General features: G+C 49.5%; 8 protein-coding genes, 1 long non-coding RNA gene and 1 other non-coding gene across 15 annotated transcripts in view; 5 read left to right on the forward strand and 5 right to left on the reverse strand.

The window, feature by feature from the left end:
• Window positions 1–1,341: 1,341 nt before the first annotated feature.
• SPATS1 (spermatogenesis associated serine rich 1) lies at window positions 1,342–52,599 on the reverse strand. Its single transcript, XM_041747987.1, is given in 10 exon segments — window positions 1,342–1,370; window positions 1,614–1,729; window positions 7,035–7,097; window positions 7,679–7,799; window positions 11,586–11,747; window positions 13,148–13,246; window positions 13,249–13,268; window positions 16,752–16,899; window positions 24,768–25,306; window positions 52,547–52,599. Coding segments are annotated over 10 exon segments (1,350 nt in total).
• On the forward strand, window positions 41,280–41,383 carry LOC121475016. The gene has a single exon (XR_005983599.1). It is a non-coding gene; the product is annotated as a U6 spliceosomal RNA (small nuclear RNA).
• Window positions 52,600–54,621: 2,022 nt separating the features above from the next.
• On the forward strand, window positions 54,622–68,012 carry AARS2 (alanyl-tRNA synthetase 2, mitochondrial). Its single transcript, XM_041726829.1, has 22 exons — window positions 54,622–56,063; window positions 56,880–57,071; window positions 57,619–57,764; window positions 57,985–58,152; window positions 58,921–59,065; window positions 61,106–61,251; window positions 61,475–61,583; window positions 61,924–61,962; window positions 62,073–62,184; window positions 62,680–62,813; window positions 63,220–63,364; window positions 63,621–63,793; window positions 63,917–64,030; window positions 64,119–64,259; window positions 64,869–65,006; window positions 65,095–65,204; window positions 65,362–65,470; window positions 65,766–65,888; window positions 66,131–66,241; window positions 66,780–66,863; window positions 66,965–67,075; window positions 67,446–68,012. Exons 1-22 carry the CDS (start codon window positions 55,821–55,823, stop codon window positions 67,608–67,610), a joined length of 2,958 nt encoding a protein of 985 aa, XP_041582763.1. The 5' UTR covers window positions 54,622–55,820; the 3' UTR covers window positions 67,611–68,012.
• Window positions 68,013–79,616: 11,604 nt separating this feature from the next.
• Window positions 79,617–86,705, forward strand: TCTE1 (t-complex-associated-testis-expressed 1). Its single transcript, XM_041773821.1, has 4 exons — window positions 79,617–79,893; window positions 80,917–81,485; window positions 83,507–83,956; window positions 86,496–86,705. Exons 1-4 carry the CDS (start codon window positions 79,617–79,619, stop codon window positions 86,703–86,705), a joined length of 1,506 nt encoding a protein of 501 aa, XP_041629755.1.
• Window positions 86,706–87,449: 744 nt separating this feature from the next.
• TMEM151B (transmembrane protein 151B) lies at window positions 87,450–95,552 on the reverse strand. The gene is given in 4 exon segments (XM_041759924.1): window positions 87,450–91,510; window positions 92,744–93,184; window positions 95,408–95,507; window positions 95,509–95,552. Coding segments are annotated over 4 exon segments (1,698 nt in total). The 5' UTR covers window positions 95,538–95,552; the 3' UTR covers window positions 87,450–90,382.
• Window positions 95,553–96,143: 591 nt separating this feature from the next.
• On the reverse strand, window positions 96,144–101,565 carry LOC121493731. Its single transcript, XR_005988540.1, has 3 exons — window positions 100,879–101,565; window positions 98,385–98,488; window positions 96,144–98,280 (listed from the first exon to the last, which is right to left on the reverse strand). It is a non-coding gene; the product is annotated as an uncharacterized LOC121493731 (long non-coding RNA).
• NFKBIE (NFKB inhibitor epsilon) lies at window positions 100,298–108,866 on the forward strand. Its single transcript, XM_041759936.1, has 6 exons — window positions 100,298–100,898; window positions 103,367–103,469; window positions 104,388–104,610; window positions 106,072–106,160; window positions 106,321–106,560; window positions 107,786–108,866. The coding sequence occupies exons 1-6, from the start codon at window positions 100,552–100,554 to the stop codon at window positions 107,849–107,851; spliced, it is 1,068 nt and encodes a 355-aa protein (XP_041615870.1). The 5' UTR covers window positions 100,298–100,551; the 3' UTR covers window positions 107,852–108,866.
• A 598-nt stretch (window positions 108,867–109,464) lies between these two features.
• On the forward strand, window positions 109,465–112,978 carry SLC35B2 (solute carrier family 35 member B2). Its single transcript, XM_041761015.1, has 4 exons — window positions 109,465–109,615; window positions 110,164–110,357; window positions 110,530–110,684; window positions 111,423–112,978. The coding sequence occupies exons 1-4, from the start codon at window positions 109,605–109,607 to the stop codon at window positions 112,359–112,361; spliced, it is 1,299 nt and encodes a 432-aa protein (XP_041616949.1). The 5' UTR covers window positions 109,465–109,604; the 3' UTR covers window positions 112,362–112,978.
• Window positions 112,979–113,209: 231 nt separating this feature from the next.
• Window positions 113,210–119,831, reverse strand: HSP90AB1 (heat shock protein 90 alpha family class B member 1). The gene is made up of 12 exons (XM_041761002.1): window positions 119,683–119,831; window positions 118,103–118,249; window positions 117,604–117,810; window positions 117,338–117,497; window positions 117,060–117,193; window positions 116,629–116,937; window positions 115,884–116,049; window positions 115,471–115,661; window positions 115,214–115,361; window positions 114,822–115,090; window positions 113,697–114,030; window positions 113,210–113,584 (listed from the first exon to the last, which is right to left on the reverse strand). Exons 2-12 carry the CDS (start codon window positions 118,247–118,249, stop codon window positions 113,475–113,477), a joined length of 2,175 nt encoding a protein of 724 aa, XP_041616936.1. The 5' UTR covers window positions 119,683–119,831; the 3' UTR covers window positions 113,210–113,474.
• A 12,998-nt stretch (window positions 119,832–132,829) lies between these two features.
• Window positions 132,830–139,407, reverse strand: part of SLC29A1 (solute carrier family 29 member 1 (Augustine blood group)) — a 13,894-nt gene continuing 7,316 nt past the window's right edge. For all 6 annotated transcript variants that reach the window (XM_041765819.1, XM_041765839.1, XM_041765830.1 and 3 more), the window contains 12 exons: window positions 139,367–139,407; window positions 137,346–137,427; window positions 137,025–137,227; window positions 136,773–136,912; window positions 136,329–136,463; window positions 136,092–136,189; window positions 135,882–135,960; window positions 135,138–135,235; window positions 134,812–134,920; window positions 134,466–134,551; window positions 133,878–134,077; window positions 132,830–133,540 (listed from right to left, as the gene is read on the reverse strand). The exon at window positions 139,367–139,407 is cut by the window's right edge and continues 42 nt beyond it. In XM_041765819.1, coding sequence (XP_041621753.1) covers window positions 133,429–133,540; window positions 133,878–134,077; window positions 134,466–134,551; window positions 134,812–134,920; window positions 135,138–135,235; window positions 135,882–135,960; window positions 136,092–136,189; window positions 136,329–136,463; window positions 136,773–136,912; window positions 137,025–137,227; window positions 137,346–137,427; window positions 139,367–139,395 — 1,371 coding nt within the window. In that variant the 5' untranslated portion in view covers window positions 139,396–139,407 and the 3' untranslated portion in view covers window positions 132,830–133,428. The remainder of the gene's footprint in view (window positions 133,541–133,877; window positions 134,078–134,465; window positions 134,552–134,811; window positions 134,921–135,137; window positions 135,236–135,881; window positions 135,961–136,091; window positions 136,190–136,328; window positions 136,464–136,772; window positions 136,913–137,024; window positions 137,228–137,345; window positions 137,428–139,366) is intronic.

A 139,407-nucleotide genomic window follows, 5' to 3' on the forward strand; every position in this document is an offset into this window, starting at 1 on the left:
CCTTTTCATATATTTTAAGTAATAGAAGCACAAAAACTTTTCTCAGGAGTGAATGTATCTGAGAACATCTGTTGATGCCTTCTTTTTTCTTTCCCTTTCTTAATTACTTGGTCTTATTTTCTTTTCTGGATTTTGTTGGGGATGAGCTTTGTGTCCCAGGGGCAAGAGAATCAGCACAGAGGCATGCTGATGCTAACCCAGAGTGGTCAGACACAGTTGTTGGCAATATAACCACCATGTTTTCTGCTAGTTGGTCCAATGATGTGTATGAAGAAAGCACGAATGTACTGTGTTCTAAACCTGCTTCATTTACTCTGGCTATGTCTAGAGATATTGTTTTGACAGGGAAAGAAATCATATCTCGTGTCTTGGGCATTTTGAGTGTCAGTCTGGGCCCCAATTCTCTTTCCACTTTAAGGTTTTAGGAGACCAGACCTGCACCCCCCCATTAGCCAACCAGAGGGTCTCCTTGGCAGAGCAGACTGGCTATGAAAATGCCGAGTCACTGGCTTGACTACAGAGGATCATAGCCCACCTATATACAGTTGACTTCTGTTCCTGTCTTTTTCTCCAAGTATTTGCTTCTTGTCTGATTGATGAAAGGCCCTAAGATTCAGGACTGGTACTCACTGAGCTTTCGTTCTGCTTGGCTGTATGAACAAACCATCAGAAATGGGGAATGGAGTAGCAGGACAATGTACGAATTACCACTGGCGATCCAGCCTTCACATCTTTCTGACATGTACCAAATGAATAGGAGAGAAAAATCTCAAATAGTATTAATAAAATGAGAACAATTTTACCAAACTAATGAAAGTTTCATACCTGCATTCTACCATTGATTTGAGAGCATCCTTCAAAAACTAAATTTAATTGAATAAAACCGAAGGCAGGCTGTCTACCAGTAGAATTGCATCAGTGTTAAGTTCCCTGAATTTGGCATTTGTATTGCAACTGTTGGGAGATCTCCTTGACCTTCAGAGATACATATTAAAGTATATAGTCTATAGGAGTAAAAGGTTATGACATCTGCCACTCATTCTCAAATAATTCCACAAAATAATAATAGCAATGAGAGAGAGGGAGAGAGAATGCACAAATTTTGACAAATGTTAACAATTGCAGATTCTGGGGGAAGGATATGTAGGTAGTTGCTCATTGTATGATTCTCACAACTTTAAGTTTGAAAACTTTCAAAATATAAAGTTAAGAAAAGCAAAGCACAATGATTACTCATCAAAGTCAAACATTTGATTTGGAACAGTCACACTGACAGAAGTGGTCAATTGGAAGAGGCTCTCCAGACTACAGTCAGTGCATGCTCCATGGGCCTCTTTCTGTTCAGGATTGTCTTGGGGAATCCAAAGAACCTGTGGATAGAGGCATGGAGTTAAAGGTTGTGCTCCATTACAAGACTAACCATGCTCAACCAACACACTCAACTAGCGATGCCTGGCCATGATTTCGGCCCAAGGGACTACGTTGGGGTAAAGGACACCATCCACTCCGGGAAAGGCTTTGCCTTCTCTCCTCTCTACTGCAAAGCCTCTCAAAAGCCTCTTCTGGGCTTGCCTTCAGTTTTTATACTATTCTATGAAGGTTCTTTAACCCACCAGCAGGGAGCAAATTGTGTATCAAGGGGGACGCTGGTTGCCAATTATCAAGCTCCTCAACCTCTCTTATCTCATTCTTCAGCCTGTTGGCCTTCTCCTTCACCCAGAAAGGCAAGCTGTAGGAAGAAAACAACACCTGAGTTTGAGTTTGTCTGATGCAAAATGTACAAACACTTTCAGGACATAAGGAATTACATCCTCCAAAGTAAGAAGTCCTCCAACTTAGGACTGATGACAAAATAAAACACCGTGTTAGTTTTCAGCATTTGTCTCTCTCCCAAAGTCAGATCTCTTTTCTGCCCTTCTCTACCCAGCGATCTGACCCCTGCAACTTGCATCACCTTGAACCCATCATATGCCCCTACCTTTGAGCTGGGCTTGGCTAATCCACTGGAGGCACCAGCAGGAGACCAGAAAGCAAGGAGAAGTTGGGTGAATTTCTCACCTAGCTCCTCTACTCCCGTTGATATCCTGAGGAACCCCAGTTTTGGCAGTGGCTGCATTTTCCACTGCCACAACCTCTTCCAGAAAGTCTTTTTCCATCTCCTGCCACACTGAGCAACAAGATCACTCTTCTTGCTGTTCAGACCTGGGAGTGGTAACAGCTTCCCACTGGAGAGAGCCTCTGACTGTTTCACCCTTTCATGTGAGTTCCCTCAACCTGTTTATACATCTGTAAACAGCCCTTTCATTACACTCTCTTCAGAATCCCACCTGAGTGTGCCTTGTTTTTTTGTTACGGCCTCAGCTAATGCAGACGCTTAGCCTCCTCCCAAGTCTGTAGAGATTTGAAAGGACATATGCTGGGCTACACTGCGTATGTTCCAAGAGTTATCAGGAATTGTGACTCCTGATGAGTCAGAGAAAAGAGATGAAGAATCATTTCATCTTTTGGCAGCTATAATTTTCATACATCTAGGGAGAAATGCACCATGATTGGAAAAATGCCCCAATAAATCTGCTAGTGATGAGGAAGTCCCTGCAAGCAGGAAACAGGGGATGACCACATGGGTAATAGGTGGGAGTCAAGGGTCTCATGCAAAACTGACAGAACAATAGTAGAAGCCCAAGTAAGACCGGTATGGGATATAGAAAGATTCTTCTATAGAAATAGAATATAGAAAGATTCTAGCATATAGCAATATAGAAAGATTCTAGCATAAAGAATCACTGGAACAAAACCACAAGCTTTCCTAAACATCAAAACAAATAATTTAACTTTTGTTGAAGCAATCAAAACAGTAAGACTCATGGTAAAAATAATATAATATGCATAATAATTGTAACAAAATATGATAGAATTGAAATCAAATATGTCAAATCATTAATTCAAATTATCTTAATTCACCTATTTTTTTTTAATTTTTTTGAGAGAAAAAAACACAAGTGAGTGGGGGGAGGGGCAGAGGAAGAGAAAATCTCAAGGAGACTCCCCATTGAGTATGGAGCTTGATGTAGGGCTCCATCTCACAACCCCAAGATCATGACCTGAGCTGAAATCAAGAGTCTCAGACACTTAACCAACTGAGCCACCCAGGTGCCCCTCCATTCACCTATTAAAGAAAAAAAAATTTTAGGGTGGCTCACAAAATCAAAGTCCAATTCTGTGTCTAAAAGACAAACCTAGGGGCACCTGGGTGGCTAGTTGGTTGAGTGTCTGCCTTCAGCTCAGGTCATGATCCTAGGGTCCTGGGATCAAGCCCTGTATTGCTGAGCAGGGAGCTACCTTCTCCCTCTGCTGCTCCCCCTTGCTTCTGCTCCCTCTCTCTGTCTCTCTCTCTCTCTCTCTCACTCAAATAAATAAATAAATAAATAAATAAATAAATAAATCTTTTTTAAAAATAAAAAATAAAACACAGACCTAAAACAAAGTGATTTGAAAATGTAAAAACAAAAGAATGGGTAAAAGTATATTAGTCATATACAAACAAAACAAAGTAAGAGATGTAATCTTTATATCCAGCAATGTATAATATAGGACAAAAAGCATTAAATGAGAAAAAGAAGATTTTTTTTAAAAATTTAATTACAGTCAGTTAACTTACAGGGTTATATTCATTTCAGGTGTATAATTTAGGGATTCAACAATTCTATACATTAGTCAGTGCTCATCATGACAGGTGCCTTCTTCAATCCCCAGGATTTGCTTCACCCATCACCCCACCCACCTCCCCTCTGGTAACCACCAGTTTCTTCTCTATAGTGAAGAGTCTGTTTTGAGTTTATCTAAAAAGAAAATATTTTTATAATGTTAATGGCTACAGTTAACAATAGAGACAGAAATATATTAATATTTGCACAACCATTTTCAGTCCAAGCTAGAACAAAAGAACAATTTTAATCAAAAAGATAAATCTGGGGCACCTGGGTGACTCAGTCAGTTAAGCATCCAACTCTTGGTTCAGCTCAGGTCATGATCTCCTGGTTGTGAGATCAAGACCCACGTTGGGCTCTGCTCTCAGTGCAGTCTGCTTCAGGTTCTCTCTTCTTCCCACTCACATGCTCACTCTCTCTCACTCTCTTGCACATGATAAATAAATAAATAAAATATTTTTTAAGTAAATCTTCTGGGTATGTATCTAACTTTGCATCTTGATGAAATAGACCACTGTCAAATATATAGAGAGACAATCCCCAAATTAAACATGTATTACGTCACAATGAAGAGTTGTTAAGTTTCATAAAATAAAAGTAATAAAAACAACATGTCTGGTCATTAGATGATAAAAGTAAAAATGAATTACAAAATAAAAATCAAAAACCTCTTTCACTTGGAAATTTTAAATCAAGTAATGTTTTAACCAAAAGAAAGAGACCAACACAAACTGCAGAATTCTTCAAAAAAAATAAGGATAATCTAGGGTGCCTGAGTGGCTCAGCCAGTTAAGTCTCCAACTCTTGATTTTGGCACAGGTCATAATCTCAGGGTCGTGGGATTGAACCCTACGTTGGGCTCTGCACTGGGCATGGAGCCTGCTTGGGATTCTCTCTCTCTCCCTCACCCTCTCCCCCTGTCCCTTCCCCCTACTGTCTCTCAAAAACAATTTAGATAGATAGATAGATAGATAGATAGATAGATATAAAATATATATACATATGGATAATCTACACATCAAAATGTATAACATATAAGCAAAGCAGTGGTCAGAGGCACTTTCATAACCCTTAGTATAGATATTAAGAAAAATTTAAAAATTTAAAAATTAATTAAATATCCCATTCAAAAAATAGAAAAAGAAGGGCACCTTGCTGACTCAGTTGGTAGAGCATGCAACTCTTGATCTCAGGGGCATGACGTCAAGCCCCACACTGGGTGTAGAGATTACTCAAAAAAAAAAAAAAAAAAAGAGGAGTGCCTCGGTGGCTCAATTGACTAAGTGTCCAACTCTTGATCTCAACTCAGGTCTTGGTCTCAGATCATGGGTTCGCACCTCACATTGGGCTCCAGGCTGGGTGTGGAGTCTACTTTTAAAAACGAAGAAGAAGGCGGAGAAAAATAAACCAAAATAAGCAGAAAGGAGGAAATCATAACAATAGAAGCAAAGATTAATGTTTTAAAAACAAAGAAAGAGACAATATGTAAAAAGAATACTAAAATTTTTAAAGCTGCTTTTAAAAGAACATATACACAAACAAACCACTATCTAACCTAATGAGGAAAAAGGGGGATAGAGCACAAACACACAAAATAAATGAAAAGGGGAAAACAATAAGTGAAAGAAGAGAGGAAAAAAATTTTTAAAGATTTTATTTATTCATGAAAGGCACACAGAAAAGCAGAAACATAAGCAGAGGGAGAAGCAGGCCCCCTGCAGAAAGCCTGATATGGGACTTTATCTCAGGACCCCAGGATCATGCCCTGAGCCAAAGGCAGATGCTCAATTACTGAGCCACCCAGGTGGCTCATCCTCAGTGCACTTTGAATCCCTGTGTCCTATAAAGCTTAAAAAGCCCTGAAACTTTTTAAATAATAAGACTTTTTGGAATAAAAAATAAATTTGAAAATGTAAAAACTTGATAATATCCTAGAAAAATTAAATATATGAAGATCTTGAACAGTCCTCTACGTGTTGAGGAATAAGTATGTTCCTTCTGTACCCAGTCTGTTGAAAGTTTTTACCATGAAATTTTGGCGAGTTTTTCAAAAGCTTTTTCTGAATCTGTTGAGATGATAATGATTTTTATCCTTCATTCTGTTAGTGTGGTTGATCACACTCATTGACTTAGGGACATTGGACCATCTTGCATCTCTGGAATAAATTCCACTTGATTATGGTATATGATCTTTCTAATATACTGTTGAATTTGATTTGCCAATCATTTGATGAGGATTTTTCATCTATGCTCATCAGGGATATTGGCCTGTAATTATTGTTTCTGGTAGTGTCCTTGTCTAGTTTTGGTATTAGAATAATGCAGACCTCATCAAATGAGTTTGGAAGTGTTCTTCCTCTTCCACTTTTTTAGAAGAGCTTGAGAAAGAATGAAATTAACTCTTCTTTAAATTTTGAGAGAATTCACCAGTGAAACCACTTGGTTCTGGGCTTTACTTCATTGGCAGGTTTCTAATACTGATTCCACCTCTTTACTAGTCATTAGCCTGGTCAGATTTATTTCCTCATAATTTAGTCTTGTTAAGTTGTATGTTTCTAGGAATTTATCCAGTTTTTTCTAGGTTGCCTAGTTGGTTAGAGTATAATATTTTTAAAGATTTTATTTATTTATTTGAGAGAGAGCACAAGCAGAGTGAGGGGCAGAGGGAGAAGCAGACTCCCCACTGATCAGGGAGCCCAATATGGGGCTCGACCTCAGGATTCCAAGATTATGACCTGAGCCAGAGGCAGATGCTTAACTGACTGAGCCACCCAGGCGCCCCTGGAAAGTGAAATTTTTTATACTGACACATATCGTTTTCTAGGTCTAAACCCTACTTGGGCAAATAGCTGAGGTTCAGAATGGAGCTGAACTTAAAATATGAGATCAGAGGAATGATAGTTCCCCCCAAGCATGAGACTATTCCGATGGGTTTTTCTCTGCCTCTTCAAACTCTACCATCCTCCCTGGCTGCATTCATTTAAGCATGGGTCTTTCTTTTCCAACAGCTCTTAGGTTTTAGAAATCAGGGACCCTGTCTTTTTTCTCCAATAAAACTCCCCATAGTGCATACCTAGCACAACACAGGGCCTCTGGCAGGCTGTCCATTGTATTAGCTGAAGACGTGGGCAACCCAGCTGCCAGACTCCATAGTACTTGCCCTCCAAGTGTCTCACCAAAAACCCTCTATACAAACTGCCCCACCCCTGCTGGTGTGTCAAAGGTCCTCTGTGTTGGGTGTCTATGAGCTCCTCCATAGGAGAAAATTATAAATAACTGATAACTTCGTAAAGATCGGTTAGTATAAAACATGGTGAGAGAACTCACGTAGGAATTTGTGGAAGAGGCTCAAGTGGAATAAATGTATCATATTTCTTTTCATAAGGCACTCTGAAAAAAAAAAGTCAACCATCACATTGGTATGGCTTCTACTTCTATCATTGTATTCAATAAAATGTCTTATTTTCTGGTTTTAATGGCCACCCATGGGCTTCAAAACTATAAAGCTATAAAGGTGATAATTCCTATTTTAATTTTTACTAAACATGCTTAAGCCAAACATGATCAGTTTTTTTAAAATATTAATGTAATATGCCAACTCTTTTCTTTTAACCTAATGAACCTCCCTTTCTCCTCAGTCGCTTCAGTCTTAGTTTCAAGTGTACATCAATCCAAACAGAAGTCACTAATAAACAATCTGATTCTGTATGAAACTGAAAAGTCTTCAGATTTGTGGTAATAACTAATAGGGGCAAAATTAACAACCACATTTTGGTAGTCAAGATCCTGTGTATAATTTCAATTACACATATGCATGTGTACAGACACTAAGGAATGAGAGATGAAAGTTTTTAGGAATTGTCAGCAACCATGTTTTGTTGGAATCTACTCCTTATGAAATATACCTCATATATAGTACAGAGAGATTCAATTCCTTTAAAATTAGTGAACTAATCCTGGCATTCACTTACATGGAGAAATTCACTGGTGGGAGAGTTGATCCTGCTTTGTGGAAGTCTTTACTCTGTTCTGGGTACATATATGGGTTATCTCCTGGAGTTAACTTTGGTATTCCATTCCTAGGATCAATATCTGTGAAAGATATTTAAAAACAAGATCATAAAAAGGACTGAAGGCAATCCAAAGATATGCTCTATAGATATGACAATGGAAACAGGAAAATGTCATGTTTTATTATGAGGTACATATTATTATGCTGTTTGTGATTGTCTTCCCTTGAGAAGACGAAAAGTGTGCTTGAGAAACGCTGTGTTGGGAGATTTTCCAGAAAGTGTCATGATTACCTCACCCTGGGAAAGAAGAATAGCTTAGGTTCAGATAGGATGTTTTTTGGTTTAAAGTGAATGGTGAATCAAAGGTATCTGCAACGAATGAGAAATTGTTTGAAATCTGAGCATTGGTGCACTTTGAATCCCTGTGTCCTATAAAGCTTAAGAAGCAACCGTAATTAGACTCTGCCTCTCTGACTGGATCTCAGAAGGAAATTAGCTAACGAGGAAGAGCTATAGAAGACAAAAATTATATTTTCAGGCCAATTTCCTTACAACCCATAACCAGAGACCACATTTTGTTCTTCCATATATGACAAGTTAGGTCTTTAAGGAACTCCACCAATGGCCTCATCATAGCTAATGGGTTAGAGTCAACCATTTATGAAACATATTTTGATTGGGTTTTTTCTATAATAAATGTGTTGAATTTGGCTCTGATCATGATCCTGGGGTTCTGGGAATGGCCCTGAGTAGGGAGGGCTCCGCACTCAGTGGGGAGTCTGCTTCTCTCTCTGCTCCTCCCCCAGCTCGTGCTCTCTCTCTAATAAATAAATTAAATCTTTTCTAAAAAGAGAGAGAGACTTGAGAGACATTTTAACTAATCACTAAGTGTGGATCTTATTTGGATCCTAATTCAAACTATAAATATGTTTAAATTTTGTCATTCGTGAGGCAACTGAATGTTTGAACACTAAATATTTAGTGACATTAAGAAATTATTCACTTTTTAAGATATGAAAATGGTATTGTGGTCATATTAATAAAAATAATCCTTATCTATAAGAGGTACACACTGAAAATATATACAGATGCAATTATCTGATGCCTGGAATTTGCTTTAAAATAATCCCTGGAGGAGAGGGATAAAAACGAAACAAGATAAGCCACATGTTGATAATTGCTGAAGCTAAGTGATCAGGTAATATTATGCTCTTCTCTCTAGTCTGACATATGTTTGAAAATGTCCCCCCAAAAAACCTTTTCTTTGTAATAAAGGCAAAATAGGGATTATCAGTGGAGTTAGGGGAGAAAATATGTCATATTCAGGAAGAAGCCTCTCAGAAACTTCAAATATAAAGACAATACTCCATTTCTTAAACAGAATAAGAAGCATGCAAGTGATTGTGATAATTTATTCTATATACTCAATAAATATTTCACAAGTATACCTCTGCATTTATTTAGTATGTATAAAGACCATAAAACGAAGGAAGGAAGGAAGGAAAGAAGGAAGGAGGAGGGAGGGAGGGAGGGAGGGAGGGAGGAAAGGAAGGAAGGAAGGAAGGAAGGAAGGAAGGATGGAAGGAAGGAAGGAAGGAAGGAAGGAAGGAAGGAAAGAATAAATAGAACGGTAATAATAATAAAATTCAGGATAATGTTTACTTTGAGTTAGAAGGGAAGTGATAGGCTAGGGTTAGGATTTGAGTCAGTCATGATCATCCCATTTATTTTTGATAAATACTTGCTGCTGGCCCAGTTCTAGGCAGTGAGACACAGGTGGAAGGAAGGCTCCTAAGGACCATATGAGAAAAACTTCCCTTCATTCTAAAAGGGGAAGGCAACAAGAGAGATTCCTCTTTTTCATGTTTGAAATATAGGCATGATGCATGGAACTGCAACAGTTCTCTTGTGGCCATAAGATGACAAGTGTGAAGACAAAAATTCAACACAACTTAGAATAGCAACACAGAAAGACAAAATGAGTCTATATCTTTGATGACATCACTCAGCAACCAGTCCATATAGGCCACCTAGATTCCAAAGCTTCTTGTTAAATATATAATAAATATCTTTTGATTTAAGCCTCTGATAGTTTGGTTTTCATCTTACCGTGACCAAGAGCTTCCTAAGTACTCTACAGCTAAACTTAGTCCCATCCTGATTTTTCTCAGTTGTTTCATATTTAAATAAATCGTTTCTGTTCTACCATATGGCTGCATGTCAGCTGGGAGTGAGAAGGGTGTGTCCAACAGGCTCATATGATGTCGGGGCTTTGGTGGAAAGCTTTGGGTCACTGTCCGCAAACCACACTGGTATCTGATATCCACCTTATCTCTGCTACTCTCTGAAGGTTGGCATTTTATTTCTGTTGTCTGCTAAAATGTGTCATCTAGTCTGATCCTCAGGAAGCCAACCTCCTCCACAATGAATCAGGTGAGGCATAAATCTGTTCTATGATCCCTGGCCTGATGGTCCCCAGTGCACCATACGGTGATCTCCCAGCATTTCAGTTGTGAGACCTGGGCAGCTCTCCTGGCTTGCCCTCTTCATTTCATCCTTTCTCTGTGTCTAAACCTCCTCTGTCTTCATGGGGCACAAATGCAGCTGTTCTTTCACATCTCCTGGGTGGGTGAACCCCTGAGGCTGGTTTTCTGCCCAAACATTGCCCACAGCTCTCACTACTCTGTTGCTCAGTCAGAGCAGATGCCATTCACTCTGACGCTGGAGGTCCTCCCTCAACCACACTTTGAAGCAGAAACCCCAGCTAGAGCCACATCTGATCACCTACTAGATTTTGGTTCAGGAATCAAGCAGGATGCAGGACTCCTCAAGGCTCCCGCATCAGTGACCACTCTCCTGTCTCCCTTAAAAAGGTTTCTTGGGCATCTCTATTCAAACAAAAGCTTTGATCTTCAAAACTATTTGCCCCTGCTACAAGTTTAAAGGTCTGTTTTGAAACTCAGAAATGAAAACTTTCAGGGACGCCTGGGTGGCTCAGCAGTTGGGCGCCTGCCTTCGGCTCAGGTCATGTCCTGGGATCCAGGATCCAGTCCCGCATCAGGCTCCCTGCAAGGAGCCTGCTTTCTCCCTCTGCCTATGTCTCTGCCTCTCTCTCTCTCAGTCTGTGTCTCTCATGAATAAATAAATAAATCTTAAATAAAAAAATAAATCTTTAAAAAAATGAGAACTTTCTCTTTTTTTCTCTTTGTATTCCTGCCACAGCAATACATTCAGCAATGGCTGCCTCCTATACAGGTATTTCTAGAGAAAAATGTGCTATAATGGTCCATTGGTACTCAGCAACCCTAGGATCTTTTTGTAAATCTATTTTGGGTAGGTTGGGACAGATAATTCACCATGTTACAAATATATATATATATATATATATATATATATATATATATATATTCATCTCAATTACTTTTAATATAATAAGCTATGAAATAAAGTGTGCACTTCAGGTTAGGGTTTATGGGATATTTTCCTTGTGAAGACTATAATGCACAATTTAAATACATATGATGGGCAGCATCTAACTGAAACAAAAATTATTTTCTTCAGACATGAATGAAAGTTTCTATTAATAAATAGCTGAGAGAACTTATCTGAGGACTTAAATGTCACATTAGCATTTTCTGAAATTCAGAGAAAAACAAAAATGTGGATCAGCATATGTTGGGAGTTCTTTGCCAAAAAGTACAGTCTGCCAACCATACCCTTCACTTTCCTTTCTTTCTGGCTGCACTAGAGTGACATAGTGACCCCAGAGGGCTGACACCAGCCACGGAACATTGGGCCTGCAGAACCCAACTCAAGAAAGTATTTTTAGGCATGGCACAGTCAAGGTCCAGGAGGAAAATATTACCATATTTCTTCCTCCCAAAGCACTTGTCCACTATTCTCTCTGATAGAGACCTCCTGTTGCCAAGGAAGACTCCATTAAAGAAACACTGCTTTCCAACATGGTAGGTGTGGATATTGCTGCTAAATCTCGGGTAAAATGTCCACTCAGGACGATGCCCATCTTCTGCAAGACATCAGAAATCCTTCCATCAGCATCTCTCCCAGCCTCACATAATGCAATTAAATGACAGAAAAGTTGTCCCAGGGTAACTCTGACTGTACTGTACTTTATCAACGTGTATAATTCCTTGCTTCCACATCAGGGGCAGGGTTAATCTCTGGGGGATTAGGTTCCAAAAGGAAGGGAAGTGGAGAGAAAGGTATCTAAGAGGCCTCTTTTTTTTTTTCCTTTTTACCCACTCATCCAAAAATAAAGCCAATTTTATGGTTGGAAGTGATGTACAGAATGGGAAGCTCAGAGAGTTTTATAAGCACCTGTGATCCAACCTTCACTCTGATAAGCAGATAGGAGGAACAGAAGGCCCATCAACCAGGGAAGGGCCAGGCCAACCATGGCAACTTAGCCAGATAGACCATGGTGTTGGCAGCAACAATGGTGCACATATGCACTAGAATGACACAGGAAAATGTATCCATGAAACCCTAGCAAATGAGGACAGCCCCTGCGTGCCCTCAGGCAGGTCTTTGTTTCCTCATTCAATCCTTTTTCTATAAAATTGCTAAAGTGAGGGATGCCTAGGTGGTTCAGCGGTTGAGTATCTGCCTTTGGCTTGGGCCTGATCCCGAGTCCAGGGATCAAGTCCTGCATCGGGCTCTCTGCGAGGAGTCTGCTTCTCCCTCTGCCTGTGTCTCTCTTCCTCTGTATCTCTCATGAATAAATAAATAAATAAAATATTTTTTTAAAAATTGCCAAAGTTATTTTAAACAATGAGAGATCCTTAACAGCTCTAGGGTTGCTTGAGAAACCCTTGGGCTCTGTGGTGGCCAAGAAAGAACATGGGCTCTGGAAGCAGGCAAGTTCGGATCCTTATCCCATCACTGTACTTCCTAGCTAGGTGTTCTTGTATGAGTGACCAAGTCTCTCCAAGTCTTCTGTGTAAAACGGGTAGGTCTATATTAGCCACCTAGATTTATATGTATTCACACAGAAAGAAATCCATGATCTCTTATGTACTATTTTCCACTAGTGCAAATATGGTTGTATATATACTACAACCTATATATACATAAGTACATACGTATACACACATACATGTTTCAAAATTCCTCATGGCTATGGGGAAAAATGGGGATACTGCTGGAAAACACTGGAGAAGGGGTTTTTATACTCTAAATATTATTTTAAAACTTTGCCATGGTACTTTTATCATTTTTATATAAAGCCATGTCAGTTTTGAAAAATATATGATAGCTCTGCAGCAGAGTCACTGTAAGAATTAAGACAAAATGTGTCAAACACCTAGCACCTCCTGAGTCTTCAGTGAACAGTGCCCAATAGTCTGGCAGACTTCTGGAAAGCCCTGGACATGCAGGCAGGCGGAGGAAGTGCTATGACATACTCACTTGTCTGTAATTTAAGCAAGCTGAACTCCTCAGGATATTTATCCTTCGGGTCCTCAGGCAATGATGTTTCAGAGGAGTGAACAGAATGTGAGGAGGATTCAGATCCAAATCTGCAGCAAGGCTAGAAAGAGGAAGAGGAACAATTAGATTCTTCTATGTTCTTAAATGGGTAGTTAGAACCTGATTTTACACAGTTTACACTAGAACTACCCTCACAATAACGAGGCCTGCCCCTCCATAAATGTCCACATCCTATCATTTATTTACTCACAGTCTGACGGGACTGACACATAGTGAAAAGAAGCATCCTAAAAAACAGTGTGGTGGCTCTCAAAAAGTTAAAATATAGTATCCCCATATAACCCAGTGATTCCACGCCTACCCAAAGAATTGAAAACAGAGACTCAAATACTTGTAAACAAATGTTCTTTGCAGTGTTACTCACATTAGCCACACAGTGGAGACCACCCAAATGTTCACTGGCAGGTGAACTGATAAGCAAAGAGTGACATTGACATACAATGGAATATTATTCAGCCATAAAAAAGAATGGAGTTCTGATACACGCCACAACATGAATGAAACTTTAAACATTGTCCTAAATGAAATAGGCCAAATACAAAAGGACAAATATTGTATGACTCCATTTATATGAAATATCTTAATAGGTAAATTTGGAAAGACAAAAGGTAGAGGTTAGTAGATTAGGATAGATTAGAGTACCAGGGTCTAGGGAGAGGGGAGAATGGGGAATCATTGCTTAATGGGAACAGTGCTTCTGTCCGGAGTAATGAAAGTGTTTTAAAAATAGCAGTGAGGGACGCCTGGAAATCTCAGTGGTTAAGTGTGTGCCTTTAGCCCAGGGCATAATCCTGGAGTCCCAGAATCGAGTCCCACATCCGGCTCCCTGCAGGGAGCCTGCTTCTCCCTCTGCCTATGTCTCTGCCCCTCTCTCTCTGTCTCTCATGAATAAATAAATAAAATCTTTTTAAAAAATAGCAGTGATAGTTGTGCAACATTGAAAGGTAATTAGTGCCAGTGGGTAAAAATGGATAAAATGGCAAGTGTTATGTTATATATAATTCACCCCAAATTTTTTTTAAAAAAGGAATGATGTACTGATACATGTTGCAACATAGATGAATTTTGAAAACATGACAATGAATAAAAGAAGCCAGACACCAAAGATCACATATTCCATTTATATGAAATGTCCAGAATAGGCAAATCTATAGAGATAAAAAGTACATCAGTGGTTGTCTAGGGCTGGGGTGATAGGGGACATGGTGGGAGTGGCTGCTCAAGAATACAGGCTTCTTTTGGGGGTGATGAAAGCATTCTAAAAAAATTTTTTAAGATTTTATTTGTTTATTTATTTGGAAGACAGAGTAAGTGAGGGAAAGAGAGCACATGAACAGGGGCAGGAGAAGGAGAAGCAGACTCCCTGCCAACCAGGGAGTCTGGCATGGAGCTCAATTCTGGGCCTGCAAGATCATGACCTGAGCCAAAGGTAGACGCTCAACCAACTGATCCACCCAGGCGCCCCAAAAATGTTCTAAAAACCATTGAATTCCACACTTTACAAGGGTGAATTACACACTATGTGAATTACATTTCAATAAAACTGTCACCAAAAGATATGCATGTTTGATAAAACCATTAAATGGAAATGAAAAATCAATAAATATAAAGAGAAGAGGAAGACGTAATCAAAAAGCAAACCTAAACTGAAATGGTTGTAATAACAGAGCATTGCGTTTAGTGCTGAAGTTCCTGGCCATTAGGAAAAAACCTACAACAAACTATTTTTCAGCAGAAAAAGCAATCACTTCTGGTTTAAGTGATGTTGCATTTGACAGGTGGCCTCAGCCAGTGTCTTTAGGTATCTGTTATCAAATCATGGAATATTTTCTTATAATATTACATCACTCTCATAGTTGAATAGCTTCCAAGCAACTTCATGATCCTCGTCTCATTTGCTCTCTGCTAATACCCCTATGAAGTAGGTAGGACCAATATAATAATTTCCATTTGAAAAGGAAATGGACCACAGAGAAGGTAATGCTGAAAACACACATAGGGTCAGAGCTGGAGCTGCAGTCTAACTCTTTTATGGTGCCTAGAAATCATAAACAACTATAGTACAGTAACTCACAACTCTTATATAGCATGATCTCTGGTTTTAAATTTTATTTTTTTAAATTATTTATTCATGAGAGACAGAAAGAGAAAGAGAAAGAGAAAGAGAAAGAGAAAGAGAAAGAGAAAGAGAAAGAGAAAGAGAAAGAGAAAGAGACACCAGCAGAGGGAGAAGCAGGCTCCATGCAGGGAGCCCGACGTGGGACTCGATCCCAGGTCTCCAGGATCACGCCCTGGGCTGAAGGCAGGCGCCAAACCACTGAACCACCCAGGGATCCTCTCTGGTTTTAAATAAACATATGAATACAAATATCCTTTAACTTTTATAACATGCAGATAGAGCAAAATTGCAATAACTCAGAGTCCCCCCACCCAGTTCGGAACATATGATAATTTTAATATTCGGGTGATATATGTCTCTCCTAAATATTTTTTTTCCTAAATATTTTTTAAAGGCTTTCCTAAACAAATTATATAGAAAAGATTGCAAAGATAAAAGGAATTTTCAAAAAAAATTTAGAACAAATAATGTTTGTTTACTCAACAAACATTATCTAAGTACGTTTTGTGGCAAACACCATTCTAGACACTAGGAATTCAAAGATAGTCTCAGCCTTCAGGAGCTTAAGATCTAGGGGGAGAGGGCACCTGGCTGGCTCAATGAGTATAACATGAGACTCTCAGAGACATTCCATGGTCCATCTCAGGGTTGTGGGTTCAAGCCCAATGTTCAGTGTAGAAATTACTTAAAAATAAATCTTTAAAAAATATATTAACATTGATTCTCTAAAAGGTAAAATTATCATGATTTATAACATTGTTTTTATACTTTCAAAATTTCTACAATGCACTTACTTTCATTGTTTTTAAAAAAGGCTTTCAAAACTTTTTATCGTAAAGAAATCTAAACAGAGAAAAGCACTTACAACAAATACAGTTTTACAAACAATTGTAATGCCAGCCTTCCCCTCGCACTCTTCCCCTCACCCACTATTCACCGGAAACCATGTGTGTGTCCCCATCCTCAGGAATTAACCACTATCCTGACTCTGACTCTTATGGTAATCATGGCTTTGCTTTTCTTTAAGATTTACCACTACGTATGTATTCCAAAAAATATAGCTTAGTTTCGCTTGCTTTTGAACTTCATAATGACAAGCTTGCACAGGCAGCACATATTGTATGCCATGGAGTCTTCCAATCACTTTCCATGTATTTACTTATTTAATCCTCAAAACAATTCTATGAAATATTATCTCCATTTCATAGATGAGAAAACTGAGACCCAGGAGGTAATATTTCCAAGTTCATACAGATGAACTTGGCAGAGCTAGGGTTTGAATGTAGACAGTCTGGCTCCAGAATCCATGCTCTGGCCAAACATGACATGCTACCTCTCAGAATGTTGGGCTTCCTGGTCAGAATTTACCCCAGTAGTTATGGTCTTCATTGCACCTTTACTTACTCTAGGTGAACAGACACTTTGCACGGGCCTGGAGGCTCACTCACACTAAGACATGTTTCAACAGAAGATGAGGGGCTGACCTTTCTGCCAGAGGGTGTTGTATTGGCAAAGCATCCCTTAGATTCCAGAAAATCACTGTGTTTAGTACCTGAAAACACATCACCATTGGATTTCATTAAGGAAATTATTTTTTTTAACATATTTTTTTTAATTTTTTTTAAATTTATTTATGATAGTCACAGAGAGAGAGAGGGGGGCAGAGACATAGGCAGAGGGAGAAGCAGGCTCCATGCACCGGGAGCCCGACGTGGGATTCGATCCCGGGTCTCCAGGATCGCGCCCTGGGCCAAAGGCAGGCGCCAAACCGCTGCGCCACCCAGGGATCCCCATTAAGGAAATTAAATGCCCACCCCTCCCTCTTGTTCCCTAGATTATATAAATTAGTTTCAAAAACTAACATTTATTGAGCAGTTATTGTTATTGTGTATTGGGGATCATATTAACACCTTACACACATTATCCCACTTAATTCCCATAACTCCTCACAGACATAAGTATTGCTTATCCTTCCATTTTACTGATGAGAGAACTAAGGCTCAGATGAGGTTAAGCAACTTGCCTAAGATCATACAGAAAATAAACACCTAGGTCCAGATTTGATCACAGCTCTTGTGACACTAATGTCAAAAATCCTAACTACAAAAAAAAAAAAAAAAAATCCTAACTACTATGCTAGACCACTGTCCCTCCAGAGTCTGCCTACTTTGAATTAAGTGGAAGAGAGAACATCTGAATCAAGCTATATATCTGTACATTGTATTGAGCATCTCAAGACAATATTCCAAAGGATTTATTCATGGAAAGACTGATGAATAATCCAAAGAAGTGCCATCAGAAATTTCCATGGGTTCCCCTCACACTGTAGTTGTCATTAATTTATATATACATCTTCCCCACCAGACTTATGATGTCTTATTCACCTTCGCAGTATCCAGAATAGTGTCTGACACAAAGTAGATGCTCAACAAATATTTGAGCACATAAGTGAAAAAGAATTATAACTCCCCAAACCACTTTCAATTACAAATAAGGCAGTCCTGAAAGCCAGGGCTGTCAGCTAGAGAATCATAAGTATTATCTTCACTCTGCTATACAATTACTGATTCGTGAAAGTCAATCTGTTCTCTCATCATTTTATAGAGCTGTGTGCCTGGCCAGTCACTTAAAAAAAAAAAGTCAGATGAATGGTTATTGTATTTCCATATATGCATAACTTTACAGAGCATAGAAGCTCAATAGATACAATGTAATCTCTAGGTATAAGGAAATTACAAAAAGTAGGAATCAGACCTACATGACTCTCCAGTAATTTCCCTCCCCCCGCCAGTATCCCCATTCTTGGGTTTTTCAGGATATGGCATAGGGACTTCCTGCATCAAAATTACTTGGGAAGCCTGTTAAAAATACAGATTCTCAAATCCCATCACAAACCCACTGAATTAGAGTCTCCCTAAGTGAGGCCTGGGAACCCGCATTTTGAGTAAGTCCTCCTTCCCCTCCAGCAATTAGGCTCATGTTCTGCAGTGATATTGCTTCTCTTCAAGTCTAGCTCCACCACTGCATTCTATCCCATCCCACTTGCTGATTCACAAATGCACAGAATTTCTCTAATTTGCTTGGTTACGAGGATCACCCTGGGGCGCTTGTTCAACATACGTATTCCAGGGCTATGACCCAGACCTACAGGGGAAGATCTGGGTATCATTTTGGTTAAGAAGCATCTCAGTGATACTCAGAGCCAGGCAAACATAGGAAGAGTTATTCTGGAATATGCCACAGTACCTAGAGCAGTCCCAGGTAAAGGAAGGGTCAACAGATTGCTTGAGGTGTGAGTAGCTGGGTGAAGTGGAGCCCAGGGGAGGGGCTGAAAAAGACATGGAGCTATGAAGAAGAGAGCACAGGTTCCCAGTAGCCAAAGGAGCAACCACCCACCTACAAGCCATGAAAGTAGTGTCAACAAATGTAACATAGACCACACTGACCACAATGCAATACAATTAGAAATCAATAATAAAAAGACAGCCAAAAAACATCCATAAGCTTGGAAACTCAAACCACACTTCTAAATATTTCATATAAAAGAAGACATGGTGATGGAAATCATGAAGTGCTTAATGGTCAATGACATAAGTACTATAAATCAAAACTTGTGGTTATCCAAGTAAAGCAGTAAGTAGAAACTAGAGCCTGAAATGCATTTACTGTATATCCTGTATTTCACCAAATATGAGGCACCAGCAATTCTAATAACATTAGTATTTTATGTACTACAAAGAACAAAGGCTGCCAATTAAACTGTGACAGAATGCTTTATTATATATTTATTGAATCACTCTCTCAGACTTAATTTTAGATTTTAAGCATGGATCATCCATGTGCATGTTCAAAGAAGGAAAATATAAGCAAAACAAATTGGTTCATATAAGCCATTCTGAAACCTTGCATTCAAAAGTCTGATTACTGAATCACTCTTCAACTCAATCAGCTATGTCCACATTTTCCACCTAAATTGACCTCAATGCAACAAGTATGTGGGTGATGCAGCACTTCTTAAATGAGTGCTCCTCAAAGCCTCTGGAACATTCTTCCAAGGCACTGACACACCTTCTGCATTATTCAGTGCTCATTCAGCAAAGTTTCTAACAATGACTTCACATTTGCTGCTGGGCCCACTCAACCTCAGAGATGACAACTCTGAAAAATGTCCATGGTAGAACTGACTGGTTAAAAAACAAAGATTCCAGGGATGCCTGGGTGGTGCAGTCAGTTAAGCATCTGATTCTTGATTTCAGCTCAGGTCATGATCTCAGGGTCTTGAGATCAAGTCCCCCGTCAGGCTCTGTGCTCAGCACGGAGACTGCTTGAGATTCTTTCTCTCCCACTCCTTCTACCACTCCTGCTGATACACCCTCTCTCACTGACTGTCTCTCTCTCTCTCTCTCTCTCTCTCTCTCTCAAATAAATAAATAAATCTTTAAAAACAACAAAAAAACAAAGATTCCAAAAGTAATGAGCTAAACTTGCAATGCAATAAATAAGGAAAAAAAGAATAAGCCCCTCAAAATGATAAGAAAGGATATAATAAAATAAAAACAGAAATTAATGAAATGGAGGTGAGGGGTTGGGGTAACTGGGTGATGGACGTTAAGGAGGGCACATGATATAATGAGCACTGAGTGTTACATAAGACTGATGAATCACTGAACTCTACCTCTGAAATGCCCAATTACTTGTTCAAGGTTACGAGCTATAGAGTATAATTTATAAAATGTAGTTTGATGTTACAGTAATCAAGATGGTATGGCACTAACCCTAACAGATAAATCAAGAGAACAAAAGATAAAATGTACATAGAATAAAGTTTTATGTAAAAGTGGCATTTCATATCTGTAAGGAAAGAATTGATCATTCAAAAATACTGTCGGGGAAGCCCGGATGGCTCAGCGGTTTAGCGCCGTCTTCAGCCCAGGGTGTGATCCTGGAGACCCGGGACGGAGTCCCACATCGGGGTCCCTGCATGGAGCCTGCTTCTCCCTCTGCCTGTGTCTCTGCCTCTTTCTCTCTCTCTGTCTCTCATGAATAAATAAATAAAATATTTTTTTAAAAAACTTGAAATAAAGGATGTACCTGGAAAATGATAATTGAATGTTTACATAATCTTAGCTTGGGGAAGTTATTTCTAAGAAAGATATCAAATACAAGCAAAATAAAGGAAAAGATGCATAGTTTTGAATGCATATACATTTAAAACTTCCAGGACACTTGGGTGGCTCAGTGGTTGAGCGTCTGCCTTTGACTCAGGGCGTGATCCAGGGGTCCGGGATCAAGCCCACATCAGGCTCCTTTCAGGGAACCTGCTTCTCACTCTGCCTATGTCTCTGTCTCTCTGTGTGTGTCTCTCATGAATAAATAAATAAAATATTTAAAAAAAAAAAAAAAACCCTTCCAGGGATCCCTGGGTGGCGCAGCGGTTTGGCACCTGCCTTTGGCCCAGGGTGCGATCCTGGAGACCCGGGATCGAATCCCACGTCGATCTGCCATTCGGTGCATGGAGCCTGCTTCTCCCTCTGCCTGTGTCTCTGCCTCTCTCTCTCTCTCTGTGTGTGACTATCATAAATAAATAAATAAATAAATAAATAAATAAATAAATAAATAAATAAAATAAATAAATAAAAAAACCTTCCATAGCAAACTATAAACTGAAGGAAAGTTTATAGCATACATAATATGAAAAAGAGTTAACAGTTACAACAAATAATGAGTTTTTATAAATGTATAAGATGAAAATAAATACACAAAGAGAAAAAAAATGGTCAAAGGACATGATTAAGTAATTCATTAAAACATACACACACACACACACACACACACACACACACACATACATAGCCCATACACATTTGAAAAAAAAATCCATCCTTCCTAATAATCAAAGAGATGAATTTAAAACAAGATACCAGGGCATCCCAGGTGGCTCAGCGGTTTAGCACCGCCTTCAGCCCAGGGCGTGATCCTGGAGTCCTGGGATCCAGTCCCACATTGGGCTCCCTGGATGGAGCCTGCTTCTCCCTCTGCTTGTGTCTCTGCCTCTTTCTCTGCATCTCTCTGTGTCTCTCATGGATAAATAAATAAAATCTTAAAAAAAAAAAAAAAAAACAAGATACCAATATTTGCTATGAGTTTGCAAATACCCAAAGTTGGCACAGCTTGGGGGAATGGCATTCTTGTACATTGCTAGTGGAAACATCTCCATCTTACTAAAAAGCACTCAGCCATATGCATCCTCCAAAGCCTGTGAGAAGTGCACTTCTGATGCAGTGGTTCTACTTCTAGAAACATATCTGTGAAAAAGGTATGAAATTTACCTATAAGTGGTTGACTTTATTTTTTTTTTAGATTTTATTTACTTATTCATAAGAGACATAGAGAGGCAGAGTCATAGGCAGAGGGAGAAGCAGGCTCCCTGCAAGGAGCTGGATGCAGGACTTGATCCTAGGATCCGGGGATCATGCCTAATCTTTTTTTAAAGATTTACTTATTGGGATCCCTGGGTGGCGCAGCGGTTTGGCGCCTGCCTTTGGCCCAGGGCGCGATCCTGGAGACCCGGGATCAAATCCCACGTCGGGCTCCCGGTGCGTGGAGCCTGCTTCTTCCTCCGCCTGTGTCTCTCTCTCTCTCTCTGTGACTATCATAAATAATTAAAAAATAAATAAATAAATAAAAAATAAAGATTTACTTATTTATTTTAGAGACAGAGGAGAGAATGCATGAGGGGGTGGGAGGAGCAGAGGAAAAGAGAGAGAGAATTTTGAGCAGGGCTCAGATTCAAGCCTTCTGTCGAGGCTCAATTCCACGACCCTGAGGTCATAGAGTCAAAGTGAAAAGTCAGATGCTTAACATACTGAGCCACCCAGGGCCCCAGTGGTTGCCTTTTCATAGCATGTAAACATTCTAATTATATTTGCTCTTAGAGGACTGGAGAGTTCACCAAAGCAAGAACTGGTTGCTATGGATTGTTTTTTTTTTTTTTTTTTAATTTTAGGACCAAATTTTAAATATATTACATAACCCTGAACAGCAAGCGGTGAAATCGTGTCTACAAATTTAGCATATTTCCTTGTTTGCTTAAGAAGTTTTGTGTTGGCAACTGTCTAGAAAGTGGCCTGTGGTTGCTGTAACAGGCGAAGACTTGTCTGACAGGCAAGGCAGGTAGGAAGAGCCATCTCTCTGCTAAACAGGCAAAGAGCACATCCTCCAAATTGAACTGACTACAGGATCATTCTAGAAGTAACTAAGCCTCAAATCCAACCTGTAGACACTTAAACATGGCCTCTGGCTGCCTCTCCGCAATCCCTCAAGTAGAAGAGTGCTAGAATTGCAAGTCTGACCCCTCACGTTCTGACAATGATGCTCTCTGGTTTTTTTGTGTGTTTGGTTGGTTTTGTTTGTTTGTTTGTTTTTAAGATTTTATTTATTTATTCATGAGAGACAGAGAAAGAGAGAGAGAGGGAGGCAGAGACACAGGTAGAGAGAGAATCAGGCTCCACACAGGGTGCCTGATGTGGAACCCGATGTAGGACCCAATCCCGGGACCCCAGGATCACGCCCCAAGCAGAAGGCAGGAGCTACACCGCTGAGCCACCCAATGATCCCCCAACTCTTTGTGTAAACAAGTAACATCCAGTTACTTCAAGCAAGTCTATTACCTCCCCAGCCCAGCTCCCATCACCTGCCCCACCTCTATCTAGCTCACTGGGCTGCGGTGATACCAAGCAGCTAGGGCACATCCTTCTTGAATTGATAAATGTTATTCAAATTCAATGTCCAGTAAGCCGAATGGTAGGAAACTCTAACAAGTTCTAACAAGTTGGCTAAAACACTATGATTCAACAGAAAGGACCTAAGAGAAAGTTCTGGCAACAAGAAAGGAATTTAGGGAGAAATGGAGACTTTAGAAGAAAGTCTGTTTCTTTGGTACCATCTGTGGAATTCACGCTAATTATTTCCATTTCTTTAGGCAGGAATAACACCTTACATAACCAAGGCACTTTCACATACTTGTCATCACAGTCGATTTACACAATAGCATGGTCTGGCAGCAGAAAATAATACATTAAGCCAAGTTAGCTTAATATGGATACCTTTTAAACACTCAGTTTCTCACCCCTGCTTATCTGCTCAACAAACAACCTAAGTGTATGTAGGACCGTGGTTTTTAACCTTTTTTTTTTGGATCACAGAGTCCCCTGAGAAGTAATGAAAGCAATGAGCTCTCCTTGCTGGAAAAATGCACATACACCCACAGTTTTGCATTCATCGCCAACTGGTTCGTGGAGCCCCTTCCTGCTAGAAACCCATGAACTCCATGTTAATCTGAGCTCAGATACTGTCTGCTGACGGGACACACCTACAGAACAGAAAAGGAAGATATACACCTTTGCTTAATGTGCTCTGGGGAATCTCAGGGTCCGGTGCTCTTCTAGTACCCCTAACTCAAAAACATGAAGCCCCTCTACCCCACCTTTAAAACAACAGCTCCCTCCATTACCTGAGCTCAACCTGGAAGCTGCAAAAAAAGTCTGGAGCTTAAAGTTAGAATCCCAAAGCCTTTGTCTCCTTCACCTAGCCACATTGGGCAATTAATGGTTCTAACTCCTTCTGCTCTTCTGGTCCCCGCCTCTGGGTGGGCCCGGGGAGTCATACTTCTCTCTCCATGCAAAGGAGAAGGAGAAGATTGGAGATCAGTAATACAAAAGACTGAGGACCAAGCAATGATCTGATGGGGCAGAGACAGAACATTCTACAATGTTCCCTTTTTGCAGCCTGCAGGACACTCACCTATAAATGCCAACCTAGGCATATACTCATTCCAAGGTTTTCCGAGAAACTATGGCTGTTCCGCTCCATGATCCTGTTCTCTAAAGGCAGTGTGCCTCCAAACACCCTTCTCAGCCTTCAGAACTGGTTAGGGAGCCACCATCCATTATTTAATTTAAACCTTTCCTTAAAGTATTCATACTTTCCACCTGAGCTGCCCCAGCCCATAAACAGTGCCACAAATATACTAATAGCTGAGCAAAGGGGGGCGGGGGGAGTAGTGGATGAAAGGGTATAGGTTTGGGGGACCAGAAGACTACCGTCAAATCTCAACTTCACCATTTATTGATTGAAGTCCTGGGCAGCTCAAACCTCTGGCTCTCTTTATCATTAGTAATATACCCCTGGGGCCGTTATGAGATCCAAGGAGGTAATTTTGAGAATCTCAGCTTTGAGCTGCTACCTGCCTCATCAGATCTTGGCTTAACACAGAAGTGGGCTACTATTCAGGGAGTTCTTTCTATATGCTCGCAAACTGGCCTCCCTTTAAATTTTAAGTGGTCTGAACTTCTCAGCTTTAGTATGCTTGGATCTGGGGACCAAATCCACACCCAGCCCTCCTGACTTCTTCAACTCAACTGTATCTCTTCTCCACCACCGTCATGTCAGAGTCTCTTTTCTCTTGAACCTTCTCCAGCTCTCTGCTGCGGGTCGCTCTGCAGATGGAGGGGAGATGATAGTCCCGTGGAGAGCTTCCAGCGTGCATGGACTCGGCTATGCATGTGCTGATTTTAAGTATTAAAAGCAATCCGGAGACAAAGAAAAGACCTTTGTAAGAAAGGCATCCATCAAAGCAAAGAAAGAGAAAGTCCACAAGCCCTTGAAAAGCCCAGAGGGCAGGGCTGACGTGTGCATCAGAGCCTCCCTGCCGGCCTCCCTCTCTCCCTCTCCCCGGACTTTCCTCGTCCGGACGTCCCCTGAGTTCCCCTGGGGTCTGTCTCCGCCCGGGATCACTGCCCCGCCCGCCCCGGGTGCTTCTTCCCTTCCCATCCCCGGGCTTCCTTCCCCCGTTCCCCGCCTGCGGAGACCTCCACCGTCTGCGCTGCGAGACCAACGCACCACCCGGCGAGCGAGGAACCCGAGTGGAGCGCGAGGGCGAGGGGCAGCGGGGCGGCCAGCTGCGCGGGGCGGGCGGGGGGGGGTGTCCCCCAGGCCCCCGGGGCCGCGCAGGGCTGTGCTCCCCGCCCCTGCCAGCTATGAGAGCTGCTCAGTGTTTCTGGTTTTGTTTTTGTTTTTGTTTTTTTAAGAGTTGTGATTTTTCTCCAAGCAGATATCATTATTGGAACTGTAGCCCCTGGTGGCAGTTGAAAGACAGGCCGTGCACAAAGCTTGCAGATGCCTGTTCATAATTGGCATTGATTAGGCAGGATCACCTACCACTTTTCTGGGCCAGGCGCCCTGCTGGATGTTATCTTCTCTAAGCAGCCAGCTGCATTTTTCAAAATAGAAAGCTGAATTTGAGCAAGGACTTGCTCAAGGTCACCCAAAAAACTGAGATTCATTTCCAAGTTTCCTCCCTCCAAATCGACCACTCTTTCCATCATCCCGACTTGAATGTGTCTCTAATTCTTTCCAGCATCTAATTAATCTTGCATGGAAAATTTTTCCCCAAGTCTGGTTTAAGTCCCTCAATTCAAATTCAGACCTAATTTCTCCTTTGGTGAAGTGGAGAAAAAATTAGATTGTGTTTTTCTTCTTCTTTTTTTAAAAGATTTTATTTATTTGAGAGAGAACGTGAACAGAGGGGGGAACAGAGGGAGAGGGAGAAGCAGACTGTCCCCCTAAGCAGGGAGGCGGACAAGGGGCTCAGTGGCAGGATCCCATGATCATACCTGAGCAGAAGGAAGCAGCTCAACCTCTCAACAGATTGAGCCACCCAGGTGCCCCCATGTTTTCACTCTTAATAACAACTCCTTACCAATTATAAAAGAAATAAATGGTCATTGTAGAAATCTTAGAAAATATAGAAAAGCAGATACCCAGAATCCCACAATCCTAATAAACCACCTTTTCTGGATATCTATTGATGTATATCAAATCACCCCCAAACTCTGGGGCTTTAAACAACTATCATTATTATCTCCTGATTATGGGGGTCGACTAGGCTAAGCTAGGCTGTTCATGTTTGGGGTCTCTCATGAAGTTGCAGCCAGAAGGTGCCTGATGCTTCCCCATCCACGTCTGGTGACTTGTGTTGGCCATCAGCTGGGACCTCAGCTGCGGCTTTGGTGTACATTTCTAGCAAGTTCCATGGTAAGGTCAGTGGGACATGGCCTGGTCTTTAGCTCCCAATTTCCCACTCTGACGTTCAGGACTCCATTTCATGTTCACTGACTGGGCTCAGCTCTGAGAAGGGACAACAGATAGAAGGCAGGGTGGTGTAAGCAGGTTAACAAGGCAGGCTGCTGCAAGCACCAGATGGGGAGGGTCCATTCCGGTTCTTGCTTGGCTGGGATGCCTCCTGCAACCCCAGGCCCTCAAAAGCAGGTGGAACAGCTCTAAGAATTAGGTGCCCAGGGATTCAGAAGAAACTAGATAGCAGAGGGGGAATACTATCAAATAAACTCTACCATATTCCTTTTGGCCAAGGCCAAACACAGAGTGCCTGAGAAATTTGAGCCTAAAAAAATGGCATTATCTGATGGCCACGTGGTCAGGGACACTGGTAAAAAGCCTCTTGTGTTTGGTAAGCCTCAGGAGCTGCAAGCTAAATTGAGGAGGGGGTCCCAAACATTACCTTTCCCCCCAACAGCACTGCAAGCAGCCCATATAGGGGAGCCTCCCTTCCCCAATGTCAAGAAAAAGTCAACGCAAACCTTCAGTTAGTATGCTTGTCCCACAAGTACCGGCAGAGGGCAGTGTAAACCAGGCCATGGGAAATACAAGGCGACAGAGTCTACTGCTGCCTTCAGGCTGAGGCATCACAGGACCTCAGACAAAGAGGGCGCTGGGAAAAGGAGGGTAGAGTGGATTATTGACACGCAATCACCTTGGAAGACCTTCAGTGGTAGGCAGGGGGGCTCAGCAGAGACGAGGGAGAGGGAGCATTAATGACCTGAGAACCCACTAACACTACCAGCACCCAAATCTTCAAAGGGCCTCACCGATCAGTTCACGTCTGGAAACGGCTCCCAAGCACCTGCTATGTGCCAGACTCTGTGCTAGGGGCAGGGATTCAAAAGCGAGTAAAACCCAGCCCCTTCGAGAAGAAATGTTGGGAAATATCAGGAAGGGAGACAGAACATAAAGACTCCTAACTCGGGGAAACGAACTAGGGGTGGTGGAAGGGGGGAGGAGGGCGGGTGTCGGAGGGGAATGGGTGACGGGCACTGAGGTGGACACTTGACGGGATGAGCACTGGGTGTTTTTCTGTATGTTGGTAAATTGAACACCAATAAAAATTAATTAAAAAAAAAAAAAAAACCAGCCCCTTCCCCAGGGGAGTGCCTCTGGTATGCCAATCTCTTTAGGTTCACAATCTCATTTAATCCTTACAATTTAAAAAAAAACAATTAAAAAAAAACAATCCTTACAATAGTAAAGTGCTGGAAGAACCATCCCCCTGAGAAAAGACAGACTCCAGGGGTGAAGTACTAGTCCAGTCATAACTGACAAAGGGGGAGTATAAACTCAATCTCTCTAGATTCAGAACTGAGAGTCTCACCACTCTCCGAGAGCCTTCTTAGTACGTGCTCTCAGCAGGGAGAGGGTCCATTTGCCATCTCTGCATAAGCCAGGCTATTCCCATCCTAGGCTGCCGGAGTGCCCAGGAGAGGCCTGGGGTGATGCTTGTCCCCAGAAGTACAAAAATCCCCTTGGCCCAGATATCAGAATAATAGAAACAAATAAGATTTTAAAATATATATAACATATACAATATATAAAACAGACACACAGAGTAAGGATACCAGCAAATGGAGTGCAAGGCCTGTTCTCTATAGATTCAGAAGGGAGAAGGTTAAATTTGATGGGGTTGTTGTAAAATTCCTTGAATACCAGTTTGGACCCAATGAGAAATGGTCTCTACAGATCCCTCAGTAGAAGAAGGAGGCAAAAGTGGGGTATGCTATGTATCCTCATATCCACCCTTTGCCCCTCCAGGTCCACTCCCCACTGTCCCCACCCTACTCTGTGCCCAGAGACTGACCAGTATGGAATACATTCCCCAGGTCCCTTGGGAGGTAATGGAGAGAAGGAAGAAGGGAGAGGGAGGGAGCTGTGCACCTCTACACAAGCTACTCAGCATCTCTGAGACTCAGTTTCCTCATCTATAAAGGGGGATAATAGTAGTACCCACTTTGAATGGTAATGAAGAGGATTAATGAATAAACACACATGAAGCACTTAGAATGACATGCACATGGTAAGAAACCAGCAAGTGTGCACTTTTGTTAAAAGCATTTCCTTCTAATGACTGATATCTATAACGAAGGACAAGCTCAAATCTGATGCAAGAGGAACTGAACAGCATTTGGCCTATTCTCTTGGGGAAGGAGAGAGGAGAAAAACAGTAGAAGCATCTTCATTGTTGCATGTTGTTGAAGAATTAGAGGCCTTTGGGAAGAGAGTAAGGTCATCCCCTGCTCACCACAGGCTCTGATAAGAGGGCTGCAAAATCCCCTTGCATCCCCACGCAGGTACTGAACCAGGACCAAGGACAAAGAGCCTCCAGAAGGACTGGCTATTGCAAGCAAATGCCTTCTGGGGCAGATGGGCTCCTCTACACAAACTCTAAGAAAAATGTAAAAATGGCTGGGCAGAGAGCCTACTGATCTGAGAAATTCTCCCCCAGAAAAAGAGAGTACAAGACAGAACTAGAGCAATCATCTACAGTGGATTAGGAAAATGAATGCAAGTTAGTGTGTGAGAACAGCCTAGCTAAAAATACCTTAGCTGAAGTTGTGATAAGGGTTATCTGATCCTTTTTATAAACCATAGGTGTGACAGAAGGGTTACCCAGTTCATGGTGAAAGAGCTAACTAGAAAATAATGCTACCCACAGCTCAAGCTGGTGGTAAGATGGGTCATGGGTCATCCTACTGAGCTCTGCCATCTGCTTCTTCAGGTCCACTTCCACCTTTTTTTCCCCTACAGGCTTAAGAATAAACAGACTTCTCTGAGAAAAAGAGAAGAGGGAGAACAAAAGCCAGTAGATTGCCTGATGTGGACTGAAGAAGAAAGTAGTAACTCGTGGGAGAACTGCTTTCACTCCGAGTGGAGTCAGTGAGAGTTTGAGACTTAGTCAGGTGTTAGTAATCCATTGGGTGGGACTCCTGTCTTTAGAAATATCTAGGCTCGGGATCCCTGAGTGGCGCAGCGGTTTGGCGCCTGCCTTTGGCCCAGGGCGCGATCCTGGAGACCCGGGATCGAATCCCACATCGGGCTCCTGGTGCATGGAGCCTGCTTCTCCCTCTGCCTGTGTCTCTGCCTCTCTCTCTCTCTCTCTCTCTCTCTCTGTGACTATCATAAATTAAAAAAAAAAAAAAAGAAAGAAATATCTAGGCTCAGAAAAACAAGATATGTCAATGCCTTCCTAAACATTGGATATCAGCTGTTACAAAATGGCAGCACAGTCACTGGTAATAATTTATGGAGGGCCTCACTCTGCACCAGGCATTGTGTCAAGTGCTCACTCTCTCACACTTCAGGAAAAGTCTATGGGGTTGGTATTATTACTATTTTGCTCTCTAAATCTCAGTCTGAAAAGATTAAATAACTTCCCCAAGGTCACAAGATATTTCAGATTCCGGCTCACACCAACCATATGTGCTCCAGAGAACCAGTTCCCTGCTTAAAGTTAGGGCACATCCCAAGAGCACCTGGCAGGCTCAGTCAGGAAAGCATGCAACTTTTGATCTCAGGGTCATGAGTTGGATCCCCCCATTGGGTGTAGAGATTACTTAAAAATAAAATCTTTAAAAAAACATTTAGGTAACTGGGTAATGGACATTAAGGAGGACACGAGGGATCCCTGGGTGGCGCAGCGGTTTGGCGCCTGCCTTTGACCCAGGGCGCGATCCTGGAGACCCAGGATCGAATCCCACGTCAGGCTCCCGGTGCATGGAGCCTGTTTCTCCCTCTGCCTGTGTCTCTGCCTCTCTCTCTCTCTCTGTGACTATCATAAATAAATAAAAATTAAAAAAAAAAAAAAGGAGGACACGAGATGGAATAAGCACTGGGTGTTATGTAAGACTGATATATCACTGAACTCTACCTCTGAAAGTAATAATATATGTTAATTAATTGAATTTAAATTAAAAAAAAATTTTTTGGTGGTGCTAATACCCCTCTGTCCTTAGATTTCACATGCCCCACCTCTCCATTATTGCTCCATCTACATATTGCAACCAGGAGCCCAGGTAGACCCTAAAATTGGAAGTCTACACCTTCCTAGGAATCAAACACCGACTCCCTCTCTGGAAACCTCTCAGATAACACTGAACAATGACACCAGAAAAGCCCAGTGCTCATCAAAGGCACAGAGAGGCTAGGGTGCGTGCATGTGTGTGTGTGTGTGTGTGTGTGTGTGTGTGTCCTGTGCCACTGCCCATTCCAACATCTAAAAGAGCTCCAGTTCTAGTACTCCTTGCCTCTCATCCTCACCTTATTCTTCTTGGAGGCCCTTCCCAACTTGTTTTTTGTTCAGACCCCACCATTGCTTCTTTCCTTCCTTAGGTGTCAGCCATCTGCTTCACTTAGCCTTTTACTCTCTGCTTCTGCAGTTTGGGCTTTGTATCAGTCATCTATTGCTGTAATACTGCTCTGTAACAAACTTCCCCAAAACAAGTTTGTTTTGGCCCACAACAAGCATATATTTGATCACTCATGAATTTAGAGGCCTTCAAGGTCAATAAGCTTTAGACTACAGGTCAGCCTGGCTCCAAGGTGCAGCTCAGATTCAGATTTGCTCCCTGAGATGGGTCTCCCCAAGGCACACGCTTCTCATGTCCAATGGCATAAGCACAAAAGGACTAAGTGAAATGACATACTGTCACTTCCGCCCGTATTCTGTTGGCCAAAACAAATTACATGGGAAAGACTAAAATCTCTGAAGGGAAGACATATACTCCATCCATATCATTGATGGGTAACACAGAATCAAATGGCACAGGGTGTGGCTGTGTACTTTTAATACTGGGAGGATACCGTGTGTTGAGAACAATAATTTCATCGAATGAACTTCTTCCATCCTCAGTAGTCCCTCCAAAACACCCACGTGGTTTGAGGCTGTTTGTTGGTCCTTGTTACTGTAACTTTGTTAAAGATTTTATTTATTTATTTATTTGAGCCAGAGAGAGAGAACAAGCAGGCAAAGGGAGAGGGAGAGGGAGGGAGAGGGAGAGGGAGAAGCAGGGAGCCTGATGCAGGGCTCAATCCCAGGACCCCCAAGATCATGACCTGAGCAAAGGCAGATGCTTAACAGACTGAGCCACCCAGGCACCCGGGTCCTTGTTACTTTAAAGTAGAGGGAGGGGCAAGCTCAGCCGTTTAGCGCCCCCTTCAGCCCAGGGCCTGGTCCTGGAGACTCAGGATCAAATCCCACGTCAGGCTCCCTACATTGAGCCTGCTTTGCTCTCTCCAGCTCTCTCTCTCTCTCTTTGTGTGTGTCTCTCATTAATAAATAAATAAAATCTTTTTTAAAAAAATAGAGGGAAACACACTTTCTCTCCTGTCTTCTCCAATTCCTGTGACAAAACTGTGATCCACTTTTCTGAGGCCTGGACTGCTCACTGGATTTGTTCTATGGGGCTTTGGAGAGAGTAAGGCCTCACCTGCAGGGCTGCCCACTTCCTCCAAAACAAATGTCCTCATGATTCTTGTGCCCCGGAATAAGGCATGGACACGTTCTCCCTACACACTCCAATCTTTTCAAATTCCTGTTCTGCTTTCTCATTTTCCAGAAACACTCTAAACCAGATGTGCCATTCCCCCGGATGAAACAGGTCTTTAAAAGTTCCAAATGTTCCTTGCTCAGCTACCCAGGATTCAGATTTCGAGAAGGAATCGGGGCAGGCAAGAGGCAGAACTGCAGACTTTGCACATTTTTCTTTTAAGCAGAGACTCTTGAATACAAAGCCCTCATATTTAGGGAGCAAGTCTTTCAGAGCAAATGAAGAAGAAAAATTCAGAAATCATCACTATTGGAAGCAGCATCATTCAAACACAGCTTCGATTTATTCTAAGGGATGGCATTCAAACCACTACTTAACCAGATCCACTCAAGGGGAAGGAATCCATTTATTACTGTGACAGGGAAGAGATGTTAACCAGGAAGCCCACAGCCCCTGCTACTCACACTGGAGACCGTGGTCTGAAACTGAACCATTAGCTGCAGAGCAGTCTCTCCTGGTGATGACAGGAAATGAGAGAAAAATCTATGAGCACAGCCTTCAAGGCACCCTTGCTGGCTGGGGACTGTCATCACACAGCTGGACATTAATAAATTTACACCAGTAAAAAGAAATGAGAGGCACATCATGTCTAGTCTCAGGGCCAGAGCCAGTCCACTTCATATCAGAAGCCCATGGCCCTGTAGGAGGTCCCAGGAGGACTCAAATACATAGAGAAAGAAAGTAGAATGCTGACTGCCAGGCACCGGGGAGGGGCAGAGGGAGCTGGTGTTTCCTGGGGACAGAGTTTCAGCTGAGATGGATAAAAATGTCCTGGAGAAGGGTGGTGGTGATGGTGGCACAGCACTGCAACTGCACTGAATGCCATCCAGTTGTACACTTAAGACAGTTAAAATGGTAAGTATGTAGCTTTTACAATAAAAATAAATATTTTAAGCCCACAATGATCAGAAAATCTGTCCAGCAGTTCACCTAAGTGCACTTTTCTGCATCTATGTTATATTTCAATGACAAGGTTTAAAATGGTAGAGAAATAAATGTGAAGATGAGAGGAATCAGTCAGTTGGGCTCTGCCCCAGGCTCAGATCATGATCTCAGAGCCCTGGGATTGAGCCCCACATTGGCCTCCTTGCTCAGTGGGGAGTCTGCTTCTCCCTCTCCCTCTGCCTGCCACTCCCTCTGCTTGTGCTGTCAAATAAATTTTTTTTTAATTTTTTTTTAATTTTTATTTTTTTTATTTATGATAGTCACACACACACAGAGAGAGAGAGAGAGAGAGAGAGAGGCAGAGACACAGGCAGAGGGAGAAGCAGGCTCCATGCACCGGGAGCCCGACATGGGATTCGATCCCGGGTCTCCAGGATCGCGCCCTGGGCCAAAGGCAGGCACCAAACCACTGCGCCACCCAGGGATCCCCTGTCAAATAAATTTTTAAAATTTTTAAATCTTTAAAGGGACACCTGGGTGGCTCAGCAGTTGAGCATCTGCCTTTCGCCCAGGGTGTGATCCCAGGATCCGGAATTGACTCCCACACTGGGCTCCCGGCAGGGAGCCTACTTCTCCCTTGGGCTGTGTCTCTGCCTCTATCTCTCTGTGTGTCTCTCAAGAATAAATAAATCTTTTTAAAAGTTGGGCTGAATTTATTTTTAAAATCTTTTAAAAAATAATAATAAGTGCTGTGAAGGAAGTCAAACTGAGTAGAAGGACAGAAAACATGAAGGGGAAAATAGGGCTTGCTAGACGAGGCTGCAAATTTCACTCTTTCCTAAGAACATCAGAAAGCAATTTCATACTTCTTTTTTGTTGTTGTTCTGCAGGCAGCGATTAAATTAAAATTCAAGTACTTAGTACAGTGTGCCAAAGAGTTACTGCTCAATATATTTATCTATTATATCAAAGAGGACAATGTTCATTCCAAGTAAATAGAAGCTTTTTTATTTATAATTGAAATTTCATTTCAGCAAAATTCAAGGGCTTTTTGTTTTGATATTTTATTTATTTCATTTTTAGGATCTTTCTTATCCTGCCACAGTGTTGCATGAAGAAAGAATATGATAGTATTCCTTAAAAGTCATCGAAAAACATCTATATGTGTATATATGTGTGTGTATATATATGTGCGTGTGTACATACATATACACATGTATATGTATATGTGTGTGCACATATGTGGGGAGAGAGACAATCTTCCTTGAAATAAAATTTAAGCAATTTTCTTAAAAATCCATGACCAGGGGATCCCTGGGTGGCGCAGCGGTTTGGCGCCTGCCTTTGGCCCAGGGCGCGATCCTGGAGACCCGGGATCGAGTCCCACGTCGGGCTCCCGGTGCATGGAGCCTGCTTCTCCCTCTGCCTGTGTCTCTGCCTCTCTCTCTCTCTCTCTGTAGGACTATCATAAATAAATAATAATAATAAAAAAAAATTTAAAAAAAAAAAAATCCATGACCAGGGATCCCTGGGTGGCTCAGCCGTTTGGCACCTGCCTTTGGCCCAGGGCGTGATCCTGGAGTCCCAGGATCGATTCCCGCATCAGGCTCCCTGCCTTGAGCCTGCTTCTCCTCCCTCTGCCTGTGCCTCTGCCTCTCTCTCTGTGTCTCTCATGAATGAATAAAATCTTAAAAAAAAAAAAAATCCATGACCAGGGCACCTGGGTGGCTCAGTGGTTGAGCGTGCCTTTGGCTCAGGTCATGATCCTGGGATCCTGGGACCGAGTCCCTCAGGGAGCCTGCTTCTCCCTCTGCCTATGTCTCTGCCTCTCTCTGGTGTCTCTCATGAATAAATAAATAAAATCTTAAAAAAAAAAAAAAACATGACCACGGACGCCTGGGTGGATCAGTGGGTTAAGCATCTGACTTCAGCTCAGGTCATGATCTCAGGATCCTGGGATAGAGCTCCCCCCACTTCAATGGTGGCAGGCTCCCAGCTCCCAGTTCCCTGCTCAATGCTCAGCAGGGAGTCTGCTTCTCCTTCTCCCTCTGCCTGCCCCTCCCAGAGCTTATGCTTTCTCTGTCTCACTCTCTCAAATAAATAAATAAAATCTTTTTAAAAAAAATTCATGACCATATACTGCTAAATTTTGGCTTTAACTTAGGGCTCCACTGAAATCATACCCAAGTCTTAACTCCGGGTTAAGCAAAAAGTCTGGGGTGAGATCCCAAGGAAGCTAGCCTCCAACCCCAGTTCAGGGAATGACAGCTCTCCTGACTGCTCTACTCTCTTTCCTAACTTCTCTGTGTTCTGCAGCTCACCTCTTCACCCCTCTACCCCAACTACCACAATCTGGATGCTTCCCCTGAGTTAATACTGTCTGGGGAAAAGAAAATGTCAAGTGTCTTTCAGGCATCAATATTTCTCAAGACTACTCCAAAGTAATTAATTCCTGTCTTTCTTTCTCAGGCTGCCAAGTGCCATCTAATACCTTCGATTTATCATTCCCTACAGTCCCCTGCTCCAGTGAGGGTAACATCATCATCCACAGAACTGACAACCAGAGTTAAATAGCTTTCCCGTTATCTATCAGCCTGTCATTGAGGGTGAGAGAGGGAGCCAACTCGTGCTTTTGAAAGCACAGATCTAATTTCTGAGGCCCCTGGCCACTCCTTCAGCTTTTACCATTACTTAACGATGAAAGAACAGACACTATTAGCTAAAGACCCTTCTCATTGCTGGATGATATATCCTGAGTAATGTCTGCTTACCCACATCCTACCCTAAAGTTTGCTGGAATCTGTCCCATGCATGGGAAGATCCTGTATGAAGAAGGAAAGGACAAAGAGGGAAACTCAAGATATCAGTTACATCTCTTTTTTTTAAGATTTTATATTTTTTAAGATTTTATTTATTTATTCATGAGAGACAGAGAGAGAGAGAAAGAGGCAGAGACACAGGTAGAGGGAGAAGCAGGCTCCATGTAGGAGCCTGACATGGGACTCGATCCCAGGACTCCAGGATCATGCCCTGGGCCGAAGGCAGGGGCTAAACCGCTGAGCCACCCGGGCTGCCCTAGAGCAGAAATTTTAACCTAGGCAACCACCTCTCTTGACCTTCAGCCCAGGGCATGATCATGGAGACCCGGGATCAAGTCCCGTGTTGGGCTCCCTGCATGGAGCCTGCTTCTACCTCTGCCTGTGTCTCTGCCTCTCTCTCTCTCTCTCTCTCTCTCTCTCTCATGAATAAGTAAATAAAATCTTAAAAAAAAAAATTCTGCTCTATCGGGAGCCAGGCTGCCTAAGTTCAAATTTCTGCTCTATCTCACTATCTGTATGCCCTTAAGCAAGTCACTTAACCTCTCTCAGTTTCTTCATCCATAAAATGGGAACAATAATAGCAATTTCCTCACTGGGTTGTGAGGATTAACTAAGTTATTATATATAAAGCATGTTACCTGGTACATAATAAGTGCCCAATAAGGGAAAGCTATTATTTTTTTTAAGATAAGAGACCACTGAGAGACCACTGAGACCACTGAGCCACCCAAGCATCCCAGGAAAGCTATTATTATTAATATAAAATAAGTTACTGATTCCACAGGCCCTGAGTGAGGGTGGGAAAGAGCCTTCTTTGAACTGAACTTCTTGAGCTTTATGGCTGCACTTCTCACTGCTCAGGGCATCCTTCTCACCCGCATGCTCTGGGCTGGGTCCCAGATGGCTAAAGTCACTAGAAGCTAGATAGCCAGAGCAATGGAGTGTCAATGGAAATCAGAATCAATTTGAATTTTGATGTTTTATCTCACGCACATCCTGCATCCATTTCTTAATAGCATCTCAGAGACAATAGAGTAAGTGGAGAGCAAATGAAAATTGCATTAATGTTAGGATTCCTAATTCTCTGTTTAGTTTTCCATTCTCCAGACATCCTCGCAGACAGGCAGAAGCCCCATTTCCAGAAAGGATAATGGAAGTCTGTGTTCTAATTTATTCAATACTTTTTGCGGAAAGGCTTCTTGTCAGAAGTCTCTAGCCCAAAGCCACAATGACTATCTGCATCCCTAAAAGCTCAAGTGACAAGGAGGGAGCCACAGGGAAGTCAGATACTCTGGCAAGTGAGCAGATTTGATTCCCAGGAACCACAAACATCACATAATGCCTGCTTTTGGAGCATGTGCTCTAGAAGACAACATTATTCTGCATACCCCAAATTCCACAAAGGCCAGGGTCTGCCCAGATACCTTTGTGAAAGGGGAAGCATGTGATGATAAACATACCTATAGAATAAACAAACGAACAAAATTTTTTTAAAAAGTAAAGAGAAATAAAACCAGTATCAAAGTAATGTACCTTGATAGTAGAGCCACATACACAACACTTGTTAGGACACAGAGTCTGGGGATGTCTGGGTGGCTCAGTCGGTTGACTGCCTGACTCTTGATTTTGGCTCAGGTCATGATCTCAAGAGTTGTGAGATCAAGCCCTGCATCAGGCTCCTCCGCTGGGCGTGGAGCCTGCTTAAGATTCTCTCTCTCCCTTTCCCTCTGCCCCTTCCCCAGCTCACTCTCTGTCTCTCTCTCTCTCAAAAATAAATAGATATTTATATAAAATATAAATATAAAAATAAATAAATAAATAAATATTTATTACTTATTTATAAATATTTTTATTTATTTAGATATTTATTATTTTATTTATTTAAATAAAAAATAAAAAGATCCTCTCAAGAAGAGAAAAATACACTCACAGGACACCTGGCCATGATCAACACTGATAAGAGAATAGATTTTTACTCATGCAGCCCCTAAGAAAACTGCTCAGGTACTTTCACCAGCAAGAATTATGGGCTAGTCAAACCTACTGCTGAGCAACAAGGCCGGGCTCATAGACATGCTCTTTGTACATTGTTTTTTGTTTTGTTTTTTTTAAGAAAAAAACATTATTTATTTATTTATTCATGAGAGACACAGAGAGAGCGTCAGAGACATAGGCAGAGGGAGAAGCAGGACTTCTCTTCTCCCCCGATGTGGGACTCGATCCCAGGATCCAGGGATCACACCCTGAGCCAAAGGCAGATGCTCAACCACTGAGCCACCCAGGTACACACCTCTCTGTATCTACATTTACATTTGTTAAAATGAAAACCACAGGCCCAAAATGGGATCACGTAGGTTAAGGCCCCAAGTTGGTAAACCTAGACTTAGTACCTAACCTAACTGCACTTTCAACCCCCCAGAAATGTGACCTTTTAACCAGTCAACACAGGAATTTCCTGTGCAGCCCTAAGAAATTTGCTGATGGCTGCCTTCGGTTCCCCTTAGGAGGGCGACCTTGCATAAAACAATGGATTCTTTGCCCATAAGTTCCTTGTTTCTGCTCCCTCTCTACCTTTAAAACATTTCCTTTTCTGTAGCCCTTTGAAGCTCTCCTCTACTTGCTAGATGGGATGCTGTCCTATTGATGAATCAGTTAATAAAATAATAAAAGTTAATAAAACCAATTAGATCTTTAGAATTTCCTCCATTGGATTTTTGTTATTTAACATCTTAACCCCTCTTCCAGCCCCTCACAGCACCAGAGCATCTCAGACCTATGACGGAAAGGTAGTTTCCCACACCACACAACCTCATCACTTACAATTACACTTACGTGATGCTACTCAGTCTTCAGCTTTTCTACATTGCACATGCACTCCTGAAATTTGAAAAAATTTAATAAATATGACTTTCTACAAATCAGTAAGTGATGATGCGCCATTATCATGTGGCCTACAAGCTTTGTGCCTGTTTCCCCATTGTCTAAAATGAAGATCTCTAAAATCATCCTATTTCAGATGCATTTCACAATATGTTACAAATATCAGAAAACTTTACCCCCTAAACAGTTCAGCATTCATGTCATCAACTAGACTCAATATTGGTTCAGTGTGTTTTTTTTTTTTAATTACACACAGTGAAATGTTTTGACACAAGTCTTGACAAACGCCTACAATACCTCAGCTAGCCAAGATTGTGATGTTGCACAATTTTCTATCTGCCAGTCAGGTAAAGGCTGCTTTGTTAGGGGTTGCAGCTGGGGTGGTGAGAGAAAATCCCATCAGACTCAACATTAGTGAAAAGTGGATACTTGATTTAGCTCAGACCAAAGATGCACTGTAGGAATAGAATGTTATGGAAAAATGCCACTTTCCAAAGCATCAAAAATAGTTCCATGTACCAGCTGGGAAGGGTAAGTGGGAGGCATGCAAAACTCACAGGATTAAAATTCAAACAGAAGCTATAGAGACCATAAACTCTGAAAAGGATCTGACTTAAATAGTCTGGGTGCTCAACTGGCTATCTATCTCTACAATTACCTTTTCTTCTTTCTTAGCACCTCCCGCCCCTAACCATGCGTTACTTTTTTTTTTTTTTTTTTTTTAGATTTTATTTATTTATTCATGAGAGACACACAGAGAGAGGTGGAGACATAGGCAGAGGGAGAAGCAGGCTCCATGCAGGGCGCCGGATGCAGAACTCAATCCCAGGACCCCAAAATCACACCTGAGCCGAAGGCAGGCACTCAATTACTGAGGCACCCAGGTGCCCCCTCCAACCATGGGTTACTTTATGTACCTCTGACTCCTGCTACAGGTAGCATACAAAGGTGTGGTTAAGAAATCATTGAAAATACCCACAAGATAACTGACTTAAGATGTCACAACCTAATCCATTGTGTCACGTGAAGTAAAAATCTGTTAACAGAAGAAATGTAGTGTCTAGAAAAGAGAAGACCACAGATCAAGAACATGAGAATGTGTCTCCAGCTCCATCCAGGGGAGATTGTGCTAAGTCCAGTCAAGGCACACGTTCCAGTTGGATTTGCATCTAACCCCCTAAGTCAACGTCAGCCACTAACCCATCATCACAGTCATTCCCCTCACTCCCCTTGCTATATGTTTCTCTGCTCATTAAGGAGGCTTCTGAAGATATTTGTTTCTCAAGCCCGCAGGAAAGAAAATGCAATGGCCATCTGTCCCAAGCATCTGATCCATTTGGCAATTCCAGATCTCACCATTCTGGTTTGTTAGTAATCTCCTGTGAAGTGGACTAACAGGATCTGGGCACACATGGGACTCTCAGATGTTTTCATTTCTAGATTTCCAATCATGAAAACCAAACTCTAGCTCTAGTATCTCATGCCATTTGGAAATCCTGCCTAAGTGGTCAGCTGAACTTCACTAGCTCACATTGCTGTTGGCACTCTCCGGCTTTAAGTGCCTAAGACAACAGGAAAACAAGTAAGTAATATACGTAATCTCCTTGCCCAGAGACATTCAAAGGTAGATTCTAATTGCCCACCTTCTTTCCCACTCTCCATACCTGGTCCCCTTGATCCCCTTACTCTTTCCTGTCCCACCTCAGCACCCATGTACCTCTAGGGTCCTAGTTCCAGGCCAGTTGGTCCCACTTAGTTACCCCCTGAGGCCTCTGCATTGTTGGAGGGGGTACTCTCAGCCTCTCGGGTCCCCATTCACTAAAGGACTCTCACTCCTTCACAGCAAACCTTCCCCAAGACAAATAAAATTTCCCCCAAGAAAAAATTATGAAAACTTCAAATACAGAGAAAAGTTGAAAGAATGATACAGTAAGCACTCATATACTCATCACCTAGATTCTATAATTGTTAACATTTGTCTGTATGTGCCCCATCCCTTCATCACACATCTACACCTTTCATCAGTGAATCCATTCTATTTCTGATGGGATTCAAAAATAAGTTGCAAATATCAGGACACTCCATTCCACTCCTAAACACTTTGGCATGCTTATCATCAACTAGATTATTTCTGTTTCAGTATTTTTTTAAAGCTTTTATTTATTTGAGAGAGAGAGCATGAGCAGAGGGGGAGGGGAAGAGGGAGAGGGAGAAGCAGACTCTCCATTGAGCAAGGAGCCCAATACTGGGGCTCAATGCCTGAGATCATGACCTGAACCACCCAGGCACCCCTAAGGGCTTTTTTTAAAAAACATTTCTACCCTTTATTCTTGCTAACAAAAATGGTTCATGGGGTACCTAGGTGGCTCAGTCAGTTAAGTGTCAGATTTATGATTTCAAGTCCTGAGATCAAGTCCCAGAATGGAACTCTGCACCAAGTTTGGAGTCTGCTTGAGATTCTCTCCCTGTCCCTCTCCCTCTGCCCCTCCCTGCCACCCCAGCTCTCATGCATGCATGCACTTGTGTGCACAAGCTCTCTCTCTCTCTAAAAAAAACTAAAATAATTTTTTAAAAGTTCAATTCTTCTTGCACGTTTAGTGTTGTTTTGTTACTGTGTGCTCACTTCAGTAGCATATGTACTAAAACTAAAATGATACAGAAATTAGCATGGCCTCTGCACGAGTATCACATGCAAATTTGCAAAATATTCCATATTTTTTTAAAAATTAGCATGGCCTCTGCATGAGTATCACATGCAAATTTGCGAAACATTCCAAATTTTTTTTTAATTTTTTTTAATTTTTTTAAATTTTTATTTTTTTAATTTTTTAAAATTATAATTTTTAAAAAAATTATTTTTAAAATATGTGGTAACACCTTACATCCATTAGGATGGATTCTACCAGAAAATAAATGTTAGGGGTATGGGGACCCTGGTGCACTGTTGATGAATGTAAAGCAGCCACTGTGGAAAACTGTACAGAGCTTCCTCAAAAAATTAGAAATACCGTAAGATCCAACAATTCCACTTCTGGGGTTATACCCAAAAGGACTACAGCAGAGTCACAAAGATATATTTGTACATCCATGTTCAGAGCAGCATTAGTCACAATAACTAAAACGTGGAAGCAATCCAAGTGTCCAGTGGATTAAGAAAATATGGTCTATACATAGAGTGGAATATTATCCAGCCTTAAAAGGGCAGGAAATTCTGACATACGCTACAACCTGGATAAACCTTGGGGACATTATGCTAAGTGAAAGAAACCAAACACAAAGGCAAATCCTGTATGAGTCTACTCACATGTGATACCTCGAGTCATCAAATCCATACAGGTATCAAGTGGAATGATAGTTGCCAGGGGCTGGGGCAAATGGGGAGTTACTGTTTAAATGAAAAAATTTTAGTTTTATACAATGAAGAATTCTGAAGATGGGTGGTTGTACAGCATGAATGTCCTTTTTTTTAAGATTTTATTTATTTATTCATGAGAGACACAGAGAGAGAGAGGCAGAGACATAAGCAGAGGGAAAAGCAAACTCCCCACAAGGAGCCCAATGTGGGACTCGATCCTGGATCCCAGGATCACATCCTGAGCTGGAGGCAGACACTCAATCACTGAGCCACTCAGGTGTCCCCATGAATGTCCTTAATAGCACCAAACTATACACATAAAAATGGTTAAGATGGTCAATTTTCATATGCTTTTCACTGCATTAAAAAATTGGAAAAGGCAGCCTGGATGGCTCAGCGGTTTAGCACCACTTTCAGCCCCAGGCGTGATCTGGAGACCCGGGACAGAGTCCCACATTGGGGTCCCTGCATGGAGCCTGCTTCTCCCTCTGCCTGTGTCTCTGCCTCCCTCTCTGTGTGTCTCTCATGAATAAATAAATTAAATATTTTTTAATTGGAAAAAAATAAAAAATAAATTTTAAAAAATTGGAAAATTGGGGGCACCTGGGTGGCTCAGTAGGTTAAGCGTCTGCCTTTGGCTCAAGCCATGATCCTAAGGTCCTGAGATGGAGCCCTGCGTCAGGCTCCCTGCTCAGCAGGGGGTCTGCTTCTCCCTTTCCCCTTGCCTGCAGTTTCCCCTGCTTGCCCTCTCTCTATCTCTCTGTCAAATAAACAAATAAAATCTTTTTTAAAAAATTGGAAAATTGCATATGAAAGGTTTTTTTTTTTAAAGACTTTATTTATTCATGAGAGACAGAGGGCTCTCACACAGGGAACCCGATGTGGGACTTGATCCCAGGACCCCAGGATCATGTCCTGGGCCAAAGGCAGGCACTAAACCACTGAGCCACCCAGGCTTCCCATATGAAAGGCTTTATTTTTTTTTAAGATTTTATTTATTTATTCATGATAGTCACACAGAGAGAGACAGAGAGGCAGAGACACAGGCAGAGGGAGAAGCAGGCTCCATGCAGGGAGCCCGACGTGGGATTCGATCCCGGGTCTCCAGGATCGCGCCCCAGGCCAAAGGCAGGCGCCAAACTGCTGCACCACTCAGGGATCCCGAAAGGCTTTAATATGAGTTTTGACAAAGATGTATAACAGTGTAAGCCAACTCCTATGAGGAAAGAACATTTCCATCACCCAGAAACTTCCTTCAAGTGTTCCCAGTTTTTTAAAAATCAGATTTAAAAAACAGATGCATTTTAGGGCATCTGGGTGGCTCAGTTAAGCACCTGATTTGATCTCAGCTCAGGTCTTGATCTCAGGGTCCTGAGTTCAGGCCTCATGCTGGGCTCCACACAGGGTGTGGAGCCTACTTAAGAAACACATACACACACACACACACACACACACACACACACACACACACAATGTGTTTCCCCTGTTCTAGAACTTTATAAAATTGGAATCATCAAGTATCATCATGTACATATTCTTCTGGGTAAGGTTTCATTCACTCAGCATTTTTTAAAGATTTATCCATATTGTATATACATGTATATTCATCCATGTACATCAGTAGTTTGTTCTTTTATACAACTAAGTTATATTTCAACATATGAATATACCATAATCCTCCCGGGTTTTTAAAAGATTTTATTTATTTATTCATGAGAGACACAGAGAGAGAGAGAGGCACAGTCACAGGCAGAGGGAGAAGCAGGCTCCATGCAGGGAGCCCGAGGTGGGACTCGATCCCAGGTCTCCAGGATCAGGCCCTGGGCCGAAGGCAGTGCTAAACCACTGAGCCACCTGAGCTGCCCCATAATTGTCTGTTGATGGACACTTGGACTGTTCCAAGTTCTTGGATACTACAAGTGAAGTTGTTATAAACATCCACGTATAAGTGTTTTTGAAAATACGTGTTTTTGTTTCTTTCGGTTAAGTACCTAGAAGAATTACTATGTTGTAGGATGTTGTAATAGTTGATGTGACTGGATTTAGGTCCACCATTCTGCTACTTGTTTTCTGTTTGTCCTGCATGGTTTTTGTTCCTCTAGCCCTCCTTTCCTATCTTCTTTGGAGTGAACTACATTTTTTTAAAGACTCTATTTATTTGACAGGGAGAGAGCCAGAGAGCACAAGCAGGGAGAGCAGCAGAGGGAGAGGAAGAAGTAGGCTCCTCACTGAACAGGGAGTGGGATGTGGGCTTGATCCCAGGACCCTAGGATCATGACCTGAGCTGAAGGCAGATACTTAACCAACTGAGCCACCCAGGAGCCCCTGGAGACAACTATATTTTTAAATTCCATTTTAACTTCTCCATTGCCCTTTTAACTATACTTTGTTACTTTTTTTAAATTGAAGTGAAATTTACATAATATAAAGTTAACCAATTTAAAATGTTCAATTCAGGGACACCTGGGTGGCTCAGTGGTTGAGCATCTGCCTTTGGCTCAGGTTGTGATCCCGGGGTCCTGAGATCAAGTCCTGCATCAGGCTTACCATGGGAAGTCTGCTTCTCCCTCTGCCAATGTCTTTGCCTCTCTCTCTCTCTCTGTCTCTCGTGAAAAAATAAAATCTTTAAAAAGTATAAAATAAAATGTTCAATTCAGTGGCATTTAGTGCATTCACGATGTTGTGCAATCACGATTTCTATCTTGTTCTAAAATATTTCCATCTTCCCAAAATAAAACTCCCTAACCATGAAGCAATCTCTCTCTATTCTCCTCTTCCTAAGTGACTGTCTACCACAAGTCTACATTGTCTCTGTGGATTGGCCTACCATGAACATTCCACATAAATGGAATCATGCAATATGTGGCCTATTGTGTTTAACTTCTTTCAATTAGCATAATGTTTTCCAGGATCATCCACATGGTATCATGTATCAGTACTTCATTTCCTTTTCCAGCAGTCATAATTGCATGTATACACCACATTTGGTTTATCCATTCCTCCACCAATGAACATTTGGATTGTTTTTAGCTTTTGACTATTGTGAATAATGCTGCTGATTGTATTATTTTTGAGTGTTTGTTCTAAAGGAGCCATTATCAAGCATTTTGGTTTCAGGACCCTTTTATACTCATAAAAGGTATTGAAGATCCCCAAAGACCTCTTATGGTCTTTATGGGGGAGAAAATACAGATATACAGATACATGAAAGTAAACTGAAAATTTTTTAAATATTTAAATATTTTATGTTAACATAAAGTGTTTTTATGAAAAATATATTTTTAAATATATTTTAAAAATTAATGAGAAGAGAGCACTGTTTTATGTTTTTGCAAATCTCTTGAATGTCTGGCTTAATAAAAGACAGATGGATACTCATATCAATTTCTGCATTCAATCTGGCGTGATAGGCTGTTTTGGTTGGCATACAGAAGAAAATACAACCTTATATACATATGTTATTGGAAAAAGGAGGACCTTGCAGCCCTCCTGAACTGGTTTTGGGGATCCCCCAAAGTCTTCATGTCACACTTTACGAACCATTGCTCTAAGGATTTCACTACATACCCTTAACTTTTCAGAGTCCACTTAGAGTGAATATTATTCCACTCTATAAAATATAAGAACTGGGATGCCTGGATGGCTCAGTGGTTTAGCGCTGCCTTCAGCCCAGGGCGTGATCCTGGAGTCCCGGGATTGAGTCCTACGTCAGGCTCCCTGTGTGGAGCCTGGAGCCTGGTTCTCCCTCTGCCTGTGTCTCTGCCTCTCCCCTCTGTGTCTCTCATGAATAAATAAATAAAATCTTTAAAATAAATAAATAAATAAAATATAAGAACTTTGCAATTGTATGATTCCACTACCACGTCCATCCTTCATGTCATAACTGTATCTATGACATATATATTACATAACATAAAGAAGAGCAATAAATGGAATGATACATTTGCAAAATTATTGTTTTAAATGGCTAAATGTTTTTTAAATAAATTGAAGAAAAAAGATAGCCTGTTATATTTATCCCTAGTTATCAATCCCAGTGTTCTTCCTTCACCTAAAGACTCAATTTCCCATCAGGGAGTATTCCCCTTCAGCTGGAAGAATTTCTTTGTGGTGCAGTCTAATGAAAATATGTTCTCTTCATTTTTATCTGAAATTGTATTTTTGTCTTTATTCTTCAAAGATATCCATGCTGGATATGGAATTCTGTATTGACAGGTTTTTTTCTTTCAGCCCCTCAAAACTGCCTGTCTACTGTTTTCTGGCCCTATTTTTCCTGATGAAAAGTCAGCTTAAGCACAGATTTTTCTCTTGCTAAACCAGTGACTATTTCTTTAACATAACTTTTCAGTGTTACAGGCTAAGAGTCTTTTGTCCCTTTTCTTCACCTTAAAAAAAAACAAAAAAACAAAAAAAAACAGAGTTTCCAAAAGAGGAAGAAGGGAGGAGCCACATATCATATATAGCATGTTTTTGTTTAAGGTTTGTGTTTCAAGACCGGGGGCATGATGTCAACTAAAACTATTGGTTGAGATGAGTACATATACGGATAGGGTTTCGAACTCAAATATGGAACAAAGTACAGATCTTGAACCAGTCCCCTGCAAACACTATTACTTACACCTGACCCCCTCGCTCCATCACATTCAGTAGAACCCCAGCCCTAATTACTAAGCCCAATGATTTGTTCGCTCTGTGCTCGCACTTGAGCAGCTAAGCATAGATGGAGAAAATTCCACTGTGTTGACCAGTCTGTTTAAATCCATGACCTCATATCTTTCTCTCTCTCTTTTTTTAAGATTTTATTTAATCATGAGAGACACAGAGAGAGAGAGAGAGAAGCAGAGACACAGGTAGAGGGAGAAGCAAGCTCCACTCAGGGAGCCGGTCGCGGGACTCAATCCCAGGTCTCCAGGATCACACCCCAGGCGGAAGGTGGCGCTAAACCGCTGGGCCAATGGGGCTGCCCTCTTTCTCTCTCTCTCTCTCTCTCTCTCCCTCTCTCTCTTTTAAGATTTATTTCTTTATTTAGGGGGGATCAAAGGAAGGAGAGGAAAAGAATCCTTGAGCAGACTCCTCGCTGCGCATGGACCACCATATAGCTCAATCAATCCCAGAACCCTGAGATCATGATCCAAGCCAAATCAAGAGCTGGATGCTCAAATGACTGAGGCACCCAGGCTCCCCCAAGTCTTTCTTTTTTTTTATTTAAATATGGTTGACAGGGGTGCCTAGGTGGCTCAGTGATTGAGTGGCTGCCTTTGGCTCAGGGCGTGATCCTGAGGTCCTGGGATCAAGTCCTGGATTCTCCCTCTACCTGTGTCTCTGCCTGTCTTTCTATGTCTCCCATGAATAAATAAATAAAATCTTTAAAAAAAAGAGAGAGAGAGAGAGAGAGATAATTGACATACGACACTGTGTTAGTTTCAGGTGCATAACATATTGCTTTCAATATTTGTATACATTGAGATATTTATATATGTGATCATCACAATAAATCTAGTTACCATCTGTCACCTTACAGAGCCACAAAAAAGTTATTTTTACCTCAAATCTTAAATGAGCAGCCAACACTGTCTACTACACTTCCCTAAATCTCCTTCAATAAGTTTTTCAAGGCAGAGGTGCCTGGGTGGTTCAGTTGTTAAGTGTCTGCCTTTGACTCAGGTCTTGATCTCAGGGTCCTAGGATGGAGTCCTGCATGGAGCCCCACCCCACATCAAGCCACATCCTGCATTAAGCCCCATATTCAGCTCCCTGCTGAGCAGGGAGTCTGCTTCTTCCTCTCCCTCTGACCCAACCCTCTGCTCCTGTGCTCTCTCTTTCAAATAAATAAAATCTTTAAGAAAAAAAAAAATCAAATGCATGTTTAAAATAAAAGAAAAGGGGCTTTTCAAGGCAGCAATTTCATCTCTTCACCTCACTACATGTTCACTAAGGAAACAGATGCAGGAGAAGGAGCACTCCCTGGCTTTTCCAACCCTAGCTCCACAATCTACTAGCAGTGGTATCCAGACTTCCTTCCCTTGCTAATAGTAGTGTCGCAGCTCCTGACTCTGGCCTATTTCTCCCTTTTATACTGAACTTTTCTCTCTCTTTTTTTTTTAAGATTTTATTTATTTATTCACGAGAGACACAGAGAGAGAGACAGAGACACAGGCAGAGGGGGAAGCAGGCTCCCCATGGGGAGCCTGATGTGGGACTCAATCCCAAGACCCCTGGATCATGACCTGAACCAAAGGCAGATACTCAGCCGCTAAGCCACCCAGGTGCCCCTGCACTGAATTTTTCAATCTCTTCAAATACTTAAAAACTTTGCCACTGTAAAAGTCCTCTCCTTCTCTGGCTTTATCAGTTTCTTCTCTGTACTGGATCATACCTATCTGCCCACAAACAAGCCTTAATGTGGCCATTCTTAAAAAGAAATGAACACAGAAAAAAGAGAGAGGGAATGAGATAGATCGACCCCTTGGGCCCAGAGTTCCTTCCAACCTCTACTATTTTTTTCTGCTTCTCTTCCCTGCAAATTCCCTCCAGAGTTGCCTATATTTCTGGGGTCCACCTTCTCAACTCCCCCCACCCTCGCCTCCAGCCCTTCTCACCACCTTGGCCCTTCTTTCCCACGAATCCACTGAAATTTCTGCAATCTCTCCCAGTCCATTGGTCAGGTCTCCACTCTCATCTTGCCCAACACTCAATACAACTGGCCATTCTCTCCTACAACATCATCTCTTCTTGACATTTTGGTGTGACCACCCTCTTTCTAGTTTTCCTCCTGGCCCCCAGTGCTTTTTCAAGCTTCCCAGCTGGCTCTCCTCTTCTGGCTCCCCAGGACACAACTGAGAACTGACCCTCTTTGCTTCTCCTTCATCTCACTCTTCTACTAGGTGATCTTATCTCATCCAGGACCACAGATGTACTAGTGACTCCCAAATTTATAGCTGTAGCTCTGACTTGCCTCTGCTCGACTTTTATACCCATCGGGTGACATCTCCACTAAGATGTCCAAACTTAAACGTAATATATCCAAAGCAAACTCTTGTTTTCCCTTCCAGAGACCTTCTCCTTCTGCAGACTTTCCCATGCCAGTGAATGGCACCACACACACCCCCACCCCAGTTCCTCAGCTCTTAAACTTAGAATGAGTCTCCTCCCTCCTTCACAGCATCCCATCCATTAGCATCAATAGCTGTCTCCACAGATAGCCTGAATCCAGCAACTTCTTCTATTCTCTGCTGCTTCAGTCTTGTCCACCACCTCTTTCCTGGACAACACCATCCTAATAAACATTCCTGCTTCCCCTCCTGCTCTCATAGTCCAAGCTTTCACGGTGGAATGATCTTTCAAAAGTATAAATCAGATCATGTCACTTCCATGCTTAAAACCTCTAATGAAGGGGTGCCTGAGGGGTTAGTTGGTTAAGCATCTGACCCTTGATTTTGGCTCAAGTCATGGTCTCAGGGTCGTGAGTCTGAGTCCCACATTGGACTCCGTGCTAGGTGTGGAGCCTGCTTGAGATTCTCTCTCTCCCTCTCTCTCTCCCTCTGCCCCCCCCTCCTGCTCGCTTGTGTGCGCACATGCACACTACCTCTAAGGAAAAAAACTTCTAATGGAACACTTTATCTGTAAATAGATATTTTTCCTATCTCTGTCCCCCATAAAAAACTAGAAACAAAGACCAACTCAATAGCAATGAGCATCCCAGCACCCAGTTTGTTGTTTGGAAATGTCATTTCCTACTAAAAGTAACCAGGGCTTTTGGAAATGGCTGTTTCCAAGTCTGAGACAAAAAACGTACAATGTGAGCCAGAAATATCTTGTCATAACAGAAAGTAAGGAACCTATCAATGACTATCAGGGTCATGACAAAAAGACTTGGAAGTCAAATCAAAGAGAATCTTGCTGAGGAAAGATGGAACAATCTTAGTTTTAATAGAGATAACAATTGCAATGGATTGATATCATCAAAAATGCTGCAGTTCATAATTTATACTGAAAAACATAATAGATCACCTTTGAAGGGTGATAGGAAACAAATTCGCTATCTTAAAAGCTGATAACTTAATAGAGAAAAATCAAGCATGTATCCTGCCTTTTCTACATTAACTGTACCACTGGTGAAAAAAAAAAAGATTAGAGGAAGTATGTCTTTTTAGAAATATTCCAACTGATAAATGAAAAAGAAATGATAGAATATAAATATCACCATGTGGCACCTTTCACTGAATTAACAGATACAGACATTTTGTGTATGTTGCTACTAAGATCAAAGAAAAACAACCAGACACAGGGACGCCTGCGTGGCTCAGTGGTTGAGCATCTGCTTTCCGCTCAGGGTGTGATCCCAGGTCTGGGGATCAACTTCCTGCGAGGAGCCTGCTTCTCCCTCTATGTCTCTGCCTCTCCCTCTGTGTCTCTCAAGAATAAATAAATATAATCTTTTAAAAAAGAAAGAAAGGAAAGAAAAGAAAGGAAAGAAAAGAAAGAAAGGAAAGAAAAGAAGAAAGAAAGAAAGAAAGAAAGAAAGAAAGAAAGAAAGAAAGAAAGAAAGAAAGAAAGAAACCAGACATCAATGTGCTCTCTGATGAAAGAGTACACTACAATGTAGAGTATCACCAAAGTGATCCAAACCTGTGTCAGATTATGTTTCCGGATCTAGGTGCTAACTTGATTGAAATAAGAGAGGGCAGAAAATGTTGAATGAGTTCAACACTGAATATGCAGTCAGCAAAAACAGACTGAAAAATTCTACACACCATAAGGAAAAGAAGGAGATTAAGAAGAAATCCACAGATAAAAAGTCTGAAAGTGTATTTTAAGAAAGCTTTTTAAAATGCATCTAAGGGGGCACCTGCGTGGCTCAGTAGGTTAGGCGTCTGCCTTCAGCTCAGGTCATGATCCCAGGGTCCTGGGATAGGAGCCATGTCAGACTCCCTGCTCAGCCTGGATTCTGACTCTCCCTATCTCTCTCCCTCTGCTTCTCTTGCTTGCTTGTACTCTCCCTCTCTGTCTCTCAAATAAATAAATAAGATCTTTAAAAAAAATTAAAAATAAAAATAAATAAAATGCATCTATGGATGTATATTTGGGTGATAAAACTGTAAAGACACCCCAAATCATAATTACTATGAAAGTGAGGATAGTGGTCCCTTTCAGAAGAAGGAACGTGGTTGGGTAGGGGGTGAGTCCAAGGAGGGCTTCTGGGGTTGCTGCAAAGTTTTATTTTGTGACCTGGATGGTGAATACAAAGATGTTTGCCTTCTAATAATTAAGCTATACGTTTGGTTTGGTTGACTTTTCTACATCTGTGTTTTATTATGTGATTTAGTGGGGGGATGGGTAGTACAAAAACAAAAACAAAACAAAAACAAAAAATCTCTAACACAGGGACTGGCCATCTTTTTCCAAAGGACCAGAGAGAATATTTTAGATTTTCCTGGCAAGAGGCGAATCGAGGATGTTACGAAGGTACTTACATATAACCATTAAAAATGTAGTCATTAAAAAAATAATAAAAAATAAAAAATAAAAATAAAAATGTAGTTATTTAGGGCAGCCTGGGTGGCTCAGCGGTTTAGCGCCACCTTCAGTCCAGGGCGTGATCCTGGAGACCTAAGATCAAGTCCCACGTCGGGCTCCCTGCATGGAGCCTGCTTCTCCCTCTGCCTGTGTCTCTGCCTCTCTCTCTCTCTCTGTATCTCTCATGAATAAATAAATAAATAAATCTTTTTTAAAAATTTATAATAAAAATTAAAATTTAGTCATTTAAAAAATGAATATGGACAAACAGGGCATTGCCACACTGAGGCTCCACTAATCACTGAATTCCTGATACCAGGGGGCTCCTATCCGTGGAACCCCGCCACCCACACCCCCACACCCTCGCCAGTCCTCGCAGGCTAGGCTCTGCTCCCATCCCCTGCCCCTGCTCCCCTCAGCCTCCCCATCTCTTAGCAACAGGAGGACGCAGGTCCCCACCTTGACCCAAGCTGAAGCTGGTGGCAGCAAGCATGAACACGGGGAGGCCCCCCACATCCCCCCAGCTCCACCCACTTGCTCGGGGGGGGGAAAGGGGAGAGAGGCCAAGAACATCCAAACCCTAGGACCCTGCCCCAAGCAAAAGCCTGTGTCCCGACTCTTGCCACAAGTCCTCTACCACAGCCTTGTCACTCAGGGTAAGGTCTCCTAGGCTAAGGCCAGCAAGAGCACCACCCAGGAGCCTACTTGATACACAGAATTTCAAGCTTACCCAGACCTACTGAGTCAGTGTCTGTGTTTTTAACAAGATCCCATGAAATCTCTATGCATACTAACATTTGACAAGTGTTGCTTTCACAATCGAGATAAGTCAAAGCCATAAATAAATAAACAAAACTAGAAATACCTCTTATGGGAACTTTTCACCTCGACACTAAAAGACAGCTTTTATGATGAGGAAGTTCCCAAAGCTGAGTTCCCTATGATCAGTAAGAGTAAAAATTCCCTTGTGTCTCCTCTGACCATCAGTCCAGGACAGAATGCATCACTGACCTCAGGTTCCTGCTCTCAAAGCCAATGGGGAAATCAGGAAGGACAATTTCCATTCCCAGAATAAGGGCGTTGCTTCTCACAAATGAGGCAAACAGAAGGCGCAAAGAATGGGCGTCTTGGACCTGCCAAGATAAGTAAGCCAAACAACAAGACAAAGGCAATCCCAGACCCAGGGAAAGCAGCACCCAAACCCAGCTGAACAGCTCCCAGGAAACCAACCAAATTTTGCCTTTTACACCCCAAAATGCAGTAACTTCCCAGTCGGGTGAGTTCTCTCCATATGTATGTATCTTGAGAAACTGCAGACCTTAAGCTTCACTTCCTCATCAGAGGACAGTGGCAAATCAGAACATCACAATTCTAAAAGACTTACTTGACTTCACCGGAGTAAAAAAAGAGACTGACTACCAGAGAGTATCACATTTTTTAAAAAAGATTTTATTTATTTATTCATGAGAGACACAGAGAGGCAGAATCACAGGCAGGAGAAGCAGGCTCCCCGTGAGGAGCCCAATGCAGGACTGGATCCAGAACCCCAGGATCATGACCTGTGCTGAAGGCAGACGCTCAATCACTGAGCCACCTAGGTTCCCCAAGAATACCACATTTAAAGAAAAGAGAACGATCATTTTTTAGTGGCAGGGACAAAATAGTAAGATGGAGAAAAAACCCTTCTTCAAACAGAACTCAAGAAATACATTTCCAAAAATCCACAATACATGCTATAACATGGGATAAATCTTGAAGATACGCTAAGTGAAAGAAACCAGTTACATGGGATGCCTGTGTGGCTCAGTGATTGAGCATCCGCCTTTGGCTCAGGTCATGATCTGGGGATCCTGGGATCACTTCCCACATCAGGCTGCTTCTCCCTCTGCCTATGTCTCTGCCTCTCTCTGTGTCTCTCATGAATAAATAAATAAAATCTTAAAAAAAAAAAAAAAAGCTAGTTACAAAAGACCATATATTGTAATTCTATTTATATGAAATGTTCAGAATAGGGAAATCTACAGAGACAAAGTAGATTAATAGATGCCTAGGCCTGAGAGGGCTGGGGGCTGCTTAACAGGTAAAGGTTGTAAGGTTTCTTTTGGTGGTGATGAAAGTGTGCTGAGAATGATTATGGTAACAGATGATGAATGTACTGAAAGCCACTGAATTGGTGCACTTTAAATGGGTGAATTGTAAGGTATGTGAATTATATTTCAATAAAGCTGTTTGGAAAAATAATCCACGGCTCCACACTGGATTCACGTTTGTCCAAACACAGAGTCCCTGTGGCACCTGGGTGGCTGTTGGTAAAGTATCTGACTCTTGTTTTCACCTCAGCTCATGATTCAGGATCGTGAGATAGCCTCGAGTCAGACTCCACACTCAACACAGAGTCAGCTTGACATGCTTTCCCCTCTCTCTCCCTCCCCTCTGCTCTTCCTCCTGCTCTCTAAAATTAATAAACAAAATCTAAAAACCCTTTGGAAAAAATCTGAGAAAGAAAGGTAACATCAGTACTGGTTGGAGGGCCCAGCTAGATTTTCTCTAGCAAAACACTCCCATCTCAGTTTGGGGAAGAATTTCACAGTCTTGTCTCAAGATCATCAATCTCATAGAAATCCCCATCTGGCTTTGGGTTCCTGTTCCAAAAACATTGGAAAAACCAAAACAGGCAAAACACACTTTCAAAACAACTCGTTTAATTTACATGGGCAAGGGAAGAAACAGAGGATCTTGGGATGGATGCTACGCGCTCTGTCAGAATACAATGTTGATAATTCACTATTGCTATAGAAACTCAAGTCCAAAAAAAGACTACACATTTCCCAAGGAAACCATGTTTCCAAAGTCCCTAAAGAACATAACTCATAAAGAAGGATCAAAAGACCACCACGGTGGTTAGCTAAGGCCTTGTAGGTGACCACCCTGATTTCAGCTCTGCAGCCCCCGTTGGGCTTTTTTTCTCTTCTTATCCTGTTTAATTTCCCAAACCAAGAGCAGAGGTTATCATGAGAAGCCCCATGAGGACCCTGGCTGTACCCTCAAGGGCCTGTGCCGGATTTGCAGTCACAGCTGTTACCATGGAGAAAAAGACAGAAGCAGGAGGTGGAACAGGTATCTCTCTTGCCCTAAAGCAAAACACACAAAACCCTAGGGCATTGGGAAGCCAAGAGAGAAATCTCTGCCGCTGTTGGTCAACAGCTTCTTCTTGCACTGACAACCTGGATTCTCTCTAATCCCCAGGCAAATCAAAAGACCAAATGTTGGGACACCTGGGTGGCTCAGCGGTTGAGCGTCTGTCTTCGGCTCAGGGCCTGGTCCCGGTTCAGGGATCGAGTCCCATATCTGGCTCCCCACAGGGAGCCTGCTTCTCCCCCTCTACCTGTGTCTCTGCCTCTCTGTGTCTCTCACGAATAAATAAATAAAATCTTTTAAAACAAGTAAAAGATCAAATGTTATTAAGCAATTAATAACGGAGCAGATGCTGTTTGTTCTGTCTCCACTAGACTCCTGTCCCAGAGGGCTTGCTTTGGTCCCTAAGAACAAAAGGGCAAAGGGCTTTGGCAAGTCTCTGGAAGGGTGCCTGGCACATAGCTGATATTCAATATGTATTTACTGAATGCTTCTTGAATGAATGCTGGTATTACCTCTCTTGGTACTTCAGCCTTCCTCCCTCAGCCTGGAAACACAAACACACACACGCAGTTGAATCCCGGCCTGTTCACTGCAATTCCAGCTGCAACCTTGCAAAATTAATAAACCTAACAATTACTACTACAATACAGATCTCTGGAGAGCAAGGGATTTTGGTTAATGTGGTGACTAATATACCTTAAGGGCCTAAAACAATGCCTGGCACTAGGCTCTAAATCAGTATTTGTTTGGGACGCCTGGATGGCTCAGCGGCTGAGCGTCTGCCTTCGACTCAGGGCGGGATCCTGGGGTCCCGGGATCGAGTCCTGCATCGGGCTCCCTGCGAGGAGCCTACTACTCCCTCTGCCCACGTCTCTACCTCTCTCTCTTCTCTCTCTCATGAATATATAAGTAAATCTTAATAAATATGACAAATTAATTAAGGGCCTACTACATGCCGGGCAGCTGTGCTAGCTAGGCCTACTCCTGCTGAAGTCTCCTTCCCTGTCACTTCCACCCAGGAGGCAGGGGTTGCCTCGAGTCCTCCTACCGCCAGGGGCCGCTGTAAAAAGCGCGCGGCTTCCTTCCCCCGTCACCGTCCATCCCCGCGGTGTCCTTTGACCCCGTGAAGTCACTGCCCCGAGTTAAGATGGCGGCGTCGATGGCATCGGCCGCCGGGGGACTGCGGCGGGCCATTCGAAGGTCGCCCCTGTGGGGGGGCCCCAGCCGCCGGCCGCTCTCATCCCAGCCCCCTCCGGCCCAGGCCACCGCCGTGCGAGACGCCTTCCTAAGCTTCTTTCGGGACCGCCATGGCCACCGGCTGGTGCCGTCCGCTTCCGTGCGGCCCCGCGGCGACCCCAGCTTGCTCTTCGTCAACGCCGGCATGAACCAGGTAGGGGCGGGGCTACCCTGCGCGGGGGCGGAGTTTGTGAGCTATCGTGGGAGAAAGGCGGCGCGGGATTGGGCGAAAGAGGCGAGGGGCGGAGCTCGTGGCTTGTGGGGGAAGGGCCGCGCGTGGTTGGGCTGTGATGCCCGGGCGCGGGTGTGGGCTTGGGCAGGGCCAGCCTGGGGAACGCCAGGGTTTGGATGGAGTTTTAGGTCCAAGAATGGAGGGTGTGGTGTGTGGCGTTCTGCGGGGGCAGACTGGTGGGGGAAGTCTGGCTTCATCTATTCATGCTTTAAATAAAGAGAACTGATTCATTAAATAAATGTTTATCGAGCACTTAATATGTGCTAGGCTGTGTTCTCTAAGCTTTTGACTTTGAGCACCACTTACTGTCCTGATTTCTTTGTCTTCCTCTGTAAAATGGGCGAGCAGGGTGAGGGGAATAGCTTAACCTTCAAGGCTGTTAAACGCTGACTTTGTGAAGTGTGCCCTGTGGTCTGGGTTTTATACCATTTATTGGGTGTGGTTTGAAGAAGCTGAAATGGGGGATGGAGCCATTCAGTGTTGTGTTTCCAGCCAACACACACCTCCTTCTTCTACCTTGCCTGATTTACTAGCAGGAGGTCTCTGTTTCGTGATTTATTTACCCCTGGTCTGCTCTACACACACCAGAGATGGGTGCCGTCATGCTCCCAGATTGCCCCCTGATCCAAGACCCCACTGCACTCTCAGGGGCACAGCCAGCCTTCAGTCTGAACACCCCGCTCCCCGCCTTTCCCTTCTCCTGAGGGAGTGAGCACTGGGACCTTCATGTGTTTCCAGTTCAAGCCGATCTTCCTGGGCACTGTGAATCCACGAAGCGAGATGGCAGGCTTCCGACGTGTGGCCAACAGCCAGAAATGTGTGAGGGCTGGAGGACGCCACAACGACCTGGAAGACGTGGGCCGGGACCTCTCCCATCATACCTTCTTCGAGATGCTCGGCAATTGGGCTTTTGGGGGTGAATATTTTAAGGTGAGTCTCCAGGAAGCCCTGAAGTTAGGAAAGGGTCAGTTGTCAGCCAAGCAGGGCCTCAGGATTAGTCCTGTCTCCATTCCTAGTGTCTCCTTAGACAGGACTCCTACTAGACACAGAGGTGAAGTGACACAAGTGAACATGTGTGGTAGGAATGTGTTTCACTTCCCTAATTGGATTGTAAGCTCCTTGAGGACCAGGATTGTGCTTCTTGCCTAATGGCTAATCAGTAATTGAATGAATAAATGGTCAGACAGAAATACTAAAATGCAGGAGTTAGGAATCATCCCAGGGTTAGGGTGGAAAGACAATTTCATGAAGAGGGTGGGACTTGAAAGAAAGGATTTAGAAGAGGGGAAGCTTTCTAGGCAGGACAAAAAAAAAAAAAACTCAAGCAGAAATGGTCATGGTTTGTTCTGGAAACAAGGTGGGCAGTGCAATTTTGTCTAAAGCTGAGGGCTAAAGTCTTGTGGCTTGATTGACACTTCAGTGGAGCCAACTTCTTACCCATTTTCCTCCTCCCAACCCATGTGGGTTTCCCCTGCAGGAAGAGGCTTGCAGCATGGCCTGGGAACTGCTGACTCAAGTCTATGGGATCCCTAAGGACAGGCTCTGGGTCTCCTACTTTGGTGGTGACCCCAAGGCAGGGTTGGACCCAGACCTAGAGAGCAGGGACATCTGGCTCAACTTAGGGTAAGTCTGCCTCTGCCCCTTCTGTCCATCTCTGGAGGGCACAAGGACTGGCAAATAGAGAGTACCAGCATCAGTCCTCAGAGTTTCAACATATCCTAGCAGACTGGGGTCAGCCTTGTCTCTCCTCTTGATGAGCTTGATGGAGAGGCTCTCATGGCAAAGAGGGTTCTGGCTTCCAGGTTTGTCTGTCTTCCTACTACTCATCCGGCTTTCTTCTCAGGGTGCATGCCAGCCATGTGCTTTCCTTTGGACCACAAGAGAACTTCTGGGAGATGGGGGACACTGGCCCATGTGGGCCCTGTACTGAGATCCACTATGACCTGGCTGGTAGAGTGGGAGCCCCCCAGCTGGTGGAGCTTTGGAATCTGGTCTTCATTCAACACAACAGGTAATGGAATGCTGAAGCAGGAGAAAAATCCCTGGCCAGAAATGGAAAAGGCGGTAGCCAAGAGGCTTTGATCTGCTTCTTATTAAAGAAAAACAAACACTTAAATGGTGCTTATTGTGTGCCAGGCACATTGCTAAATACTTTTCAGATAATAATTGATTTAACTCTAGTCTGTGCACTTAACAGTGTTTGTTTGTTTGTTTGTTTGTTTGTTTGTTTGAGAGAGCACACAGGAACTGAGGAGGGGTGCAGAGGGAGAATGAGAAAGAGAGAATCTCAGGAGAATCCCGGGCAGGCTCCATGCTCAGCATGGATCCCAATGCAGGGGCCTGATCCCATGACCTGAGCCAAAACCAAGAGTCAGATGCCCAACTGACTATGCTCATAACAGTTTAAACTAGTCATTGCTCCTCTCAGGCCTCTGCTGTTGTATCACAGGATGAAGCTGAGCTTCATGATCTCTAAGATTTTCCTCCAGCTGTAACGTGTCTCTTTCTCAGGACAAAGAATTCTATCCCAGAAAGGGGACGTGTGGGTCCCATTGAGGGGCCGGAGGGGTGAGGGTGGAGATCACCCTTTATGAGAAAGTACACACAGGAACAAAGGCCATCGCTATCTGTCTTGGGACAGATAGCGTGGGAGGGGTGGATACTGCCTTCTGGTTCCTCCCACTCTCAGCCCCCTCCTCATTCCTCCACTGCATTTGGGCATCTGCCTCACCCCTGAAATCCTATGTGGGGCCTCACCTTGCACACCTTCCCTGGCCAGAGAGACAGATGGAAGCCTGCAGCCCCTGCCCCAGCGGCACGTGGACACGGGAATGGGCCTGGAAAGACTGGTAGCTGTGCTGCAAGGCACACCCTCCACCTACGACACTGACCTCTTTTCCCCGCTGCTCAAAGCCATACACCAGGTGAGCCTGCCTCTTCCCTTCCAGAAGCTATTGCTTTCCGTCTTTGTTGAGTACTTCACGTATTCCCTCATGTGGAAACAGAGACCAGCCAAGGATACCAGGGTCAAACATGAGGCTGAGATTCATGTTTGTTATCTGATACTGCCCCTAACTCCTTCCTTCCTTCCTTCCTTCATTCATTCAAAAAGTATGTGTTGAGTGCCTATTTTGGGTGAAGTCCTTTGTACTTGGTATGGGAAAATAATAGTAAACAGAAAAGAGATCACAGAGATTATGTTGTAGCCTAGGAGATAAATAATAAATGTGTGAAAGAACAAATGGCAGATTTAAACAGGATTGCAGATTGTGACCAGGCAGTACAGGTGGGTGATAATAACAAGAAGAGGGGGATGGGTACAGAGGAATCTTAGACCCGGTGTGTGGGGAAGGCTCATCAAAGAGATGATCTTTGAGCTGAAACCTGAAAGAGGAGGAGCCAGCCACAGGAAGCTCATTCCAGGTAGAGGGGACAGCAGGTACCAAGGCTGTGAGGCAGGAAAGGAACACAAGGGTGGCCAGCTAGCTAAAGTAGAGTCACGTGGGATGTAGCTGGAGAATGTGTCACTGAGATTTTGCTGTGTAACAACCCACCTAACACTTTGTATTTTAAAATAATAAGTTATGTAGCATGAGTCTGTGGGCTAGCAATGCTAGCTGTGTTTTGTTGGGTCATTCTTTTGGTCTTCTGTGAGTTCATTCATAGACCTGTAGTCAGCTGTGAGGAAGTTCTACTTCCAAGGATCGGCTGGCTGGCTGGCAGTTCAGGGCATCGTGGGTGACCAGGCTACATGTCGGTCAAGCACCAGACTAGCTGGGGCTTGTTCACGTCATAGCTCAGCAACGGTTCTAAGAAGAAAAATAGAAGGACACAGAGGCCTTTTGAGGCCTGGGCTCAGAACAGTGTCGTGTCCACCTCATTCTGTTGGCCAAAGGGAGTCACAAGGTTAGTTAGCCCAGATTCAAGGGGTGGAGAAACAATTCCATCCCTGGATGGGAAGCAGCTTTGGTCACATTGTAAAGTGGCAAGCACACAGGAAAGGGAAGGATTGTGGACATTTTTGAAACAGTCTCCCTTAGAAAGGAAGGCAGAAGTCAAACCTCCTGGGGCCTTGAAGTGCACAGTGGGATTTTTATTCTAAGTGCAGTGAGAAGTGCTCTAAGGTGGGAGGCAGGCATGCCACTCTCGCTGTGTGGAGGATGGGCTGGAGGGAGACCTGAGAAGAAGAGTAACTGGGAGGCTTTTGCAGAGTCCAGGAAAGAAACAGTAGGGCATGGTGTAGGTGGAAGTGGAGAAGAGTAACTGATTTGAAAGATCTCACAGAGATGGGAGCAGAAGGCCCCAGTGATGGATTGGATGAGGAGGGGAAATAAAAGTCAAGGCCTGCTCCCTAATTTTTGACTCTGAGCAGTGTGGTGGATGGCAGGACTGTGCAGGGAAAGGGGGAAGCTCAGGAAGGAGACAGGTTTGGGGCTCCAGGTATGGAGCTTGATGAATTAGGCATCTGCTTCAGTGCACTTACACTTAGGCACAGCTGACACCCACCCCCAACCCCATAAAGGCTGGAGGAGTGGGTATGGGCAGCCGAGAGCGCCTGGAGTCAGACAGACCAGCTTTAAATCTCAAATCTGCTCGCATGGATTGAGTGGCCTGTGGCACTCAGCTCCTCTGAGCCTCAGTTTCCTCTTTAAAGCGAGGCTAGTAATACCTCCCAGAGCAGCATGTTTCAGATATTAGACAACGCATCATTCAAGTACCCACACTGTTCTGATAGTGGGAATTCATTACGTGATCACAGCTGTGATCACTGTTAGTGCTGAATGTGGCCCTGGGAGGACATGGACTGGCTCCCATTCATGTTTGAAGCCCCTCCAGCCAGGATGTTCCATATAAGTGGCCGGCTTTAGGCGTAAAGGTAAATGCTCTAGGAATGACGAAGAGCACTCCACCTGAGCCACGTCAGCTGGGCCAGCATCCATGTCTCCTTGTCTCCCACTTGCCAGGGTTGTGGGGCACCCCCTTACTTGGGCCAGGTCGGAGCAGCAGACGAGGGTCGCACAGACATGGCATATCGCGTGGTGGCCGATCACATCCGCACACTCAGTGTCTGCATCGCTGACGGTGTCTACCCTGGAATGTCAGGTGCCCCGTGAGTCTGGAAGGGCTACAGAGAGAGGCAGGGGCTGGTGGTGGTTGCAGGGGAGAGGAAGGAAGGGGATGGAGAGGTGGGTTGGGTAGAGATGGCAGGAGGAGTGGGGAAAGGCAGGGAGCTCTGAGATGAGAGCACATACTCTGGACTTTGTCCTCCCCACTCTCCATACTGCTGACCAAGGGTTGCTGGGCGTTCATATCTGGCCTCTGAACCCCTCCAGGCTGGTTCTTCGTCGGATCCTCCGTCGAGCTGTGCGGTTCTCTACAGAGGTGTTGCGGGCACCGCCGGGGTTCCTAGGCAGCCTGGTGCCTGTAGTGGTGGAGATACTGGTGAGGGCAGAGCCTACTCTTCTGGGTCTCCCTAGGTACTCAGGAAGCTTACAGCTGAGTCCAGACAGTGCCCCCAGCCTAGACTCCCCACCCAAAGTGTCCAGCGCAGGTCCTGTGGGGCTCAGAAAGCTGGGATTGCATACAAAAAGTGGAGAGCCCTCAGGAGTCCTCCTTGCCCAGGCTGCTGAGCCTCTGAATTTGGGACCCCTTTCTGCCTACATTCCCTAATCATCGGCCTGAGCTGAGCTCCCAAGGCTGGTGTCGTCAGAGAGGCCCAGGGAAGGGAGGTACCAGCAGGCCGATTGCCTTTCACATCTCCTCCGCCTTCTACCTCCCTCAGGGGGATGCTTATCCAGAACTACAGAAGCACTCAGCCCAGGTACTGGCTCTGGATGGGGGGGGGGGGGGGGGGGGCAACAAGATCCTGGGTGGAAAGCGGCTCTCCTGAGGAGGCCTAGATCCAGCGCTGCCCTGCCCCTCCCCTTTCAGATAGTCAGCCTGGTATCAGAGGAGGAGGCAGCCTTCCTGGCCTCCCTGCAGCGGGGTCGGCGGATCATCGATCAGACCCTGAGGTGCCTGGGGCCTTCTGAATTGTTCCCTGGTGAGTGAAGTGCCTAGCCACGGGCGGTGTGAGGGCCTCACTTAGGCAAGCCAAGACAGGTGGAGGAGGGAGCTCTGGGGCAGGCCTGTGCCTAGCGTCCACACCCTCCCCCCTCATGTCCCTCTCCCTGCACCATCTCCAACACCCAGACCTCTCTGTGGCCGGACACCACCCTGTTTCTCCCCACTTCCTCACTGCCCAGCTGGCCCAGCCTCCAGTCTGCTTTCCAAGGCTGGCGTCATGCCGAGATCGAGCTTCCCTTCTCCTCTGAAATGACAGATGACAAAGTGCCCTGGGCTACCCCCAGCTCTGGCCTTAGAGCCTGAAGGCTAACCCCTCCTGGACCTACCCAGTGTAGGAAGGGGACACTTGTTCTTGGCACCTGGGGACTTCTGTGTGCTTAGAAGAACCCCAGCTCTTCCTCGTCCTCCTTCATTCCTTCCCCTTCTATCCTGCCCCTTCACCCTGAACACCCTTTGTCTTCCTTCCTCAAAGCTGAAGTGGCCTGGTCCTTATCACTGTCTGGGAACCTGGGGCTCCCCCTGGACCTGGTAGAGCTAATGCTGGAGGAGAAAGGGGTGCAGCTGGACTCTGCTGGGCTGGCACGGTTGGCCCAGGAGGAGGCCAAGGTACAGGACAACCCCTTCCCCAGCCCTGAGTTCTTGGGGGAGGAATGCAGCTATTAAGGGAAACGAGGTTGAGGTAGGGTCTGTCCTTTACCCTGTACGCACAGCCTGTAGAGGACACTAGTGCAGTGGGCTAAACAGGAGCAGAAGGGGAGAGGGCAGCACAGCGTCCCAGAGAGGGGACCCCCAAGGGCAGCAGTGAGGGAGGGAGGACTGATCCTGGGACCCTGCATGATGGGAGGGTCACTGGCCAGCCCACGGTCTCTAGTGGCCAGCCAAGTCCTGTGGGCTTATTCCAGAGGGGGCTGCACGGTCCACACAGCTGTGTGGCAGGGACAGGGCTCCGTGAGGCTCAGATCCCGTCGCATCGTCCACTTGCCCCTTCCATACGCATACGCCTGTCCCACAGCTCCGGTCACGGCAGGCCGAGCCAGTTCAGAAGCAGGGACTGCAGCTGAATGTGCACGCACTGGGGGAGCTGCAGCGCCGAGGCGTGCCCCCAACTGACGACAGTCCCAAGTACAACTACTCTCTGCGGCCCAGCGGAGGCTATGGTGAGAGCCTGGACTGAGGCTGGTGGCCACAGGTGTGCCTGGCAGTGACCGAAAGGGATGTCTATGACGGTTGCTCCCAGCACTGTGCATCCCCTGCGATAGCCCCCAGGAGTCGCTGTGACACCTGAAAGTGTGCCCCTCCCCCACCCCACCCTCCCAGCCGCGTGCCTGTTGGCTTCAAGTAAGGCACAGACAGACCCACATCCCACCTTGCACACCCCTGCCTAGCCCTGATCACTATTCTTCTCCCTGACAGAGTTCAACCCCTGTGAGGCCCAGGTACTCCAGCTATATTTGGAGGATGGGACAGCTGTGGCCTCTGTGGGGAAAGGCCAGCACTGTGGCCTCCTCTTGGACAAAACCAACTTCTACGCTGAACAGGGGGGTCAGGCTTCAGACCGAGGCTACCTGGTGCGGGTGGGCCAGGAGGTGAGCCCTCATACACACACACGTTAATTTCTGCAAACGGCAGAGCTGAGCTGGGAAGGGAGCCAAGGGGAGGGAAGAGCTACAAGCTGTCACTCTAATGCCTAAGCCCCTGCCCTTCCCCAGGATGTGCTGTTCCCAGTGGCCCGGGCCCAGATCTGTGGAGGCTTCATCCTACACGAGGCTGTGGCCCCTGAGGGCCTGAAGGTGGGGGACCAGGTGCAGCTACATGTGGATGAGGTAAGGATGCCACCCAGACACTCAGAATATCCTGCAGCGTCTCGACTCTCCCTGCCCCCCAGGATCCTGGGTGACAAAAGTGTTTCAGGCCTGGCGTCTAGGCTGCATGGAGAAGCACACGGCCACGCACCTGCTAAACTGGGCCCTGCGGCAGGCCCTGGGCCCAGGCACGGAGCAGCGAGGTTCCCATCTCAATCCCGAGCGGCTGCGCTTTGACGTGGCCACGCAGGTGAGCAGGGCACAGAAAGACAAGCTTTGAGTGAAGCAGCAGGCTTACAGAGAGATGGTCTGATGAAGGCCGGCGGGGGTCGGGGGGGGGAGGGCTTAGCCAGTCCGAGGACCTGTTGAGCCCAAGGAGGGGTATCTTGCCCTCAGGCTCCCCCCGTACCAGGGAGGGGGCAGGCCACATGGTGTCCAGAGCCCTCCTTTCACCTCCAGCCACCCAGCTTCCTTCTTCCTGCTGTCACCCATGACCTTGCTCAAACTTGAGCTGTCCTCCCTTCCTTGCCACTTGTCTCCCTTCCTTCCTCGCACATCTGGCTCCTGCATCCCCCTCATCCCCTGTTTCCCCTGTAGGGCTGCCCCTTGTGGCGAGCTCCCTGGGTATAGAAGAGCGTTTTCCTTTCTTCACCAGCTTCTAGTGCCTAATGAAAGGGCTGCAGTTTCCAGCAGGCCCAGCTTCTAGGTAGCTTTATAAGGAGAAGAATTGTCTCCTCCACAAAGGTTAACTGATTAGAACCTGAGGATAGTCGGTGAACATTGACTGCCACTTACTGCATTCGTTATAGGCACGGAGATGACTTCCGGTCAATCTGTTTCCCCTCCCCCATCCCACCAGGCTCCACTGACCCCAGAGCAGCTCCAGGCAGTGGAGGGCATTGTACAAGAGGCCGTGGGGCAGGATGAGGCCGTTTACATGGAGGAGGTGGCCCTGGCACACACTGTTCATGTCCCTGGCCTGCGCTCTCTGGATGAGGTGAGTTGGGGAGCCCCCGTCGGTGGAGATCAACTGCCCCACATACACAGGCTAGTTGACAGACTTGTCCCCTTACCCTCTCTTGCAGGTATACCCAGACCCTGTACGGGTGGTATCAGTGGGGGTGCCTGTGGCCCGTGCACTGGACCCAGCCTCCCAAGCTGCACTGCAGACCTCTGTGGAGCTGTGCTGTGGGACGTGAGTCACTCCTGCCTGCCTGCCCGCCCTGACCTGGGGCCCTGGATCTTCATCCTTCTTTGGTCTTTGGAGCCTCCAGCCCCCAGTTTGGAGCTTAGGCAGCTCTTTTCAATCCCACCATCCCCACTGACTTCCTTCTCCCTCCCTTTTCCCACAGGCACCTGCTGCGTACAGGGGCTGTAGGGGACCTCGTCATCATTGGGGAGCGCCAGCTCACCAAGGGCACTGTCCGCCTACTTGCTGTCACTGGGGAGCAGGCCCAGCAGGTCAGCATGCCAGCGGGGTTCAGGAGACTGCTGGATGTGGATAGGGGGGCAGCAGGGGCACACATGGCTGACGCTGTCAGGCTGGGGGATGCCCAGCAGCAGAACCAGGGTTCATACCTGTGTGCTAATTGTGCCATCACAGCTGTTGGCAGCTGTTGTGATTATTTGGTGCCTTGATTGGTCCTGATTGTTAAATATTTCTGATTTGGCCCTGGCTGACAATGGGTTGAGAGCCCCTGTCCTGGGGGAGTGAAAGTAAGCCAGTAGCCCCAAGCATCGTGTTCTATCCTTGCAGGCCCGAGAGGTGGGCCAGAGCCTGGCCCAGGAAGTAGAAGCTGCCACAGAGCGGCTTAGTCAGGGCAGCCAGGATGTAGTGGAGGCTCACCGACTATCCAAGGACATGGGACGACTCATTGATGTGAGGGTCACCCCTGCTGTGCAGCTGCTCCCCACCCTCTCCTGGCCCTCTTCCTTTCCCCTGCCTCCCCAGACCCTTCCAGTCCTTCCCCAGCATTCCTGTTGGACTCCAGCTGGCCTAGATGTTTGTCGCTTGTCTGCAGGGTGGGGCGTGGTGGATGTGATATCTTCCCTCTCCATGCTGGCCCCCACCTCAGAGTCTGGGCTCAGGGAAGGGCATGGCTGATGGGCTTCTGGCCATAGGCTGTGGACACGGCTGTGATGCCTCAGTGGCAGCGGCGGGAACTGCAGGCTGCCCTAAAGGTGCTACAACGGCGTGCCAACACGGCTGTCCGAAAGCTGGAGCTGGGGCAGGTAGGAGGAAGTTCGGTTGATACCCACAGCTCAGCAAGGGTCAGAGACACTCTAGCATGCACACTGAGAAGCCTCCAGGTCTGACATGGGGCAGTTGCGGGGGGCGGGGGGGGCGGGGAGCATAGGTCCTGTCTCTCTTGTTAGCTAGGCACCAGCACCAGGCCATTCCCCTACTTCCCTCTCTGCCAAACTGTGCTTCTTCTTCAACTCCCAAGTCAGCCTCAGACTCTGCCTCCAGGAAGCCAACTGACTCAGGCCATTCAACCCTCATTGCTCCTTGACTGCAGATCCACCTTCCTCCCGCCCCCTTTTCGTCCATATGTGCTCCAGCCATAGGCCTTCACCTTCAGTGTCCTATTTGTGGGGGCCTGGAGCAGTGGCGAGAGGGAAGAGGTAAAGGGGATGGGAAGAACATAAGCCATTCGAGGCAGAGCACCCCGGCACCTCCACTTAAAGCCAAAGACCTTTGCTGGGGGCGGGGATTTCTGGACTGGGGCCCACTTTAGAAGTGAGGGCTGGTTCCCTTCCCGCCCCCCAGGCTGCACAGAAAACCCAGGAGCTGCTGCAGCGGCACTCGGAGGGGCCCCTGATCGTGGACACAGTTGCCGCCGAGTCCCTCTCAGTGAGCATTGGGGCCGGGTTCAAGGGGGTGGAACATCCTGAGTGGGAGGTCGCCGGGAATCCAGAGAGTGGTGGGGTCACCATCGGCCCTCCCTTTCCCAGGTGCTGGTGAAGGTGGTGCGGCAGCTGTGTGAGCGGGCACCCGGCACATCTGTGCTCCTCCTCAGCCCCCAGCCACGGGGGCACGTGCTGTGTGCCTGTCAGGTGGCTCAGGTAAGGGATGGAAGAGGGCAGACTCACCAGCCCATCCTGGTCCAGCTCTCAGGTTCCACACCTTTGATTCCTCCGAGGAGGAAGAATAGAAGGGTAGAGGGGATCTATGAGGACACCCCAGGACAGGGATAGGGCCATCTCTTCTCCTTAACCATAGCCCTCCAACCAGAGAAGGCACTGTGAGCCTCCCTAATTACCACCACCCCGTCCAGGCCACACACCCTTGCAAACAAGGAGCAGACATTCGTTAACCCCACACACACAAGTTCCCAGCCCAGTGCTCTCCTGCCTCCTTATCTGATTCCCTTCTCATGTGCCCAGCTGGGGAAGGGCTGCTCTGCCTCACTGCCACTTCTGTTTCCGTCCCCAGAGTGCCATGCCAGCCTTCACAGCAGAGGCCTGGGCACTGGCGGTATGCAGCCACATGGGGGGCAAGGCCTGGGGCTCTCAAGTGGTGGCCCAGGGCACCGGAACCACTGCTGACCTAGAAGCTGCCCTCAGTACAGCACGAACCTATGCCCTCGACCAACTCTGACCAGCTCACCCAGGGACTCACATAGACTAAACAGCAGACAGGCCAGTGCCAGGAGCCCTGCAGGAGCCAGCAGAACCTCCCTGGAGGCTGGAGCAAAGGACTGGAGCCTGGAGGCCAAGCAGCTAAGCCCAGGAGGGCCGGCCATCCTGGGCCATCCCCCGTGTAGACACAAGGAGATGGAGCTGTAGAGAAGTGGACCCAGAGATACACCCTCCCACAGGGTGAATGTCGAGCCAGGGACTGTCTTGGCTGTGATTGCATATTACAAAGTATTTCTCCAAGGGGCACCTGAGTGGCTGCTCAGTCGGTTGAGCATCTGCCTTCGGCCCAGGTCATGATCCCGCGGTCCTGGGATGGAGCCTGGCATTGGGCTCCCTGCTCAGTGGGGAGCCTGCTTCTCCCTCCCCCTCTGCCCCTCCTTTCTTTTGTTTACACTCTCACCCCCCACCCCTGTTAAATAAATAAAATCTTTAATATATATATATATAATTTCACCAAGGCTAGGAAGTTCCAGAAGGTCTTTTATTTAAACAAGAGTCACTTTCCCCTCCAAGCGTCCTGATATAGGTGTCCTGTCACCTGTCTGATCCCTCACATAGGATTGAAAAGTCACCCAGCATCCAAATGAGAACCATTCTCATTGCCCCAAGTGCTTAACGAATGGGCTTTCCACACCAGGGGGTTCTGGGCACTCACAAAGGTGTCCCTAGCTGCTGAGACCCAGACCTGCCCTGTGAAAGTCATTACAGCAGTGCAGATCCTCGCTGGTGCCACTTGTTTCATTAACAGTAACTTCCCATTTTCAGGAAGGCAGGCCCTGGTGATTTGTCAATGAAATGAGCAGCAGGTACTGGTCAGCTGCTGACAATGTGGTGAGAACCAAAGGCATAAAACTTCCTGCACTTGTGGAGCTTTCTGCTAGCAGGGAAATACGCAGTAAAGAGAAGGCAGCAATGAGGTCTGCAGAGAAGGCAGGACAAGGATTGGGAGGGGTGACTTCGTTGTTTCACTGGGAGGTGGCACTGAGTGGAGGGTATCTGAGGGAGCAGTGCCCCAGACTGAGGGCACAGCCAGTGCAGGGGCCCTCTGGGGGAGGTGAGCTGGTGCGGTGAGCGGTGAGTGGCAGGTGATGGGGTCTGGAGAGCACAGGGGCCAGAACCACCCAACTCTTTAAGACAAAGTGCAGGGCACGGGCCCCAAGCCTGAGCTGAAGCTGAGAAGTGGCAGCTCAGAGTGGGAGGAAGCTGAGAGCCAAAGGGCAACCCTCCTTCCCTAACAGGATGAATGCACTCAGGACCAAGCCAGACTCGGGAGCTCCACCTCTGTTCCCAGCTCTCTGTTGCTAGAGGAGGGAAAGGATCTCAGGAGATCCAAGTTAAAGGCTCCCTGGTGACCAAGTTCCGGGGCCGTTTAGTTAAAATTATAAGCGCAGAGCACGGCTTCCCACATGATTTCTCATTCTAATTGCACCAGTTAAAGGGTTTGCAAGGGACCAGTCCCCACCGGGATGGGATGCCGGAGATTCCTTCTCGCTCAGCCCTGTGGGCTTGCAAAGCTGTACCTCCGTATCTCGGCAACTGCCACAGTGGCCACCTCTCAGTGACGCTCATCGGAAGCCCAGCTCTTTACTTTGGACACAGGGTGAGGAGTTGCGGTTACGATGAGTTATCCGAGCTTCTAAGATGTTAACTTACCCATGGCAACAGACTAGTAACTGGGAGAGCTGAAGGTAAAGCCAAACTGCATCCATGTGAAACGTCCTACCATCCTGGTCACCTCTCCCCTCCTGAAGGACAGTTTTTATTAGCCAACCCCCCAAGGTTGGTCCTTCCTGCCCGTCAGGAGCACCACATCCTGCCGCTCAGAGCTAAGGGGGGGCGGGGGGAGTCACATAACGTTTAGTGCTGTGTGAAGGAGCGCTGTGGAGACCTGGAAACTTCCTGCCTGGTGCCTGACATCAGCCTTGTTTACATCCTGGAGAAAGGTGGAAGGTACCACACTGCAAGGACGCTGCAGCCCACAGCTCCCCTGCAAGGCTCGGGGCAACAGTGGGCCTCAGAGGAGATCCGGTAACCCCTGCAGGTGCCCTTCCACCTCCTCACCTTCCAGAAGAAACTGCGGATGCTTTTCCTTTGTCCCTTCGTCACCGCGCACCCCCGGTTCCACACACAAGGTACCAAGAAGGAACAGCACTCCAGTCCGGAGCCCTGCCCCAGGCCCTACTCCTCACCCTCCCCCAGAAAAGCCCATTTATTCCTACGCGCGCTCCCCAGAACCTCGGAGCACGGCGCCCTCTTTCCCCCCACCCCGCCCCTCCCGGTTCCCAGGACCCACCCAAAGGCACCCGCGGAGACCCGGAGCGCAGGCGGACGTAGGCGCGCACATGCGCACCCGCCCTCCGACCCGCCCCCTGGCGACGCGGGGCGTCCCTAACGACCGGCGCGGCTGCGCGGTGGGCCTGCGGGAAGGTGAGCGTCCCGGCATGGAGAGTGGGTGAGGTGAGCCCGGGAAGACAGCTCAAGCCCAGGCCTCCCTTATGGGGCTGAACTCCCCCTGCCCCCGCTCCCGCCTGGCTGAGATTGGCTTGGCTCTGAGCCCCGTCTGTCCCCACAGGAGACTCCCCACCCCCACCCATTTGAGGTGGGACCCTTGCTTCTCCGCTAGGTCACTGCATATTGGACCAGAGGTTTAAGGTCTGCAAGTAAAGGGGTGCGGGGTTGGGGGGGGCACCACGAGAAGGAGGAAGGAGAGTGTGGGGCATCGGGTAGGTCGTGGAGGAGAGCAGTCCTGAGCCCCGGAGGAGCCGCAGGCTTCTCAGAAAGACGGACTCCCATTCCCAGCTCCTGCAGGCTGCAGTCCCTCCTACAGGTCCAGAAGCTTCAGTATCTCCCTTCCTCCCTCTCTCCCACAGCATGGCTGGTTTCCCTTGGTTACTAAGGAGCCGCAAGGGCCTCCTCACCCCTGGCAAGTTGGGGGAGGGACTCGCTGGCCTTTGGAGCTGAGCTTCCCTGCAGGAGTGTCTGAGCCCAAGGCAGGAGTAAGGGGTGAGGAATGAATACTCTGGAGCCCTTTTTAAGACAACAGACCCAAGTGGTCAGGAGTTGGGAGAAGGGCCAAGCCCAGGGGTGTGATAAGTGTGCCATCTCACTGGGGCCAATCACCAAGCATGCTGGGCCCGGGCTCCATCACAGAACTTTGCTGTCCCTCTTTTGTGATTTCACAAACTAAAAATTTCCAAGTGGGAATTTGGGAGGCATATGGCCGGAGGTAGGGTCTGATGGAGGCATGAAAGAGATCAGGAAAGTAAAACAAAAGCCCAGGGCCCCTGAGGACAGATGCCCAGGGAGGGGTCTCCTCTGGGATCCTAAAGTGAAGGAGAAGCTGGCTGAGAAGTCAGAGGAAGCACAGTGGGAGAAGTGGGTAGAGGGTATAACCCATCTAGCCGAGCCAGCCCAGAAGGTAGTGTCCAAGGGGCACAGAGGTGCTTCGGCTCCTCAGTTAAGAGGAAGGCAGGTTAAAAAAAAAAAAAAAAAAGAGGAAGGCAGGTGAGAATGAGGACCAGGGATGTGATGAGCAGGAAGGAGAGAGAGTTCTCCCCCAGCCTCTTCAACTTTCCCCTTCAGGCAGTGGGGAGAACCCTCTGGCTATAGCGGTTCGATTTAACTGGAGAGTTGAGAAGAATAGAGAAGGTCTGAGATGTCCAAGAGGAGGGAATGTGCTAGAGATTCAGGCACTGAGTCCCAGGTCTGTGAGCAATATCAAGGGCCCAATGTGAGCCATGGAGCAGGAAAGTGCAGCTCTACAGAATGTTCTTGGGTCCCCAGAGGCCTCATGCTGAAGGATTCAGGCGACGGTCCAGTTCTGTGGAAGGGCCTCATGTCTGGCAGTGACTTAGGGGGTGAGGGAGTCTGGGCTGTTTAGGCCAGCATCTAAAGGGTTACCCCAGGCTTCACACTGGTGACAGGATGAGAAGCGCCCATGAGCTGCAGAAAATATGAGGCCCGCTGGAAAAGTGCCATGAACAACTGAATCTGGACAGTTTAGGAAGCAATCCCAACAGCTTATTATCTCTATGCTTTTGTGCATGGAAGTAACAGACAGCTTTGAATGGGTATCAGCTGAAACTTTAGGTTTCCCACTTACTAGCTATGTGATGCTTAGCAAGCTACTTATGCTTTCTAAGCTTGTTTCCTCATTTGTGCAATGGAGATAATAGTGTCATAATAGCAGGAATAGTCCTCAATAATAAACTGGAAGATTGAATGAACATACCTAGGTAAGGCATGTCACATCTTCATCACAACATCTAACACATATTTTGAAGGGTGGCTCTGGGCCCAGCATGACATGAATCCTCTTACACACATCAGCTCCTTTAAAATCTTCTGGATAATCTTAGGAAGTAGATACTATTAATTTCTACCCCCATTTTACAGATAAAGAAATGGAGGCTTAGTAGGGTGAAATGACTTGCCCAAGGCCTCACAGATGCTCCGGGGTAGAGTGGAGATTGGCCTTAATGCAGTATAATTCCTAAGTCCTTACGAGCTGCCTCCTGCTGTGCAAATGCTTTGAGAGCCTAAAACTCCATAAATCATAGCTGGGTATAGGCAAGATATGGTTCCCAGGACACTTGTCCAGCAAATGCAAGCCATCAAAAACAAGGCCAAGCTGGCCGAACTAGGGCATGTTGTCACTTTATATTACCTGTGCTTGGGCACATAGAGAATAGACTTTTACACCCAACCCTTTGAGTTATGGCCTGAATGTGATTTTAGGACCCTGGGCCCTGGTCCTAAGGACTCAGAACAGAGAGCTGGTTGGGGGAGGATTGACCTTTCTACAGGGATTGTGGTCCTGTGTGGGGTTAGGCTGGATGATGGCTGGAGACACAGCATTGTAAAGCCCAACAGGCCTGTGAAACCTGTGCCAGGAAACAAGGTCACAGGACATGTCCCCACCTTCCCCATCCTAGAGTAAGCTGTGCATTTCAATAGGGGCACCAGGTGGTGGCACAAGAAGTGATCACTCCCCGTGGCCCTGACTTTCTCTCTGGAATGTGAGAAAAGAGAAGGATCAGAGTGTTCAACATACTTCCAGTCTTCATACTCTGGGATTCTCTGTCTACCCCATAGGTTCCCTAGGGAGAAAAGCTCCAAAGAGGAAAGTGGGTGCCATTTCTGGAGCTGTCCTCCTCAGGTCCTTGGGAGCTGTCGGGGTGCCTTTGGGCCCCTCACTAATGGGTGTCTATCCACCCCCAGGCTTCCAGGAAAAATAATGCCACCTGCTACCACCCTCAGCTGCAGACTGGTGATGCCTGTGAAGTAGGTGGAGTTATCTCAGGTCCCCTGACTTATTCTCCTATGGACCCTCCACCCGTGGTGGTGTGTTCTCCTTGCCCTCTTCCTAACTTGACTTTTTGGATCTGAAATTCATTCACACTGAGGTGTGGATGCCTGATAAGAGGGGAGATATCGATATTGATATAGATATAGATAGATATAGATAAATGTATATGTTATGAACCAGTAATTTCCGTAGTAGGGTGCCAGTGTCTCGTTGCTTTCCTGGCCTGGGGAGGCCTTCTCTGACAGGCTCTCTTTGCCTAAAGATAGGAGCCCAGCCTCCCAGGAAGCAGGGGCATGCCTTCCTCTTTCCTGGGGAAGGGTGGAAAAAATGTGGGGAGGGGACACACCCAGCAAACTGTGGAAGAGCAGTGCCCTGTGGTGACAGAGAGGTGACCCTGGGCCCAGCCCTCCTAGGTGTCCTAGGACCAGTCATTTCTCATCCCTAGCATGAGGATAAGAAGCCCTACCTCCACTGTAGAGTGGCTGTAAGACTCAAATGACAGCACAGCCCTGAAAGAAGTTGGTAACTGCTAATTACTGATATATCCTATGGCTGAAGAGATGAAAGGTGAGGCTGGAGGCCCAGGGTGATCAGGATAGGAAGGGGCCCCAGGAGTTAGGTGCCAGGCCCTGTGTATAATAAACCTGGGGGCCTCTGGCCCTTCTCAGCCACCCCCATTGAACTATTTCATCTACTGATTTAGGATTTTTTTTCCATCATTTCATTCACCAAATTGTGAGCCTACCCAAATGGTCAGGACCCTTTGGTCACAAATGGGCAGAATCTCAACTCAGCATCAGCAGAAGGGACCTATTAGAAGGCTGCCAAGGAGGTCTCAGAACCAGAGGAACTGCTGAGGAGCCTGGCAGTTCTGGGGGCCTCAGGGCCTCAGATGGGGTGCCAGGTGTTCTCTGTCCATCTCTCAATCCTGCTGGTCTCCTCCAGGCTTCATTCCCTCCTGCTGCAGACAGGTCTCCACATGAAGGGAAACAGCCTCCAGCAGCAGGAGATCCGTATCCTTCAAGGACATCCGTCCTTATGTCTACCTCTGCTGCTGCTCCAACAAATCCCAGAAAGGACCCGGATTGGCTGGCATCAGGTGGCCAACTTTGAGCCAATCACCCTGACCAATATGGGACACTCCTATTGGCCAGAATCTGTTCTTAGAAGGGGGTGGGGCAGCTCAGAAAACCAGCTACCTCCTGTAAGGCAGACCTGACATGGGCTAGGGAGTAGGGAGAAAAAGGAGCTGGAAACAGTCCCTGGGCCTCAAGGAGCCCACAGCCTAGTGTGGGTGTGGGTGGAGGGTCATCAGTCAGATCGTTGAAGGGACACAGGTACAGGGTCTGATAAAGGGAGGGGCTGATTCGGAGGGAGGGGGGTGAGGACAAGAAAGGCTGGAAGGTTTCAGAGAGGAAGTGGTATTTAAACCCAGACTTGAGAAAAACAAGGACTGTCCATTTCCTGGGCCGAGGCCGTGGGAAAGGCCTTCCAGGCAGAGAACTGTTTGAGCATAGGCCAGCAGCGTGAACTAGCCTGCAGAGTTCCAGGGGCAAACAGGAGTTTCTTTTAAACAGGATGTCCAGGCACAGCCCTGTTGGGGGGGGGTGCGGGGGCTCAGCGGTTTAGTGCCACCTTCAGCCCAGGGCTTGATCCAGGAGACCTGGGATCGAGGCCCACGTCGGGCTCCCTGCATAGAGCCTGCTTCTCCCTCTGCCTCTCTGTCTCTCATGAATAAGTAAATAAAATTTTTTAAAAAATAAATAGGATGTCCAGTCACAGGGGCCTTCTTTTTTTTTTTTTTTTTTAAGATATTTATTTATTCATGAGAGACAGAGAAAGGCAGAGACATAGGCAGAGGGAGAAGCAGGCTCCCTTCAGGACTCGATCCCAGGACCCCAGGATCATGACCTGAGCCCAAGCAGACGCTCAATCACTGAGCCTCCCAGGTGCCCTGGGCCTTCTCTACTGAGTTTCAGGAAGCTGAGCTGTAGCGAGTGGCCATGGCAGCCTCGGGAGGGAAGGCTAGTTGTGAGGACTATGCTGACGGCCAGCGCCAGGTGCTGAGCCGCTAGAGCTGGGATCCAGGCCAGCAGGCCCCTTCCCCTGCCTTCTCCCGCAAGGGTTTTTTTTTTTTTTTCCAAGATTTTATTTATTTATTCATGAGAGACATAGAGATAGAGGCAGAGACAAGGGCACAGGGAGAAGCAGGCTCCCCGCAGAGAGCCTCATGTGGGACTCAATCCCCGGGCAGGGATCATGCCCTGAGCCAAAGACAGACACTCAACTGCTGAGCCACCCAGGCATCCCCCTCCCCACCCCCAAGTTAAGGGACAGGAGGGCCGGTGGGATGGGAAGTGGAATTGGCAGGATTCAACAGTAACCAGACATGGGGGGCCTGGTGCTCCTGGCCAGGTAGGGAGCCAGGAGGAGGAGAGGCTTGGGAGAGACTCTGAGTTCTCCAGAGTGCAGAAGGCAGGCAGCAGGCATGAGTTTTGAGCTCAGAGGAGAGGTGAGAGCTGCAACCATCTCCAGGAGCCGGGCAGGGCAGGCGGCAGTCCCCAGAGGAGCCGCAGCTCGTGAGGGGTGGGCAGGGTGACCCAGAGCCTACAAATAGACTTCAGGAATGATCAGAGAGGTGGGAGGAGAGCCAAGAGAGTGGTGGCCTCACAGTGGGTGAGAAGGGGGGGCAGGTCAGGTTCACCGCCTGCTCCTGCACAGGGAGGGGCCCTGCTTTATGTCATCTTTTTTTTTTTTTGTCTTTATTTGATCCGCAGTTAGTTAACATATGGCGGTTACCAGAGGGGAGGTGGGGGATAGGTTGTACAGGTGATGGGGAAAGTGAAAACTATCACCTCTTAATTTTTTATGAGGTTAATGGTTTCAACATTGTCCTTTCAAATGACATCAGACCTAGTGGTATGGAGGTTTCTGTAAACATAGTCATTGCAGGATCAGGATTATAGGGGCTCTTTTTGATACCCGCTGGAGTCCCTGGAGCACTAGGAGGGATGCCCTGCCTCTTCCTTCTGAGGAGGTGGTGAGGGCCCAGGAGACTGCCCCAGGGTGGGTCCTGCAGTGTCAGGCCCACAAAGGGACTGCAGGCTCTAAACTGCAGCATGAAAGATGCAGATCAGACCTTAGGAAGAGACGTTGGATCCTAAGACAATGAAGCCCTAGATAGTGGAACCAGTGCCAGGCATGCCAGGCAGCCTGTTCCAGAGGGCCGCCAGTCTGGCCCCAGGTCGGGTTTCCCGGACATCTGGCCTCCCAGGAGGAAGGAGAGGAAAACAGCCTACCTGGACGGTGAGGCTGGGCAGAGAAATGCCTGGAGTCGGCTCCAGGGCAGCACTAACCAGAAATCTGGGGTTCCTTCCACCCCCCACCAAGCCGGGTCCTGCTCCCTTGGGCATGGCCCACAGCATGTCGTGGGAATACATCTGGGCCCAAAGGGCATACCGGAATGTTTTCGGCCAGAACTCTGGAGGGAACTTTTGGCAGGAACCCTAGGAGACCAGATGCAGAGCTGGCAGCTGCAGGCCTGGCCCTTTGGCTCTTTCCTCCTTGTGCCCAGACTGCCAGGCCCCTCCATCCTATCCAGCCCCAAACACCACCACTGCCACCTTGCCCTTCGCCTCTCCCCTGGAGATAGGGAAGGGCCACTCCAGGATTCCATCCCATCTCAGGTCAGCGCTCAGAGGTGGCACTCTAAGCTACTCCCAGCCTAAGACCCCTGTCCCCCATCCTCCACAGCCCCCCACACCCCCAGTACTCTTTTCAGACATTATCTCGTCTCCACAACCCCCTGCAGATAAGGAAAGTTGTATGGATAAGGAAACTGAAGCTCAGATAGGTTAAGTAAATTGGCCAAGGTCACACAGCAAGTCACTGGCAAAACCAGAAATGCAAAGTCATCTGGCACCTCTAAGCAGCATCCCCTCCCAGCCACGCCCTCTGAGGGGCTATTAGTCAAATGCACCAGCTGGTTATTCCATCAATCTGGACACAATCTGTTTGTGCCTCTGCATTTGATTTGCATAAGGGTGTCACAAATACATAGATGTCTTCCCTACACTGCCCCTGTCCCCCCCCCCCCGCCCCCGCCTTTCTCGCCCCCACCTCCCCACACACACAGCCAGGCTCTTCCTCCTTGAGATGCCTGGTGGACTGGGGAGTACCATCTGGTCCTCTCCATCTGCCAAGGACACCTATGCTGGTTCAGAGTGTTCCTTCCCACCGGCCACTACACAGTGCACCGAGTCACAGAGCAAATCTGAGGGGAAACTGCCCAGAGGAGGAGCTCTGTGTGGAGTGGCCCCATTTCAGCCTGCAGCCTCAGGGCACCTGCAGCAAGCGTGCACAAATGGACAAATGCGGAGGAGGGTCCCCAGCCCCAGATACATCCTCTGTCTTCTGTCTCCAGCCCCAGATTTAGCTGCTTTTTTGCCTCCCACGCCTTCCCCGCTGCCGTCTGGAAGGCAGGGCGGCTGGGAGAACTAGGAAGACTGGATCAGATGGGCGTGGAGGGGGGTGGTGCAAGCCAAAGCTCTAAGAGGGGAAGAGGGAAGGTGCCGGCCCCCTGGACAGAGCCTGGGTCCGGTTCCCCTCTCCCTCCTCTCAGCCTACACTATCCAAAACAGTAGCCACTGGCCACACATGGCTATTGAGCTATCCGATTTGGAAGGCTTAGTATGCAAAAAGGTATGTAAAATATCGCATTAATAATTTTTATAAGAACGCCTGGGTGGCTCAGTGGTGGAGTGTCTGCCTTCGGCTCAGGGCATGATCCCAGGATCTGGGATCAAGTCCCGCATCAGGCTCCTTGCAAGGAGCCTGCTTCTTCTTCTGCCTGTGTCTCTGCCTCTCTCTGTGTGTCTGTCATGAATAAATAAATAAAATCTTTTCTAAACATAATTTTTATATTGATTACATATTTCAATGATAATATTAGACATATTGGGTTAAACATGAAACTAATTTCACCCATTTCTCTTGATTATTTTTTATTTTATTTTACTACATGTTAAATAGTATATGTGGCCTACATTTTGACATGTATCTCATTTCTACTTGGCAGTGCTGTTCTCAACCCCATCCTCCTGGTCAGGCAGTGCTGTTCTATAAAATACTTAACCCCAGGAGCTGTTTTGAACTAAATGGCTCCTTTTTTAAAGATTTTATTTATTTATTTATGAGAGACACAAAATAGAGAGGCAGAGACACAGGCAGAGGGAGAAGCAAGCTCCATGCAAGGAACCCGATGCGGAACTTGATCCCGATGCTCCAGGATCACGTCCTGAGCTGAACGCAGATGTGCTCAACCGCTGAACCACCCAGGCGTCCCAAACTAAATGGTTCTTTATTATACCTCGAGCGTTTGGCAATATGCATCTAGACCTCTCATCTTCAGAGGGGCAGTACAATGTAGGGTTCAGAGAATTAACCTGAGGGCCACCTGGCTGTCTCCATCAGTAGAACATGTAACTCTTGGTCTCCGGGTTGTGAGCTCAGGCCCGATGTTGGCTGTAGAGATTATTTAAAATCTTAAAAAAAAAAAAAAAACAATGAACTTGATAGACTGAATTTAAATCCATCCTTGTTATTTATAAGCTGTGTGACATGGAGCAAGTCAATTAGCCTCTCTGTGTTTTGGCTTCACATCAGAAAAATGGGAAAAATAAAAGTGCCTATTTCAAAAAGGCTTTTGTGAGGATTAAATTGGTTAATATGCATAAAGAACTTTTTTAAAAAAATTTAAGTGTCCAGGAGCACCTGGGTGGCACAGTCGGTTGAGCATCTGACTCTTGGTTTTGGCTCAGGTCATGACCTCAGGGTTGTAGGATGGAGCTCCATACCAGGCTCCACACTTAGTGGGGGTGTCTACTTGAGATTCTCTCTCTCTTCCCCTCTGCCTCTACCCTGCCCATTCTTGGACATTTTTTCTCTCTCTCTCTCTCTCTCTCTCTCTCTCAGAAATCTTTTTTAAAATACATAAATAAGGGATCCCTGGGTGGCGCAGTGGTTTAGCGCCTGCCTTTGGCCCAGGGCGCGATCCTGGAGACCCGGGATCGAATCCCACATCAGGCTCCCGGTGCATGGAGCCTGCTTCTCCCTCTGCCTGTGTCTCTGCCTCTCTCTCTCTCTCTCACTGTGTGCCTATCATAAATAAATAAAAATTTCAAAAAAAAATACATAAATAAGCATCCAACATATATTAATTACTTCTAATTTCTGTATAGATATTATTATCCAAAATGTCGGCCTGCTCCTTGCTATAGTTGCATGTGTCGTAGTATACTATGCCTCTTTAGATGCATTATTTTATTCACTTCTCCCACTCCTCTTATAAGTAACTGTCCTCTTCAGTTTGTAGAGGAGGCACATGAAACTAGAAGAGATTCAGTAACTTGCCCAAGGCCACACAGCTAACCAGTAGGATTTTTACCTGAATCTGCTCTACTCCAGAGATGGACCCTTAAGAACCACTCTGTGCTACCTCTCTTGCTAAATGCCCACTGAAACCCTCCAAAGTTAAGATCTCCACCCCTCCTCTCCCTCCAGGTTCCCATGGGCACCAAGAACCTGCCAGTCTGAGAGACTCCTCGTCACAAGGCCATCACCAAGGGGCTACCTGCCCCTAGGCTGCCAGTCCACAGCATGCAGGAAACCCTAGTGACACCAACACTGTCAGTCCTCAGCCGATCCTCTATCACCATGCAGGACAGGTCCTCCACCGCAGGCCAAGCTTCAAGCACAGGTCCCCAGCCCTCAAGACCCTCAGTCATCCCACCCCCCAGCAAGTCCAAGGGCTGGAAATCCGGGGCCAATGTACGTCGGATGCGCAGGATCATAGCTGAGGACCCTGAGTGGTCACTGGCCATCGTGCCCCTCCTCACAGAGCTCTGCATTCAGCACATTGTTGAGAACTTCCAGAGTGAGTCTGTCCTTGCCCTGGGCAGGAGGTTTCAAAAGGCCAGGAGTAGGGTAGGATGGGTGGGGACTGCCCATCCATCCTGCCCAGAGGCAAAACCTCAAAGGCTGGGTCTTGGGGCAGCCCCTGCCCTCCTGCACTGGGTCCTCATCCCCAGTAAACACTGCCCTTACCCTTTGGAACCAGAATGGTTTCTCCCACTGTCTCTACTTCCAGGGTCCACCAGATTCCCATCCACACTGTGCACTGCCTGTCTATGCCCTCTCCTCATCTTTCCCACTCTCTCCAGCAAAACCCAGCCCAAACCATATTTACCAAACACCTCCTCCAGAAAGCCCTCCCTGGTTGACCATCCTCCACTCTCTTGGAGCCTTCCACAGTGCATATAGGTTCTTGGTTTGTTCTGTACTTTGTGCTCTGTAAATGGTTATCCTTTTCAAAGATGAGTTCCCAGCCTCTCCTACTGGTTGGGGCTGTGAGGACAGGATCATCATTTATCTGCAGCACCTACCACCACCTGACCTACAATATATTCTCCTGACTTATTTACTATCTGCCTCCTCTCCTAAGAAGGAGTGGCTTCCACCATCTTCCTCACTCTTGTACCCTCAGCACTTAGTGTCTTGGAGCACAGTAGATGTTCAAATATATTTGTTCTGTTTTGTTTTGAAATTAATGAATCAAATCATTTGGGAATCTCTGGGCTCAGGATTATCTCCTACATCAGACTAAGTAATACCTGAGGGCTAGAACTGAGATTCTTGTTCAGACTGGGAGCTCCCTGGAACCAGACAGGAAGATGTCCACCTTCAGGCAGGGAACATCCCAATGCCAGGGGCTACATCTCTATCCTCAGACTAAGCATCCCTTAGAGTAAAGGCTGCCCGCCCCCTCTCAGGCTGGGGCTCCCTGAGGGCCGCGGAAGGTCTTCCATTTGCTTGGGTGCCCCCAGGCAGGACCAGCCCAGGGTACCACGTTGTGGTATCCCCACCGCTATGACTCTTGCTTTCCCTCCTGTTCTCAAAGACAACCCTATCCTGAAGCAGCTGCTTCCAGAGCACCAGCAGAAGGTCCTGAACCACTTGTCACCCGACCTGCCGCTGACCGTGACCGCCAACCTGATCGACGACGAGAACTACTGGCGCCGTTGCTGCATGCAGCGCTGGCCCGTGTGCCACGTGGCCAGGCACGGAGGCAGCTGGAAGCGCCTGTTCTTCGAGCGGCACCTGGAAAACCTGATAAAGCACTTCATCCCGAGCACCACAGACCCCGCGGTGATCCTCGACCTGCTGCCATTCTGCAAGAACTACGTGCGCAGTCTCCGCGTGGATCAGTTCCTTCCACCCGTGCAGCTCCCGCTCCAGCCATGGAACGGGGAGCTGTCCGACTCGGGCAGCGAGGCCGAGATGGAGCAGCCCACCGGGGACCACTACCAACTGCGGGACCTGGTAGCTGGCCTGAGCCACCTGGAGGAGCTGGACCTGGTGTATGGGGTCAAGGACTGCGGCATGAACTTCGAGTGGAACCTCTTCCTCTTCACCTATCAGGACTGCCACTCCCTGGCGGCTACTATCAAGGCATGCCACACCCTCAAGGTACCAGGCGGCGGGGCCTTCCTCTACGTCCTATTCTCCCCTCCTCTTCCTCCTCCTCCTCTCCTTCCTCCTGCTCCTCCATCCCCATCATCTCCCATTTCCTTCTCATTCACTGACCAAGTGAATGCACCCTGCACCAAGCTGGATTCTGGGGATGCAGGGTGGAACAAGGCACTGCTCTCCCAGTTCTCAAGCCACTTACTCACCCAAGGAACATCTGCACCCTGGGCCCTATCCTTGGTGCTGAAGATTCAACAATGAGCAAAATTAATACCATTTGTGGCCTCTGGAGCTAGCAGTCTGGTGGAATAAAAGGCACTCATCAGCAATCATGTAAATGTAAAATTACAACTAGGCTAGGAATGCTAGATTTAGCAAATAAAAATACAAGACATCCAGTTAAATTTGAAACTCAAATACTCGACAGATAATTTTTCAGTAAAGTATGTCCCACGTATTCTGATTGGAAGAGGGAAAGCCTGCCAAAGAGTCAGAGAAAGAGGAAACGGGGTGACATGGCCTCAAGTCACAGAGTGGAGGGAGGGGTGAATCTCAAGAAAAGGAGCAAGCAGCAATGGAGTGGGGTGATGCTGAGGACCCAATTTAGCAAACTCAGAGGTCACAGAGCCGGAACTGTCAGTGGAGTGCCAGGAACAGGGGCCAGATTGGAGTGGTTTATGGAGAGAGTGGGAAGTGAGGAAACAGGATGGCTGTGATCAGCTTATTCAAGAACTTGGCTGTGAAGGGGATGAAGGGGAAATCAGTAATATGAAGGGTTTAGGTTTTCTTAAAAAGATATTTGCATGCGTTTAAAACCAGCATAAAGTTCCATTGGACAGCAACAAAGCGATAAGTCCAGGAGAAAGGCATAGGTTCATTTACCAAGGAAGGTTCTTGAGAAGGCAGGGAGGGTGGAATTGAGAACTGAGGTGGGGCAGTTGGCTCTGGGCAGAGGAGAGAGGATGTGGTGGATAGCAGTGGGCTCGTGTTTGGTATTAGGAAAATGAAGGGTTCCCATTCAATGGCTAGGGAGGCAGGAGGAAACTGAAGTGCTGAAAGGAGGCTGTCAGGTGGCTCCCTGAAGTTTGAGAAGGCTGGAGAAGGTTGAAATCATTGTTATAGAGTAAGAGAGAATATGTTGTCTGGAGAAACAGGGCTAAATTGGCACACAGCATTGAGGGTCTGTCGGTGGTTCCAGAGATACCAACCAGAACTGTCATGTGACATTTTCCGTTACATCAATTGCTTGGGCACAGATAGGCAGAAAACAGAGTGGGGTTGATCCATGGTTGGAGCTTTGCCAGATAGGTACAAAGAAATGATGACAGACACAAGAGGCTCTAAGCTGGCTAAGGGAGACATAAAGAAAGCAGGGGAATGAAGAATGGGAAGAGGGTGGAGAGGCCCCGTGGAAGAGGGAGGAGTGGAAGGAGCTGGTTAGGAGAGGGTTAGGACTCCCATCTCCAGGATTCCCCATGCTAGTCCTACCCCATTCTTTTGTCTTTTCTCTCCATCCTTCCATTCCCCATCTCTCATCCTGCTTCTTTCCCTGGCCTCTCCATCCACGAGTTCCTCTCCTGGCCATCAAACAGGAGTTGGGGCATCAAATAGACCTGGATTTGAACCTACCTCTGGGGCTTGATCACTGTGTGACCCTGAGCAAATGACCTGTCCACCCTCAGCCTTCATTTTCTATCTGCAAAGTAGAAAGAACTCATTCTACCTGCCTGGGGGTTAGAGAGTCAGAGATAATTGTTATGATAACACTCTAGCAGCATGCCTACCGCATAGTAATTTGTCAGTAAATGGTAGGCATTCCTTCTACTGCCTGCCACCAGTTCCGCACTGCTCTGCCACCGGGGGAAGCCCTGCCCTGGCCAGGGCCAGTTGGATGGCCAACACCAGATAAGCAGAACCTCGGGCCTCCCTGTGGCCTGCTCCTCTACCTGCAGAAGGTAGCTGGGCAGGCAGGCAGATTCTCCCTGGCTGCCAGGTGCTGCATACTTTCTACCTGCCCACAGACCTTCAGGCTGACCCGAAGCAAGGTAGACGACGACAAGGCACGCATACTAATTCGCAGCCTCCTGGATCACCCAGCCCTTGAGGAGCTGGACCTGTCACACAACCTCATCGGGGACCGGGGCGCACGTGCTGCGGCCAAGCTGCTAAGCCACAGCCACCTCCGTGTGCTCACCCTGGCCAACAACCAGGTGCGTGCGCCTGGTGCCCAGTCACTGGCTCACGCCCTAGCACACAACACCAACCTCATTTCCCTCAACCTGCGCCTCAACTGCATTGAAGATGAGGGTGGCCAGGCACTTGCCCATGCCTTACAGACCAACAAGTGCCTCACAACCCTGCACCTCGGGGGCAATGAACTCTCTGAGCCCACCGCCACCCTCCTCTCCCAGGTGCTCACTGTCAACACTACGCTCACCAGCATCAACCTGTCCTGCAATCACATCGGACTGGTAAGCTGTACCTTCTGGGGCTCGCAGAGCCAAGAAGAGCCCCATAGCCTTGGGGGGTGAGTGTGGGAATCCAACTGCCTTGAGGAACTTCCAGGGTAATTGTTAAGACCACAGACTTTACCCAGTTCTATTCCCAGCTCTGCCATTTTGCACTTGGTTAAATTACTTAACGTTTTTGGGCCACCATGTCCTCATCTGTAAAATGGAGATAATAAGAGAATCTACTTCTACGTGTTGTTACTGGGAGGATTAAATGAGTTATACTTATAAAGCAGTTAACATTGGAGGCACTTGCTAGGACCTCAGGATCCCTAGCTATTACTATTATTCAGGGTTATAGCCTATGCCAGGCACTATTCCTTTATTCCTACAGTTATCTAGTAGAATGTGTATTCTTTTTTTTTTTTTTGAAGATTTTATTTTTAAGTAATCTTTACACCCAACATGGGGCTCAAACTTACAACCTCAAGATAAAATGTTCCATGTTCTATGGACTGAGCCAGCCAGGCACCTCTAATAAAATATGAACTCTTTTTTTTTTTAAGATTTATTTATTTATTTGAGAGAGAGAGAGATAGAGAGAAGAGGGATGAGGGAGGGGCAGAGAGAGAGGGAGAGAGAATCTCAAGCAGATTCCATGCTCAGTGTAGAGCTTGACATAGGGCTCAATCTCACAACCCTGAGATCATGACCTGAACCAAAACCAAGAGTGGGACACTTAACTGACTGAACCACCCAGGTGCCCCTAGAATGTGTATTCTTAACCCCACTTTACAGATGGAAAATTGAGTCTCAGAGGGTTTAGTGCATCACCTGAGAGCATCCAGTCAGTAGAGAATGTCAGTGCTATGATTCAAATGCAGGACTGGGTACCCCTGGGAGGCTCATTTGGTTAAGCGTCTGCCTTCAGCTCAGGTCATGATCCCAGGGTCCTGGGATCAAGCCCCACATCAGGCTCCCTGCTCAGTGGGGAACCTGCTTCTCCCTCTGCCTGCCATTCCCTCTGCTCATGTTCTCTCTCTATTTATTTATTTTAAATAAAATCTTTAAAAAAACAAACAAACCAGGGCTGGTTGAAAACCAGATTTGTTTATTTGGGGTACCTGGGAGGCTCAATCAGTCTACCTTTAGCTCTAGTCATGATCTCAGGGTCCTGGGATCAAGCCCAGCATCGGGGTTCCCTGCTCAGTGGGGAACCTGCTTCTTCCTCTCCCTCTGCCCCTCCCCCCCGTTGGTGCTCACACTCTCTCTCTCTCTCTCAAATAAATAAAATATTTTCAAAAATATTTATTTGAGGGAGAGAGAGAGAGAGAGAAATGCAACAAGGGACAGAGGGAGAGAGAGAATCTCAAGCAGACTCCCTGCTGAGTGTGGAGCCTGATGCAGGGCTGGATCTCTGGACCCCGAGATCATGACCTGAACAGAAAACAAGAGTTGGATGCTTAACCAACTGAGTCACCCAGATGCTCCACCTGGGTCCTTTCTGATAGACAATGTCTCTCATTTTCTTGAGCAAGTGACAAAACAAGAAATGCAATTTACATGAACACCTAGTGAACAGACGTATCAATATAGTATCATTGAAATGTACTTTCACTGCTTGTGACACATGCTAATGGTTTCCTTTATATTCTATTCTACTTCATTTTTTAAAAATGCATCTGTAACCCATTAAACTGACTTTGCACCACACTATTGGGTCACAACCATAGAACACAACCATTCTACCTCCCACATAAAAAATTGTTCACATCAGGTGTAGCCCACCCAACAAGGGGCTGGAGCTTGGAGCTATGAGGACTAGTGAGGGGGACCCTCCATGTGTTCCCTCCATGTTGGCACCCTGTACCAAACCTCCCCAGAGAACAGTCTTGCTCTCACACACACACCATCTCCCAACAGAGTGCTCTTGGCCACAAGTAACAGAAAACCGATCCAGGAAGTGGCCTAAACAAGAGGAATATTCAATACGTCCCATAATCAGAAGCCCCAGGGTAGAGGATCTTCGGAGGTGGTAAATTCACTGGCTCAGTGGTGCCATCTGCTCTGCCCACCCAGCCACTTGGCAGTGTCCTCCCAGGTGCTTCTCTCAGGTCCCAAGATGGCTACTGCATGTCACTTGGGGCCATGCTCAGAGACAGGAAAAGGGAGAGCACCCCTCTCTCTTGTTCTCTTTTCAGAGTGAGAACAACCTTCCCAGAAACCACTTCCTCCATACTTCCTCCTCAGATGTCATTAGCCAGATCTGTCTCATCTACCCATGGTAGAATCAGAGGAGTGGAGTTACCAACATTGTCACAGAACCATGTTTTTCAAATCATGAGGGTCAAAAATTCAGTCTAGTAGGTCTTGAGTACCATTTTTCTTATAGAATAGGATAGGAGAGGAGAGCATAGGACACATTAGCGTGCTGACCAAAAGGTTAATCGTTGTTTCGTGAAACTCTCATTCTAGTCACATCTTTATATAAATGTGTATGCGCATGTGCAATCCTAGGTAGTGATACAAAACGACCCCTTCTCTTGTACTCCTCTCCCAGGACGGTGGGAAGCAGCTCCTGGAAGGCATGTCAGACAACAAGACCCTCCTGGAGTTTGACTTGCGCCTGTCAGATGTAGCCCAGGAGAGCGAGTACCTCATTGGCCAGGCCCTCTGTGCCAACCGGGAAGCCGCCCGCCAGCGGGCCTTGAATCCCAGCCACTTCATGTCACCAATCACTGCCAAGGGCCCTGAGAACCCTGTAGGATAAGGTTGGGGAACAGGGCTGGGGCAGTGACAGGACCTGGGTCACTGTCCTAGCCCGATCTCTCATTTCATGTTCAATCATTCCTCCTATAGAATGTTACATGGGTCTAGAGGAAGGAGACAGGGAGAGACCATGGATATCCTTGCAGTGAGTGATCAAGTGTGATGCAGATAAGGATATGAGGTGGGGGAGGGGACTGGGATGGGGGAAAAAAGGGGTATGTACCCCTGGAATAGGATGTTACCTGAAATGACTGACTTCTTCCAGGATTAGGGAAGGCAGAGAAGACCAAAAGCCAGTCCCTGCCCAGACTCTCCCATGGAGGCCATCCATCTCCCTGACCCCCCTCCCCACCATGTTCCTCTCTACTGAACAGGTCCTGGACTTCTTGACCTTCAAAGATGTGCATGCATGCACACACAGGGACACACGCGCACCCGCGCGCACACACACACACACACACACACACACACACAAACACACGGTCTTTCTCTCCTCTGGTGACTGCAGAGCTTTGCCTGGCTCTTCCACCCTCACCCCTGCCGATGCTCCCTATTACTTGATGCTGCTAAAGTGATCCCGTTCTACAGGCCATTCCATCCCCTCATTCTTACCCGCCCCCCTCAACCTGGAAAGGGGAAAACAGAGGTGACAGGAGGGATTCAGACCCACTGCCCCCACCAGGGAACTTCTGCTGGGAGGAGGAGGAGGGCGTGGGGGAGGTGCCACACTGGGGAGGGAAGTCAGTGAGTCATCTGCAACTTTATTATCCACCAGTTTGATTTGTACAATCTTTGCGCTTGGAAATCCACGACAGAAAGGCCACAGTGTGATGCACCCAATTGACAGATACTGTCTTCTCCCCAGCCAGGCCCAGCCCACCCCACAAGCCCTTGTCCCCAGCACAAAAGGAGCCTTCCGGGTGCCCTCCATGAGTCCCTGTCCTTCTGCGGCTGCCCACAGGAGCCACATCAGCCCACAGGGCCACAAGAGGACCTGATAGATCCAGGCTGAGCCTTGTCCTCCATCCTCCTCCCACTGAGAGACCCAGAGCCTCCAGAACTGTGGTCTTTCCAAAGGATGGGTCATGGGGCTGCAGCCACAGCCTGGGGGTGCCTGCTTTTCAGGGACTCCTTCCAACAAGCAGCGCCGAGCAGAGCACCAAAGGGGGCTTGGGAGTGACTGCACTTGTGTGCCTGTCTGGGCAACCTAAAGTCTGTCTTGTGCCTGACACCCTCTGACAGTTCTGGAGTGCAAACGTGTAGATGTGAGGGTGTGTGTGAGTGTGTGTACATAGCCACAGCTGCTAGCAGAGGTTCTAATTAGAGAAACAAGAACATTCAGTGTAAAGTTTAATTTTAGAGATTAATTAATTTTCTGGTTTTTGTTTTCCCTGGCAATCAATAAAGCTACCAAGAAAATAGACCAAAGAATTGGTTTCTCTCTAAGTCTGTGCATGTGTGGAAGGTGAGGCCGTCTGTGTTAAGACCTAGGCAGACACAGTCAATACAGGCAAAAATAATAATAGCCCCCTCCCCCCCGCCCTGTCCCCTCCTCCTAGCTCAGGTTCTGTGTCAGGAATGGACCTGAGGGAGAAGGAGCGGAGTCCCTCCCTCCTTGGAGTCGTGAAGTGGCTGGGCTGCCTTCACACAAGGGCACGACATCCAGGTGCCAGCTGGCGAAGAACCGGGGCCTGCGGCCACAGCTCACCACCTGTACCTCACAGATGTCCATTCAAAAAGAGAGGTGCTCCAACTGCCAGGCCCCCAAGGAGCACAGACTCAGAGGCCAGGCAGGTTTCGTGCTGGCAGGCAGGTGGCCACCGCTGCCCAGGGAAACCTAGTGGGCAGCCATTCCCTCCAGCCCAAGCCACCCCTTCCCTGGCCTCCTCTGCCTTTCCCACTCTGCCATCGCCACAGGGAAAGTAAAGCTCAACACCAATGGGCCATGGGCCATGGTGTCCCCACAGTCTGTACCTCCTAAGCCCCCCAGGGAAGGGGGAAGGAAAGCCAGAGAAGATGTTGCATAGGTGGCAGTCATGCCCTTGGCAGGTGTAGTCCTGGCTAGGCTGAAGGAGGATGGGCGAGGAGGCTGAAGGAGGGGAAGGAGGAGCTCTGAAGGCTCAGGCAAAGTGAGGAGCATCAGGGGTGAGCGATGTTGGCGGCCCAAGGGTGATCCTCTCCAGCTTGAAATGTGAGCTCAATCCCTGGGCACTGAGTCTGCTGGGAAAACTTTAGCCAGGGGAGTTGAGAGGGCAGGGGGTTGGTTGTACACAGACATGCACACTGAAGCGCATCAGGGGGGGGAGTGGTCGGGGAGAAAAGGCGGTGTCAGAGCTTTACGAGAACAGGAGGTGGGGCCAGTGCCCTTGGGTGGTGGCAGGGTGCCCCTTTGAAGACCCTGGGATACACTGCAGGGCTTCAGCTCATGGGATAGGGGAGGACACCGGGGTCAGGCAAGATTTGGAGAATTCCTGCCTCAGACCCTGCCACTGGAATTGAGTATTTCTCCAGTTGGGGCTTGTGAGCACATTCTCAGCCCTGCAGAGGTAATGTGTGGGGACAACCGCTCTTCACGCCACCTCCCACAAGTCTGGGGAAGGCAAGAGTCGCCCCAGACAACCCCCCACCTTTGGAAGTCCTTTCTGTCTCCCTCTGCTGCCCTCTCCTCTTTTGACTCCCACCGGCCACCACGAGAGCTCCCCTTTGTCACCCGGGTCTGTCTCCCCCTCTTTCCACCCTATTCACCATGACCAGCTTTAATGAAGGTGCCCTGGGGAGTATCGCACCCCCCCCTCTGAAGGGTGAGCCCTCCCAGAGCCCGGGTTAGGTCGCTGCTGCCAGGAGGCTGCAGAGTTCAGAGACAGGATTGAGACACGTCCCCTCCACATTTTGCCTCCCTCCCCCCTGGGCAACTGCTCCTTGGGGCCAGAGAGCAAGAGGGAAGGGAGCAGAGTGACGGCTGTGGTGTGAGCACAGTCCCTCCAGGACCCACACTCCAGGGACCCAGCAAGATAAACAGCGGTGGAGGGAGGGGCAGAAAGGAAACCCCGATGTTTGGGGCCAGCGCCAAGAAGAGAATAGCAACATTTGCACGGTTTTGAGCTGGAGCATCGAGGCTGACATCTGGCCCCGGCCTCAGACCCACTGAATTAATTAGCTGGTTGGAAGCCAGCCCTGGTGTTCACCAAACCACCACCCCCTCAGTAGGGAGAGGCCCCGGTGGGGCCAGGCAGCGGTGGAAGGAAAGCTCCAATCTCCCTTCCCCGCGCCTCGAAACCTCCCCAGCTGCACAGCGAAGGCCTCGCCCTGGAGACGGGCCCCACGCGGTGCCACAGAACAGTCGCCACTAACAGTCAGAAGATCCACTGAAAGGCTGGACGGGAAATCTCGAGTGTGCGCGTAGGAAAGGGAGGCGCCCCCTAGAAACGCAGGGGCGGGGCGCGGTTCTCCGGAGCCGCCACTCCCCTTCCCAGCCCTCGCCGTCGCCGTCGCCGTCGCCGTCGCCGGTCTCTTTTTGTACAGGAAAGGCGGGTCCGGAGCCCACGGGGTCCGCCCCGCGCGCCCCCTCGCCGCCCGCTCCCCGCGCCGTGCCCAGCACAGCCTCAGTCAGCATCACCACTGCCCCCGCTCCCCGGAGGAGCACAGTCTGGCGGGGGCGGGAGGGAGGCCGGCGCGAGGTCACAGTGAGGTCTCTACGCAGGAGCCGTGGCGGTGCAGCGGCCGGTGGCTGTGGCCCAGGCACCCCTCTTGCCGGTGCACGATGAGCACCGGGAAGTAGAGGGCGTCGTGGTAGGGCGGCGGCGGCCCGGCCTCCTCCTCGTCGTCGTCCTCGTCGTCCCCCATGCTGGCCTGGCTCGACAGGCGCGTCTGCTCGGTGGGGCAGCTCGCCTCGTTGACGCTCCCGCTCCGGCTGCGCCACAGGCAGCTGCGCCGCGAGCCGTAGAGGCGGCCGAGCGAGAAGCGGCTGCCCCCGCAGCCCGGGCCGCCCCCGGGCCCCGGGCCGGCCCGCGGGCTGGCGCAAATGCTGAGCGCGCTGCGCGAGAAGATGGACGAGCTGCTGACGGCGCGCTGGCAGTGCTCGCAGCTGCGCCGGTAGGGGGCCGCGCCCGCCGCGCCCGGGCCGCCCACCCCGCCGTAGCGGCACGCCGGCCCGTAGCCGCCGCCCGCCGCCCCCGCGCAGCGCGCCCCCAGCCCCGCCAGGTCCATGAGCACCGCCTCCGAGTAGCTGGGCACCAGCTGCTGGTTGGAGCGGATGTGCCACTCGAGCTCCGTGCTGTCCACCGTGTTGACCCGCGGCAGGCGGTGCGTGAGCGGCGGCAGCAGCTCGTCGCTGGGGCTCAGGCCGCCGCCCGCGCTGCTCGCCGAGCCCGGGCCCTCCAGGCCGAAGAGCTTCTCCACGTGGTAGTGCGCGTAGGCCGTGCGGTACTCGGCCAGCACGCGCAGCGGCCACGACAGCGTGAGCAGCGCCGCGGCCCAGAAGGCCGACGAGCAGGCGTACCAGGGCGGCCGCGCCGGGTCCGGGAAGGCCACCATGAACTCGCGGAAGTCCACGTTCTTGAGGTGCATGCCCTCGCGCGCCTCCATGTAGTCGTCCAGGCCCTCGTTCTCGGCGAAGAAGCGCGCGCGCTGGCACAGGTAGGCGTTCTCGGCCTCCACGCTGGCGAAGCTGAAGCACTTGGTGAAGCGCAGGCGCGTGGCCGGCGCGCCCTCCAGCCCCACCAGCGCCTTGGACACGTCGCGGACGCCGCAGCGCGCGTAGTCGAACTCGGCCTCCGCCACGTGCGTGTTGACGCGCTCATGGTAGACCTGCGGCGCCGGGGAGGGCGGCGGGAGTCGCTTCTGCAGGCTCACCCTCGTCCGCCCCATCGCCGCGCTTGCAGCCCGCGCAAACCCTAAGAGCCTGCCTGCCCCGCCTCAGAGCCCGCTCGAGCCCAGCCGGGAAGGAGCGTAGCATCTGCCCCACAGAGCAAGGCGGCCGAGCGTCCGCATCAGGCCTGAGGACGGGCGGGAACTCGGACCTACCTACCGGGGCGCCTGCGCCTGCGGATTTCAGTCAAGCGCTGCTCCGCGGGGGGCGGTCAGGCGCTGGCCGCGAATCGGGCTTGCCCGACCTTTTCGCCCTGTCTCCGGTGCCCTCCGCTGCCCCTTCTTCCCTTTCACAGGTGTGTTCCCAGAGGGGCCGAGGAGCACCCTGTCGAGACCACCTTTGTCTCGCCTTTGTCCCCGGTCTGCCCATTCCCACCTTAGCTCTCTCCCAGCCCCCTACCTGATGCTCACAGGCCCCAGGCTTCGGCTCCCCCATCCGGCTCCCCCATCCCAATCCGGAGAAAATGTCCTCTTCTTCCAAGGCTCGAGTAACGCCTGAGCCTCCCGGGTCACGGGTCCTGGAAGTGCTCGTTGGCCCCCGCCCCCATCTCTCCGTGGGGCCTCCCATGCCTACCTCCATCCCTTTGCCAGAAGGCTCCCACCTTTGGGAGCCTTGAACTTGGGACCTGGGGCCCTGGGTTTGAATCTAGCACTACCACTGAGGAGCTGCAGACCTTGAGCACAAGTCATTGAGCTTAGGGTTCCTTACCTGTGAAAGAGGACCTGAAAGCAGCCGCCTCACTGAACAGGTGAGAGCATGCTGTGAGATAGTGCATGGGAAGCCATCTCCAGCCATTAAGCACTAAGCAGTATACACCACCCTGGAGCCACACTGCCTGGGTTCAAGTACACCACATACTGTTGGTTTGACTCTGGGCAGGGTACTTAACCTCTCAAGGCCTCAGTTTCCTCATCTGTAAAATGTGGATAGTAGTTACCTACCTCACAGGGTGGTTATGGGGTTAAAAGAAATGACCTGGCATTTATAATGTATGTAGGGCAGAGCCTGGCTGCGAGTGTTCCCTGTTATTATTATGGTTGTTATTGCCCTCCTGCTTCCATGTCCACAAGAGCTCAGTGTTGCCTGTGCTCCTCCCCCTGGGGACAGTCAGTGAGGGTCCCCGCGCCCCCCCTCCCATCTGGACTGACCTGTGCTCCCCTCCAGCCCCTCACCTGGGTGGTGGTGTAGGCGTCTCCATTGCGGTATCGGGTGACCTGGCGGGTGCGGCGGACATAGTGGTAGCTGATGGCCTTCCACCAGATACAGGGCGTGGCCTGCTGCATGCGGCCCACACGCTCCCGCACGCTGCTCACATCAACACGGTGCTGCAGCTCATGGCGGGCTTGGCAATGCCAACACTCCACCAGGTAGACGGCGTACAGCATGAGCAGGAAGGCCAGGGGGATGTAGACATAGCCGTTGGAGCAGGGGCTGTCGTGGTACATGAGGCTGTTGCCCTGGTAGGCGCTGCTGAAGGTGAGGCGGGTCACCGTGGTTACGTGGCACCAGGCCACAGCCCCCAGACAGCCGTACATGAGCAGCGAGAGCAGCAGGCACTTCCAGTGGGACTCACGGCAGAGGGACTTGGTGAAAGAGGGCTGGATGGGACGCTGCTGCTCGGACGGGCAGAGGAAGGTCCGAGATAAATGGGGAGTGAGATGGAGTGGCAGGACCCAGCACAGAGATGGATGGAGGGGTGAAAGCCAGCGGCAGAGATGACAGGCAGACAGGGATGTGAAGAGAAAAGGTAAGACCGAGATGGAAGCCGAGGACCAAAGACAAAGGCAGAAATGACCCAGAGTGAGCCATGGGGACAGGAAAAGAGAATAGAATGCCAGTACAGGGAAGTACACAGAGAGAGAGAGAGATACCCCAAAAGGCAGAGAGGAATCAGAGCCAGAGATGGAGGGAGGAGGCCCAGGTGGCAGAGAAGACACAGATGGATAGGATGGCACCCAGAGAAACAGAGTCCAAAGACAGACATAAAGATGGCCATGGAACAGAAGAAGGTGTGGATGGGGAGACAGGAAGGACAGGCGTCAGCGAAGGCAGGTCCCCAGCCAGGATTCCTTCTAGGTGTTCCAGGAAAGTGGGCAGGGACCCACTGACCTCACCTTCCCACCTAACAGGTGGGGCCCTCATCTCTTCCCGATTCTTTGAGCCTTGGGTTCTGGAGGAGCCAGTCCTCTTTGACCCATCCACCTCCCTGTCCCTCACAGACCATTAGTCTCATACCTCCTTTGGAGGGAGGGTGGGCCCAGAAAACCCCAAGCTCTGACACTTTCTCCACATATGGCCCTAGGCCCCCTGTAAGTCTCCTTCCTGGACCCTAACATCCTTTCCCTGTTCTAAAATGAGAGGGAAAGGACTGGTGTCTCTGAGTAGAACGCAGTCCAGGAGGAGATATCCAGAAGGGCAGAGGCAAGTGGCTGGGGAGTGGGGATGTGGGACCAGGGTAGGAGGGAAGGGAGGAAGATGTTTGCAGTCCAGTCATTTGTCAAAAGAAAATGATTCTTGGGGCTCTCTGGGGGCTGTTAAAGCACTCAGCCCATTCTTCCCCCCCCACCCCTGTCACCCCAATGACTTGTTTACATGTCTAGACTGAGTGCTCCTGAGGGGAGGGTCTCACTCTGTGTGTCTACCATGGTTCTGGCACCCTGAAGCCACTTAATAAATGAGAATTGAGCTGGATTTCTTGTGGTGGGCTGTGCTTTCTCACTCCTCCTCCCTGCGGGTAGCTTTAGGAACCCCCTTCCCCCAACACACACACACACACACACACACACACACACACACACACATACCCCCTCCTGCTGAGATTCTGATTTCCTCCAATTTCCCAGGCCTGACCTGGAGGCTAGCCAAGGAAAGGGAGAAAAGGGTGGAAAGGAAGGGCACAGTAACAGGCAGCAGCCCTGGGCCTGGTGTGAAATGAGAGGAAAGATCTGGAAGTGCAGATAGGTAGGTGGGCTAGGCAATAGCACACAGCCTGTCCAAACAAGATTAGGGTACATGTACCTTTCCAGGAGCCTTGGCCTTGGAGTGTGTGCAGATGTGCATTTTTGTGTGCCCCCCTGAGTGTGCACTTGTCCCTCTGAGAGCACATCTGAAAGGGTCTCTACCTGAAGGTCCGTCCCCGCCCATGTGCTTCTGCCCCTAGTGCAGTGTGTATGTGTGTGCAGGAGTGTGCATGGGCGATGGGGGGGAGGGGAGCAGTGCTCCTGGTGTCTTTCTCAAACCTTTGTTTCCAGGTTAAGAGCACTGGAGAGTAGGGCCCCTAAATGGGGATATGCTTATTTCCAACACTCCGAAAGCCTCCTGGGCTCAGCCCCCCCACCCCACCCCACCCCCCGGGGATTGGGGGAGAGAGGTAGCTCACACACTCCCCGGGACCCCGGGGGCGAGGAATCGCCTCTGTATACATCTGACCTTCTGAGGACCACAGCTCAGGTGCCACCACCACTTCCCCACGGTACCCTCCTGCCTCTGTAGCACCTATACGTCGCCCTTCCCGGCCTTCAGGATAGCATCCCCTCCGCGAGCCAGGATTCCTGCCACCGTCCCCACCCGATCCGCCCGGGGTCCGCGAGGCTCCGCCCCCAGGCCCCTCCCCCTGCCCGGGACCCCCGAGCCCCGCCCCCGGCGCAGCCCCTTCCCCGCCACCGCGGACAGCTCCGGCCGCCGGTGGGGGCATCGGCGCGGGACTGCGGCTGCGGCGGCCGGCTCGGGGTGCGGGGCGCCGGCCGCGCTGCGGCGGAACCCGCGGGGGCCGCGCGGCGGGGGATGGGGGGCCAGGCTGCGGCCGCGCCCGGGCAAGGGGCGCCGCCTGTTCTCACCTCCTCTCGGGCGGGGCCCTCGTCCGCCGCTGCCGCCGCCGCCGCCGTGGGCTCTTCCGGGACCCCGGGGCCGCCACCGCCGCCGCCGCCGCCGGCCGCTCTCTCCCGCGGCCGAGCCAGGGGGGGACATGGCGTAGAGGGGGTGCGTCGAGCTCAGGGCTTCCCGGGGGGCTGCCGGGGGCCGAGGGCATCCTGCGCCGGCCCTGGGGAGGGGGCGGGAGGGGGCGGGGCCCTCGCTGCTCCCCACCCCCCGCCGGGGGGGAGGGGGCCTGGAAAGGGCACCGGGGGTAGGGGGCTCGGGGCTGGGGGTGGGGAGGCGGGCTAGGGGGCCGGGCCGGGGGGGCCGGGGCCGGGGGCGGGTGTCACCTTGAGGCCCTCGCGGCGCCGCTCCGCCTCCCGCCCGCTCCCGCCGCCGCCTTTTGTCTGAGCCGAGCTGGAGCCAGCGCGCCCCCCCTCTTCCTCCCAGCGCTGGAGCCCCGCCCCCGGCCCCCCAAACTCCGCCTTCCCCAAGCCTACCTAATAGCCACCCCCCAAAGAGGAGAAGCAACAGGGGCTCCCCGCACCCCTTCCCCACTCCCAGCCCTGCTCACCGCACCACCACCCCCCATCCTGGGAAGATCCGTGCCGCAACTCCTCTCAGTCCCTACTCCGCGGAGGGGGCGCCAGCGGCTCAGCCAACATCCCTCCCCATCCTCGGTTCCGGCAAGTTCCTGGGCCAAGGGTGGGGAGAGGAAATTGAACCTTGGAGAACCCCAGGGAAGATCCTTATTCCCAGTTGGGTGGTAATGGGTTAATGCAGGAGCCAGCCTTCAGAGGCCAGACTCCAAGTGAACAGAGATGGAATCTGGTGAAAGGGAAAAGGATTGGAGCTAGATGTGAGAAAGGACTGGCAGAGGGCAGAGGGGAGGACGTTGGAACCAGGCTTCACAAAGCCATCTTCCTTCCCTAGAAGAACAGCCCCAAAGAAGCAGTGAAGCATGTACATTGCCCTCAGCTGGAGATCAGGAGGCCTGAGTTCTAATTCTTAATCCTGGCTCTGCCATTAAGAGGTTGTGTGACCTTGGGCAAGTGCCTTCCCCTCTCTAAGCCTTAGCTTCTCATCTGTGCATTGAAGGAGTTGACTGCATCTCTAAGGCTCTGTGCAGTGAGGAAGTTGCCTGGAGAATCTCTAAGGCGCTGACCACCTTCTGTGGGTGTAGGAGGCAAAAACCATAGACCCCAGGCCAAGCGGAGTGACTGCAAGTTAGCCTACCCCTTGCTACCATCCACCCACACTGCTTTTCCCTATGTACTGCCTGGGACAGGCTGAAAGAAGACACATTTATTCCTTCATTCACTCCCGGATGTATCCCTTCAATAAACAGGTATTAGGTACCTAGTGTATACCCTATTCAGAAATGAAACATACAATATCCTACCCTAAAAGACCACAAAGTCTCATGGGGAGGGGTACCAATCATTAGCATAAAACAGTATAAAGGCTACGTGTATTCAATCTGTGTGTGCACAGTCACTATGGAATCCTACCCTGCCCTGTGCTACATTAGAGTCTTCAACACATATAACTGCTCTCCCATTTACCCACAAGGAACCAAAGTAGAGGGAGGATGAGTGACTTACTCAAGGTCACCTGCTAGTACTCACAGAGCTAGTCCTAGAATCCAGATCTTTCCCATTCCAAAGGCCGTGGTGCTATTTGTGGGCAGGAAGTTAGTTTAAGGGAAACTTTGGATAATCTGGTCTTTGGGACAGGGGACAAGAGCACTAAGCTGATGGGATGGTCCTGCCCCTCACCTGAGGCTGAATAGCCACTGCCTCTGTCCCCCCACCCCCATCCCATACACACTCACTCCTGGTCCTGCTTCTAGTCTTCTCTTTGCAGGCAAGGTGCTTCAGAACTATTCCAGCCTGCATGATCCTCCACCACCAGTCCATCGGTAAATCCTCCCAAACAGAGGAAGGGTGTGGTCCTGAAGAGGCTGGCCTCTCCCTCATTCCCTTGGCAGAGGAGGAATCTCACTTGGTGGCTCACTCCAGTGTCTCCTATCCAGGCTTTATGGGAAGTCCTACCTCACATCTAACTCCAACCCCTCTTCTGGTCTCACTCAGCCAGGTCCACCTAGTTCAGCCCTCACCACAGACAAGAGTGCAGAGTTCCTAGCCTTGCCCTTTCCTAACCCAGATAGGAGGCTCACGCTCCACATTTAGTTGTAATCTCACTCCTTGTCCCCATCCACTGCAGGGGGCTTTGGAGGAGAGCTGGGCCCAACTCCTTTGGCCAGCCCCAGAGCTTCCAAGAGATAAAAGACCCCTGACAAACTCCCCCCCCCCCCCACCCACACACTTCTCCATTCACACAGAACCCTTCCTTGGAAGCTCAGAGGAAAGAGGGGTGAAGGGAGGGGGGAGGAAGGAGCCAGCTGACCATCTGGTCACCATGGCAACCGGGCCTGTTTCCTGAAGATGAGCCTAACTGGGGTGGGTGGAAGCTGGGAGTGGGGGTACTACAAATGGAACCAAAAGATAACAGCGGAGAGAGGAGGACTGGAGGGGCTAAGGAGCAAAGTCAGGGCCCTGGCCACGGTGAGGCCTGAGTCAGAGTCCCCGTGTCATCTTTCCAAATGGTCCCTCTCCTCATTCTGAAGTGTCCCCAGGAAGGCTTCCAGTCGGACTGCAGGCAAGGTGCTGGAAGCGGTGAGTGACTCAATGCTGACCTCATGTGGCCAGAAAAGGGGCTGCTACACACCTGTTAGAGTTCAGAGCCAGAGGTAGGACTGAATTGGGATAGCTTTTTCCCCAAATTCAGCCTCTGTCTGCATCTGTCCAAGTTCTTGTGTCTTTGCAGTGGTTTCAGATGCTCCAACTCCTCCGGCCTTCATAAAAGAAATGAAGTTTCAGTGAACATGTTTTTCAAAGTTTTGGATTAGGGACAGGAGAACTTGGCTCTTTCTATTTGATCTTGGGCAATTCAACTCACCTCTCTGGATTTAAGCTTCCAGACTTTAAGATGGGGATGTGATAGTGCCAGATGAAAGCCCAAGTAGTCTGGTCTGGAGTGTCTGACTGTATTTTTGCTCTAGCCTTTGAGGATGAGAGAGGAACATGTCAGGGGAGGAAGTTGCAAACGTCTGAAATCACACTGACCTCAAGGGAAGGAGATGCCTCAATTTCCTTGGGCTTTCCCCTCATGGTTTTTCACCGCCTCATGCTCAACATATCCTCTCCACTCTGATTCTCCACGGGGCTGGAGAGCAGTGGGGCATCTCCTCCTGTGTACCCACCACTCTTCTCTCTTCATTCACCCCACCAAGCACACACACTACATACCTCTCTTCTCCCCCCAGTCCTCTTCCCTTTCCCTCACCCCACTGGGTAGTCGACCCCAAGGTGTGCCCCACACCACCCTGTTCTCACTCCTGTCTTAGCACAAGCACTCTGTATTGTAATTGACAGGGAGATTTTTGAAGGCTGGGGCCAGGGGACATTTTTAAGTGTGGGTAGGGTTAGGGGTTGTTGGTTACTACTGTTACTATGATACTCAGTTTTGCTTCCAGCAGAAAGACCAATGTCAGGCATATAGGAAACTCCCCATACATGTTTGTCAAATGGATGAATAGATGGATGAATAAATGAGGTTGCATAGAAGAAGGTAGTAGGAAAGCTGGTTAGTAGCTGTCTACACTCACTCCAGCTTCCTTCCTTTCCAGAGATGATTGGGGATGATTCTTCTAAGGTCATAGCTGCCCCTGGGTTGATGGCACTTGGAGTAGGGGATGAGTCATGGGGCACTGGGTTGGAGCTCACCATGTGGGAGGAGCTTGCCTATAACCTCCGTAGGCCCTTTAGGCCCAAGGAAAGGAGGGACACGGAAAGAGGAAAGATGTGCTGGCATTGTGGCTGTGGCTGTGGTGAGGACCTCAGCAGAGCATGGCCCAGGATGTCTGGGGCCTCCCCATCCTGGCCCCACCATGAGGAACTAAACTTCCCTGACCACTAGGGGTAACCAGATGTTGTAACCGCCTGGAACCAGTGTTTCATCCTCGTGAAGAATGACCACCCTGCTTTTTTAGATAATAAAAACATGACCACTCTGCTTTTTTTTTTTTTTTTTCAAGACAAGAGCTTGCCTGAGAAAACTCACTTTCAAAAAACAAAATCAAGGGACGCCTGGGTGACCCAACGGTTGGGCACCTGTCTTGGGCTCAGGTCGTGATCCCGGGATCTGAGATGGAGTCCCGCATCAGTCTCCCTATGAGGAGCCTGCTTCTCTCTCTGCCTATGTCTCTGCCTCTCTCTCTCTGTCTTTCATGAATAAATAAATAAATATTAAAAAAAAATCCTCACGCCCAGTTCTATGTGATTTAGGAAGTTGACCCAGGAGACCCTCTATCCAGGACCCAAAGGGAGAACTGCCCGTTTACGGGTAATAGGTATCCCCTTTCCCTACCCAAACTCCTGGGCACGGATAGACGAGAAAACCACAGAAATTGAGAAAAATGGGTAGGCAATAGGAAGCAGAGCTTTGCCATCCCATCACCTACATGCTCTCCCTGCAGCCTGTGCAGACGATTAATAAATATTCCTTTAAAAACAAATGAATGAATGAATGGGAAAAAAATGAATGAAGAAATGAAGAAGGGAAGGAAAGAAAGAAAATGCATGGACTTAAAGAAGGAAGAAGGGGAAAATATGAATGAATAGATGGATGGTGGATGGCTGGATCAATGGATGGATGAATGAATGGGTAAATTAACGCACGAGTGACTCAGGACCGGGTAACCCCGGAGTGGAAGCCAACGCAGAGGGCGGGGTAAGGGGGATTCCGGGGGGCGGGGCCTCGGCCCGGAAGCGCCTGCCGGGGGCGGGGCCGGGGGCGGGGGCCGGGGGCGGGGCCAGGGAGCGGGTCCGACTGGGCAGTCCGGCGGCCGGAGTAGCCGCTGCCGTGGAAGCCGCCGGCGCTCCGAGCCTCGCCCGCGCTGCCCGCGCTGCCCGCCGACCCCTCGGGCTCCCGCAGTCCGGGCAGGAGGCCACCCCGGGCCGGGCGCCAGCTCTGCGAGGCGGACCTGCAACCCGGAAAGGCGGCGCGGCGGAGCCCGGAGCCGGATCCCGCTCGGCCCCAGCCCCCGCGGGCCAGCACCCCTGGCATGTCGGAGGCGCGGAAGGGGCCGGACGAGACAGACGAGAGCCAGTATGATTCGGGCATCGAGTCCCTGCGCTCTCTGCGCTCCCTGCCCGAGCCCACCCCGGCCCCAGCCTCCAGGCCCTCGGATGGCGGCGGCCCCCGGCCCTGGCCGCGTCCTCCGGGAACAGCCGAGCAGCCCCGCGAGAAGGAAGACACGGACGGGGAGCGGACCGACTCCACCTACGGCTCCTCGTCGCTCACCGAGCCCCTGCCCCTGTTGCGGGGCGCGGAGGCCGAGGACCCGGCCGCGGGGGCGCTGAGCCCTCAGCAGCTGGAAGCGCTCACTTACATCTCCGAAGATGGAGACACGTGAGTATGGGGTCTCCCCAGGCTGACGCGGGGACCCCTTGCGGCCAGCGCTAAGCCCTGGCCTGCCGCGATCTTCAGCAGGCCGGGGCCCACTCTGCGGATCCCTCACGACATCGTCGCTGGAAGGGGCAGTCCCCACTCTCTCCTCCAAACTCCAGGCTTCACTCCCAGCCCGCTCTTGAGCTCTGGCCAGCCCCGGACCAGAGGCCCTGGCATCATCTCTCTGCCCTCCCTTTGGGAGCTGGGCACAGCTGACAGGGCCCTTACCAGACACCTGGAACCCCAGCCAGCAGCTCGGAAACCTCCCAATAACCCACCCCTTGGAAGGGAAAAGTCCCCTGACCAGTCCAGGTTTTTTGTTTTTTTTTTTTTTTTTTTCCTTGCTGGGGGAGAAGGCATCTTTGTTTGCTCAATATCTGGGATTCCCAGCCCCTGACCTCAGAATACCCTGTCTCAAGAAACAAAAGGTGCCAGTTACAGGTTGCCAGTGCAGGAGTGGGGGGTGGGGGTCAGGAAGCTTAGGATGAGGGTGCTGCCAGGGTGCAGAGCTGAGGCTAGCTGTGAGGAAGAGGGGTGAGCCAGGCTGGGGCACTCTTGCCCCAGCAGACAGACAGACAGACAGGCGGCTGGCTGCCCAGCTTACTTCCTTCTCTGCTCTGAAAGGGGAAGTGAGGGCTAGAGTCAGCTTTACCGACACCCTCCACCTCCTGAATCCCCCAAATCCCCCTCACTGTCCTGTCTGATTCCCTTATTTTACCCTCCCTCTCTTGGGCCCAGGTGAAGTTTGGTGGGGATTGCGCCTGGCGGCTGTGGGGGTGGGGGTGGGGACAGGCAATTTAAGTAAGAGAAGCACTTTGTGTGGAAGGGACTGGCCATTTGAAGATTTGCCCCTTAGGAGGAAGAAACAGTGTCAGGTGAGGAGGTGGCTGGGATTTGGGGGTGAGAAACAGAGTGGAGCGAGCTGGGGTCCCAGATCAGGGATCCTGGAACGAATGGGGGTGGGGAGAGTAGAAGAGGCTGGAGTTATCTGTCCTGACCTGCTTTTTGGAGATGGGAAGGTCCTAATCCTGGGTAGCCTTTGACAAAGATAGCCAGTGGACCCGGTGGGTGGGACAGGAATGACCCCAGGCCTTTTTGTAACCTGCCCAGATCACCAGCCCTCAGGCACAGAATCAAGATGGGGGGGCTCCATGTGGATACCTATGACTGACTTTTGGCCTAGGGATTGGAGACTTCTGACCCTGCTGTCCTTTGTCAGCCTCTCAGCTGCAGCCTTTACCTAGTTAGAGACAGGTGTGTTTAGAGGAGGCAGGGGGAGGTGGAGAAGAGGTGGCAGGACTTCCCAGGAGGTCCCAAGAGAGGAGGGGGCACTCTCTTCCCTCAGAGGTGTCTGGCCTTCTGGAAGTGGAAAGAGGAAGTGGGAGGAGGGGAGACAGGGAGAGAGGGAGGTGGCTGCAGGAATGTGACCTACAGAACAGGCCCTGGCCGAGGGGATTTCCAGAGCGGTTCCTCCGCCCTCCCTCCCTCTGCCACTCTCTCCTGGGCCTCTCCTGCCTCCTGCCACCAAGCCTTACCCGCCTCTGGCCTGAGCAGCCCCCTCCAGGGCCCAGAGAGGCCTTTACCCAAACTACCCCTTCTGGGCAGTAAATGCCCCAAGGCAGCTGTCCTGGCCTCCACCTTCTAGCTCTGGCTTTCATTTTCCCCACCTGATGTGGGGAAACCCCAGGACTGGAACTTCCCCTCCCAGCTGCCCCCTCCCACCCTAGCAAGAGGTGAAGGCTCTTTGGCCCCCAACAGACACACATTTTCTGCACACCACAGACCTCCCCTTGGAAGCATATGCAGAGCAGAGGGCCTCTGGTCAGGCCCCACCCAGTCCCTTCTGTGTGAAGAGTGGCCCTCCTGATTCCCCTGGGATGGGCAGCAGGACAGGATGCCTCGCTGTCTCCTTGCTCCACTTCCAAGAGCTTCTCTTTTCTCTCCCCTGGAATGTGTAACATTGAGTTGCTGGGAGTTGAGGTGATCCCACGCCTCCCCTCTCAGTCCTCCTTGTCGAGGTTGGCGGAGGTGGGGAGCTCAGCCCCGGAAACCACCCCTGTGCTACCCCGGCAGCTTTCAGTTTGGCTTTGAGCTGCAGCCAGCCTGGCAGGGCCCTGGGGCCAGAGGGAGAGTGGGGTGTGGGCGGGCCGAACAGGAAGGACGGAGTCCCATCAGCACCTGGCCCACGCTACCACTGGGCTAAGGCCCTCCTGAATGCCAGCGATGGGAACTTGGAGCTCCCAGCCCCCGGATCCTGGCTTCCCTCACCAACCCTCACTTCCTGGCCCAGACTCTCACTTCCTACACCTACCCCACGGCTGGCTTCTGAGACATTGATGTGTTCTTCCTTCTAATCCCAGAAGCCTAGCTCACTATTTAGGGCCTGAGCCCTAACACTAGCCCCTATTCTTGCTGTGTCCCCCTCCCAGGCTGGTCCACCTGGCAGTGATTCACGAGGCCCCAGCTGTGCTGCTCTGTTGCCTGGCTCTGCTGCCCCAGGAGGTCCTGGACATTCAGAACAACCTTTACCAGGTGGGTGGGTAGATGGAGAGGGTGGGCTATGCCCAGATACCCGTACCTGCTGTTCCCAGCAGCCACACAAGCATACATAGGCTTCACACTCAGGAAACCATATGCCAGACATGGGGATAGAAGCCAGTGATGCAGACATGAGTAAGACACAGCCTCTGCCCACAAGGTGCTTGAGCCTGGGCTAGGGGACTCATGTCAAACTAATTACATAGCATGGTGACAAAAGTGGTGATAGAGACACATACCAGCTGCTGTGGGATCTGGTGTCTGCGGGGAACAGCCAGGGAAGGCCTAATACAGGAGGTGGCATCTTCCTGGAGCCTTAAAAAAGGAGTATGTGGGATCCCTGGGTGGCGCAGCAGTTTAGCGCCTGCCTTTGGCCCAGGGCGCAATCCTGGAGACCCGGGATCAAATCCCACGTCGGGCTCCCGGTGCATGGAGCCTGCTTCTCCCTCTGCCTTTGTCTCTGCCTTTCTCTCTCTCTCTGTGTGACTATCATAAATAAATAAAAATTAAAAAAAAAAAAAAGGAGTACGCCAGGTGGATTGCCTGGTACCTCTGTCTTTTCTCCCTCCAACCCTTCCTTGTCACCTGGCCCCTGGGGATAACAGAGATCTCCCCAGATGGTGAGAGGGTAGGCCCCGCCCCCATCTGTCCTTACTCCAGGGGCTAAGGAGATCTGCAAGAGAGCAGGGACCCACTTCGCTCAGCCTGCCTCCAGAACTAGGGGTCCCAATAGCTTGGTGGGTGGTGACAGAGGGAAGGATTTGGTAGCATTTCTGTGGAAGCCCAGGGCCATAGCCTTTATAAGCTGCCCTCAGGGAAGGTACCAGCAGCTGGTAATTCCTGGGTCTGCCCTAACATGTCCCCAGATGTAGGAGTGTGCTACAATAGCCCTGTGATCCTTTGTGCCTACAGACAGCACTCCATCTAGCTGTACATCTGGACCAGCCTGGTGCGGTTCAGGCCCTAGTGCTAAAGGGGGCCAGTCGGGTGCTACAGGATCGACATGGTGACACAGCGCTACATGTGGCCTGTCAGCGCCAGCACCTGGCCTGTGCCCGCTGCCTGCTGGAGGGGCGGCCAGAGCCAGGCCGAGGACCACCTCACTCCCTGGACCTCCAGCTGCAAAACTGGCAAGGTATGGGCAGCCTGCCTCGGGGTTCGTGGGATGAGTAGCGGCAGGAGATGGACTCCACTCTCAGGAAAAGGAGGCGCACGGCGTGTCCATCAGTGTACCTCCCGTTCTAAGCACATGGGTACTCAGTACATCTTTGCTGAATGAATGAATTTGATTTAGAATTTACTAAGAGCCTACCATGTGCAAAACAGAGAGCTAAACCTTCTCCTTGAAATATTTAGTGTAGGGGCGCCTGGGTGGCTCAGTCTGTTAAGTGTCTATCTTTGGCTCAGGTCATGATCCCAGGGTCCTGGGATCTAGCCTTGCATCAGGTTCTCTGCACAGTGGGGAGTCTCCTCCTCCCTCTCCCTCTGCCACTCCCCCTGCTTGTGCTCTCTGGTTCTATCTCTGCCAAATAAATAAATAAATAAAATCTTTTAAAAAAAAAGAGATATGGGGATCCCTGGGTGGCTCAGTGGTTTGGCGCCTGCCTTTGGCCCAGGGTGAGATCCTGGAGTCCCGGGATCAAGTCCCACATCAGGCTCCAGGCGTGGAGCCTGCTTCTCCCTCTGCCTGAATCTCTGCCCACCCCCCACCCATCATAAATAAATAAATAAATCTTTAAAAATAAATAAATAAAAATAAAAATAAAAAAAGAGATATTGAATGTAACAGAGATTAGATGAACTCATTAATTCATGTAACAAAAATGTACTGAGGGCCTTCTATGTGCCAGACATTATTCCAGGAGCTGGACTTGCATCTGTGAACAAAACAGAGGATGATTGAGGCCAACAATAAATCTAAGCAGTGAGTTCCTTAGTAGGTTAACAAGCAGTAAGTGCTGCAGGAAAAAGTAGAGCAGAGTGAGAACTAGAACGTGAAGGACGGGGGCGTGGGTGTGATTTTGAAAGAGAATGGCCAGGGAAACCCTCAAGAAGCAGGGACGTTTGAGCAGAGACTTGAAGGAGATGAGGGATATCACTTTGAATCTAGTTGTGTAGGCAGAGGGAGGTCCACGCCAGAAAGGAAATAGAAGAAAGGCTAGGGGAGCACAGGGCAGGAGGTGGCCCCTAGGGAGGGGCCTGGGGCCTGGGGATCCTGGAGAGCTCTGAAGCAAGTGGCTTTTTGGACAGGGCTTGAAGGCAGGTGGAGTTTGAGAGGTGGGGGGAGGGGGAGAGAGAATGGGGGAGGGGTATGTGTGTTGGGGGAGGGTGTGTGTATGTGGGGTGTCACTGGGCAACCTAACCCCTGAAGCATGAAAGTTTCAATAACATGACTCTGAAAAGGTGGAAACTTTGAGTTCCTTTCCCCTCAGACTTTTGAGGGGGTTTTTTAGGTTTGTGTTTTAACAGTCCTGTGATCAGAGGCACTGAGTGGGCAGTCAGTCCCTTGGGGCTGAGGGGTAGGGAGGTCCCTGAAGGAGGGGGAGAGAGGGTTGGTCTATGCAGATTAGCAACACCCACCCTCACCCCATCCCAGGTCTGGCCTGTCTCCACATCGCCACCCTGCAGAGAAACCGACCACTCATGGAACTACTGCTTCATTACGGAGCTGACATTGATACGCAGGTGAGGGGGCCTGTCCCACCGCCTGCCCCAGCCCCAGGGAGGGGGGTGTTCCCAGCAGTCAGGAGTGGTGGCACTCCACCCTCCTATCCAGAGCCCCAGTGCAGCATGATTCCTCTAGAGGCCCTGGGCTGACTAGGCTGACACTCTTATTCCCCTCCAGGAGGGTACAAGTGGAAAGACAGCGCTGCACCTAGCTGTGGAGACCCAGGAGCGGGGGCTGGTGCAGTTCCTGCTCCAGGCTGGTGCCCGCGTAGACGCCCGCATGCTCAATGGGTGCACACCCCTGCACCTTGCGGCAGGTCGGGGCCTCAGCAGCATCTCATCCACTCTGTGTGAAGCAGGCGCCGACTCCCTGCTGCGGAACGTGGAGGACGAGACTCCCCAGGACCTGGCTGAGGACGTAAGAGGCACAGGCTCAGCTCTGCTCTCTGGGACCCTGGACCCACAGCAGAGGGTTAACAGCTGTTAACAGCTGAGAGGGCCGAGGGGTTGGGATCCCTGGGTTTAATCTGTGACTCAGCCACTCACCAGCTGTGGGACCTTGGGCAAGCCTCTGCCTCTCCCCCAGCCTGTCTTCTTAGTCAGTCAAGACCAAGGAGCTCAAACTTGGGCTCTGACAGGCGCCCTGCAGCTACAGTGGATCAGCGAGGCAGGCTAGTTGTAAGACCTGGGGGCCTCCAGGAAATCAGAGTCTATGCCCAAGGGTCACTCTACTTGGCTTCAGCAGATAGTTGCAGAGGAGGAATGTAGGCCTAGTACTAACAGGTCTTGGAATATATTTTTTTAAGATTTTATTTATTCATGAGAGACATAGAGAGGCAGAGACATAGGCAGAGGGAGAAGCAGGATCTCTGTGGGAAGCCCTACATGGGACTCAATCCCAAGAACCCCAAGTTCGTGACCTAAGCCAAAGGCAGATGCTCAACCACCAAGCCAGCCAGGTGTCACAGGTCTTGGAAATTTTAAAGAGAGATGGAACCTAGATTTACTGTATGGTCTTTCCCATTTTAAAGTGTTCAATGTAGGGCAGCCCAGGTGGCTCAGCAGTTTAGCACCTGCCTTCAGCCCAGGGCGTGATCCTGGAGACCCAGGATCGAGTCCCACATCAGGCTCCCTGCATGGAGCCTGCTTCTCCTTCTGCCTGTGTCTCTGCCTCCCTCTGTGTGTCTCTCATGAGTATTAAAAAAAAAAAAAAATCTAAAGTGTTCAATGTAAAACAGTATTCAGGGGCGCCCAGCTGTCTCAGTCAGTAGAGCAGGTGATTCTTGATCTCAGGGTCATGAGTTCAAGCCTCATATTGGGCCTAGGGCCTACCTAAAATAATATTCAAAATGTTTCATAAATCCCCCCCCCCCAAAAAAAAACCTTGGGCTAGATTACCTCTGGGGGCCTTGTTAGCTCTGATATTCTGACATTATCTTAGAATAGTGAGGGCTTGCCTGAGGCTTCAGGCCTCTCCCTAGCTCAGAGGGGCCACTATTTGGGGTATTAGTAGGAAGATTTGTTTCCCAATGAACCGTCATTCAGTGGAGAGGAAAAGCCCATCTGTCTCCCCAGCTCCCTTCCGCCACTGCTGCCTTTTTCCCATGAGCCCTGATCTTGCTTCTCTCCATTCTCTTCCTCAGCCCTTTGCTCTTTTGCCCTTTGATGACCTGAAGATCTCTGGGAAGCCACTGCTGTGTGCCGACTGAAGCCAGGGCAGAGTCTGGGGCCCCAGAGGAGACTCCATCTCTTCCCATGTGGAATTTGGGGCCATAGCTGCTGTGTATGGGGCCCAGACAGTGTGCCCTCCTGGCATCCCGGGGACTGCTGAGGCCACAGCCTGGGGCCCTGCACAGTCCTGAGCTAAGAGGAGTGATCACAAGTGAGAGAAGGCCAGTCTGGAAGGAAGACCTTCCTTGGTGGATGGAGATCCTTGAAGACTCCCAGAACCCCAGGTATCCTGGGCGAAGCCTGTCTGCTTCTAGAAGATGGCAGGGGCTCTTGTTTCTACCCAGGTTGGGTCAGCCTGACACTGCCAACCAGTAGTAAAACATGGACTCTCTGGAGTGAGGAGAGAAACAAATCAGCAAGAGGACCCTGATGGGTTCCATCTCACTGCTGTTGAGGACTTGTAAACATTGTTGTTTAAAGACTTCACACAGAAGGCCCTGAACTGAGCCTTTGGGGAAGGGGAAGTTTCAATAACATGACACTAAAACAGCAGAGACCTTGAAAATGCCCCCCCCCCCCGAGTTGTTTTGCGCATGTGCATGCCTGTGTGCATTGGGGATTTTTAGATAGGCCTGCTTTGTGACTTGATGGTAGAGGCAAGGAAAAGGAAATTGCCACCTGAGCAGGGTAGGACCTTGCTAGGTGTGTGTTGTGTGTGTGGGGAGGGGGAAGAGCTAAGAGTCCTCAGGCCTCTCTGTCTAGCACAAAACCTTGGCCTTTCTGTGAAAACCGAAGGATAAATAGGTGAAATGAGAAGATCCCTGGGGAGTAGGGGGGTGCTCCTCACTGCCCTGGAGGAGCTTGGAGAGAAGGCTAGTAACACAAAGGACGGTTCTGTATGTTTTTCCTTTCATTCCACACGTATTTGAAGTCCCTGTTAGATGAATATGGTCAGTACGTGGAAGGGGGAATAGACCAACACAGTCCCTGGCCACTTGGATCTTCCAGTCTAGTGAGTGAGACAGCAATTAAAATCATAAACACCCAAATAAATATGTAATTACGTGTTGCGGTGGATGCTGTGAAGGAAAAGCCAAGTGAGAAGAAGCCGAGGCGCTGGGGGCCTTTCTTTGGGTAGTCCAGGGAGCTCTGGGAGGTGAGATCTGCGCCTGGACCGGAGGAGGAGAGCGGGACGGGGACGGGGACGGGACGCGGGGAGGGCGTTCAGGGGGAAGGCCCCTGGTCCCCTGGTGAATGAGAGGACCTCAGGGCGGGCCAGTGCGACCCCGCAGAGGCTGCGTGAGCGGGCGACGTGGAAGAGCCAGGTCGTGCAGCGCCTCCAAGGTCCAGGCTTGTTGGGGGGCGGCCTTGCAGCCCAGCCAAGAACGGGAGGGATCTTCCTGGCAGAAACCGGCAAAGGGGTAGCACGAGGGAGTGGGACGCAGAATCTCTGTCCCCGTCCTGAGATGACAGGGGGCACCTCCCTGGTTGGTGGCGAGGGCTAAGGGCGAAGGGGACGAGCGCCCCGCCCGGGGCAGCCCGGCTCTCGGCTCCCGCGCCGCGCCTCCCTCCGGGCCGCACGGGGGCGCTGTGGGCCGCCGGCGGCCCGGGGCGCTGCGTGGTCGCGGCTGGGGGCGGAGGGGCGGCCGCGGGGAGGGAGGCGGGAAGAGCGCGGCACTTCCGCCAGCCGCTCGCTCACTGGCCGCTGCTGGAGGCGGCGTCGGGAGCGGAGGGAGCGCGCGGCCCGGGGACCGCATTCCCCGGCCCCCTCCGCCCCACGCGGCCCGGACCATGGACGCCAGGTGGGGGGCTAGGGGAGCGGCGGGCCCACGTGACCGGGCCCCGGGCCACGTGACTGCCGCTGCCGGGCCGGAGGGGTCGGGCTGCCCCGCGGCCGGAGCGGGGCGCGGAGCGGGGCGCGGGGCGCGGGGCGCGGAGCGGGGCCGGCGGGGAGGGCGCGGCGTGGGCGCGAGCTGCCGCCGGGGTCCGGGGGCGTCGGGGCGGAGGACTCGGGCGCCGGGGCGCTCCCGGATCCTGGAGGGCGGGGCGCGAGGAGGGGGCGCCGCCTGTGGCCCGGGCGGCCGGCGAGCGCTGGAGGGAACAGAGGGAACCTGTGTGGTCACAGGGGCGGGGCGGCCCCGGGAGGAGGGAGGGAGCCCCGCCGGCCCGCGCCGGCCTCCCCCGCCCCCCAGGAGAGAGAGAGGCTCTTTGTCCGGGCCGGGCTGCAGCTGAGGGGGGCGGGGAGACTCTGGGCCCTTCTCCAGTTCTCCCCTCCCGAGGGCCGAGCGCCTGAGGAGCTGGACCCTGACCCTGACCCTGACCCTGACCCTGACGTCCGCTGTCCCCGCAGGTGGTGGGCAGTGGTGGTGCTGGCTGCGCTCCCCTCCCTGGGGGCAGGGGGGGAGACCCCCGAAGCCCTTCCAGAGTCATGGACGCAGCTGTGGTTCTTCCGCTTTCTGGTGAACGCTGCTGGCTATGCCAGCTTTATGGTCCCCGGCTACCTGATGGTGCAGTACTTCAGGCGGAAGAACTACCTGGAGACAGGTGTGTCCAGAAAGGGTGGGGTTAGCGCGCCAGGTCCGTTTTTTGAGTGCTGGCCAGCACTCCAAAGAGGGAGGTAGCTTGGAAAGGGAGGGAGGGAGGGAGGGAGGCCTGAAGGCCTGAGGGGGAGGTGCTGGGGAGGAGATAAGATCTTGACCTTGTGTGCTTTTTTTAGGCAGGGGTCTCTGCTTCCCCCTGGTGAAAACTTGTGTGTTTGGCAATGAGCCCAAGGCCTCTGACGAGGTCCCTCTGACTTCGAGGACTGAGCCTGCGGAGACCACTCCCACTTGGCAAGCCCTGAAGCTGCTCTTCTGTGCTGCGGGGCTCCAGGTAGGTAGGCAGGTGGGCTTCGCTTCTCTCCCTGGGTTGGGTCCTGGTGGACAAGGGACTGTGTGGAACCAGAGTTTTCACCCTACCAGTCCCAACAGTTTGCTGGCTAGTGTGGCCCCCCTCCTCCCAGGGGCACACGGTACCATCATCTTCTGAGAAGTGGGTGGAGGAAATGCTGTCTTGTTTTTGCCTCTTTCTTACCCTCTTTTCTGTTACGTCTTCTGTGCTGTTACTACACTTTCCCCTGCAATGATGTGTCTCATATACTGTTAACCCACTAATCAAAGTTTAAGGAAGCCGTTCAGCCTTCCCTCCTCCCCACACGACATATGAGCAGGAGCTAAGATACTGAGCTCTTGGCACTTTGGGGTGGGCACTACTAGTTCTGCACATGCTAACAGGTGTCCCATTTTTCTACTCCCTGAATTGAGAATAGATAGGAAGATACCTGGGATGGTGCCAGCTTTAACATACCCTCAGGTGGGGCGAATAGGATCTGGACAGTCCTAAAGCATTTGTCGTTTTAAGTGTTTGACACATGCTTGAATGTGTCAAACGAAGTGAATGCAGGTTTGGGAGAGGAGAAGAAACTTCTAATTACTAGAGGGAGCAAATATATATGCCGTCCTTTAAATCATTTAGACACTTGAGGAAGACGGAGGTTGTCACGATCCTTTTTTGTCCACGTTTTCCTTTTCTTGCTCATCTTCTCTCCTGTCCTCATCCTCCCCTACCTAGGTGTCTTATCTGACCTGGGGAGTGCTGCAGGAAAGAGTGATGACCCGCAGCTATGGGGCTACTGCTACATCGCCAGGTGAGCGCTTCACAGACTCACAGTTCCTGGTGCTAATGAACCGAGTGCTGGCGCTGATCGTAGCTGGCCTCTACTGCGTCCTCTGCAAGCAGCCCCGCCATGGGGCGCCCATGTACCGGTACTCCTTTGCCAGCCTGTCAAACGTGCTTAGCAGCTGGTGTCAGTACGAAGCCCTCAAGTTCGTCAGCTTCCCCACCCAGGTGCTGGCCAAGGCCTCTAAGGTGATCCCAGTCATGCTCATGGGAAAGCTGGTGTCACGGCGCAGCTACGAACACTGGGAATACCTGACGGCCGGCCTCATCTCCATTGGGGTCAGCATGTTTCTGCTGTCCAGTGGACCAGAGCCCCGCAGCTCCCCAGCCACCACGCTGTCAGGCCTCATCCTCCTGGCAGGCTATATTGCCTTTGACAGCTTCACCTCAAACTGGCAGGATGCCCTGTTTGCCTATAAGATGTCTTCGGTGCAGATGATGTTCGGGGTCAACTTATTCTCCTGCCTCTTCACCGTGGGCTCGCTGCTAGAGCAGGGGGCCCTCCTGGAGGGGACCCGCTTCATGGGGCGACACAGTGAATTTGCTGCACATGCCCTGCTGCTCTCTATCTGCTCTGCATGTGGCCAGCTCTTCATCTTCTACACCATAGGGCAGTTTGGGGCTGCCATCTTCACCATCATCATGACCCTCCGCCAGGCCTTTGCCATCCTCCTCTCCTGCCTTCTCTATGGCCACACTGTCACTGTGGTGGGGGGCCTGGGGGTGGCTGTGGTCTTTGCAGCCCTCCTGCTCAGAGTCTATGCCCGGGGCCGTCTAAAGCAACGGGGAAAGAAGGCTGTGCCTGTGGAGTCCCCTGTGCAAAAAGTTTGAAGGGCCTGAGGGGGGACACCGAAGAGGACCCTCACCTTACGATTTTCCTCTCCTACTGTAAACTTCTGAGGCGGTCCACTCAAGGGCAGTTTTTTTCTCAGTATCACAATCAGCTCTGCAGGTTGGGGTTGAGTCCAAGAGGCAGCCTTCTCCTTTGCCTTAAGTCCCCCGTTCTCTAGTAGGGATTCTTCTGAGCCCAAGGGTAGAGGACCGTCCTCAGTGTGGAGGGATGCTGAGAAGACAGAGGGACCTTCCAAAGCCTCCACCCCCTCGAATTCCCTGAAGTCTTGCCCTATGGGCTCCAACACCTCACCAGTGCTTGTCCCCTACCCTGAACAGCCCACCCTTGCAGACTCCCAGAGACCTACAGTTCTTACTCTGGTGAGAAAAGCACAAGTGTTGTAGGCTCCAAGTGCTGCTTTCCCAGGAGTCCCTGAAAGCGGGTGCTGTGCTGGAGGAGGGGGATGGGAGAACCCTGCCCAGTGATGCCACCCTCTGCTCCTGGATCCCTAGGCTCTGCTCAAAGAGCCAGTTGCAGGTTTTGGTACCTTGGAAATGTAACTTTTTGCTCTTATAATTTTATTTTATTAAATTAAACTGCTGCAATGGGCTTTAAAGTCCGGTGTTTTGGTTGACTGAAGTGTATGCTTTAGGAAGGGGATGGATATAAAGGGTATAGTGTTACACATGCTGGTTTGAGGCGCAATGTTGGGTGACTTGAAAAGTGCTAAATGGCTATAGGTGACCTTAGCTTTCAATGTACCTGAACAATGACCAGGTAAAGCTTGGGACAGAGAAGCTAAGGAAACCAAAAAGCAGGAGATCCACTTTACAAGGGAGAGCATAACTGTATAAAACTGTATCTTCTTTATTTTGCATACTTTAATCTCAGAACAAAATAAACAAACACCACAATAACACATCCAAACCCCTTGTCAAATGTCATGAGGGCTAGGGCTTAAGGCCCTTCTATCCTGCCTCTAACAAAGACAGGAGGGGAAAAAAAAAATCCACTAGACATCAGCAGAGGGAACCAGGTGAACCGGGGCCACTCAGGGCTGCTGGGGAGCCATGGGGACACTATACAGAGGGCACAAGGTCTGCAAGGAGAAATTAATCGACTTCTTCCATGCGAGAGGCATCCTCATCACCCTCAAGTGGAGGGATCTCATCAGGAACAGCAGCACTGGGTTCTTCCGCTGCCACTTCATCTTCATCGATGCCTAGAAAATAAAAAAGGCCTGTGAACTTTGATCCAAATACCAGTAAATCATCTTTGTCCCCCGTGAGACCAGCTCCCCAGTTCCTTGTCACACTCTGGTAATGGGCACCCACCCAGGCCTAGCTTGATCATGCGGTAAATGCGGTTGGAGTGAGTCTGGGGATCCTCCAGTGAGAAGCCGGAGGAGAGTAGAGCTGTTTCAAACAGTAGCACCACCAGGTCCTTGACAGCCTTGTCGTTCTTGTCTGCCTCTGCCTTCTGCCGCAGTGTCTCCACAATGGGGTGGTCAGGGTTGATCTCCAGATGCTTTTTGGCCATCATATAGCCCATTGTAGAGTTGTCCCGGAGTGCCTGGGCTTTCATGATCCGCTCCATGTTGGCAGTCCAGCCATAAGTGCTAGTCACGATGCAGCAGGGTGAAGACACCAGCCTGTTGGAGATGGTCACCTGTAGACAGTCACAGAAACTCCCATTGATGGTGCCTCAGATTATCATTTCCAGCCCAAAATGACTATATGTTAAGTTCTACTCAAAAACTCAAAGCTAGGGATGCCTAGGTGGCTCAGGATCTGAGCATCAGCCTTCAGCTCAAGGCGTGGTCCTGGGATTGAGTCCTGCATCGGAGTCCCTGCAGGGAACCTGCGTCTCCAGGTCTCTGCCTCTCTCATAAATGAATGAAATATTAAAAGAAAAATCTGGGATCCCTGGGTGGCCTAGGTGGCTCAGCAGTTTAGTGCCTGCCTTCCAGCCGAGGGCATGATCCTGGAGAGTCCTGAGGTCGAGTCCCACATCGGGACCCCTGCATGGAGATGGCTTCTCCTTCTGCCTGTCTCTCTGCCTCTCTCATGAATAAATAAAATCTTAAAAAAAAGAAAAAAGAAAAAAACCCTCAAAGCTAAATCTCCGCCAGACATTACAGAAATACCAACTTTAAACCTGCCTAGTAAAAACAGCAAAAAGGCCAGAAAGCTGGAAGCCAATTAGGCTCTGTACAACTAATTGGGATCCCTGGGTGGCTCAGTGGTTTAGTGCCTGCCTTCAGCCCAGGGCATGATCCTGGAGTCCTGGGGTCAAGTCCCACATCAGGATCCCTGCATGGAGACGGCTTCTCCCTCTGCCTGTGTGTCTCTCATGAATAAATAAATACAATCTTGACAAATAAACCTAATTATGTAATGCTATAAGATTCTGAGAGCACTTGTTTATAATACACATGCCCTACTCCCAGAGTTGCTCACCTTTTCAACCTTCTTATCCAAGATTTCCTTCATGAGTTTGCAGAGATTCTCGAACTTGGCCTTGCTCTCCTCCATTTTCTTCTTCTCCTCTTCATCCTCAGGCAACTCCAGGCCCTCCTTGGTAACTGAGACCAGACTCTTCCCATCAAACTCCTTGAGTTGTTGCACGCAGTACTCGTCGATAGGCTCTGTCATATACACTACCTCGAAGCCCCGTTTCCGCACTCGCTCCACAAAAGCGGAGTTGGCAACCTGCTCTTTGCTCTCACCTGTAGGGTTATGGAGTGTGACTCGGGTCAGAATGTCGCCTCCTGCCAGCTCCCAGAGATTCCCAAATGTCCTCCCTTCCTTTCACCCTTAGAGCCTTTGATCAGACCCAAGCTCCAACGCACCAGTGATGTAATAGATGGACTTCTGAGTCTCCTTCATACGGGACACATACTCTGAAAGAGAAGTCATCTCATCTCCAGATTGGGAAGTGTGGTAACGCAGCAGCTCAGAAAGGCGGCGCCGGTTAGTGGAATCTTCATGGATTCCAAGCTTCCGGGTAAGAAAAAAAACAATTTTATTTCTAAATAACATTACCTTGTACGTGAATTTAAAAAATCCTCCACCATGAATATTCAATAACAATCTGTTGCTTCTGTACCTTTAGGTTTTTAGAGAACGCCTCATAGAATTTCTTATAGTTCTCCTTGTCTTCTGCCAATTCAGAGAAGAGCTCAAGGCACTTCTTCACAATATTTTTGCGAATGACCTTCAAGATTTTGCTCTGCTGGAGCATTTCTCGGGAGATGTTCAGGGGCAGGTCCTCGGAGTCAACCACACCACGGATGAAGTCTGTAATCCACCAGGGAGAAAACAGTTAAAAATAAACTATGCAAGATTATGTAAATTCAATAGGACCCATTTTGTCACTGAACCCTTACTAGTCATGTTAGCTACAATGAAGATTTTTTTCTTTCTTTTTTAGAAAATGAAAAGACCTCAAGTCTTTGAGAATGCTGAGGAAACTTCACAGGACTTACCCAACTAAGAGAGAATACCCAAGAGAATACTCACTCAGATACTCTGGTATCAATTCATCACAGCTGTCCATGATAAACACACGACGGACATACAGTTTGATATTGTTCTTTTTCTTCTTGTTCTCAAAGAGGTCAAAAGGAGCCCGACGAGGGATGAACAGCAATGCCCTGAATTCCAGCTGACCTTCTACAGAGAAGTGCTGCAAAAAATTCAAAATAAACCAGTAACATATTTTAAGAAGTGTTTACTCCCAGTAGTATTAGATTATTAAATCGTTCACAAGATAGATCTTCCCTAATCACCAAGGATAGAAAAGATGCCCTAAGACAGCTGTTAAAGTGGGGTACCTGGATGCCTGTCAGTTAAGCATCTCACTTTGGCTCAGGTCGTGATCCTGGGATCGAGCCCTGCCAGGGGCTCCCTGCTCAGTCCTCCCCTCCCCCGCTGCTCTTGCTCTCTTTATCCTCTTTCACTTGCTACTCAAATATAGTATCTTCAAAAAACTAACCTTTTACCCTAAATTAACCTACAATGGCACAGCTACGTATAACCCTTAGATCAATGAGAAAACAATCCCATCAAGAACCTGCCATAGAAACTAAGTGGGGTCACTGGAAAGGATGTCTCTCTTTACCAAAGTGTCCCCAGTAAGTGAATGGACAGGACTCCATGGCATTCAGATCCCACCTACCAACCAGTTGAACAAATTCCACCGGTCTACCACAGCAACACCCTCTGCTTGCTCTTCCTATTGGGTCAGCACGCATGGCTGGCTCACCTTGACTGCCAGGTGATCTTCCCAGTCATTAGTAAGGCTCTTGTAAAACTCTCCATATTCCTCTTGGGTGATGTCATCAGGGTTTCTGGTCCAAATGGGCTTGGTCTTGTTCAGTTCTTCTTGATCAATGTATTTTTCCTTAATCTTCTTGGTCTTTTTTTTCTTGTCCTTCCCACTATCATCCTCCTCATCTGAACCCACATCTTCAATCTTGGGTTTCTCCTCATCATCTTTATCTTCCTCTTCTTTCTCCCCTTTCTCCTCCTCTGCCTCATCATCACTAATTTCCTTCTCTCGTTCCTTCTCCAACTGAAGTACCCAAAAAAAAAAAAAAAAAAAGTTCCAGAATACAGAACACCCAAAATTGGGGACCATGCAATCCTCCAGAACGCCAGACATCATACACGTGACGATTACCAGTCCATACTCACATAAAGAGTGATGGGATAACCTATGAACTGGGAGTGCTTCTTCACCACTTCTTTGACACGTCTCTCCTCTAAATATTCTGTTTGGTCTTCTTTAAGATGGAGGATCACTTTGGTACCCCGGCCAATGGGCTCACCTAGGAAACATCAGTCAAGACAACATAAGGACACAAAACTAAAAGCAGAATTATAACAAAAAACCAACTACAGACAACATACTTAGTAAGATCTAGATTATAGACTTCCCCAGAATTCTAACCCAAACAAGAACCTCAACTTACCATGGTCTGCACGTACAGTGAAAGAGCCCCCAGCAGAAGACTCCCACGCATACTGCTCATCATCATTGTGCTTTGTGATAACAACCACTTTCTCTGCCACCAGATAAGCAGAATAAAAGCCGACACCAAACTGTCCAATCATGGAGATGTCTGCACCAGCCTGCCAGAAAATTTTAAAGTCAAACACAAGTTAAAATAAACAAAAAACCATACCAAAGAACATCCACAAAAATGAATGGTGCCTGTCTAGGTGAAACAGTACATACCTGAAGGGCCTCCATGAATGCTTTAGTGCCAGACTTGGCAATGGTTCCCAAGTTATTTATGAGATCAGCTTTGGTCATACCAATGCCTGTGTCCACCAGAGTCAGGGTGCGTTCCTGGGGGTTAGGGATGATGTCAATTTTCAGCTCTTTACCACTGTCCAACTTGGAAGGGTCTGTCAGGCTTTCATAGCGAATCTTGTCCAAGGCCTAAAAACACAAATTTCAACTTTACATTTCCACTTCCTAAAGCTCACCTCACCTCTTCATCCAGAAAAAAACCTTGAACTTCCAAGTAGCACCAGTTCTGATTTCCTCAACTTGAGATTTAAGAACCACAGCAGTTAAGAGTTACCATATTCCCTCATTCCTATAGAGTAAACCAAAAAATTTTTAGAGCAGGTTTAGCCCCCTCCAACAGCAGCCCCGTAAAATCCCAAACCCTTTTCCGTTTTCCTGAATGCTAAAAAAAACCATAAACGAAAGTGCCCAAAACACTCACATCAGAAGCATTACTGATCAACTCTCGAAGAAAAATTTCCTTGTTAGAATAGAACGTATTGATGATGAGGGACATGAGCTGGGCAATTTCTGCCTGGAAGGCAAAAGTCTCCACCTCCTCCTCTCCATGGTGCACTTCCTCAGGCATCTAAAATAAGAACAGTCAAGAATTACAAAAGAACAGCGTGGCCCCACAGGTTAACACTCCGATTCACCCTACTCACAACGAAGACTCAGATTTTAATTGAAATTGCTTTGGGCTGGATAGCAAACATATTCCTGAAAAACTAGAAAACTTTTCCCTCAATGATTTCAGCCTATATCCTTAGTGGAAATCCAATTCAGGAAGAATTTTTAAAAGCTTCTTTAACACAACACACAACGTCAAAAGCGCTTTGGGAAAATACCTTGGAGCCTAAGTACTCTAAGTGGTCCATGGGACCCAACAGACTCCGCATCACCGAGTACCTCGTTGAAAATGCAGATCGGATCCAGGAACACGAAAAGGACTCCAGATAACCCACACAGGCATTTTCGAGAGAAAAGCACTGAATACAGTTCTGTTTCTTTTGGTAGGACAAACGATAGCCCGAGGCGACCAATTTCGGGTTAAAAGGAATTCGCAATGGGCTCTCCCGCTGGGGGTCTCCCACATCAAGCACACTGGAGCGCAGGGGCCGTGTACCCTCGGGGCCGGTGGATACCCGCCCTAGCGGCTGAGACAAAGAACCGCTAAGGCAGAAGCTCCATCGCGACCCCAGCACACGTGACTACAGCATGGGACCAAACCAAACATAACCAAGATGGTGGCCGTCGTCCGCTGGGCAGACCCTCGTCACTGCCGGACGTGCGTCGGCCAGGGCCACGCGAGGAGGGGGCGCCACCGCGCAGCCTCCCTTCGCCCCAGCATCCGGGCACCAGGGCGGGGCGCCGGGTTCCAGAAGCTTCCAGAACAATCTCAGCTCTTCGGAGAGGCGGGGGAGGAAAGGGCCCATGAATCTTCCAGAGCTTGCCCCCTCCTCTTCCCTCCCCCACACCGACACTGCAGGAAAGATCTAGAAGGAGAGGAAGCACTATGGGCCAGAGACCGCCGTAAAACGTTGCTCGCCGAAGGTCACAGAAAAAAAAAACGAAAACCCTTGCAAAACACGTCCCAGGGGACAGATGGCACAGGCAGGCCAGCCCCGCGCTGTGCTGAGTCACGTCCAGCGCGCACACCCACAACGCGCGGGGACCCTCCGGCGCCCCGTAGCCGCGTCCGGAAGTGGAGGGGCAAACATGGCAGCGTCCCGGGCCGGCGCGGACACCACGTGCAGCTGCCCACCACCCCCAGCCCGCTCCGCGGCCCACCTCCCCCAGCGCCAGGCGCCGCCCGCGGGGACGCCCGCCACCAGGCACGGGTGAGAAAGCAAGTCTACTTCGCGGTCCCCCTCCCGGCCACCCCCGGAAGCAGCTGGAGTCGTCCTATCCCACAGGCCGCTCCCACTCTACACAACCCAGGCTTTAGAAAAGAAACGAGGAACGGGAGCGACTCAAGAGAGCACTCCAGACAGGAAAACCTGGAAACAGCTACGACTTTACCTTAAAGGAGAAGAGCTGCAAGCACTACAGACCACGGCGGGCAGGGGCTGCGTCCGGCTACGACGCCGAACCAAGGCTGCGCGGGGGTGACTCAAGAGAGCGGCTGTGCGCCCCCGGTCGCTCTATATACGGCGGAGCACAGCCCAGCTGCCGGCCCCCGGATCCCTCCGCCTTAAAGGAGGGTGCAACTCAGCCCCGCACCTGCCGCTGCCCGCCCACCTTGACGTCATGGCCCAAAATGGGGCGGGGGGGCGGGGGAGCCGCCGGTCTCGGTCTCCGCCTTAAGAGTACGCAAGTACTCCTTTTGCGTGGCCGCATCTCTGCTTTTGCAAGGCATGAGCTCCCTCCAAGAACTAAAGACTGGAACGTTCATATGAAAGAAGTGGGGGATCTAGGGGTGCGGGTGCCACTGGCCTTCCTATGAACCATGAGGCAGGCGCCTCCCCACTCAAGAGTCCTGGCCTGGAGGAACACCTATAAAGGTGGAGGGCGGGGATAGAAGCGGCCGACCGCTCCGACCTCGGCTCCCAGGTTCGACTCTTTTGCTACAATCTGCCCTCCAGACCCCTACAACCCGAGAAGGGGAAGCAGTTTTCCTTAGGGACGGTGCGGAATCCGGGGTCTAACGTCAGGGAGGCCTTGCGCCCCGGCCCTCCCAGGGGCAGCGGGCGAAAGGCACGGCTCTGCGGCGGGGTGTGGCTCCGGCTGGGGGAAGGGCGCTGGCCTGCGCCGGCAGGGGGACTCTTTGCCCGCGTCCGGCGGAAGGAGCGGCAATGGTGGTACTGCGATTACTTCCAGCAGTTTCCAGACCCGCCTTGGCGGCCCCGCCCCCGCCCCGCCCCCTCCCTGCAGGCGCCGCCCCGCCCTCTGCGGCCTGGGCCGGGTGTCCGCAGCGGCCGCGCTGCCCCGCGACTGTGCCGCGGTCCCCGGGGAGGAGGCGGGCTGCCCCAGTCCTATTTACCCTAGGAGCCCGCGGGGGGGACCCTCATCTCCCACCTGCCGGTTCAGCGAGCCCAGCGCTCCCTCGGCAGTGGGATGGAGCATAAAGGGAAAGATTGACCCCCCCACCCCCACCCCCGCCATCGATCCCACGGCCTGGGGCTGTTGGGGCGGTGGTGCTGGCGCCGCCTTCGGAGCGCAGAGACCCCGGGACGCCTTCGCCATCGCGGGGGGCGGGGAGGAGGACCCTCCCCTACTTCTGCATCCGCCCATGTGAGTGGGACACGGAGACCTGCGTCTTCCCTGCGTGAGCACACGGAGCTGTTTCCCCATCTGGTTTCAGCGTGGGCCCTCTTCGCTCCTGCGGCCGGCAGACGGGAGGAGGAGCGGGTCCCCGCTGCAGGCCGCCAGAAGTCGTTCCCCTCCAGCTGCGGCGCGGGCGCTCCCAAGCCGTTAGTCGGCCGGGAGAGCTGTGGGACGCCGTGGCTCAGCCCCTTTCGCGTGCCTTCCAGAGGGGAAGCCGTCCTTGTCTACCTAAGGCCTCCCCTAGGAACGCCGTCGGACCCACAGCCCCTCCGGAAGAGAATGGCCTCTTGCCGCTCTGTGACCTTGTAGATGTCCATCCACTTCCTTCCTGGCCCACAGTGTCGTTCCCTGGAATCCTGGGGAGGGGCTGCCTCCAGCACCACCGCCCGCCGTCCTTCCTCAGCCTTCTTCCTTTGTATTTTCCTTATTCATATGTTAAATTCCAAAGAACAGAAGACCGTCCATTTCCTTGTCTTTTCCCCAAGCACCAGACCTCATCACCCAGCCACAGCCACCACTCCCTTCTATTCCACCCCACACACACACCTTTTTTAAAGATTTTTATTTACTCATGAGAGACAGAGAGGCAGAGACACAGGCAGAGGGAGAAGCAGGCTCCATGCAGGGAGCCTGACGTGGGACTCGATCCAGGGTCCCCAGGATCATGCCCTGGGCCAAAGGCGGCGCTAAACCACTGAGCCACCCGGGCTGCCCCCTATTCCCCTTCTTAATGGTGTGTGAGAAATCTGTGACTTGGGGAAGTTAATGTGTTTGGGAAGAGCTGTGGGTGCTGTTGCCAGGAATCCTCCATGATTCTCTGTCCCTGATCAAGATCTCAAACGAAGTGTGCCATCCCTCAACATACCCTCTCTCTAAACCTCCCTAGTTCACAAAGAGCATTCACACTATTTCACGATACCGTGAAGAGGTAAAAGTGAGTCTCCCGTTCTCACCGGGAAAGCAAGGCTTCAGTGAGATCAGTCAGCTCAGAGCCTCTGTTGCACCAACCCTCGCTCCTTGCTTCAGGAATGGAGTAGCAATGCTGTCTCCCTTCCCAGGGCCCAAGTCCAAAGCAGCAGAAATCACTCCTGTGGATCAGTATTAAGACCAGAGACTCCAGGGGTCTTCTAGTGGGAAGATCTCAAATCATGCACTAGCACAGAAATTCTGCCTTTTCTGGAAGGCTCTCCCACTCGCTGACACTCACTTAAGCCCCCCACAGTGAGTTCCTGGGAGGCAGAATTGCATAAACAAGATGGAGGTTTAAGCCCCTAGAGGGCTGCAGCAGGCCAAGTGTGAACCATAGCAACAGGAGAAATATCAGACTCCCAGCTCAGCCTGAGGCAGGGGGCAGGCTTAGGGCCAAGGCTGGCCAGTCCCTGGCACAGGTATATGTCCCAGAAGAGGGAGAAGCATGGAATGGCACAGCCCTGACAGAAGGACCATAGCCTGGGAGCCCCCAAGAGAGGCAGAGGCATTGAAAGCGGCCCTGCAGGGAGAGTTCGCAGAGGGCCATGAATGCTATATGAATGCTATGCTAAGACATCTTGACCTGAACTTATAGTGAGGCAAGCCACTGAAGGCTATTAAAACCAACTTAAAACCTCCTAGAGAAAAAAAAAAAACCTCCTAGAGCTCCAGAATCCTATTCCCAGCGGCACATGCAATGCTTACTGTTCCCAAGATACTCTTTGTTCCTGACCAGGTCTCAAAGACCCAGCCCAACCTTCTGTTGTTGGAGGGTAGCCAGATGAAGCAAGAACTGACAAACTGGCCTGCAGCTGGTGGGTCTGTCGCTTGTTTTTATATGGCTCATGGGGAAGAGTGTTTTATACATTTTTTAAATTGTTGAACAAGTCAAAAGAGAATATTTTAGCATGTGAAAAGTACACGAAATTTGAATTTGTGAGGACACCTGGGTGGCTCAGTTGGTTGGTTATCAGCCTTCCACTCTGGTCGCGACCCCAGGGGTCCTGGGATCTAGCCCCAAGTTGGGTTCTCTGCTCAGTGGGGAGCCTGTTACCCCTACCCCCCCACCCCTTACCCCCCCCCAGTCTCTCCGCCTGCCACTCCCCCCTGCTTATGTGCTTTTGTGTGTGTGCTCTCTCTCTCTCTCTCTCTCTCTCTCTCTCTGTCAAATGAGTAAGTAAAAGCTTCAAAAAAACTTTTTGAGGGCAGCCCCAGTGGCGCCGCGGTTTAGCGCCACATGCAGCCCGGGGTGTGATCCTGGAGACCTGGGATCGAGTCCCACGTTGGGCTCCCAGCATGGAGCCTGCTTCTCCCTCTGCCTGTGTCTCTGCCTCTCTCTCTCTCTCTCTATGAATAAATGAATAAAATCTTTAAAAAAAACTTTTTGAATTTATGCTCATAAAGCTATACTGAGGGCAGCCTGGGTGGCTCAGCGGCTTAGCGCCCCCAAAGCCTGATCCTGGAGACCCAGGATCAAGTCCCACATTGGGCTCCCTGCATGGAGCCTGCTTCTCCCTCTGCCTGTGTCTCTGCCTCTCTCTCTCTCTTTGTCTCTCATGAATAAATAAAATCTTTAAAAAAAATTTTTTTTAAATAAAGCTTTACTAAAATATAACTACTCTTATTTGTTTATATGTTGTCTTTGGCTGCTTTTAGGCTGTAATGGCAGACTTGTTAGTGTGGCAGAGACCATGTAGCTTGCACAGTCTAAAATACATACTCTCTTGCCTTTTTTAAAAAAGATTTTATTTGTTCACGAGAGACAGTGGGAGAGAGAGGCAGTGGGAGAGGCAGGCTCCCTGCAGGCAGCGCAATGCAATTCCAGATCAGACCTGAACCAAAGGCAGATGCTCAACCACTGAGCCACCCAGGTGCCTCCTCTCTTGCCCTTTACAGAGAAGACAGACCTACAGCCCCCTGGTCTAGTTAAGTGGAGTGAGGTCTTGGAGCAGAGAGTCAGCTGGTGCTCCTACAGGCAATTCTAGTGAGACTGCACCACTGACCTTTCAAAGGGAGCAGGGAAGCTGCTGAGATAAGAAACAAAGGATGAATAAAGCAATGAGCAGCATCAGGACCTCAGGGACTGTATGAGCATGGGGATTAGCTCTGAACCCTGAACTCCTAGAGCAAGCACCCTTCCCAAGCTCAGGAGCTGCCAGTTGGGTCCTGTCATTTCTGGTTCTACCCAGTTCCATGAGGCTTATAGCTGCTGAATTCCATGGGGAATACCCTGCACTGACATCCTCACAGGCCAGTGGACTTGATGTTCAGAGATGTTGGACAATTGAGCCAGTCTGCCTGGCCAACCTGGGCTCCAACTCTGCGTCAGTTTCCACATTCTGTTGGGACATGATGAGTCTCATAACTTTCACTCACTTCATTGTTAGCACTAGACTTTTTGTTTTTGATGCAACTGCAACGCCAATGACAATTTTCCTTCATTTAAGGTTTCCTGAAGAGCTTGGAAAGCGACTGCCTTGGGGGATCCCTGGGTGGCTCAGCAGTTTGGCACCTGCCTTCAGCCCAGGGCGTAATCCTGGAGTCCCAGGATCGAGTCCCAGGATCGAGTCCCAGGATTGAGTCCCACATCAGGCCTGCTTCTTCCTCTGCCTGTGTCTCTGCCTCTCTCTCTCTCTCTGTCTCTCATGAATAAATAAAAATAAAATCTTAAAATAAATAAATTCTATCCCAGCTGTATAAAAAAAAAAGAAAGCGGTTGATTTTATTGGTCCCATAACTTGGTAAACTACCTTTTTAATTCTTAATTTGTTTTTTTGTTTGTTTTTTAGGTACAACCCTATCATCTGAGAACAATGACAGTTTCGTTTCTCCCTTTCTAATCCTTGTATCTCTTATTTCTTGTTACTGTGCACCAGCTAGGACCTACAAGACAATGAAGAGTGGAAGCAGTGATTCTGGGGATCCCTATCTCACTTCTGATCAGAAAAGGAATGCTTTTAATATTTCATCATTGGGGCACCTGGGTGGCTCAGCTGTTGAGCATCTGCCTTCGGCTCACGGCGTGATCCAGGAGGTCCGGGATGGAGTCCCATATCGGGCTCCTTGGATGGCTCCTGCTTCTCCTGTCTCTCTGCCTCTCTGTCTCATGAATAAGTAAATAAAATCTTTAAAAAATTTTTTCATCATTGAGCACAATATTTCCTCCTTCTATCCCTAACTTGATATAAATTTTAATCTGAATATCAAAATTATTTTTCTGCATCTACTGAGTTTATTGTTTTAGTAAATTCCCTTTATATGTTTAACTAATTAAACTAATATTAAGTAATATTAAACAAAAAAGTAATATTAAACAGAATTGACCTACTTATTTATTTATAAAAGATTTTTTTTAGAGAGAAAGAGAGAAGCAGACTCCTTTATTTTTTTTGAGAGAAGCCCTACAGATGGTCAGATGGAGGGGGGCTCAATCCCAGAACTCTGGGATCACAACTCTGAGCTGAAGGCAGATGCTTAACCAACTAAGCCACCCAGGTGCCCCTCCATCTATTTATTAAAAATTTTCTTGAACTCACCTATAAGATTGCCTGAGTCTATTTTCTGTATGGAAACATTTTAACTAAGGACTCAATTCTTTTTAAGATTTTTAAATATTATTTTTGAAGACTTTAAAAAGAGATTTTGTTTATTTATTCATGAGAGACACAGAGAGAGGCAGAGGGAAAAGCAGGTTTCCCATGGGGAGCCATCTGATGCAAGGCTGGATCCCAGGACCCTGAGATCACAACCCAAACCAAAGGCAGACACCCAACTAACTGAGCCACTCAGGCACCCCTAAAATTTTATTTTTAAGTATCTCTACACCCGACTTAGGACCTCAACTTATAACCCCAAGATCAAGAGTTGCATGCTCCACCAACTGAGCCAGCGAGGCACCCCTCGTTTTTTGTTCTTTTTTTTTAATGATATAGGACTATTCAGGTTTTCTACCTCTGCTTGAGTAAATTTTGTTTAATAATTTTTCTGATATAAATAAATATATAAATATAAATATATAAATATAAAGCTTTTCTTAAAGCTTTATTATTGCATACTCTTCTCTTTGACTGTATTTCCAACCTCTATTCCATCTAAAGTATGTCCTTTTTTATCCCTAAAATTGTTTTTTGTGTCCTTTTTTTTCTTTTTTTTAAGATTTTACTTATTTGGGCAGCCCGGGTGGCTCGGCGGTTTAGCGCCACCTTCAGTCCGGAGCCTGATCCTGGAGACCTGGGATAGAGTCCTGAGTCGGGCTGCCTGCATGGAGCCTGCTCCCTCTGCCTGTGTCTCTACCTCTCTCTCTCTGTTTCTCATGAATAAATAAAATCTTTAAAAAATTGACATGAGACAGATTAACAGGAGAAAAAAAATAAAAGATTTTATTTAAAAAATATGTTAAATCGGGATCCCTGGGTGGCGCAGCGGTTTGGCGCCTGCCTTTGGCCCAGGGCGCGATCCTGGAGACCCGGGATCGAATCCCACGTCGGGCTCCCGGTGCATGGAGCCTGCTTCTCCCTCTGCCTGTGTCTCTGCCTCTCTCTCTCTCTCTCTGTGACTATCATGAATAAATAAAATCTTTAAAAAAAAATAATAATAAAAAAATAAAAATAAAAAATATGTTAAATCTATTAAGCCAAGCCAATTAATTGTGTTGCTCAAAGAAACACACACACACACACACACACACACACACACACAGTTGGAGACTCCATAGGACATAACTTGGAGAAGGCAGAGGTGAAAAGTGGGGAGATCACACAGGGGTAGGCAAGAGGCACGGTGTTCTCCTTTTTTAGGGTAGAATGATGAAATGTGGGGGCTGAAGGAGGGGAGAACCTCTCTGGGTTGGAGGGGGTCAAGAATCAGTTTTAGGCATGTTATAGGGCACGAAAGAATGTCCTCCTGGACAGAGGCTGATGGCTGAAGTCATGGACAAGAACAAAATTTCTCAGGGGAGTATAGTGTAAAGGCCAGAGTTAGGATCTAAGCCATTTGGAAATTGTAAACAGGGCATCTTTGGTACCTACTCTATTAATACACCTATGAGTGTGTCTTGACTCTCTGTGGGCATAGTATCAGTGACCTAAGGGGGCGTGACGGAGTCCTGCCTGTCATTTTCAACTCAGCTCCAAATTGTCTGTTGTCCGGTCATGATGCCCACCAGGCATCCCTTGCTGTCTTGGTGTTGTTCCGTGCTACTGGGTCCCTTTGACTAAGAAGGTAAAACCTAACCCTAAATCAATTCAGCTGAGTTGATGGCAGGCAGGGAGGGGGGGGGCGGGGTTCTACCACAAACAACCCTGACCTACTTAGCCATTCTGCTGGTCACCTGACTCGCCCCAGGGACAAGTCACACCCTAATGTACAGTTCTCACCTGGTTGGATTTCTGGGCCTAGTGCCCGCGTGGCCCACCTGCACCCAGATAAGAGATGTGGTGGTGCTACTGGGTGCCGATGCCCAAGAACCCGGAGGGACTCGGGTTAGACATCAGGAAGGACTTTGCTCCTTTCATCTGGGGAGGATTACATGGGAGTTCCAAATCCTGGGAAGCTTGGGATCCTTGGGTATGTGAAAAGAACTGTCAGGGGATCCCTGGGTGGCTCAGCGGTTTAGCGCCGCCTTCAGCCCAGGGCCTGATCCTGGAGACCTGGGATCGAGTTCCGTCCCACGTTGGGCTCCCTGCATGGAGCCTGCTTCTCCCTCTGCCTGGGTCTCTGCCTCTCTCTGTGTGTCTCTCATGGATAAATAAATAAAATCTTAATAAAAAGAGAGAGAGAGAGAGAGAGAGAGAGAACTGTCTGGAATATTTTGAAGGCAGGGGAGGAAGGTATACCAGGCTTGCATTACAGTGCCACACCATCACAAGAGGCTTTGTGTCTCCATCCCCTTTACTGTCTGGGAATTCTCTCATCTCTCTGTGTCTGTCTGTCTCTCTGCCTATCTGATAGGAAGAGAAAGAGAGAGAGGCAGAGCCTTGTATTTACCTGGTGCCTTGTGGTCTATAAAATATTTTTCCATCCTTTAACACTGCTAGCTTCCGTTGTTTTTTGGTTTTGTTTTTTAAAGATTGTATTTATTTATTTATTCATGAGAGACACATAGAGAGAGGCAGAGGCAGAGGGAGAAGCAGGCTCCATGCAGGGAGCCTGACGTGGGACTCGATCCCAGGACCCCAGGATCACGACCTGAGCTGAAGGCAGACCCTCAACCATTGAGACACCCAGCCCCCCCCCCCCCACATGGGCATAGCAACAGCCAGCACCACGTAGGGTTCCTGGACGGCGGCAGACCCCCAGATGCGTGAGACGTGAGCGGAGTGGCAGGTGAAAGCAAGAGCTGCTGTTCACTACCTGGGTCCGGAGTTTCACAACCCCAGGGGTAGGCCGTGCAGGTGTGCCCATCCCTGCTTTACGGAGGAGTGGCCCCGGACGGCAGAGGTTTCCTTCAAGGTCACCCGGGCTTAAGCGGAGCCGGTCTCAAGAGGCCCAATCCGGTCTCCTAAGCGCCGGGCGGCACGCGGGACCGCGACGTGTCGTACCCCCCCCACCCCCCCCACGCCCCCACCCCCGGCCGAGCGGACTCCGCCTCCCGCTGCTCCGCCCCAGCCCCGCCCTGCACCCTCACCTGGGCGGGCACCCACAGGCGGTTCGCACCGGCAAGGGCTGGGCTGGGGGGAATCGAGGTTTGGTTCTGGCGGGCTCCGGGGACTGGACGCGGGAAGAGCAAAGCCTCGGCTCATCCTAACGGACTCTTGGTGCCTTGCGTCTCCACGGCAGTCCTGCATCCAGGCTCTCCCGCGGGCTCCCTAAATCACCTTAGTAAGTCCATACATCTAAGTCACCCTGTGTGAAGAAGTCACCCCGCGGTTTAGCGCCGCCTTCGGCCCAGGGTGTGATCCTGGAGACCGGGAATCGAGTCCCACGTCGGGCTCCTTGCATAGAGCCTGCTTCTCCCTCTGAGTGTCTCTCATGAATAAATAAATAAATAAAATCTTAAAAAAATAAATGAACAAGGATCTGAGCCTAGAGGATGGGACTCCTCGGGGGTCACACAGCTGGTATCTGGAAGGCCCAAGATGGAATCCTAGGCTCTGAAACAGCATCCACCCCATCAACAGGCCCAGAAGGCATCCCCACCCCAATTTGTGGGGTCCTGCTGACTCACTTGCCCAGCAGTCTGGGGCCAGAATGCCGACTGGCTCATTGACAGGGAGCACCAGGACTGCCAAGGCTATGGAGAGGTCTGAGTGAGCACCTCCTCTCTTGCAGGGGACCCACACAGCAGCTAGAGCCCAGCTAGGACAGTGCCATTGGTGGATGGGTTGGGGAGACGCCATGTCCACAACTTGCCCTAGAAACTGCCTGGCCTGTGTCAGATCTACAGGCTGGCTGACTTCCCTCCGACTGCCACTCTTCCTGTCCAGGCTCCGGTTTCAGGCAGAAAGCTCCGCTATCTCTTTGTAAAGTGATTCTGCAGTTCTCGGCTCATAACCATTGTGAATGATTATCCTAGTTTCACATTCCAACTATTTGTCTTCCCCATGAATGGAGTTTCCCCTTCAAGCCCCTCACCTGTTATACCTGCCCTCACTGTGCTCTTTCCATATTCACCTCAAATAAGATATATAGTCCAGTTCATCAGTTACACCAGAGGCTTGACTTCTATTTTTTAAGGATGACTGCTGATTTTACTGGGGCTCTTAGCCTTTCACAAGTTTAAAGCCCCATCAATTCACCATGTAAGATCAAACACAAGGAAATGTGTGTGTTGCAGTGGCAACCACCCTAGGGAGGCCAGCATACAGACTGATGTTTTAAGCAATGTCACACGGAAGGCAGGTGATGGCCAGGTCAGGTCATGGTGAACCTCAGGCTGATTGTCATGCTCAGCCTTCCCACACCTTACAGGAAGCAAGTGCTAGGGACAAAGTGCTGAGGCCTGACAGTGGAGGCCTGCCTCCTATTCGTGGTGTTGCCTTCAGAGCACCTGTGTCTGGAGCCATCACTGCAGTTGGGTGGGCAGGAGAACTGGGGGCTGTTTTCTTACCCCACCTTTCCTGTCTTCAGGTGAAGACGTGAGGTTGGGAGAATAGAAAGGGGTGTGAGACTGCACAATTTTAGCATTTGCATTAGAAAACTTTTTCTTTTTCCCTTTGGAAAAATTAGTAATTTTCTTCAACATCTACTTGAGTACAGGGGGATCTGGGTGGTTCAGTGGTTGAGCATCTGCCTTTGGCTCAAGTTGTGATCCAGGGTCCTGGGGGTGCTGGGATGGAGTCCCACATTGGGCTCCCCATAGGGAATCTGCTTCTCCCTCTGCCTAGGTTTCTGCCTCTCTCATGAATGAATAAAAAGAAAATCTTTAAATTAACAAAAAAAAGTTGGGGAAAAAAAATCTTTTGAGTACAGGAAAGAAGTAATGTGGGCAACCCAGGTGGCTCAGCAGTTTAGCACCACCTTCAGCCCAGGGCCTGATCCTGGAGTCCGGGGATCGAGTCCCACAGTGGGCTCCCTGCATGGAGCCTGCCTCTCCCTCTGCCTGTGTCTCTGCCTCTTTCTCTCTGTGTCTCTCATGAATAAATAAATAAAATCTTTTTTAAAAAGTGATGTAATAACCGGTTTCCCTCTCCTTAAGTCATTGCTGGGGTCGGGAGAAATCTACTTAACACCCATCTCTATCCCTTGAGCACCAGCAAGGAGGAGTGCCACCACACAGCTGGGGCCAGGCATGTGAAGACTGTGTGGAGAGGGGGGATGTTTTTAGTACCTCTGGGAGGCAAAAAGGAAGGAAACATTTCCCAAGTATCTCTAGGAGCTAGGAAAAGCACTTGCAGCTGAAAGAGCACAAACAGGAGTAGAATATAGACCCTAGGGACACCTGGGTGGCTCAGTGGTTGAGCATCTCTGCCTTTGGCTCAGGGTGTGATCCCAGGGTCCTGGGATTGAGTCCCATGTCAGGCTCCTTGTATGGAGCCTGCTTCTTCTCCCTCTGCCTATGTCTCTGCCTCTCTCTTTGTGTCTCTTATGGATAAATAAAATATATTTTTTAAATTTTATTTATTCACGAGAGACACACATACACACACACAGAGGCAGAGACACAGAGGGAGAAGCAAGCTCCATGCAGGGAGCCTGATGTGGGACTCGATCCCAGAACCCCAGCATCGGGCCCTGGGCTGAAGGCAACTAAACCGCTGAGCCACCCGGGCTGCCCGAATAAATAAAATCTTAAAAAAAAAAATTTTTTTTTAAATGTAGACCCTATCTTGTAAAACAGGAGTTCTGTTTAAGTAGCTGGAGTACAGTTACGAGCATGATAAAACTTAGGTCAAAAGCTATCAAATCTGAGGTGCAGAAGGGGAAGGAATTGCATAAACTAGCTGTCCTTGCTGGCAGTGGTGGGAGATCAGGAAATGCTTAGAATACTCTGGAGAGAGACCAATGTAACACTAAGTTTGGTTCTGGATTATTCTGTGGCCATGTGTGGGATGGACTGAGGGCATCTGGGCTGGAGTCCTGAAAGAGCAGAAGGCAGTGGGGGGACCCAGGGAAGACACAGGGTCCCTGAAGGGATCTTGGTGCCAAGGAGCCCAGTAGGACTCTCAGGTTGGGGACGCGTGGGTGGCTCAGTGGTTGATCTGCCCTTGGTTCGGGGTGTGATCCTGGGGTCCTGGGATCGAGTGCTACACCAGACTCCCTGCAGGGAGCCTGCTTCTCCGTCTGCCTATGTCTGCCTCTGCGTAATAAAATCTTAAAAAAAAAAAAAAAAAAAAAAAGGACTCTCAGGTTGGGGTAGCACAGGAAACTTAAGAAGGGCTGAGGGAGAGAAGACAAAGAGCACAGGTTTGTTTCAGCCTCGTTGCCAAAGGGCACTGCAAACACTGGAACATTTTCAGGGAACCCTGCTTCTGAATCCGACAGGAAAGGAGTACCTCATTTTCCCACCGACCTCAGGTATATATACCTTGGTTTGACAGGTACCCCTGCAGTACACAGACTCCAGTTCTCCATATAATGATAATTTAACTCCCCTCTGAGAACTTCAGAGCTCTTCAAGTAGCCTTGAAAATGTGCTAAGAGCCCTTAATGAGGCCTAAAACCTTCAATTAAATTAAACTGAGAAACAAAAGCCCTGACAGAGGTGCCAATTTGTAGCTATCTGCTGGTCAGGGATTAGTGAGCTGTCTGGGCTGTAGCCAGGGTCAGTGTGTGTGTGTGTGTGTGTGTGTGTGTGTGTGTGTCCACTCTGGCCAGCACTCTGGTCCCACTTTCAGGAAGAGTCAATTTTTTAAGAAGGGGGGCCCAGTGGTACAGCTCCCTCCAAACTATAGAAATGATCCCTGAAAGTATAGTCTTTGGTATGGCTCCCTTCAGAGCCACTCTGAGAGTCCCACACCATCCCTAGGTGAGTTGAAGAAGGAAAGGGGAGGGCCCAGTTCCAATTCAAGGACACATGGGCGCTGTGAATACCAGGCAGGGGACAACCCTGGAGGTGTGGGAGTGCAGCCAGGGAAGGGGACTGGGGGGAGGAGGGCAGACCAGCTTTTGTAGGTTTATCCCTGAGGCTGAGGGGTGAGGGGTGACGACAGGCGGAGGAGGTGGCAGTGAAGACAAAAGAAAGATGGGGCTCTACCCCCAGTCCTGTGAAATAAGGAATAGAGCAGCAAAGAAAAATGGCCTTTTATCAGGCTCAGCCAGCGGTCTGGGTGGCCTGGCTCCAGGCCTGTCCCTCCTCTGTGGCCCCAGCAGGGGGCACTGCAGCCCCTCTGAGGCTAAGAGGACTAAATGCCCCCACCCCCCATCTTTGGACCCAGGCCCAGGGCTGGCGGAGGCTCAGCTGGGTCATGCTCATCCCCCAGATTCAGGCTGCCATCCTGATGCCCTCGATCTCGAGGGTGTGGATCTGTGGCTGGAGGACACAAGGAGCCGCGGAGAAAAAAAAAAGATTTATTTTATCAGAGAGCCTCCAAAGGCACCTGGTTTCTGTTGAATATAAAAAAGGGCAGTAAAATGGCAACTGTACAGGTTGTGTGATTGGTAGGAACAAGGCAAGGGGGAGCAGGAGAGGGACATGGAGATGTGGGGGCAGGAGGTACATGGGGAGAAGGTGGGGTGGAAATATCTGATCGGACCTTAGACAAACAGTCCTGGCCCCTAGCCACCCCTGGTATATATACGCAGATGAACAGACAGACACACACACACACACATACACACACTCTTTCTCTCTGAGCCCAGAAGCTTCTGCTGCCCTGCTCAAGCAGGGATCCTTCAGAGCCAAGGGGGGGTGGGGGGTTGAGCAGATGCAGAGCCCACATGCCCTCCCCCTTGATTCTGACCCTCAGGCCCACAATGTCCCCACTGTCCATCCGTAGAGGCTCCCTCCTCAGGGCCTGGACACCTGGGCCCAGAACAGGCTGTGAGAAAGCAGAAGCTGGCTAAAAGAGAAAACCTCAGACCACCCTGGCCCATCCCTGAAGAAGAAAGGGGGCAGGAGCAGGTGGTCAGTGCAGTCCTTCTATCCATCCATGGTCACACAATTGACCGGCACAGGAAGGAGAAGACAGCTCCCAGTGCCAGGCCCAGAGACAGAAAGAAGGCCATGATGGCTCCAGCTGTCTCTGCCTCGGCTGGCTTCACTTTCCTAAAGGCGGGAGGGCAAGGCTTCCTTAGAATGGCCCCTACCCCGGCCCCACCTGGAGCATCTGTGATGGGCCGACAGCCGAACACAGAATTTTGCTGACAGCCATCCTACTTCCCCACCCACCCCCACCCGATCTGGGGGTTTCCCTCCCGGGGGACTATATCCCCAGGGCTGTCGCCCGTCTTCCTGCATCTCCATCTAGGAGTCTGGGTGCCCCATTCTCCACCACGACTCCTTCACCTCCATGCCCCTGCAGGATCGGGGAGTCTCTCCTTCCACTGGGCGCCCACCACTGGAGCTCTAGACCCTGCTTAGTGCCACCCAGGTCTCCACTCACTTGGGCCCGAAGCACATGCAGAGACTGGCGAGGTAGCCATTGGAGAAGGCGAAGGCGGCCATGAAGATGATGAACCAGGCGTCGTGCTCAAAGACCACAGCCAGGTGGCGGCGGGGCTGGACATTGCACAGCAGCAGCAGAGGCACGAACAACATCCGGGCAAGCACCAGGCTTGGCAGCCAGTGGCTGTCCTTCCCAGGCTACGGAGAGGCAGGGGGTATCAGCCTGGGCTGCCCTGTCCTCCTCCACTGGGGCCCCTCAGGATGGGAACTGAATCTGGTTACCCCTAGGACATACTGACTGTGAGGGAGCCTCCTCGAGCCTTCTGGAGTGCTAGAAATGTTCTGTATCTCAACCTGGGTGATGATTATATAGGGATGCGCACACACCTGTGTGTGTGTTTGTGCAAGTGTGTATGGACATTAAGCTGTACATGTAAGACTTGTACAATTTAACTATACGTAGATTTTGTCTTGTTTTGAATAAATCATGGTCCCCTTACCACCATACTTTCTGATTCCCTTTCTGGGGTTCTCAAGCTGAACTTGACCCTCTCACAGGGGCTGGGTGCCCCCATCCCCCACTTACCCAGGTAAATATAGCTGTGAGGCTCCGGCCCAGCCAGTCAAAGACATTGAAAGTCAAGAAGCAAGACACAGGAATGAAGTACTTTCCTGGAAGAAGAGCAGATTTGGGGGGTGGTTATTAGGGCCAGAGAGACAGATTTAGCGACCCTAACCAACCCTCCTGTTGGAGGATGCCTGGACTGTTTCCCCAGCTATAGAATAGAGAAGATGCTTTCCAGCCCAGGGAAGGGCAAATGGGCCAGGAGAGTTGAGTTAGGGAGATAGAAGCCCAGGTTCCCTCTTCCCCCACCCCCAAACCCGCTCTAGCACTGGTCTGTCCCCATCCTGGGAACCCACAGTGTCCTCACCCCAGGCACTGTTGCCCGCAATGGTGGACTGGACCTCAGCGGTTACGGCGGGAAACACTCCAATGGTGACCGTGAAGATGAAGCAGACGGAGAGAGCCGGGACTAAGATCTGGAGAAAAGGATCCAGGACCGTGTCTTCATGGCAGCTGTGCATTAAAAAGCTCAGAATCTCCACCCCCAACAGACAGACACACACACAGGAGAATCCAGGAGAGGCCAGTCTCGGGTAAGAAAGGGAGCAGATGGACAGTACACAGGTTGGGAGGGGCACAAGTAGGAGAAAAAGAGGGTAAGGGGCAGAGAGCAGAACACTGTGCCCCACGTACATTTCTGAGGATGGCTCGGATAGAGTGGCTTTGCTGGGTGGGCTGAGAGTTGGGGGCTGGAACTCTGGACTCCTCTTTGTTTGCCACTGGCTCCTCTCCTGGAGGGTGGGGGATGACAGGTTGTGGAAGCATCAAGTTGTGGGTAGGTCAGAACAACAGGAGGCCACGCCAACATTCCCCGAAAGAGCTGGGGCTAGTTGGGGGTGAACCACCCTGACCCGGGGCACAGCCATACCCTAACAGCCAGCCCATATCTGCAAATTCCACGGCACAAGTCCCAGGGGCCCTCACCTCTCCCAAGAGCTTCACGTCCTATTGTAAGGATCTGAAATTGCTTCTCATGCCACTCAGACATTCAAGGGCATCCAGAATCTCCCATTTCATTTTCTCCAGCGTTTGTTTTGTATTGTTCTCATCACAGCCCCCAGTCCCTCCGGCTTCTGGCTACCAGCAAATTTGGCACGTTCATACTTGTGCCCTGTGTGCATGCTGCCCCCTGCTGGGCAGGCCACCCTCCACCCCAGCTTCTGCAGGCCTAGTCTGACCTTTATCTTTTTTTTTTTTTTTAATTTAATGTATTTATTCCTGAGACACACAGAGAGAGAGGCAGACACACAAGCAGAGGGAGAAGCCGGCTCCCCATGGGAAGCCTAAAGTGACACCCAATCCCAGGACCCCGGGATCAGGCTCCGAGCGGAAGGCAGCCGCTCCACCACTGAGCCACCCAGGCGCCCCAAGTCTGACCTTTATTAATGAGGTCCAACTTGGTCTCCTGCTCCCCAGGCCCTTCGAACTTGAACTGCTGGTAGTAGCGGTAGAACTCCTACCAAGTGGAGAACACAGGCGAGGTGGATTCAGAGGTGGAAGCTCCAGACCTCGTTTGGGTTCTCAAAACACCAGTGGTCTGGAGCCAAGGACCCTCCACCCCACATCCGGCTTTCTCCATTTGCTTACCAGTCGGGGCAGGACCAGGTAACAGATGATGGTCAAAACAATAACCACACAGGCTGTGATAAAATAGCCGAAGGCACTTTCTGATAGCTCTGAGCCACCTGTGTGGAGCGCCGGTGGTCAGAGGTCAGAGACTGGCACCGCCCCCGCCCCCCCCCCCCCCCCCCGCCCCCACCGTGGTCCGCCCCCAGCCGGCAGGCACACGCAGGCACACGCAGGCACACAGGCTGCATCACTTACTGGCGATGGCGCAGATCATGGCCGCGGAGGCGAAGAAGCCTGCCAGGCCCTGGCCACTCATGATGGGGGCAGTGTAGCTGGTGGGCAGGAGGCCAGCCAGACCAAACAGGCTGCCCTGCAGGATGGCACCGAATGCTGGTGGCACAAGGTGGGCATCAGCAGGAGAGAGGGAGCAAAGTGGGACTTGCTTCCACTGGGGGTGGCTTGGGGGCCCGTGGGAAAACAGGTCCCAGTGAGTCTTGCCATCAGATGGCCCTCTCTGCCCTGACTCCTGGCCCGGGCCCCTGTCTGCTCAGGCCTCTTGAGCCCTGACCATCTGCAGCATCCATTTCCACCACGGGGAGGAATGGGCTCCTTTCCTGGCTGACTGTGGGTCTGAAAGAAGGGGTGGGGGGGGCGATGTGGGAAGATCTCTGGCCCAGGTCTCCTCCCAGCCCTGCTCACAGTTAATGAAAACGATCTTGACCATGGTGATGATGAAGAAGGGCACAGCATCCAGTTGCACCTTCACCAGGATAGCAGTGGTCAGGAACACCAACAGGATGGCTATCAGGCTGCCCAGGATCCGAACGGACTGGGGGATCCTGCCAAGAGAGGCCGGAGGCCGAGGCAGCAGAGGGAGGGGCGGTGAGGTGCGGGTGGGGGCGGCTCAGCCCAGGGAGAGCGAGGGGTCAGGCCAGGGGCCTGGGCGCTCACCTCTGATGCAGGAAAGAGTTAAGGCAGGTGAAGACCAACAGGGGTAGCATGGCACATAAGGTCATGACATTATTGAAGATGGCGCTGAGAGAGTTCCGCTCTGGGGAGGGAGCTGTGGGGGTGGCTGAGGGCTGGGTGTCCTTGCTCAGCTCAGCAGTGACCAAGGACATATTCTGGGACTCGTCCAGGCGGTTTGTGAAATACTGTGGGATTGCAAACAGAAGCCTTGAGACTTCTCTCCTGGTGCTCCCAAGCATACATCCAGGCCCTGCGTACCCTGGGGACATGGCCCTTGGGAGCCCAGTCCCCCCTAAGTCTCACCTGGGTGGCTGTCATGAAAAAATTCCATGGAAGCAGCGTCCCCAGACCCAGCATGAAGAAGATAAGCCAGACGGCTTTGTACCTGAGGATGGGAGAGGGAAGAGGGGCCAAGTGACCCTCTGTCCCACCCTCCTTCCCAGATCAAACCTAAATTAAGCTCCTCTGGCTCCCCAACTTGTGGGCTCTCCAGGTGTCCCAGGGCACAGGCATCTGTGTTTATGTCCATGGGCCCCAGTTCTCCGATGGGTATATATGGAAAGGGAAGCGTCCTGGGATAGGGGCCAGGGCACGGACAAGTCCACAGGGGGCAGGGGACCAGGAACACAGGACTGAAAGGCCTGGCCAACAGGACCTTGGTTCTCAGCCCCGAAGACTCGGGGGACCCTGCAGGCTTGGGAACCAGTGTGACCCACACATCCGGAGGTGGTTTGGGAAATCCTGCTAAAGGCTGGGGGTAGGCGGGTGAGCAAGAAAGCAAACAGCAAGTGTCTTCCACCCCCACCGGGCAGGATGGAAGTGATTATGCCGTCTGGGCAGGGACTATGTGGCTCCCCAAAGAGGATTTTGAGGTCAAGAAACTCCCAGACCATTCTGGACCTGGTGGGACAGAAGGGTGGGGTGACTCGGGGTGGCTGGGAAGTGAGAGAGCTGTTTTTAACGCCGGCCCAGACAAAACTAGCTTTGTAGGTCACACTGCGTAGCAGTAGCGTAGGTCAGGAGGTACGGGGGGGCCACAGAGAGTAAATAATAAGTGCCACCTCAGCCTGTAGGGGCATTGCCCCCAGCCCTGCACCTCAGGCCCTGTCTGGGATGGGCCCTTCCTCCCCACCCCCCTGGTCTCCAGATGTGTCTGCCATAGCCTCGGGCAGCCAATGCCTGCTTTCTTCAGATTGGCAGGGACAAAGCCTGAGGCAAGGAAGAAACAGGCCTGGCCGGCCTGGCCTTTCAAGCGGCCTGGCCTTTCAAGCAGGGAGGCCTGAACCACTGCAACTACAGCTCCCACCCCCACCCCAACTCTTAACTTTGAGGAACACAGCTAAGAGCTTGATTCAGAGGCCCAGAATGAAGGGAGAAACTCCTGGCCAAGGCTGCCCAGAACAGATGGTCAGAGTAGGGCTGGGTGAGGGCACCAAGGTGTACAGAGATGGGAGAGGGTCCACGGAACTGCTGTGGGGAGGGGAGGCGAGGCTCTGACAGGCCGGGCAGCCCGGAAATGGAGGGGACAGGGAGGGAACCAACCTACGGCCTTTACTCACTTTGTCTCCTAAAATTCCCTCCCGTCCAAACAAACCCCACCTGGATTTCACAGGCAGGGAAATGGTCCCAGCATGACTAAACTAAGTGCCTGAGGTCGCACAGCCAGAAGTGGCCTAAATCTGGACTTCTGGCACAGGGGAACTGGATGGGCAGAGGTGAGGGGATGGGGTTGGGGGATTTTGGACCACAGGCATGGCTTCATCATCAACTTGGGTCCCAGACTCCTTGGAGGGCTTACACGGAGCCAGGGCCTCTCCCGCCGCCAAATACATATGCACAATCATGGTAGTGGGTCTAACTTATAGGCTCCGGGGGCAGCGGAGTGAGAGGAAGGTCAGCTCAAGGACCAGGGTGGGCCAGGGTGATCTGAGGCAGAGGCTCAAGGCCAGGCCTGACGGAGAGGGCAGTTTTGCCAGATGTGCTCTGGAACCAGGGGTGCCGCCAAATATTTCCCCAGAGTGATGGGAGGAGCTGGAAGCTGCTAGCTGGCTGGAGAGCAACAGTGGAAACACTGAGAGGCCAGGGCAGGGCTGCCACCGCCCACCCATTCTGGCCCTCCCCACAGGCACCCCTGTTAAGGTACACAGGGCCCCCGCCCCTCAGGCAGACCTGACTCATAGCTACTTTGCTGGGAGGCCAGTCAGCAGTGGAAACCCCAAATTCCAAAGGACACCGCACCCAGCCCCTTGGAGACCCATTTCCGCTCCCCTGGATCTGCTGCCCAGGATCCCCCCCCCCCCGCGCCCCCCCCTCCTCCCCCCTACCTGTCCTGAGGCTGGTGACTGGTTGTCATGGTGACAGCGTT

Source organism: Vulpes lagopus, chromosome 1, assembly GCF_018345385.1.
Source record: "Vulpes lagopus strain Blue_001 chromosome 1, ASM1834538v1, whole genome shotgun sequence".
Lineage (NCBI taxonomy): Eukaryota > Metazoa > Chordata > Mammalia > Carnivora > Canidae > Vulpes > Vulpes lagopus.

Coding starts and splice junctions, on each gene's coding strand:
- AARS2 (XM_041726829.1), top strand. CDS start 55,821: ATGGCGGCGTCGATGGCATCGGCCGCCGGGGGACTGCGGCGGGCCATT. Junction 61,963..62,072: donor TACAGAAGCACTCAGCCCAG/GTACTGGCTCTG, acceptor CTCCCCTTTCAG/ATAGTCAGCCTGGTATCAGA. Junction 63,794..63,916: donor TGGTGCGGGTGGGCCAGGAG/GTGAGCCCTCAT, acceptor GCCCTTCCCCAG/GATGTGCTGTTCCCAGTGGC.
- SLC35B2 (XM_041761015.1), top strand. Junction 110,358..110,529: donor GAAGAACTACCTGGAGACAG/GTGTGTCCAGAA, acceptor TGCTTTTTTTAG/GCAGGGGTCTCTGCTTCCCC. Junction 110,685..111,422: donor TCTGTGCTGCGGGGCTCCAG/GTAGGTAGGCAG, acceptor TCCCCTACCTAG/GTGTCTTATCTGACCTGGGG.
- HSP90AB1 (XM_041761002.1), bottom strand. CDS start 118,249: ATGCCTGAGGAAGTGCACCATGGAGAGGAGGAGGTGGAGACTTTTGCC. Junction 117,498..117,603: donor CATTCATGGAGGCCCTTCAG/GTATGTACTGTT, acceptor ATTTTCTGGCAG/GCTGGTGCAGACATCTCCAT. Junction 117,194..117,337: donor CACTGTACGTGCAGACCATG/GTAAGTTGAGGT, acceptor GATGTTTCCTAG/GTGAGCCCATTGGCCGGGGT.
- NFKBIE (XM_041759936.1), top strand. CDS start 100,552: ATGTCGGAGGCGCGGAAGGGGCCGGACGAGACAGACGAGAGCCAGTAT. Junction 103,470..104,387: donor TTCAGAACAACCTTTACCAG/GTGGGTGGGTAG, acceptor TTGTGCCTACAG/ACAGCACTCCATCTAGCTGT. Junction 106,561..107,785: donor CCCAGGACCTGGCTGAGGAC/GTAAGAGGCACA, acceptor TCTCTTCCTCAG/CCCTTTGCTCTTTTGCCCTT.
- TCTE1 (XM_041773821.1), top strand. CDS start 79,617: ATGCAGGAAACCCTAGTGACACCAACACTGTCAGTCCTCAGCCGATCC. Junction 81,486..83,506: donor AGGCATGCCACACCCTCAAG/GTACCAGGCGGC, acceptor ACCTGCCCACAG/ACCTTCAGGCTGACCCGAAG. Junction 83,957..86,495: donor CCTGCAATCACATCGGACTG/GTAAGCTGTACC, acceptor CTCCTCTCCCAG/GACGGTGGGAAGCAGCTCCT.